At 32.0% G+C, this 130,620-nt stretch overlaps 8 protein-coding genes and 1 long non-coding RNA gene across 9 annotated transcripts; 4 read left to right on the top strand and 5 right to left on the bottom strand.

The window, feature by feature from the left end:
* The first annotated feature begins 37,538 nt into the window (after positions 1-37,538).
* On the top strand, positions 37,539-42,468 carry LOC125054802 (hexosaminidase D-like). The gene is made up of 4 exons (XM_047656910.1): positions 37,539-38,075; positions 38,850-39,041; positions 40,737-40,849; positions 41,457-42,468. Exons 1-4 carry the CDS (start codon positions 37,707-37,709, stop codon positions 42,436-42,438), a joined length of 1,656 nt encoding a protein of 551 aa, XP_047512866.1. The 5' UTR covers positions 37,539-37,706; the 3' UTR covers positions 42,439-42,468.
* Positions 42,469-43,621: 1,153 nt separating this feature from the next.
* LOC125054480 lies at positions 43,622-48,131 on the bottom strand. The gene is made up of 5 exons (XM_047656406.1): positions 47,892-48,131; positions 46,612-47,725; positions 45,255-46,446; positions 44,888-45,090; positions 43,622-44,387 (listed from the first exon to the last, which is right to left on the bottom strand). The coding sequence occupies exons 2-5, from the start codon at positions 47,701-47,703 to the stop codon at positions 43,743-43,745; spliced, it is 3,132 nt and encodes a 1,043-aa protein (XP_047512362.1). The 5' UTR covers positions 47,704-47,725; positions 47,892-48,131; the 3' UTR covers positions 43,622-43,742.
* Positions 48,132-55,751: 7,620 nt separating this feature from the next.
* On the top strand, positions 55,752-56,515 carry LOC125054481. Its single transcript, XR_007117713.1, has 2 exons — positions 55,752-55,953; positions 56,241-56,515. It is a non-coding gene; the product is annotated as an uncharacterized LOC125054481 (long non-coding RNA).
* An 18,664-nt stretch (positions 56,516-75,179) lies between these two features.
* On the top strand, positions 75,180-78,872 carry LOC125054762 (BTB/POZ domain-containing protein KCTD9). Its single transcript, XM_047656825.1, has 6 exons — positions 75,180-75,915; positions 76,411-76,607; positions 76,844-76,979; positions 77,363-77,437; positions 77,819-77,937; positions 78,162-78,872. The coding sequence occupies exons 1-6, from the start codon at positions 75,378-75,380 to the stop codon at positions 78,276-78,278; spliced, it is 1,182 nt and encodes a 393-aa protein (XP_047512781.1). The 5' UTR covers positions 75,180-75,377; the 3' UTR covers positions 78,279-78,872.
* Positions 78,873-79,782: 910 nt separating this feature from the next.
* On the top strand, positions 79,783-93,427 carry LOC125054396 (methenyltetrahydrofolate synthase domain-containing protein). Its single transcript, XM_047656263.1, has 13 exons — positions 79,783-79,990; positions 82,784-82,997; positions 86,300-86,460; positions 86,978-87,064; positions 87,201-87,289; positions 87,776-87,850; positions 88,462-88,577; positions 88,800-88,917; positions 89,304-89,471; positions 90,162-90,251; positions 90,747-90,794; positions 91,038-91,220; positions 91,852-93,427. Exons 1-13 carry the CDS (start codon positions 79,951-79,953, stop codon positions 91,858-91,860), a joined length of 1,398 nt encoding a protein of 465 aa, XP_047512219.1. The 5' UTR covers positions 79,783-79,950; the 3' UTR covers positions 91,861-93,427.
* Positions 93,428-94,182: 755 nt separating this feature from the next.
* LOC125054654 lies at positions 94,183-101,044 on the bottom strand (the record flags this gene model as incomplete). The annotated part of the gene is made up of 12 exons (XM_047656671.1): positions 94,183-94,439; positions 94,754-94,789; positions 95,116-95,142; positions 95,347-95,370; positions 95,461-95,535; positions 96,157-96,329; positions 96,858-97,010; positions 97,438-97,620; positions 98,479-98,690; positions 99,422-99,656; positions 100,395-100,579; positions 100,978-101,044. Coding segments are annotated over 12 exons (1,611 nt in total), but the record flags the coding sequence as incomplete, so codon positions are not given.
* An 819-nt stretch (positions 101,045-101,863) lies between these two features.
* Positions 101,864-109,788, bottom strand: LOC125054600. Its single transcript, XM_047656593.1, has 10 exons — positions 109,635-109,788; positions 109,144-109,262; positions 108,333-108,484; positions 106,944-107,026; positions 106,119-106,336; positions 105,049-105,216; positions 104,580-104,756; positions 103,428-103,600; positions 102,905-102,982; positions 101,864-102,020 (listed from the first exon to the last, which is right to left on the bottom strand). The coding sequence occupies exons 1-10, from the start codon at positions 109,675-109,677 to the stop codon at positions 101,888-101,890; spliced, it is 1,344 nt and encodes a 447-aa protein (XP_047512549.1). The 5' UTR covers positions 109,678-109,788; the 3' UTR covers positions 101,864-101,887.
* Positions 109,789-110,371: 583 nt separating this feature from the next.
* On the bottom strand, positions 110,372-118,018 carry LOC125054684. The gene is made up of 10 exons (XM_047656698.1): positions 117,866-118,018; positions 117,403-117,548; positions 116,588-116,739; positions 116,070-116,152; positions 115,195-115,412; positions 114,130-114,297; positions 113,109-113,258; positions 112,173-112,345; positions 111,531-111,608; positions 110,372-110,545 (listed from the first exon to the last, which is right to left on the bottom strand). The coding sequence occupies exons 1-10, from the start codon at positions 117,903-117,905 to the stop codon at positions 110,386-110,388; spliced, it is 1,368 nt and encodes a 455-aa protein (XP_047512654.1). The 5' UTR covers positions 117,906-118,018; the 3' UTR covers positions 110,372-110,385.
* Positions 118,019-119,345: 1,327 nt separating this feature from the next.
* On the bottom strand, positions 119,346-125,357 carry LOC125054653. The gene is made up of 10 exons (XM_047656669.1): positions 125,312-125,357; positions 124,772-124,872; positions 124,234-124,379; positions 123,804-123,880; positions 123,134-123,351; positions 121,544-121,714; positions 120,843-120,992; positions 120,446-120,618; positions 119,945-120,019; positions 119,346-119,479 (listed from the first exon to the last, which is right to left on the bottom strand). The coding sequence occupies exons 1-10, from the start codon at positions 125,355-125,357 to the stop codon at positions 119,359-119,361; spliced, it is 1,278 nt and encodes a 425-aa protein (XP_047512625.1). The 3' UTR covers positions 119,346-119,358.
* Positions 125,358-130,620: the final 5,263 nt, after the last annotated feature.

The raw sequence follows: 130,620 nt of genomic DNA, 5'->3' as shown, positions 1-130,620 counted from the left end.
TTCGGTGTTGGCTTGGACCTCTATATCTGTTTCGTGATTATGATTTTCTTAATATTACTATGTATGTAGATGATCAGTTTTCTTTGCCTGACACACGATATTTTCCTCCACGTTACGAACAAGTGTTAAATACGCACTTAGAAAGAAAAGTCCGAAGCACAGCCGTGATTCGAAAGCACGACCCGTGGTTTAGGATCGCACGCGCAAGATTGCTGTAATTAAAGTTAGCTTATTCCTATATCAGGTTACTTACTTTTTGTTCATAGCAAATAGACAAACATAGGAAGATTAAATCTTTTTGTTTAATAATACGATACCCAAGATCCTTATCATTAACATTATTTAAGGCCAATCCTCCCTCCCATAAAACAGGAGCCCTGTGCGTGCGTAATAAAAAATAACTACGCGTTTTAAGCTTGCAATAAGAATTTACAACCTACAACGAGTTTATTCAGGTAGGTTCACTTTCTTGGTTTGAAGTATGGGTTTGCTTTTGGGAAAATTAAAAGACTTTCAACGCAAAAAAGAAATTTAGTTGGATTTCACGCAGTACCAGCAGAATTACCATTTAATTCGGTCAATCATTGAATGAGTTTTTTTACAGTATTACTTAAATAAATAAACTCAGTGAACGCGGAATATAAAAAAAAATAATACGTTAAAACAAAGATATATAATCTTCGTAGCGGTTTGTCTAAAGTTAAAGTAATAAATGGTGTTTAAAATACAGTGAGAAGTGTAATGGCTGAAAGTTACACTCCAACGCTAAGATGCGATGTTCTGTGCCAAATTTGTTCCAAACTTTAGGCGAGAATAGTTTGCGAAAGGTTTTTTCCTCAGCTTTAGATATAACTGACCAAGCTTGACATAAAAAGATAAAACCCATTTGATTTTCATAAAAAACTGTTTTTTTTATAAGAAATTAGATTTTAGATTTATTTGACTTTGTACTTGCATGCTTAACCATGCGTGTGAGACACACCACCATGATAAATAGTAATTCATAATAAATAGATAAAGTATTGTAAAATACGCATTTATTTTAGTTTCGCGTCAAAAATGATGCATACTTTCAGTTAAATTCATTTACATTTGCCTGAAGTTTCAAGTTTATCGCTTCCGTAGTAATTCGCTTCCGAAACAAAACAATCAGTTTGTTCTACGAATGGATGGCGTAGTCCTGCTCTTTCGTGAATTTTGTAAACGTTGTTGACATTCATAAGCATGCTCTAAGAAGCATCTAAATAGAATAAACGTATTTTGATTTGATTTGATTTGAATACCAACACCACTTTTTTGCTTTATAAGTATTCATGGACTACGATTATACTAAAGCGACATTTGATGTTACCAAATAATGGGCTCATATTAAGCACAGACAGAAGAACCCTAATGACATTCTCTACAGACGAAACCCAATTGCAATGTCTGCTGCGCTGAAGCGCTGACGTCGGATAAATAAGCACACAGGCATTTAAGACAAATTCAACTTTTAGAATCAGTTTTGGTCCGATAGAAATATTTAAAAAAATCAGTAACTTAAAACTACCATAATTAATCAAATTCTATCGAGCAACTTTGGGAGCGCTTCCGATAAACGCCGAGATTAGCCAGCAAAACAAGTGACGCAAATGGAAATGGATAGGCCATAAACTCCGAAGGGATCCCAATCATATTCCCAAGCAGCTTGGAACGCACAAGGAAAGCGGAAGCGTGGCCGTCCCAAGCAAACATGGCGCCGTACAGTCGCAGACGAGGCAAAGAGAGCCGGAAAGACTTGGAGCGAGGTAAAATACGAGGCTCTGCCCCATCTAGAGGTTATAGGACCTTAAGTAAGTAAGTAATAATTAATGAAATGAATATTAGACTGTTGTTTTAAAACACTTGGGACCCAAGCACTCTAAAAATGTTTTTAATCCTAAAATAAAAATTCTAAATGGATGTTGGCTCCTGGCCAAGATTGTGTTACCGGGGATTTTTTTCTAGATTAAAACGATGAACCTTGTTTGGCTCAAATATACTTGCCAAAGGTAAAATGAAATCCTAGAACTGCCAAATAGAGTTTCGGCGTAAATAAAATTTTTTTTTATGCACTTTATTTAGCCATCTATACCTAAACCGCTACGAGGAATGTAAAAGACTGCTTATCACATTAGGTTAAGGCAGGTAACTGACAATTAAGACAAAATTATTTTTGCGCCTAATACCGCTTACTGCTTATAACATTAGGATGAGCCAGGTAACTGACAATTAATACAAAATTATTTTTGCGCCTAATACCGCTTACTGCTTATAACATTAGGATGAGCCAGGTAACTGACAATTAATACAAAATTATTTTCTCGTCTAAGGCGCAAACTCTTGTGGTCTCTGGCAGAATGACCAGCTGTGGAACACGTATGCTCCACAGCATAATGCTCAGCCAGGGCCAGTTACAACCACAACGCACACACTTAAAAGGTACCTTATTCCTTTTTTTTCCATATTTTTTTCGTTATTTTTCTTTTTTGATAATTATTCTTTTATATGTTTCTGTGTGTGTGTTTCGTTTGTAATAAATGTTATGTCTATGTCTATGAAATTATAGACAATTTTTAAAAATTATATAAGGTAATTTCGGCCCGAATTAAATAGTACAAAAGCTTTTTAAAGAACGTCTTCTGTGAGTTGTCGACGACAAAATGACAAAAAGCAGAATTATATATAATATATATATTATATATCTTTTTTAAGCAAAATCCGATGCAGAATTCAATATCTGTTTCACGCCTCAACGTGAATCATGTTACTAGATTATAGTCGAGATTAAAATCCCGTATAGTCCCTAGGTACTCATTAAGTACTGCAGTACTGAGTAGGCCTGAGTATCTACACGAAGCTTTTGTTAACCAACCAACATAATTTTAATATGGCAATCGCTTTATCAGAACAGTATAATTAAGATGATGTCGTCAACTCGTTCTAGTATGAAAAATTTAGACTGTATAAATGGTCCGCCTTTATGAGAGAACATCGAATATAGACAGGCGCAGAACCAGACGTAACTCTTCTAAAGCCTTCCAAAGCTATCACGTTCTTACCTAAGTGATAAACGAGCTCTCATTTCCCACGTCGCGTCAGCATAAATTCTACTGATATTGACGTCTTCACGATAACAATGGGAACGAATTTAAAAGCCATTTGCATATGCAGTTTTATTTCCTGGACATTTGCATTAATGTCAAAGTCGGAAATTCAGTTGATGTATGTTTAAATTAAACGCTATTATTTTATTATAACAATAATTTGAAACATTTCCGTAGTAAGTTTTACACACGTATAGGAACTGCGAATGTGTTAGTTATCTACCCTAAAATGGCTAAGACAGAAAATTTAATATGAAGTTAAAAAAAAAATATGTTTATAATGGAACATAAGATACATGTATCACTTATTCCACGTCATTAAATTTGAATTTGTAGGCATCCCTACTCATCGGCAAAGAAGACAGAGGGTGTAGGCCGAGAGAAAAATCCGGCGTAAAAAACTCTCGGTACTCTTTTAAAATAGCAAATCAGGATCGGTCATTAGTTAGGCAGACTTTATGAACAAGTTTAATTATTTCAACAGCTGAAAAACTATAATCTTGATGATGGGAATAACATTATTAATCGTTATCCTGTACTGTTGGGTTTTATTTAACTGCCCGTTGGTATAACATGTGTATTGTGTACTTTACGACGATGTAGCAGGCACAAACTAGATGTTAGGTTAAGGCCCTATCTCAGCACGAATTGCTGTGTTAGTGTCTCGGGATGGACTGCAAGGCGTAGTGGAGAGCTGGAGCACTGAGGCGCGCCGGCCCGTAATAACAATTAGTTATGTAAAACATTAAATTACTTTTATCAATTTTCTTTCTGAAATGGATAAAAATAATATATTTTATCGCAAGTCAGTATGCGATAAAATATATCGTGTAAAGTTCAAAATCATTTTCTATATACATTTTCGTCAAAAAATGTGTCATTCAAAGTGTCAAAAATTGCCTATGTTTCTAGTTTTTTCTATCGAGCGAAGTTATTTAAATCGTGTAGGTATCTTTCAAAATGGATACATAAACTACTCAACTCTACCATATATGTATTTTTCCCATTGTCCTCACCTCAAGAAACGATGACAAAAAATGGAAAGAAACAATGTACTTTTTTGGAGTTAGCGACCAGATCGTTTCTTAACTTTAAAAATGAACACATGATAAACTTTCAACGAATTCCAAATAAAATTATCGGTCGATCACCGCCTGAAGTTTTTATAAACGAGTTAACTGTTAAATTCAATTTATTTCTTGAAATACAAATGAATGCAAACTAAAACGTTCGTAATATTGTTTACTTTTTTATTTACATAAAGTTTTTACTTATTGAAGTTATACTTCTTTAGGCGCGTTATGAAAAATTGATGAGAGTGAAATTTTACGATGCGCGCGCTCCTGAGACACAAAGTTGTCAGTGTGATTATAGCGTGCGCGAGCGAGATGGGAATAAGACAATCTACAAGTAAAAATAAATAGAATATGCGTGAAGTTAGCAGCTATGCCAAGAATTTTGAATGAACATAATGACATTTACGTTTTAAACAAATAAAGGAGTTTTAATTATTTTTTCAAAGAAATTTAGCACTGATTTTTAACAAAGACCTATTGTTACTTAGTTAAAAGGTTATGAAACATACGTAGTTATTAAATTGAATGAATAATATAATAAAACAATAAATAATAATAATTATTATTATTAATATTAATTAATAATTGAATAATAAACTATGTTATGTTAATCAAAGACAATACAATAATATACTAAATATTATTAAATTATTAACGTTAAATATTTGTTATTAATTATTTAATATTTAAAAAAAATAAAGAAAGCCAAAGAAGTATAACTTCTTACGCGCGTACATAAGTACACGCACCCTTTTTTTTTCTTTTTTATAGAGGCAGGTTAACGGCAGGAGGTTATGTGATGTTAAGTGATATGCTTTGACAGCCAGAAAGCTCACAAATTTTAGGAATTGATACGCTTACTCTTCAAGAAATCCTTGTTGGATTGGTTCGGAAATACTTCAGTGGGTAGCTGGTTCCACATAGTGATGGTGCGTGGCGTGCGTGCCTTAAAAATCACGTTGTAGAACAAGGGACCTCGAGGTGTTACGGGTGGAATTTAAAAATTGTCAATTATTTGAGAGTGTCGTTTGAATACTAAAAAACTAAAATTTACTGCATTTTCTCATTATGCTGGATTTTATAAACCTTCAAACACAAGAAGTATCGTTTTAATAAGTGTGTAACATGTCGAGCCCTCAGAAAGGAAAACATAAATTTAAAAAATGGATTAAATGAATATATAATATTTTTAATCATAAACAATTTATCGCATTATGATTAAAAATCTTATTACGAAATTAGATTAATAGTGTAAGTTTTTAAACTTCGTATAACTGCGTATAAATTGATAAAATAGAAGCGTTTCACACTCCAGCCTTGCGATTCTGTAACTCACTTTTCGAACTCACACAGCGGTTTTCACAGCGGCGGTCGCGCTCAAATCAATAAACTACAAACTCCCTCCTTATCAGAATGCCAAATCGTAAAATGACTGCTTTACGACTGATTTGAGCGCGACCGCCGCTGTGAAAACCGCTGTGTGAGTTCGAAAAGTGAGTTACAGAATCGCAAGGCTGATGGCGCAAATTCTTACACATTACCTTCATAGGTTTAAAATTAGGACAAGTCCAACATGTGCCTGGACTAATGAAGAACAAACAGTAGAACATGTGCTTCTACATTGCCCTATATTTGCAACGTCCAGGCACGACCTAGAGCAACAAATCCAGACTGTAGACCGTAACGGCCTATAGGACATGTTAATAAACTATATTAAAGGAACATTATTAAATATACTCGTATAAAGGCGGCAAACAAAAGTGAAAGAGCGGGTCTCGCGCGGAATTGCGCCCCGGCTCGCCCATGATTATTGTAAATAAAAATATTACCGACGTAGCCGGCATATTCGCGAGACGCGTAACACACCATTCGTGAACGAGTTTATTGTAATTAATGTAATGAGTATTATTAATAAAAAAAGGAGTCTTAATTGTATTACGACGAAATAATAATGGTTAAGTCAGCTTATAAAGCTGTATTGCGGGTCGGCCAGCGGATAAGGCTCTGCTGTCACCGCATCCCGCTTAGGGCGATTATTGGTGGCGCCTTGGGGTTTTAGTCAGGGTTCCAGATTGCAAGTCTCACGTTGCACTATGCAATTGCGCCGCGGACGAGTGTGGCGCAATGCATTTCCCTAAGTAAAAAAGCTGATCATGTAACTTAAAGTAAAAGCGTCGAAAAACCAAATTGAAAAGCCACAGAATATTATAAAAAGCTAGCGGTCAAACGGTGAATGAAAAAACATAATAGTATTTTATGAGGCTTAAATTAAATCCATCGCAAATCAAATTCAAACAACACGAATGCTTATAAACAAAAGTCTATTGTACGGAAAAATATTTTGAAAATAAATCGTTTATTTATGTATTAAAGTATTCATAAATTTCGTAATATATCACGATATCTTTACACTGTATGATGTTAAATCGAAAACATTTTATAGTGTAGATTATTATTTCAGATTAGAAATCTGATTTGAGATTTCTAACTATTACTTGACTATTTTTAAAATCGTCTAATAACGTAATCGTCTAATAAAAGTAATCATTTTCCATCATGCCGGATTTATTAATAAAGAATGTATTTAAGATGAAAGGGTTCCATTACCAAACAATAAATTATCTGTAAGAATGTTTACTCGGTTTGCTATTTACTTAAATAGTTGAATATACGTTGAAATGTGTCGTATACCTACCCCGTAAGACTAGGTTCACACGGCATTGTCCTGAACGTTTTCTTTGTGTTCGTTTTTTTAACGTACTTTCACATGGTAGATTTTTATTCGTGTAAAACATTGATATACAAAAAAACCCAAGATGCACAGTCTCGAATAAAAGTAACGCTCGAAAGTGTCCCGAAACACTATTTCTGTCTCTTTCTATAAGTTACAAGCATATATTATTGCAAAATCAACCTTACGTGAATTGTTTAAGGTTGTTATTACAACGCAGTGTACTTAAAGCAATAAAATTTTACGACCGACCGTGGTCGGTAGGACAAGGTATTGAGTGGAGTCGAACATGACTTTTTTATTTACAACTATTTAACATAATTTTAAATTTATCCCACGTTTCGCGTGCTTTACAGCGTGCGTGGTCACGGTGACTGAAGACAAAAGGTGTTGGATGTTAAATAGTTGTAAATTTATAATAATTCATAACTTAAATCCGGTTAAAAAGTTTTTTCTTTAAATTAAAAAAAAAATTAAATTTGCTACCTCCTGACCTACACTTTATATAGCGTAAATATATTTGTCAAAAACTACACACAAAAAAAGTTCAAAAGTACATAAATTTATTTATAAAAAAAACACAAATAAATAACATCGACTCCACTTATTAGAACAGGGTCATTTTTATAATGCGACTAAAATAAAAAGAAGACTGTAATGCGTTGTTCTAACACTGAACAAGCAGCCATTGAAGTTGGCCGTATAGAAGTTTGTGCGTTGAATGAAGTTTTTAGAAAAAATAAATAAAAACCACACATTGCTTGTTATAATCAGTCATAAAAACAACAAAAACTAATCAATAAAGTTTTTTACTTACCGAAAATACGATATCCCATCCTTTTTTAGCCTTCTTGACGTTATATTTTTACAATTTCTCACAGAACACTTTGGCATTTTTGACAACTGCTCCCAGACGCGAGCGACGCGAGACTATTTGAAATGAGCGCACAATTTAGAATGTTGCGCTCATTTTTTGAGGACATTTTTTAGACGTTGATTGTGCATCTTGGGTTTTTTGTATATCAATGGTGTAAAATACGAATATCCGCAGTCTTCACACACTGGTCACAGTGAGCGAGAACGAGACAGAGCTATATTATGTGCCAATTTAAACCGAATTTACGTTAAAGTTCATTCGATTTGCGTGACAAGTCCGTTGAGTATTCGTTTGAACGTATAAACGGTGTACGATATTTTGCAGTACAAACGCCGTGTGTATGGGTCTATGTACAATACATGTGCCACAATTTATTCGTTAAGACGTATACTGCAAAAAAACCTGCAGGGCAATGCCGTGTGAAGCCAGTCTAACTTTTGTTACGTCGCTTGCATTGCAACAAATGCTTGGCTAAATAGTCGACTTAGAACTTTAACCATTAACATTGTACAAGTTGTATCTTGATATTCAAGCTATCGCAGTGTTAAACGACGTATGAAGGGCCGAGAATTATTAAAGGATATTAGACTCGTTTGAAATTCAATAATTTAATTAATTAATACAAAACAACTGTTCTTCGAAACTGTTTGATTGAGTTAACAACTTACTTAGCTAAATTTTCGTTTTCGTGAAAAAGGGGTCGTTGCGGCGTTGGAACATAGGTTCGTTGTAATTCTTATATCTATTACTAGCCGTTTCGCGCCCGCTTTGCTGGACGAATTAAAATAAATTTTATGTTTCATTATTATTATTTTTTTCATATTTTTATTATTCTTCTTTTTAACTTCCCGCTAAGAAAATTTAAATATTTCGAAAATCGAGTTTTTAACAGATGTTGACGTTTTGCGGTTCTAGGAAGCCTCTTTTGTTTTTATTAGCGGGAAAAATTTTCATAAAAGTAAAACAGAAATAAAAAAATGAAGGAACGTTGGAATTACAAAAATAAATAGCCATAAACCATCTAGGAAAAATTTCGCATCGAATGGTGGTAGTTTCATGTCGATACGATCAGTGGTTTAAGCGTGAAAGAGCCTCAAACGAACACCATTTTCTTTTTATATATATAGAAGATATATATATAGATCTACATTAGCGTCGACTTACATAATAATAATAATATTATAATTAACTTACATTTGACATGCAAATCTATTACTTTTGTATGACATTTCGGTAGTGAATTAAATTTACACAAATATCCGATTTTAAAACTGAAGATAATCAAGATTCTTTGTCATTAAAATTAAATCAGCTTTACTAATTGAGTTGGTTTTTTCCAGCTGGCGCCAAATTACTGGTTCGTTTTATTTACGTTCTCATTGTAAAATGTTCAGTCATTGTTTGGACATGTATGTACTAGCTGTCAGGCATTTATTATTTCCCTTTGTAAATGTTATTGATTTGATATAATTATTTTTTCAGTAAAAACAGATTTGGGCTACACATGCGTGAATGCAGCTACATTTGCACTTTAATTACGCTTGTTGCTAACTTCAGAGTTGATTCTTATATTTTATGATTTAGCAATACTGAAAATTGTTCAATATTTACTAATCTCACATATTATCTTTATATAATTTTGTGGTGTGTGTTTGTGTTAAAGTAAAGCTGTATTGCCAACTTTGATTATGCAACAACTATTATTGCGACAGTGCGATTCGTGTTATTTCATTTCAAACTGTAAAATACGTCACATATGCAGTTATTAAATACTCCAATATGGATTACGTTTAATCACGTCCACCAGATTTATTTCCATTCATAGAAAGTCATGTTAAACTAAATTGAAACCGGCTCAATCTGAAAATCCCATTCAATGGCAATTACTTTCAAAAATTAAGTTTTTGTGTTTGTTATGTATGTATAATGAGAACGAAAAACTTACGTGGTCACTGAAATTAGAAGGGCCATGAAATTTTTTTTAAATTATAATTTCTTTAACGAATTTTCCAGTCGTATGAAAAATAAAGTGTTATTGAGTTCTCCATAAAACAGGGCTTTGAATAGCGTTAAAATAACTTGCAAATAATTAAGCGCAAGTCCCAAGTCATATTGTATCTATGACAATCGGACCTCAACATGCAAACGTCCATTTAAAATTGGTATCAGTTAAAAGCTTGCCAACTTGGAATGTGTCCACGTCTAATAAAAGTTAACATGTGGCTATTTCACATTTGAACAGTTTTGGTTTATCTGACAAAAATGCGATATATTTCATTTACTTACTAGAAATAACAACAATTATTGGGGATGTTCACGTCCAAAGTTGGAAGCTTGATAGAGTATTGGTTTGAAATACTGTATTTTATCTTCTGTACTTCGCTTGGACAGAGTCAGAGAAAGTTTCAGGCCATTTCACATGATGATATAGGCAGTGGTCCAACACAAAGATAATTTAATTATATTAATTAATTGTAATTTATCCAAATTTTCAATGTTTATTTTCAGTAAATTTTCTCTAGTTTTTGTTTACCTAGTTCGATTTTGTTATATGACATATATGAAGATTAATTTATGCGCTGAGTTAATAGACCTTTTAAGCGTGATTCGTCCGTCCATATTTTGCATTATAGTAGATTATATTATAGTATATCCTTGTAGTAGGTCCTAGGAAGATGGCACAGTTAGACTAGCATGGCACTGTTAGATACCAGAGGCGTGGTCTTGTCCTCAGATTTCTGAATATGCTCAATATTTTTTTATGTAAGTTAGTGAGCCTTCTATATTTTTGTGTCTCGCCCGCCTCGCCGATCGTACGAGCAGGTCAAATGTGGACATGGAAACTGCCTTTGCTTGAGTGTGATTTGAATACACGTCCTCGGGTTTGAAATCACAGCCAACAATGCCCTTACTTTTATTACTAGAAAGAACTGCATGAGTACCAGTAAACATAATTTTTTTATACACTCATGTCAATTATATTAGAATTTTAATTTTCTATGCGGTATAGGTTTGTAAAGTCATCATCAAGTTACAAGGTATATAATAAATTACTACAAATTTCCCAAAGCAATTCAATACACATAATACGATTTAAAGTCAACTACTCGTAAATCTGTATTCGAGTCAAATGGAAATGGACTCGATAATTAATATTAATTGCTTTACGCGAATTCATTATTAATGGAATTATTTTGGTACGAACCAATTTGTTCCCATTCACTGCATCGAAATCTTAATTTTTTAACACGTTAGTTTTATTCTTTAGGTTATAGCTGGATATAGGTAGTGGGCTGATGCGTTTTAGAGAAAGCATTGTTGGGTGCCTATCTCGAACCTAATTCGCTGTTTTGCGATCTTGGATAATAATATAATATCTTGATGTCCCTTTACTTTATCATCATACAAAAATATATAAATTTAATGTTATAAATGGTAAACGTCTTGCTATCCTTGTTATTTCACCGACATCATTCAAAATACAAAATATGCTTTCTTAAGCCCCCAATTTGCTCGACTGAAGGATTTCAAGATGGCGGCTATTTGGTTTAAAATAAATTAGAAAATATACATTTTAGGGTTAAAATTAAAGCGGAATTTTGCGAAAATGTTGCGACCTACTTAAATACAATTTTTATAAACAGGTATTTTACCAAACACTATTGTTATGATTGTTAATTCGTTATCAATGTTTAGAACAAACAATCCAAGAATATATATAATATTAGAAGACTTAATTTTTCTAACATTAGATATGGCTCTAGAAGATAAACCACTCCTTGTATGGAAATTGTATTCAATTTTACAACAAACTGTCAAGCGAAATTAGAGAATTATCACTGAATAAATTCAAAAATTATTTGAAACGTTTATTAATCAATAAAGCTTTTAATAAATTTGACGATTATTTAAATGATCCTTGGGATTGATTTGCTCCAGTTCAAATATTTATGTATGCTCTACCTTACAAACAATTTGTATGACTCAAAACTTGACGATTAAAAACAGTGGCGGAGAGTTTCCATGCCATTTCTTCTCGCCCCCTCTACGCCCATGACTTGCAAACTGGTAGTAAATGTAAATTTAGAATCAATATGACATTTTCTGTTGACGTTCATAAGTACCTGGTTACCTATATATGAATAAAGTTATTTTGAGTTTGAACTCATCCATAATATTTCCCTAGAGTAGTGAAGTAGCTTTATGATTAAGCGTCCATTTCTCAAACCTGACGACGACCTCACCAGTTACGTATATACATTTAGTATTATGCACTTGCAGCTAAGAATTAAGCGCACTTATAGTCTAGTCGACAAGTTGAAAATGGAACAAAATAGAGATACTACTCTTAAAATTATGTGCGATAGCTCATTGGATCCGGAATGACGTCTAGAAAAATGTGCTAAAAGCGTGTATTAGCACATAAAAAATTGCAAAAGTTATAGACCATTAAAGATGAAAAAATAATAGCATTTAGTTTTTTGCCAATATTTAATAAACTATTAATATTTAAGAAATTTCAAATAAAGATTCTGAAAGAGGAGGAAATTTCTAATAAAAAACTCCTGACTCTCAGAACTCTATCTTCATTATTTATAATGTTAATTTAACGCTGAAAATAGGTCTGCGGGTGACATTTTTAGGATTCGCGCGTGGCGTCAAAAGCGACTACGGCACATTAATTAATTTATTTAAGGTATTGAATATTTTTTTTTAAATTTGAAAAAATTATGGTGTGTTCTGAACACTATAATTAATTTATTCCCGTTGAAAATTTTACTTAAAGTTAATTTTTCAACAAGTTAAATAATTGTTAACTAACGAAATTTTCTCGAACGACCGTCTTAATTGTAAGTGAAAAAAAATGTTTAAATAATGGTCGTAAAAATATTTCGCTTCGTAGAGCCTTTCTTACATACATACTTAACAAGATCGTGCCATAAAAGTTAAAAAAATATTTATACTTTGTTTATAACAATTTTTTTACTTAAACAAAAACTTAAAAATCCATGTAATGATGTTAAAAAAAAATTTTTTTTTCTAAATCATCATATAATCGTTTTTTTATTAATACAAGATATTTATTGATTTGCAAAAAAAAAAATTCCCGCCATTTGTTGATAAATTTTTTTTAAACAAATTGATTAAATCAATATTTTAAAAAAAATTTTTAACACAACTTTATTACATTAAAAATTTTATGATTTTTAAAAAAAAATTTTTTCCTTAATACCAATTTTTGATTGTTTATAATCGTTTTTTTTAATTTTCTATTGTTTAAATAATTAGTTAAGAAATTTTTTTTTCCTAAAAATCATAATTGACAGTCTTCTATAAAGTAACAGAAATTTTTTTTTTTTTAATCAACAATTCTATTGTTTATTAACTTACCAATTTGTTATAAACAAATATTCAACTTTTGTTTATTTTTTTTCTAAAACTTCTAAAATTAACAAAAACAACCATATATAACAAAGTATAGAAAAAAAAAAATTTATTTTTAAATAAAAGTAATATTCATGATAATCAAAAAATTTTCATAAAAATTTTTTCTTTTATTTATTTTTTGAAATTTCTTAAATATTAATAGTTTATTAAATATTGGCAAAAAACTAAATGCTATTATTTTTTCATCTTTAATGGTCTATAACTTTTGCAATTTTTTATGTGCTAATACACGCTTTTAGCACATTTTTCTAGACGTCATTCGGGATCCAATGAGCTATCGCACATAATTTTAAGAGTAGTATCTCTATTTTGTTCCATTTTCAACTTGTCGACTAGACTATTAGACATAGCTGCGAGACAGCCTTCACTTGACTTACGATAAATTAAATAATATTGATATGAAATTTTTCTTCATTTCTTAAACTAGAATTAATGAATGAAGCCTTCAAACAACCAAGTACTTACACCTAATAACTAATCTTATGCATTAACATATTTTGATATTTAATATTATAATTAATCTACTCAATCTTTCTCGGTGTTTGCTTGTCTTCTGACATAGGCCTCCCCCAGATTTTTCCACTGTAGTCTGTCCAGGGCTGTGCTCCATATTGGGCCTGTTACTTTCTTTAGATCGTCTCCCATCGGACCAATGGTCTTCCTTTATTTCTATTGCCTTGTCTTGGATATCATTCAACAATCTTTATTCCATTTACCTGTTATCGTGTGGCCTACCCAACGCCATGTTAATTATTTCCCACTGTATTCTATATTTTCTAGTTTGGTCGTATTTCTTATTTTTGTTAGTCTTACTTGGTACCGTCTATATTAATGCTTACGTATATATATATTCGTATGACTAGTATGGACAGAAATGGTTTTAAATTTCCAACTACAATCTAAATGCCTTTTATATAGTTACGCATAAGCAGATTAAAATCGTATAATATCCACGTAAGTCCAAATTACTCGTACAAAAAACATGCTATGAGTAGTGATGAATAGCACAATTCATGTATTATTAGGCCGGTCAGCTGGCGCTGATGGAAAGGGGTTAGGTTGTGATACCCTCTCATACGAGGTACACTCGCGTACATAAAATGTTCTGGTTTTTTATACTGACTTGAGAAGAAGGATAAAGAAATTGTTAAATATAACAGCACAACCTATGATTTATTATATACTTTCAAGACGAATAATACATATCTACAACTTAACTTTACATACATTTAATTATTCTTCAGCCTTTAGATGTCTGTATAGATTGATGCTTGAGATCTCTATAAAAGAGAAAAATCGTGCGTTTTGAAGGAAATATTGACAAAAACGATAACATAGAAAGAAAACTGATCAACGTGCATTGGATGTTATCAACTACTTTTTTTATGTAATAGGAGGCAAAAGGGCAGGAGGCTCATCTGATGTTCAGCCATACCGCCGCCCATGGACACTCATTGCCAGAAGGCTCGCAAGTGCGTTGCCGGCCTTTAAAAATTTGGTACTGTTCTTGAACTTAGGGTCCCTAAGTCGAATTGGTTCGGGAAAAATGAAATTCAGCTGCAGTTATTAGTCCGAACAACTCCTCTGAACATTCTCCATGGTAAATATATATGTAATTTAACTTTGTAAGAGTTGCTATATATCTAGGAATTTGCATAATGGCGCGCCTAAACGGGCCATGTTTTGCTGCAATTGATGGCTGCAACACTGTGGCCGGCAACATTGCAAACAATAGCAGCCACACTATGCAATATTGTAGTAATGTCTCGGCCATATAGCCAAACATGTTTTGTATAGCCACATATGGCCGATATTGCCCCGATGGATGGCCGGACGATCGCTAGGCTATCGAATTCAACTGCAATATTGCACAGCCAGTTCTATTGTTGTTTCAGTCACTCTCTTTGTTATGGCACAGTGTATCCTTTTCTACGCGACATGACATTTGCTATGAGTGAAGTGTGCCTGTTGCTATATTCTGTGTTTTGCGATCAGCTGTATTTGACGTTAGATTACTACGTAAAAATTACTGCTTTTGACATTCTAGTTCATGAATATTTTATTATCAAGACTTATTTCTAGACTCAAATTGTCCACAGTTTCACGCCTATTTAAGTAAGGTCGAATCCACAATCTCTTCTTTTTCTGTTTCTTTTTTAAAACAATATAAGCTGCTGGGACAAGTGTGATTTCGTCAGCCATTGTTGCCGGTTGGTGTAGCCCGTGTAGGAGTCTGCATCATGGGCCATACTATTGCAGACATATTGCAACACATTGCCCAGCCATAGATTGTTCGGCCATCAGCTGCATTAAAATATTTTTCTAATGGCCGGACAATTAGTTGCCAACAGTGCAGCCATCAATTGCAGCAAAACATGGCCCATGGACGAAATCACACTTGTCGCAGCAGCTTATATTGTTTTAAAAAAGAAACAGAAAAAGAAGAGATTGTGGATTCCACCTTACTTAAATAGGCGTGAAACTGTAGACAATTTGAGTCTAGAAATAAGTCTTGATAATAAATTATTCAAGAACTAGAATGTCAAAAGTAGTCATTTTTACGTATTAATCTAACGTCAAATACAGCTGATCGCAAAACACAGAATATATCACAAAACACTTCACTCAAAGCAAACGTCATGTCGCGTAGAAAAGGAATCACTATGCCATAACAAAGGGAGTGACTGAAACAACAAGAGAACTGGCTGTGCAATATTGCAGTTGAATTCGATAGCCTAGCGATCGTCCGGCCACCCATCGGGGCAACATCGGCCATATGTGGCTATACAAAACATGTTTGGCTATATGGCCGGGACATTACTGCAATATTGCATAGTGTGGCTGCTATTGTTTGCAATGTTGCCGGCCACAGTGTTGCAGCCATTAATTGCAGCAAAACATGGCCCGTTTAGACGCGCCATTATACACCGTCAATACAGCTAGCTTATACGAAATTGTTCAAGTCAAACTCCGTAGGCGATTTTAAAAATGGCTTCCATTTTTGAAATCCCAAAAGAAACCAATGCATTTTAAAATGTCTTGTTTTAAAAATATTCGTGACGTCTGAATCGACGCTACACATTTGTGAAGTGACGGCGAAATCTTTCAAAAAGCTTTTAAGATGTAAACTCTATGAAGACAGACATGCTGTGAATAGACATGGACTTCGGCGAGCACATTAATACAGTATTTGATGGATATTATTATAATTACAATATTCTAAGCAAAACTTAAGGAATTTAGGAGTTAAATAAAAAAACTATCGGTCCTTTAAGTATTGCGACATACTCGTAAGTGAAAATTTAGAATTAATTCATAGTTTACTTTCCGAGCAGATAAATGCGTGAGTGACATCTTTGATGATTTTTTTATTAAATATTCAAAAAACAATTAATAAAATAATTTTTGCATTTTGTTGATGATTGTACTTTTATTGGATAATTCGTCAGTGTCTATTTTGATGCTGCGTGTAACCTTGGCGTATCAAATAAAATATACTTGGCTTATATTATAATTCTTAAGAGTTTTAAAGCTAGGCAATATTTCGTTTAAACATACATTGTCATTAATATCACAAATTGATCTTTTATTAATGCCTCCTTGGCAGCTTGCATCCAGCCCTGCGATTCGGTAACTCACTTTTCGCTTAATAAATAATAAACTACAAGCTCCCACCTTTTCAGAATGCCAAATCATAAAATGACTGCTTCACGACTGATTTGAGAGCGACCGCCGATGCGAAAACCGCTGTGTGAGTTCGAAAAGTGAGTTACAGAATCGCAGGGCAGGACCGAGTAGCTACCGGCCGACTTTTCTCTTTCGTTCTTCCATTTCTATAAGAAGCGTCATTATTACGAAATTATACATTGAGTATGTGGTGTCGTAATGAAAAATAATGAAAAAGGTGATACTGCCGCCTAACACTTACAATGCGGCGGAATAAAAGGCTCTCGCGTCCCTTTGTAATTTTTTTATGCACCTTTCAAAACCAACAAATAAATTAAAAATGATGTAGTGTGATTTTTCACATATTTTACGCATACTTGAAGTTTGACGACTTTTTTAATTTGTAAAAAACCTTAATATTTCTACTTTGACGGCATCAACTGGAAAATAAAAAAGTAAAATGTTCAAATTTATTGAGTGAATTTCAATGAAAATACTTTCGCATCTTCATGGTAACTTGAACTCACGTTAAAGAAATAAGTGATTTGGAATTCTCCAATACATAAATAAAAATAGGGTTAAGACTGTGTCGCGCATTAGCCAATATGGGATTCAAGGGTTTGGGAAATTAAACGTGAACTTCTTCTTTATTTTATATAAAGTGAATGTTATTATTAGGTTTGTAAAGTATTTGATTCTCTGTCTGTTTAACTTTAACTTTACGGTATATATAAATCTTTAGAGTATTTTTTTAATAAGAGCTGAATTATAAACAAGTATTATGTAATTTTTGCGTTGCATTCCTATTTCAACCACATGACTATTTTTCTTCTGAAGATTCGTTATTAAAATCGAAAAAACCTCGCTCTCAGAAACGGTCAATTTGCCACTATGCCAGAAGCACCAAAATACCATAAACTTGCTAAAAGCGAATAATAATTTTCCGTCAATAATTCTTCATAAATTTTTCATTTGTAACAGTTAAAAGATGCGACACTGGCCACCTCACGCTACCCCTATTTATGAGTACCGTGGTCACATGCTGTATCTTATCTGCAGTCTAGAGAAGAATATAATTATTAGCAGAACCCTAATGTGGCTTTTTCAGAACGCTGAGCAACATTGGCTTAACCAATTTGTCGTAACTTTGATTGATCTGGATCGGCTCGCTCAAAGTAAAAGCGTTTACATGTACCGAGGGAATAAACAAAATAATATATATTCATCACGATAACGTATCGGTGATTTGATTGAATGCTATTTGGGATTTCAATGTTTATGTCGATTGTTATTAATATGTTTTTACGAAAGAAAACCAGTGGTAGGGCGCTTTGATAGTTAAGTTAAATCAAAGGTATAATAATGAGTTTGAGTTTGATGTTTGATTACTTGGACACATTGTTGTTGTTTGAGTACTTGAGGCTAAAGACCGGCTATGGTAATCAACGAACACTGTTTATATGCCCATGGAACAAAAATATATAAGAAACAGCTCAGTTTGACTGTGTTTTAAATAGCACAAAAGAAATGATTGGCCGGTGTTAATTATTATACAAAATAGGTTAATAATTAAGTTACTTCGTCAATTTTATTTATTGATAATATGGTGTAAAAATATTAACACTTAGAAAAGACAAGGAAAAATAACTCTTTAAAATATGAATAAAGTGTGGGTTTATTCGGACATCGCTACTTACTTAAAATCATTATTACTTTAATAATTGTACAAAATTGGTCCAAACTCAAAGTTTAACCTTAATAAAGGTTCTGAAAGTTTAACAGTTATTTTCATACTTTCATGTACAAAGAGCCAGGCCTTATCCTTTTAGCGTAACACGTCAAACAAGGGTTGTCGAAAGTAATCTTATTATGTAAAACCTATACTATTCATATCTTTACAAAGATATGTAACATAAGCTCTTAATTCGTCATACCGCCGCATTGTTCAGCAGTGAACCAACGAAGTTGTATTAGCACACAACGCCTCATCTACACAACATTGTACCATTGAATACTTGTTCTTAACTTTTGTTTATTAGCCTGTGCATTTACAATGTACATATTTTGTATTGAGTATTTCAGTTCTATTAGTAAGGGACTATTTAAGGGGCTGACGTTTGAGATAAATATATTTTACACTGCTTGACAGCCCTACACTAAACGTAACAAAGGCCACTTCAGTGCAAAAACAAATGAATATCCGTTCTCGCTAATTTAGGATTAATATTTATATTATAATTATGTATTTTATATTGATTATTATTCTTGCTATAATGGTCTATTAATTTCAAATATGTATGAAAGTCTGTATTACGGTATGTGGTAATTGGGCATATAGAAAATACTTTTAAATTTATTCTCAAGAGATTCACATAATGCGAGATATTCATAAATAATTATAATCGTTCCTTTGATATTTTTTCTTTATCATTAAGATCAGCATAGCCGTCACACGTAGAAGGTTTTTGTGTGTCAGACGTGCCTTTGTATTTCTTCGCAGGGAGAGCATATGTTTATTGCCGCCATAGAAATAAAAATCCATTGCTGCGTATCAAACGTATTACGTAGCATTCGTTAATATTGGTTCGAAAATATATCAATTATATTGAAAATATATGAAACGGTATTGGGTAGGCATAGTACAGTTAAGAATAGCATTAGTGTTAGCTATCATCACTTCAATAGTGAGTTTCTAGACTACGCAATCCGAAGTTGGCGACATAAGCGCCACGGGTATTGAAAAAAAAATGGGTACAAAGGTCAATTTTATTATCTATGGATATTGGAAGCTACAAGTACCAATGCTGGGGAAAGACAATTTAAGCGAAAGACGAAATGACGACATGAATCGTTTGATTGCGATTGGCCACAAGTATCTCTTCATTCTGTCACGCGACACAACCAGAATGTGTAGTGCACAGCGCACCACCGTCTTCATTCCATCGCAGGCATGTTTTTATTTCTCAAGTTTCCAATGTAAACGTAGTCGTGTGTGGTCGCTTGTGGTATATGTACGTCAAATGTTGTTTATAAAGTTCTGGCAACATAAACTGACTCGATAGCCGGTCAGCAAACAAACATTTGTCGATGGACTGTCAACTGAATGACATTAACATTCATGAATTTACATTCCGCGGTGAAAACTCGATGAAAATCGGTAGCTTTTGATTGCAACGCTGTTTTTTTTGAATTATTTGCTTTCGTCAGTGTTTTAACTTATCCTTAAACATTTATGAAGTGTAATAAATAATTCGTAATCTTCTTTATTGAAATATCTTAATACTTCTATTTTCAGGAACCTATTTTACTGGATTATTTTTCCAGTTTCTCATATACCAAGTTTTTGAATGGAGATATTAAAAAAAATATTTCAAAATCCTTTACTTCTACAGCTGTCTGTGGCTAGGTTAATCATTTAACCGGTTTTGATAACAGGGGCAAACGGTCAGGAGGCTCATCTTATTAGTTATAACTTATAATATAATAAGTTTTTAATTTATGTTATTATCATTAATTACTTAAGATGTCATGTGGAACATGGTGTAATGGTTACAGCTCCTTACAAACGTTGTGTTAAAAAAACATGGTGATAACAAAGAGTGGCGGAGAGTTTATTGCCAGTTCTTCTCTTCCGTTCTACGCCCTTGTTTTGAGAACTGGCACTAAATGTAAAGTTAGAAGCATTTCCAATACATTTCTTTTTTGTTTGACGTTCATAAGTGTACATCGTGTTATATATATGATTAAATGAATTTTGACTTTTGACTTTAATGTTAAGTGATACTCACAATGCCAGAAGGCTTGCAAGTACGTTTCCGGTTTTTTAACAATTGGTACGCTTTTTTCTTAAGATTTCTCGAGTTGTTTCGGAAATACTCCAGTGGGCAGGTGGAATTTATCAGTGAAATCGTAATTTCAAAAGAAAAATTCAATGTGGAAATACGATGTTCGTCTGTTTTTTCTATTCCTCGTAATCTTATTATATTCTAAAACGTTTTCCATATAATCGTTACATCAATATCTTATACCAAATGTTTTTCCCCATAGATAAACTTTTGGATAATTTCGTTAATGTCTTTGATATAAACGGCCATTCGGTTATTAATCATTACTGAAGGCACCATTTGTTACTTAGTTTAATATTAAAATGGGTAATAAAGGAAGCTTATGAAGTGGATGTCCTGGACATTACTCGATTAATACAGATAATTTATCATGATTATATTGTTTGAAGCCTATGGATCTTCAACATTATAGGTTTTTATGGCTTGGCTTTGCTGTCTGTTTATTTATTAATATTGCCCTTGCGTATATCGCTTAAGGCCTTTCAATTTTACATATATATATGTACTTTATATTTAATAAATTACCGTCAAAATTTTTAAATAGTTTATATTAGTTTAATCAATTTAACGTCATTAAAGATACACATCAGAATGACCCTAGAAGACTTAAATTAAGACAGCGTGTATCTTGTTCGTATTATAATACATATTAAGTCTCTCTTTTTGTTTCAGACTTTCTTGCCTTCTTGCGATGTTTTCTTTAACTGTACCGAATGCGCTCATAGAATGATAATTAATATACCAATACTTTATTTTATTGTGTTACCGCCTTATATTATAGTAATAGATAATATAAATGTAATACAAACAATTAGTTTGTATCAAACTAATAAATTATTACGTCATAAGAAACATCTACATAATTCTTATAAACTAGACTAGAAAGACTCTAACACACTTAGCTTCATAATTTAACATTCCATTAATTAACAACCAATTAAAAAAAAGGGGCTTTAATTAATGACTCTGATGACCGAAATGTTATTTTGGCTCGGACACTATTCTCGGAATTTAAAACTCCTTACACAAAGTACCACCGAAGTTCAATAAAACGCTTTAAACTTCAGTGAAAGTATTTAAAATTATTGTTCAGATTTCCGTTACCTTTTCAAAGCAAACAAGTCGATTTTCCCGATACGGTATCATAAATTATGCTTTGACTGTTTAACAAAGTAAAAATTTCCTTGATTTTAATGATAAATTATGTTTGGATATCTTTGGTGTCGATGAAATTATGGAATTTTAAGAGCTGCGGGAGGTGTTTATAAATTATAAGTCATTTTATATTCGGTTTCATTGTTGCGGTGTTCTGTTGTTAATGTTTTTATATTTATACTAATTAGTTAGTCAGGTAAAGAATATTAAATGTGTTATATGAATAATAACGAAACGGAGATATCTGTATAATATAATAATTTCCCGACTTTGTTTTGCTTTCGACTTTGAGTAAGATTAGATGTTAAAAACATTTTCTTGATAAAAGTATTGTAGCATAATTATTTGTATAAAAGCTTTTTAAAAACTTACTAGACAAAATTTTCTACTAATTTTTTTTTTTGTATATTTTATAGTAATAAGAATATGAAGGTTTAAACTTTAAACAATAATAAAACCCAAAGTTGGATTTAATTTCTGGAGACATCAATAATCGTTCAACATCGAAATAGAAGACTACATAACTTAATATGACAATACATACTAGAAATGTATAATGTTGAAATAACCAACTCACATTTTATAAAATTTGATTCAAAGATAGATCAAATCATCCAGGCTGAAGCCAGTAATTGTAATCGAATTAGGTGACCCCGATCTGACCTGTTATAATGGGCGAACATGGCGTTACCCTAAAATGTACTGAACAAAGTGAAATTTGGCAAATTCTTGAATGTATGGATTGAATATTATGAAGAGTTCTAATTCCTAAAACTTTTCGACAGAAATTTTTAATATGTAACTTGCACGGCTGCACCTTCAGTATCTATTATAAATTTAAGTCGAGATACTAACGATAACATTAAAAACTAACCAGAATAATAAAATTTTAAATTAAGTTTATATACCTTTTCCTTGGTATTATGTAATCATTACTTAATATAATATTATGAATATTTTTCAACGCGTAGAATTAACAAATAAATAATATGTGGAATCAACATAAATATTTTATTTTATAACCTGGATTGTATTTTTGTCAAAAAATATATTCTTGTTTAAGAATAAACAGTGATATAGTATAGGTGTCTTTTTTTCGTCTTGTACTAAGCAGTTGCTATGCAAATTACCAAACCTATTTGAGAGCTGTCCATTTACAATAAATTAATTAATCTACACGGGCGAGACTATGGGAACGTGTCTAGACAGTAATACAGTTTATTTGATTTACCCAATAACAGAACACTGCCCCGGGTACAGTTTTACTGTAGGTATTTTTCTTAGAAGGCAACACCGTGTCTTATAAAAACAATTATTAAAAACGACGCGGTAAATACTTGACTATTTAAAACTTAGTCTATAATTAAGAATATTAAATATATAACGTAACGTAGCGACCCACTGGTCCCAAATAATACTTCCTCCTCTATTACAAAGTAAAACATAAGACAATGTTAAACAAAAGTTTCGAAAGCGAACCTAGTTGGCGGCACGTTCCTATTAGTTTAGCAACTTCAACTAAGCCGGATGAGAGACTGGCGAGGTGCATACCAAAGAAATTGTGACAATAATTAACGGATAATGTTCTTATAGTGAGCGAAACTATCCATCAAACGAAACAAACTCTTTATTCTACTTATGGGGACTTCATAGTTGGATAACAATTAGACGATCCCACTACGTATTACTGTATCCCTATGTACCTTAATTTATGCGTTAATTTACATGAACAATGAGCATTTTCATTTTACATGAAAATGTATTATTGTGTACACGTGATAAGCAAAGTTAAATTAAATATATTTAAGTTTCAAAATACATATGGTAAATGTAATACTACAAACTTACGTAAATTATATCTATATGAATGAGGTCTTTAGATATTATACTTAAGTATTTCTTAAAATATATTCTAATTGAGACGACACAGTCCAGCCAGTCCTATACGGAATAAAATATAATATATGCTTTGATCTTTAAGAGTCAACTCAGTTCCATGTTGGAGTTGTAAAACGTAATATAAATGCATAGTTATTGGCAAAGTGTTGCGCTGCGCTGTGCAATCTGAGCACAGCATATACAGTAATAGTTGGCACGGTCCGAGCAAAAGCGATTTTGATTCAATTTTAAGCGAAAAGTTTACATGAAGTTAAGGTAAATACTATGCACGAATGTTGAAAGCGTCAGTTCCGTAGTTCATTAACAGATAGAAATGCAAATGTATCACATTTTGTTTTTTTAATGCAGATTTTACCGCGCACCACCACTATATGGAACCAGCTGCCCACAAAGTATTACCGAATCAATCAACTCAGGCTCCTTCAAGAAAACAGTTCATCAGATGTGCCTCCTATTTTCCTCCTTGTTCTATTAAAGAATATATATAACGTAGATACACAAGCACCACTATTTTTTTAATACCTATACTAGCTAGCTATCATAGGCGTAACACATAGCCTAGATATATGTTATGAATACAGAAACATACACATGAAGACTACTTTCAATACATTAATTCGATTCACAGACAATACCCCACAGGTGTGCAACAAAGCATCTGTTAACGGCAGTTAATTAAAAAAAGACAGAATTTTTTTAAATAAAATACCGTAAAAATATAGCTAAGGTGTAAAGTGTTAAATTACAAAACGAAGAAAGTTCTTAGATACTTTTTATTTAATTACTTTGAAGTCAGATGTCTTTAGAAGGTGTTAATTATATCGTTAGCTTAACGAAACTGATTTATATCATGAAAAATTTTCTTCCTTTTAATAACGCTTACTAAATTATTTTATTTAATAGCACGTCCGTTGAATTTCCTGTGACTTTAATTTGTTATATTTTATCTTTAAATAATATTATACAATCTATACTTATTATTATTGTAATTAGTGTGTGAGAACGACTGTTGTCCAAATTGAACAAAATCTTTTTGAGTTGGATCCATATATCAAAAAAGGCTAGACTTTGTAATATAACGTAATATATAGAAGCGGAGCAACAATGACAAATCTTGCAGAAACGGGAAAAACCTCATCCGTTGCGACAATAGTAACATACGGTTCACAACATAGTCATTGACAAAAAAATCCAAGTAAGTTTAAGTTTAAATCTATATATATAAAAATGAAACCCGTTTTGCGTTGTCACGACATAACATGAAAACGGCTCGACCGATTTGCTTGTTTTTTTTTTTGTTGTGTTTGTAATTGTCAGGAGAAGGTTCTTATAAAAGAAAAAAAGAAAAAAATTGCGCGGATAATTAGAAAATTCAAGAATACTTAACCACCATACAATTCTAACTTTTTGGTGTAACCTTGTGGCGTTTGACATAACACAACATTGACAGAATGCGTGCTGCAAATATCGTCAGAGGATGTAAGAAAAATGAATATCGTTCAAAATAAATGCTTCAATCGGAGTTATTATATTGATAATATAATAATATGCGAGCCAGAAAAACAAACAAAGAATGTTGTATAACATAAAGCATTAGAATAATGAACACTTTGTTTCTGAAATATTTTTTTAATTCATTATACCAATTTGAAATCAATATTCATAGTCAAGACAGGACAACGTTTGTCGGGTCCGCTAGTATTAAATAAATTAAGGTCGAATTACCAAACTCGTAATATCTGCCACATTAAAGAGATTAAACTCCACTTCCACATATTATGCTAAATTAATCATTTGTTGCAACTGAATAAAAGCTTGTGAAAACGATATTAGTCTTACTCAGCGAGTGTCTGCTACCTCTTGAATAATGTAGTAGATAGCGTAATGAACCTTAGAGTGCGGAAAAATGAATTCTTCTCTGATTTTATTTTAAATTGTGCTTTAAATTGAATAATCGTTTTCTGCAAATTATCCAGCATGCAATTTAATTTGAAGCATTTATGATATTGTATTAACAAAAGCAAAGTGTATCAAATTATGGGGCTGCTTCGTGATCTAGTGAAGTGTCATTCGACAGTAACTTCAATTCAAAGTGTCAATTTCACAAATATATTCGTACTAGCCGTTTCGCGCCCGCTTCGCTGGACGAATTAAAATAAATTTTATGTTTCATTATTTTATTTTTTTTCATATTTTTATTATTCTTCTTTTTAACTTCCCGCTAAGAAAATTGAAATATTTCGAAAATCGAGTTTTTAACAGATGTTGACGTTTAGAGGTTCTAGGAAGCCTCCCCGAATGTTTCCGCGGTGAAGTCCGTATGCATAAATTTTCATAAAAGTAAAACAGCAATAAAAAAATGAAGGAACGTTGGAATTAAAAAAATAAATAGCCAAAATTTCGCATCGAATGGTGGTAGTTTCATGTCGATACGATCAGTGGTTTAGGCGTGATTGAGCCTCAAACGAAGACCATTTTCATTATATATATATATATAAAGATAGATTTTTGTAATTACTTGTAAGGTGTAACATAAATATCACTTAATAGTTAATAAAGTTATTGTCAACATTAAGTTCGACGTGTGTGATCGAACACTATGCATTAAAGTAATAAACGGTAACGACTGAGATTTATGTTCAACAAAATTGCAATGCAGGCAAATTTACTAACCACTTCATCAAACATATATTCCAAATCCGAGGGACCGACTCATTGGTGCGGAATGGATTAGCTCATTCAAGATGGTTTTTTTTTAAATTTTTCAGTCTTCAAATTCGTGTCCATAATTGATTGAATGAGCAATCTGATACTAGGGCTACGGGCTAGGTAATACCATCCGTATCACCTCGACGTCCGTTGTTCCACAACTGAGTGTTTTCTAAGGCAGTTTTTGCCGCGCACCACCACTATGTGGAACCAGCTGCCCACTGAAGTATTTCCGAACCAATTCGACTTAGGGTCCTTCAAGAAAAGAGCGTACCCATTCTTGAAAGGCCGGCAACGCACTTGCGAGCCTTCTGGCATTGTGAGTGTCCATGGGCGGCGGTATCACTTAACATCAGGTGAGCCTCCTGCCCGTTTGCCTCCTATTACATAAAAAAAAAAGTTTGGATATATCCATAGTTGCTCTCGTCACAATTTGAAATCGATTTTCGTTTAGTTTTTTTAATTTAGTTGTTTTGTTTATTTTTTTATTATCCCTTCGTGTAAGTTATGTTTGCTTGTCAAATTAAAAATTCTATTTTATTTTTCTTCTACCAATGTATTAGTGTACCGTGCGTTGGCAAGCTAAATAAGTAAATAAATATTTTATGTGATCAGACCACATCTGAAGTAGTCTAGTCGACAAGTTGAAAATGGAACAAAATAGAGATACTACTCTTAAAATTATGTGCGATAGCTCATTGGATCCGGAATGACGTCTAGAAAAATGTGCTAAAAGCGTGTATTAGCACATAAAAAATTGCAAAAGTTATAGACAATTAAAGATGAAAAAAAAATGGCATTTAGTTTTTTGCCAATATTTAATAAACTATTAATATTTAAGAAATTTCAAATAAAGATTCTGAAAGAGGAGGAAATTTCCAATAAAAAACTCCTGACTCCCGGAACTCTATCTCCATTATTTATAATGTTAATTTAACGCTGAAAATAGGTCTGCGGGTGACATTTTTAGGATTCGCGCGTGGCGTCAAAAGCGACTACGGCACATTAATTAATTTATTTAAGGTATTGAATATTTTTTTTTAAATTTGAAAAAATTATGGTGTGTTCTGAACACTATAATTAATTTATTCCCGTTGAAAATTTTACTTAAAGTTAATTTTTCAACAAGTTAGGAACAAAGTATAGAAAAAAAACATTTTAATAATTTTTTTTTCTATACTTTGTTATATATGGTTGTTTTTGTTAATTTTAGAAATTTTAGAAAAAAAATAAAAGAAAGTTGAATATTTGTTTATAACAACTTGGTAAGTTAATAAACAATAGAATTGTTGATTAAAAAAAAATTTTTTTCTGTTACTTTATAGAGGATTATCAATTATGATTTTTAGAAAAAAAAAATTTCTTAACTAATTATTTAAACAATAGAAAATTAAAAAAAACGATTATAAACAATTGAAAATTGTTATTAAGGAAAATTTTTTTTTTTTAAATCATAAAATTTTTAATGTTATAAAGTTGTATTAAATTTTTTTTTAAAAACATTGATTTAATCAATCTGTTTAAAAAAAATTTATCAACAAATGGCGGGAATTTTTTTTTTTGCAAATCAATAAATATCTTGTATTAATAAAAAAACGATTATATGATGATTTAGAAAAAAAAAAAATTTTTTTAACAACATTACATGGATTTTTAAGTTTTTGTTTAAGTAAAAAAATTGTTATAAACAAAGTATAAATATTTTTTTAACTTTTATGGCACGATCTTGTTAAGTATGTATGTAAGAAAGGCTCTACGAAGCGAAATATTTTTACGACCATTATTAAAACATTTTTTTTCACTTACAATTAAGACGGTCGTTCGAGAAAATTTCGTTAGTTAACAATTATTTAACTTATTGAAAAATTAACTTTAAGTAAAATTTTCAACGGGAATAAATTAATTATAGTGTTCAGAACACACCATAATTTTTTCAAATTTAAAAAAAAATATTCAATACCTTAAATAAATTAATTAATGTGCCGTAGTCGCTTTTGACGCCACGCGCGAATCCTAAAAATGTCACCCGCAGACCTATTTTCAGCGTTAAATTAACATTATAAATAATGGAGATAGAGTTCCGGGAGTCAGGAGTTTTTTATTGGAAATTTCCTCCTCTTTCAGAATCTTTATTTGAAATTTCTTAAATATTAATAGTTTATTAAATATTGGCAAAAAACTAAATGCCATTTTTTTTTCATCTTTAATTGTCTATAACTTTTGCAATTTTTTATGTGCTAATACACGCTTTTAGCACATTTTTCTAGACGTCATTCCGGATCCAATGAGCTATCGCACATAATTTTAAGAGTAGTATCTCTATTTTGTTCCATTTTCAACTTGTCGACTAGACTAAAGCACTCAATACGTCGCATTACATACTGATTTTACTGAAACAAATACGGCTTTATATTCGTTTAAAAGTTTTAAATGAAATAAACAAATTCATTAAACTTGCGGTAAAAAACTTGAATTCGTTTATCAGCTGATATTATTAAGTCTACGAAAACTTAAAAAAAACTTTGCCCAAGATAAACTTACAATTTACGTTTGTTTTAGAACAAACTGTAGTGTTAAGTTGACAAAGTTTGTGTTGAATTTCATTGTATTTTGCTGGTAAATGGAGGCAAATGTGCATATTTATGCCTGATTTTGCGTTGATTGTTTCGAGACAATCAAAAAATATCGTTACGTGATAAATCCACGAGGTAAAAATACATAATCAAAAGCTCGTGAACATTACACGTAGAATACAATTGATGGTCAAAATTACAATGAATACGTCTATACTCAAAATCGTTAAAATTAATTGTAGGCACCGCAAACGTGCCGCAAGTAAGTATAAAGTTAGTGTATATGTAAAATTAAATGGTGACGTCATGGTTAAGTCCACGCGGCGTCATTGGCACAGTACAGCAGTATTTTTCAACCTACATAACTACATAAAATGGAAAAGCATTTTCCGACACCAGAGGCGACGCTTCGCTATATACATTTAATGGAATTCCATAATACGATTCGAATATGCAATACATAATACACATCTTTTTGAATTCCGCAAATGTATTATGCAAAGAAAAAGAATAAAGATATATATGGATCTTTGTTTGTTTTAAAAAACTATTTGTGCTTTTAATATCTTTTTGAAGTGAAACTTCTTTATCGGGGTTGGAAAAAAATTTATTGTAACATTTTTTCGTTACGCGTCACATTTTTCCGTTACGCGCCATCTTTTGAAGTGAAACTTCTTTATCGACGTATGGGAGAAATTTTGTAGCAGGTTACGCGCCATGTTGCTTTTTGAAGTCAAACTTCTTTATCGGCGTTGGAAAAAAAATTACACACATTTGTCACATTTTTCGGTTACGCGCCATCTTTTTCTTGTCCCTACCACGGTTGATCCGAAGAGATTCGAAGCCATTAGTAACAAAAATATATAATAACGATAACAATGATAGTAATACTAATAATTCTATTACAATTAATGAAATTCTGTAATAATACTACATAGTAGTACAGTAATAAGTTAAAATGAAATAATTGTATTTGTATTCATGTCTATGATAATAAAAGCCTTTTGTTAAACTTTATCTAATTTAACTTTATTTAACCAATTTCTGTAAAGTTGCATATAGTAGATCATTTTTCGAAAAATAACATCAAAGAAGTTTCACTTCTTACGTGTGTACACCTAGTACACGCACACATTTTTATTAATTTCAAAGTTTTTTTACGATTACATAAAATAATCCTATAGCGACCCACACGTGGAGAAACACTGAATTACAACATTCCATGAAATTTCAAACTCATTTATACATTCCAAGAATTTATAGACAATCACCATAGTAGTTTTTCATTTAAGTTATGGGTAACAGCGCCGGTACTCTGTAACAGCGCTCGTGTTTTTGTACAGCACAACCCCAAGGAAAGCAGCGCTACGGATATTGGAAGACATTGAAATTACTTTGTAGTGTTCGATTGGTACAGTTATCGCTATTGAGAGTTACAGAGTACCACCATTGTGGGTCTGAGTTATTCCCAAGTTAATTATTAACAACCAATTGGTTGTTTATTGGTTTCGTGTTTCGCACTCGACGCTCAAATCAAGAGTTAGCAATACAAGTACGTCTGTAAAGTTTACTACAGTTCACATAACAAATTTCAATTGAGTTTTCAGTTTTGAAATATTACTGTTGTTGCTTCTTCACTGTTTCATTGTTGTAGTTTCCAGCTCCGTTTACATACATGAATGGCGTTTAAATGAAAATTGAGATTGTTTATTTCTTGGTTAGTGATGTAAATATTAAAACGAAATACAAACTTAAAGATCTTATAACCAGCATTCCGTTTCCATCACTCGGAATTAATTAATTCATTTACATTATTATTTGATTTATATTTAATTGACGGCTCATTGGTCTAGTGGTTAGTACCCCTGAGTGCGAATCAATTGGTCCCGGGTTCGATCCCCGGCTGAGACAAACATCGATGTGATGAGCATTTGGTGTTGTGCTTAGGTCTTGGGTGTTTAAATATATGTATTTATATGTCTATCTATAATATGTATGTATATCCGTTGCCTAGTACCCATAACACAAGCTTCACTAGCTTAGCATGGGACTAGGTCAATTGGTGTGAATTGTCCAATCATAAAAAAAAAACATATCTAAGTTTTGTAGTACAATGAACCCCTTTTTTTAACATTATTTCTGAGCATTTATGTTGGTGCTGGTTAACACAAAGGCTCGTGATGTTTCATGTTTTACATTCTCTTTGCACAGATTATAAAAACTGAAAACAGGAAGGAAGAATACAAAAAATCAAAAAGAGAATTCTGGATAAAAGTCCACAAACCACTCGTATTTCTTAAAAATTTAAATATAGAATGTATTCATTGAATTTGGACTTCATAATTCATTCCATTGAAATTCTTAAAAAGTCTTTTCATGTCATCCTCAAAAGTACAAGTCATTCATTTTGTAAGGATCAAAACTTGACCCGTCAAATTTGGAGCCCCTTGATATTTTAGGTATTTCATCCACGGTAATTTTAAAACCCTGAAATGAGGTTCACATACTTTGATTGATGCCTGGTTTGTGATATTTACATTGAAATATTTATATTTACGGACACAGTCAATCTGAACCTCAGAACCTAAAATGTTGTAGCGCCAATGGTTTATTTTATATACAGTCCCACTAATCCATTAAATTGATCTTCTTTTATTAGTTTTTTTTTTTTTTTTGTGATAGAAGGCAGACGGACAGGAGGATACCTGATGTTATATAACAATAATCAATCAAAAATGTTTTGTATATAATTTAATCCATTTTAAATACTTATAGCTAAGATAGCGTAATATAATCTATTCAAAAATCTCTAACCTCTTTTTATTACATTTCCATAAGCTTTTAGGCGACTACAACATTACTATTACAAACATTCTGATAGTAATATTATTCAAAGTCAAAGTCAAATCATTTATTTTAATTAGGCCTATTAAAAAGACACTTTTGAAAGTCAAAATTACAACTTAAATATATTAAAAAAATGACTTTAGTTGCCCCTTTCAAAAGGTTTCATATGGAGAAGAATGGGCAAGAAATTCCATACTTACTTATACAATAGCTTTTACAATATTTTGTGCACATTGATTTGATAATCATCCATTATTGTCAAAGTATAGTATTTCTTGCGGTGGCGCTTAATCCTATACGAGTTGAAAGATACATTAATTCATAACTTAATTAAGCCATACAAATTATTCAGGCGTCAAGTTTCAGGAGCACTAACTTCATTTAGAACTTCCATAACAGACTTAGGAGCCTAAGTTTAGCTACATTAAAAGGCAATCGGTATATATATGGTAAACAACATTAATTAAATTTTTATAATACTTAATTTTTTTTAACACAGAATCATTCTTGCCGGCGGGTCGCTTCAGTAATTATTTATGCGTATGGAAGATGTGACGGGACTTTGTTTTAAATTTTGTGGATTTTACTGTACATACTCGTAATACTTTTTTAATCAATATATTGGATTTAAATTCTTTGCGTAGTTTAAATGAGCGTGCAGAGGGTCACTGCGTATAAATAATACTTGACGCATTGCCGAAAACGATTCCCGCATCTGTGTGATTTTTTTTTAATAACAAATCTGAAATGAATGGTATTAAAGAATTTATAATTAGTATTCGTAAGGGTACTTATTCGTTTCGCTCTTCCAAATTGTTATGCTCTCATGAAAGTAGAGGAATCAGTTTAAGGTAAAAAATGTAATAGTTTGATTATATTTTTTTAGTTCAACTTTCTCTGCGCCTACTTAGTAATTTTAGAATAAAATTACTTTATCTTGGGGTCTCATAAAAATTAAAAGTAAAAATTATGCATTATACTCGTATATAGTCAAAAAAACAAACGTACCCATAGATACACCAATATTTAGATAGATACTTGGGTAGGTCGTTCATGGCAAATTGTTTTCTTTATAAATTTGGAATTGTAATTTATGTTAAACGTCAACAACACAAACACACTTTCGACATCTAAATAACATACATAATAAAAATTTGGATAGAGCAAAGAATATAACGAGCCTATAAACAGCACCTATATACCGAATAAACAATATATTTTAATATAGTTTGTTTAATTGATATTTTATTAATCTGACACACATCATCGATTTTTGGGTTTGAAAATACCGGTTTCTTCTCAATGTTTTCTTAAACATTATAAACAATTGCGTATAGAGATAGATATACCTGGGGTTCAAACATACTTCAACTCTGAATCGCACGTGTAGCACTGTCCGTACCTGCCCTGCGATTCTGTAACTCACTTCACGAACTCACACAGCGGTTTTCGCATCGGCGGTCGCTCTCAAATCAGTCGTGAAGCAGTCATTTTATGATTTGGCATTCTGATAAACAATAAAGTACAAGCTCCCACCTTTTCGAAAACCGCGAACACCGCTGCGAATGCGAAAACCGCTGTGTGAGTTCGTGAAGTGAGTTACAGAATCGCAGGGCTGGTATTGTAGTAACTAGAATGTCGTTAATCTACACATACTTTATCGAAAGTACTCTGGTTGTAATAAGCCCTAGACTGTAATTCCCATCTCACAAATCAAATTCTCAAAGCAATCCGGCACTTGCACTGCCTTGATATGCAGATTAAATAGAGCTTGCGGCCTGCTGACATTAATCCGAATCTCCTGTAATCTCGGGGATTAAGGGGAAGCTTATTTCTCGGACAAATATAATTTATTAATCTAAAAACTGAATATACCTACAATCAACAGCTGACTATGAATGCTGCTGATGTAACATTGCATAGAGTGTCAATAAATTTAACATACTTTATTTGTTGTACTGAGTAGGTATGTTTAAGAAGGTTAAGAAACAAAGAAGACTGAAAAGGGAATTCACTGATACGTAAGGCTACTCACTATTTTAAAGATACCATTACAGAAAACACTATGATTTGCATCATAAAAGTGGTTCAACCCAAAATCCATAGATTTGAAGAGATTTATATTTGTCTCAAAACAAAGGACTTTGGTACAGTAAATTACTATATATATATTTTTTTAATTAGTATAGAAGTCTCCACGCCTGTTGTCTGTTGGACTTATTAAAAAAAAAAACTTTTTTTAAATATTATTTGTCTATAAGTGTGGTCAATAAACCTACTCTCACTAGCCTGGCCACTGGCCCATAAACTCAAGACCTAATCACTTTGACCTATTCATAGGTTTAATTAGCTAACGTTTGTCACGATTATTTTACAAAATGACACCACACGAGTGATGTTTATGTACAATGTATATTTTTTGGATTTTAAAATATTTATGAAAAAAACTGTACATTGCGGTTGTATGATGTTTAAAAAATATAACAGAGCTTCCCCTTAATACTTAAACGTCCTGACCATCGCCACTCAGGGGCATTTACTTAGAAGCTGCTGCAAGTAAATTATATTAATATTAATAGTATCATAAAATTATAATTGTCATAGATATAATGGTAGGTTGGTGTATGTAGGTTTCAAAAATGATTTTAAATATAGAACACTATTTCCTAATAATTTTCTTTTTAACAAGAATATTGAATAATGTTGTGAATAAATAAATATCATTAAAATATAAATCACCTCAAACCCTAACAAGATTCGTAAAGATATCATTAGCAAAGGAAGTTAAGTAAATATACACAATGAATTGAACCTTCCAACTTCGTTTGTAACGAACTTAAAATGTTTAAGTAAACTGAAACAAATTGTCTAACTGTTTAATATTCCGTATCTGTATCTTGTAACTCTTGAATTAAATTTACTTCTGTGAGATATTTTTATTCTCATTGACTCTCTTGTCTATCGTCTGTCTTGTGATAATAGAATAAAGTTTAAATTAAACAAATATTGTATAAATATAAAAAAAGCTAAAGCTAACACTAAGTGCATTTTGACATATTTTTAAAATAAAATCACGTTACCTCATATTTTAGTCTAGTCGACAAGTTGAAAATGGAACAAAATAGAGATACTACTCTTAAAATTATGTGCGATAGCTCATTGGATCCGGAATGACGTCTAGAAAAATGTGCTAAAAGCGTGTATTAGCACATAAAAAATTGCAAAAGTTATAGACCATTAAAGATGAAAAAATAATGGCATTTAGTTTTTTGCCAATATTTAATAAACTATTAATATTTAAGAAATTTCAAATAAAGATTCTGAAAGAGGAGGAAATTTCTAATAAAAAACTCCTGACTCCCAGAACTCTATCTCCATTATTTATAATGTTAATTTAACGCTGAAAATAGGTCTGTGGTTGGCATTTTTAGGATTCGCGCGTGGCGTCAAAAGCGACTACGGCACATTAATTAATTTATTTAAGGTACCTATTGAATATTTTTTTTTAAATTTGAAAAAAATATGGTGTGTTCTGAACACTATAATTAATTTATTCCCGTTGAAAATTTTACTTAAAGTTAATTTTTCAACAAGTTAAATAATTGTTAACTAACGAAATTTTCTCGAACGACCGTCTTAATTGTAAGTGAAAAAAAATGTTTAAATAATGGTCGTAAAAATATTTCGCTTCGTAGAGCCTTTCTTACATACATACTTAAAAAGATCGTGCCATAAAAGTTAAAAAAATATTTATACTTTGTTTATAACAATTTTTTTACTTAAACAAAAACTTAAAAATCCATGTAATGATGTTAAAAAAATTTTTTTTTTTCTAAATCATCATATAATCGTTTTTTTATTAATACAAGATATTTATTGATTTGCAAAAAAAAAAATTCCCGCCATTTGTTGATAAATTTTTTTTAAACAAATTGATTAAATCAATATTTTTAAAAAAAATTTTAACACAACTTTATTACATTAAAAATTTTATGATTTAAAAAAAAAAATGTTTCCTTAATAATAATAATTTATCAACAAATGGCGGGAATTTTTTTTTTTGCAAATCAATAAATATCTTGTATTAATAAAAAAACGATTATATGATGATTTAGAAAAAAAAAAATTTTTTAACATCATTACATGGATTTTTAAGTTTTTGTTTAAGTAAAAAAATTGTTATAAACAAAGTATAAATATTTTTTTAACTTTTATGGCACGATCTTGTTAAGTATGTATGTAAGAAAGGCTCTACGAAGCGAAATATTTCTACGACCATTATTTAAACATTTTTTTTCACTTACAATTAAGACGGTCGTTCGAGAAAATTTCGTTAGTTAACAATTATTTAACTTGTTGAAAAATTAACTTTAAGTAAAATTTTCAACGGGAATAAATTAATTATAGTGTTCAGAACACACCATATTTTTTTCAAATTTAAAAAAAAATATTCAATAGGTACCTTAAATAAATTAATTAATGTGCCGTAGTCGCTTTTGACGCCACGCGCGAATCCTAAAAATGCCAACCACAGACCTATTTTCAGCGTTAAATTAACATTATAAATAATGGAGATAGAGTTCTGGGAGTCAGGAGTTTTTTATTAGAAATTTCCTCCTCTTTCAGAATCTTTATTTGAAATTTCTTAAATATTAATAGTTTATTAAATATTGGCAAAAAACTAAATGCCATTATTTTTTCATCTTTAATGGTCTATAACTTTTGCAATTTTTTATGTGCTAATACACGCTTTTAGCACATTTTTCTAGACGTCATTCCGGATCCAATGAGCTATCGCACATAATTTTAAGAGTAGTATCTCTATTTTGTTCCATTTTCAACTTGTCGACTAGACTATTTATACTCCCTCGCCAAAAAACAAAAAATGTATTTATTTTATTTTTTATACTGACACTTCTATGTCTGTTTCATTTAGGCTGACGGTTGCCGCTCCGATCTTGGTCCGTTCCCGGTCTGGTAAAATATTCTTAGATAAGAACGAATCAGAGTATTCTCACTATCGAAGGAGCAGTGTTGGCCTAGTGGCTTCAGCATGAGACTCTCATCCCTGAGGTCGTAGGTTCGATCCCCAGCTGTGCACCAATGGACTTTCTTTCTATGTGCGCATTTAACATTAGCTCGAACGGTGAAGGAAAACATCGTAAGGAAACCGACTTGTCTTAGACCCAAAAAGTCGAAAGCGTGTGTCATGCACTGGACGGCGTGTGGAGGCTGATCACCTGCTTGCCTATTAGATTTAAAAATGATCATGAAACAGATTCAGTATTCTGAGGCCCAGACCTAAAGAGGTTGTAGCGCAACTGATTTATTTAATTCTCACTATCATATTTTATCTTATATCTTATTCTTTTTTATGGCAAGTAGACTATTATCTTATCCGAAACACGTTTTCCTTTTATAATGTAATTAATTATTTACCCTAATCTTTATCTCTCAGAATTCTGCTTCATTAACAAGGCCACAAAGCATAGTACCTATAAATAATATAGTCACTTATCCTATAAACGCTCAGAACGAGCTCTAATAACACTTAAGTCTTATTATATGCGAATCCCTACACATGCAATCCCGACCCTCAGTCAGTATTGTGTGCCATTCGATTACACAAATATTGTTCAGCTCTCTCCGCGCAATATTTTAAAAAAAGAATTCCACAATACCGCGAACGTGTTCTACGTTTTATCTGTGGTTTTATAAAACAAATGTGTCGATACGCATCGTATCTGTTACAAGAATGCATAATTTAAAAAATCAAAATGACAAATATTTTAAGATAAAAATGCGGCCGATTTTAGCGAGGACGTTTAAACACAAAATAGTAATTTTAACTACGTTTTCGTTGATATATTTTATAATAATTTTGATTTTAATAAATACATGGTTTTTTAGAAGTATGGAGACGAAGTCTAAGTTGAGTTTAGATAATGTTATAGTGCATTTTGATTTCAAGGGATCGCCGCCAAAAATGTCGTACTTGACGACGTTGCTGCCAAAATTAAAATATCTTGGAGTAACAGGCCTGCTTATGGAGTATGAAGATATGTTTCCGTATGAAGATAAGTTAGTGAACTTAAGTGCAAGGAACTGTTATGAAAAATCTGAGGTAATAGTTCAATATTTTTCAATTAGCATTACTTACGTACAACAATGATATGTGCAAAAACATTCCTCCTAAGTTACTATACAGATTTATATTATCTTTGTTATATCTAAAGGTTTGTGAAGGACACAATTTAATTTTACTTATTAAACATAAGAATTGTAATGTATCAGATGCTTCAAACTGACAAGATAATATTATAATGACTACCGCGGTCAGCTGCCGACTGTTGGTATATTTTTAGATGATAGCAATCCACCCTACGGAACTCAGTTGACCTAGTATATACGTCATGTCTGAATATAAGATACTGCGGAACAAATGCAGATGGAGATAAATGTAATCGTGTATAAATACGTATATATTTATTGTATTATTGTTAACTAATTAACACCTAAATCTACTATAAAAAAGAAGAAGAAAGAAGAGTTTGTTGTTTAAATTGACACGCTACTCTCAGGAGTGGAATTGAAAATAAAATTAGTTAAAAAGTCCGTTTAACTATAAAGCTATAAAAAATATAAGTTGTTCGGATTTATACCTGCACTTGAGTTTCATCATCGTACGTCGAGGCAAAATACGAAATTCCATCCGTATCACCTCGACGTCCGTCATTTCACAACTAAGCGTTTTTAAGGCAGTTTTGGCCACGCATCACCACTATGTTGAACCAGTTGCCAAGTGAAGTGTTTCTGAACCAATTCGACTTAGAGTCCTTCAAGAAGAGCGTACCAATTCCTAAAAGGCCGGCAATACACAGAAACAAATTATTTTCAGCTATTTGAGTTCGTATCCCTTGCGACGCAATCTGGGTTGGAGATCATACCACTAATACAAACCTTTGGTCATATGGAGCACGCACTGAAATTGAAACAGTTCCAGCATTTACGAGAAGAACCACTTTATCCAGACTCCATCTGCCCCAGCAGGGTAGAAAGCCAGGACCTAATTAAGAATATGATTGAACAGGTATTTTTAACGTTTTTATGGACTTTATGCATTAAATTTTTACGTGATAAGAATGATCAATCTGTGTAACAAACTCTCTCAACAACAGATAAAAAAAAATATGTTTTAATGTTGGCAACACTGGTAAACGGCATCTTTGACGGATCACTCGCTCCAATGTCTTCGACCAGTGTGTACTACAGTGTGTAATGTGTATTGGGTTGGGTGTTGAATACCACCGCACTAATTAACTTTTAACTTAAATTTAAATTAACACACGATACTAATTATCTAGGAGTGTCGGGGGACCTTCATTGGAACACCTCCAAGTGAGTTTTGCTACGGAAACGCGTCTAAATATTTTTACAAAAAAATTTAAAGTTTTGTGTAATGTACTAAAATTTGTAAACATGACGTTCACTTTAAAAAATCGTGTTTTTAATTTATCGATTATTTCCTAATTTTTGAAAATTAAAGTTATAGAATAATCAACATTGAAATTAACCTAATTTCGTGTTGATAGATTATAGGGTTCCGAAATTTTTTGAAATTATCGATACCTACTCGTCTGTATTTCCTAATTAGTACTTGTATTTCATTGTTTGCAACTTTCTATATTATTTAATTTTTACTAGAATAAAGTGTTTACTTTAATATCCAAAAAGTACCCAAAACCGAATCAGAGCACCCCACTATCCACGTGGTCTTGTCTGTCTTACCCCTAGAGTGTATATAAATAACCGGAGGCGCGGAGGAAGAGCAGCCCCCACCCGCTGTAAAAAAAAGCCTCCGCAACCTCGGCTTTTTGCTCGCCTTCGGCGACCAGCCTCAGCCGCTACAGCTTTCATAATGCCTGTGCTTTGGTACGCAAGGGTGGAGGGGCTGCATTTCCCGTAGCGCCGGAGCTGTCCAAAAAAACAAATATTATTTAGATCGGTTAGGTTAGGTTAGTATATGAATATTGGATCATTTGGACCAAGAAGCCGGGTTGGGGAGGCTTGAATTAACAATTATTATTTAGATCGGAGCTGTCTATCTGTCTGTCTGTCTGTGTCGGTCTGTCTGTATGGGGGCCATCGCATTTTACGACCTTGATCCCCACACTCCCCGCGCCAATCACACTTGCCCAGGCCCGTAATCAGGTTTCCCCAGGTAAAAAAAAATTTTTTTTTTTAATATTTAGACGCGTTTCCGTAGCAAAACTCACTTGGAGGTGTTCCAATGAAGGTCCCCCGAGACTCCTAAATAATTAGTATCGTCAAAAAAGTGCGGTGGTATTCAACACTGTTACCTGTGTATTATTATTTTCATTGTAAATTCCATAAAACAGTTGTGGCGTACTTGTTAGCATTTTATTTCAAAGTCCTAACACAAGCACTAGAAGATATATTTTATTTAAGCAAACCGATGCAATGTACTAAAAATGCGCATATTAAGTATATATTTAAACTTCGTACTCGTAACTTCCAATGGGTAACGGGGACGAGGGAGAAGTTTCTATTGTTGTTTTATTTCTTCTGTTTTTTTTTAAATATCAGTTTCATTACGATATTTTCCTTCACTGAACAACAAAGTTTTGGTTGCGCATGAAGAACAATCATCCAGTGCATAGCCGGAGTTTTAACGTACGAAGTCAGGCAGGCGTGTTATATGCCCATGAGCAGTATTGCGGCACTTTCTTATAAGTTAATTGGATTAAAATTTATCTATTTCCAGGTAGCCACATTTCACAACGACATAGCGCCACTCAAACGTTTTCATATTGGCTGTGATGAAGTATATCACATCAACAAATGTCATTTGTGTAAAAGACGGGATCTTAAGGATATGTAAGTATTTTTTTATTATTTACCTTTAATTGCTTTTACGTTGGCCAATAAGGCTTGTAGGCTAAGACTAAATATTTAACGGAACAAACGCACATCAGGTAGTGCATTATTTTTTTTCAACAACTTTATACTATATAAAATCTATACTAATATTATAAAGAGTTCAAGTTTATGAGTTTGTAGGAGGTAATATCTGTGTCTACTGAACCGGTTTAGAAAATTATTTTACCAATATCTATTATAGTAGCTATCTAGCTACGTTAATTGTGAGTGTCATATTTGTCATATATGCCTAAAAAACTCAAAAAATTGAATGGACATGGTTTTCGGAATACAGCTGTTGTCCATGTGAAGTCGGGGTGGGTCGCTTCTAGTAGTTGTTTATACGAGTACATACAATATTTATAATATATAAAAGACTTTACAAATTCATGTACCTTAAGCTACTTGATCATAATAGTTTTAATTTATAATATTTTTATTTAAACGCAAAATTTACTTTACATACTAGGTACTTCGTACTATTTGCAACATTTAAGATAACTATTATACGTAATTTTTAATATGCAAGATGTGTGTCACGGACAGATTATCTGTATTTTTTCAGAGAAATTTTCGTGAAACACGTGAAAATAGTAACAGACATTGTAAAGAAAATCAGTCCTAATACAACCGTGCTAATCTGGGATGATGGTTTGCGAGATGTGCCTATTTATAAATGGGACAATTTTATAAAGAACCTCAGCGTAGAACCAGTTTACTGGGATTACAGGCCAAGTTTATCTGTTTCTCATGTGAGTCTCATGAAATATTATTATTCCTTTCAAAATATCTGGATCGCATCTGCGTATAAGGGCGCGGATGGAAGAGTGGCGACATTCCCCGACATCAAGAAACGTTTTCTCAACAATTTTAGCTGGTTAAGTATAATTAATAATTATAAATTCGGTGGTACGACTGATCTTTATAGTTTTAAAGGCATCATACTCACTGGTTGGTCCCGATATAGTCATATGGACCCGCCTTGTGAATTATTCCACAATGCAATACCAAGCTTATTTGTTAACCTGCTCTTAGTAAAGCATTTTAAAGAAAATGGTTATTCAGATGCTGATGACGAATTAAATTTCACCGATTACTTCGATAAGTATCTTAAAAATAAGTTTAACAGTGTCTTAGAATGTAATAAAGTAACAATAAATTATATAGAGCCGTCACAATGCAAATTTGATGGTAAAGAAATCTATCAGCTACATTTGCATTTGAATAGGCTATTTTCAGATGTAACATATAACATGAATGATGAGGTTCGTGGTTTATCGGCTGTTGATTATTATTCAAAAACACATAATACTATAAATGTAAATAATGTTAATAAAGATTTAGAATGGACAAATACGACGATTAAAGAATTATTGCAAATAGAGCACAGACTTAGACAGATCTTACTGCAATATTATGACGTTCCCTTTGTAAATGAGTATTTAAACTATAAATTGTATAATTGTAAGAAAACTATATTTAGTTTGTCTAAACATTTAAAGGATATGTTAAAGACTAGAACTTGGGATAGGGGACCATATAATTAGGTTTTATATGAATTAAACTTTAGTACTTAATTTGGACTTTTAATTATATCCTTTTTCAATTAATACCCATAAAATGTTACACAAACCTAGTTAAGTAAATTTATATTTTGTTGAACCAGCTGCTACCAAAGACTCCTAAATGTAAATAAGTTTTAAATAAATATAAGCCGGTGTTAAAAATCGATTCGAAACTGTAGCGCCAAGAAGTATAACAAGTTCCTTCGCGGAATTGAAGGGTTAATTTAAAATGATCATAGATTTTATTTATGTACCAGTACTATTTTCATATATTTTTTCATACAGTCAAGGAAAACAGTATCAAACCGAATTGTGAAATATCGTCATATTTCCGTGAATGTCAGATCTGACTTGTGTAAATGAGAAATAATCTAAGAAACGCATATAATCTCTTAATCACCTAAAGATCCTACCTAAAGATGGTTGTAGTATTTAATTATGATTATGCTTTTCTAAACCTATTTCTACCATTTATTATTGGGAATATTTTTGATGAGTCACCCAATATAGTCACGAAATGTGGAGGAATAGAGGATTTGGCAAACTGCCTTATAGCTGGTGAAAACTTTCATGTTGTCAACTTTTTAATTGTACTGAATCGTCAAACCTAGTCTACTTGGTAGCGTAATGAAATTTTTCACAAAGCTTTGCCACACGTCACGTCCTTTACTGGCTTTGGAAAAATATTGTCAAGCTTTTCCATTTAACCGTTTGACGCTGAAATTAAGCTTCTTTGTACATGCTTTGAAATGTATAATCTACATGAATAAGCCATGCATGTAAAATGAATGTAGCTGATATTTTAAGCAATAAATTGAGAGGATAAACCTATTATGCTTTGTAGATATATATGAAATATTTATTCTTCTAACTTTTACTATTAAGATGTTTGCGAAACTATTGACAGCTTAATATTATATAATGTTACTTATACTGTCCTTGTGTTGTTACTGTCTTTAGTATCTTGCGATATGATATTTCAGTTTTACCTACCAGATCTTTATGTATTTTATGTATTTGATGAATGGAAATAAACTTGAAAATTATTTGAATAAAAATACTTATGCGAATTGTTGTTTTCAAACTGTATGGTCTGATTAGAAGGAGTTAAAATCATAATAAAACTGTTAATGGCGGTAAAGACCCGACTGAAAAAAAGCCACAATAACCTATTAAAATCTTTTATTAACTCTCTGAACAATCATTAAAACATCTGCAACTTATAACTTCTAAATATCTTAGACACAGACTATTTAAAACCCTTACCAAACTACTATAAATAAAAATTATCTATTTTTTGCATCATCTGTACTCTTAATTTCGTCAATATCTTTCGTACTCTTGTGTACGGGAGCTATTTCAACTGGTGGTGGTGTTATAGGTACCAAACTACCGTCTTCCTCAGCTACTTTTAGGCCGATAGTAGCCCCTAACTTGGCACTGGCTTGCTTAAACGTATTAGACAATTTAACTTGAACAACATTAATACACATAGAAGTCAAAGCCAGACCGAAAACTAAATATAAAATGGAAGCCATCATGAACATTGGATGATCTGGCACTAGATCACCGAGACCTATAGTAGACATCGATACGAAGACAAAGTAAAATGATTCAAAGAAGTTCCACGTTTCCCAAATACTATAGCCGACAGCACCAATTATAATGTAAATAATTAATATTGTAATGGCGACTGATATTGGTAAGTTGAATTCATCGTCTATTTCAAAAACTGATGGCGCTGGGGTTTCCAATTCTCCGTCCTCAACAAGCTTTTGGCCAGGCTTTGGTGGTAATGGAGGTGGAGCATCGCTCGGTTTTCGCTCGATTGCTGGTGGTGCGTTTGGAGAAGTGTCTATGTCATCTTCAGAAAATATTTGCGAAGGACGTCGCACTACATCGTACACAATGTTCAAGCCCTTCATCACTTCCTGTAATTTAAAACAGCTATGTAGTACAAACGTGTACGTTGAAAACAGCAAATTAACAACCCAGCATGTTGTTCAATGCAAAATCATTATTCATTTCTGTGTAAAAGAATATTCTCGCGTTATTTCCTATTCAGTTGTAATTTAAAACTGGTATTGAAATAAATTGAATGAGAAAAACAAGAGCTTTCAGGTTATTTGAATTTTAAAGTAATAATATGTTTAAAGTAACAATGTGTTGATTATTATATATAACAAATTTATTGTCCATACTATAAATTAAGCAAATAAATCTACACAAAACCGCTGTGGCTAAAACTTAGTAACATTTTGTTATAATGCCTTTTATTAAAGGCATTTAACAGTTTTTTTTTATAAATATTTTTATAGACTAGATGGACAATGTGAGATATTTTTAATCTACTTAGAAGAACGTACGGTCATAGTCTAGATTTTTTATAATAATAAACCTATATATTTATAAAAATCTATCTAATGCTAACCTGCATAGGCGCTGTCCGTCTCACTCTCCTACAACTTCTAGTATAATAAAACCTCCGAATAAAAGCCCAGAAGAATTTTATTATTCTTGTGAACAACTTGCCGAAATCCGCTAAGACAATCAGGAAAAGTGGTATACCGATTATGGCATACACGATTGTAGCAACACGACCATACGTCGTCTTAGGAGCTATGTGACCATAACCTAAAAACAAAAAAAAATTAAGACAAAAAAAATTAAAACAGCATTTTAGGTAAATAAGGAAATGGCAGAATGAACCAAACAAAACAATTTGCAGTATTGTTTATAATAATTTTATTATGTTAGTAATTTTTATGTAACTATGATATATTTATGCATTTTCTTACCAATAGTTGTTATCAAAGTCAAGCAATAGACGAATGAATTCATAAAATTCCAAGACCGCTGACCGCTATATGACGTGACACCCGCTTCGTGGGCAGTGTGCAGTTGATCCTCAAACTCATACAATTTCTTTCTTGCCATGGACTTCCAGTCTTCTTCTCTAAGATAATGACTTCCACGCCATAAATGTTCAATAAAATCACGTTTAACATTCCTAGCGTTACATTTGAAGGCATTTTCAAATGACCCTTCGAGCGATTTAAACATCATTCCACCCAAACCACATATTATAATCAATATCAATAAATCACAAATACACTTATTTCTTAGTAATATCAATCTCTCCCAATCATTATTGTACTCTAATTTAAACTCTCGCCAATTATTTATAAATTTAAATCTTGTTAGTTTTGGCTTCATGCTCTGAATTTTTTCTTTAGCCTTTAACAGGTCCTTTGTCTTTTCCAGATTGGCGTCTAATTTTATTTCTTTTTGAGTTGATATAATAGAACGTTTTCTTAAAACAGACTTTGGTTCGTTATCATTTTGATCTACGTCTGCTTTTACTAAATTAATTGTTTCCTTAATATTTATTTGGCTAAGTTGATTAAGCTTTCTTGTCAACTCTGCCGTTCTGTCTAAAAGATCAAACTCATATTCATTTTCACTGGGTGATGTGGAATAACAGCTTGATGTATATTCAGACTGACTAGCATCTACATATCCCGAACTTTGCCTGCTATGTTTACGACGAACTTCAATATTTTCAGTGGCTACTTTTGTGAGACCTGACAAAATCTCTCGGTCACTTATAATTTGAATAGTTTTTGGACACGATATTCCTCTTGATCTCCTTAAATTGACTGGAGTTTTGTTTGGTGTTTGTAAGGTTCTACTATATGTTTTATAATCTGCTGGTACTCTTTCGTCATCTTTAGGAATTGATAGACTTCTGGCTCTTGCTTTTTGCATTAACTCTATTATTTCTAAACTAGTCTGACTCATTCCTGTACCAGTTTTGTCAATTACTTTAATATCTTCAATTCTATTTACAGATTGTGACCGATTTTCTTTAGGAGGTTTATTTTTCAAAAACCGTCTTGGCGTTGGAACTACTTTACGTCTCGTTTCATTTGGATACACATTTTGTTGATACATCTGATCCTCACTCATCTCACTCTCACTGGTTCTATTCTGTAAACGTCATTATGGATTAATTAATTATTGTTATTTTCCACCCATTTTTACAGTCGTCATATGTTTATTAAATAGTGTCATTTTATTTCATTAGAAAACATAAAGTGTTACTGCAATCACTATGAGGATGAGAAGTAAAAATAATTTAATGAAAAAACTGACCGCCAAACGTGATGCTGATTTACTTCTTGCTGGTTTCACAGGTGGCACTTTAGTTTGAGATTCCTGGGGCTTGCTTTTTTGAATTACGGTAGGTTTAGCGTCACCTGTTAACTTTTTACTTGGAGTTCTCACAACTCTTTCACGTACTTCTACAATTGGTTTTTGATCTTGAGTGAGTTTTTTACTTGGGGTTCTTTCCACTTGAATAACTCGAGTAACAAGTTCGCCTGTTGTAGGAATTGGAGTATCAGGAATAATAACTGAAGATTTTTTTATCAATTGCTCCTCTTTTTCTCCTTCTTGTTTTAGCTCTGCTCGTGGAGGTTTAGGTCTACTTATCACTTTTTTATCACTTTTTTCATCTGGATACACCATTTCTTCAAGCTTTTTAGGTGTTGCAGGCATAGGATATGGAAAATCTTTCTCTTTTGGTGACGCACTCGCAGTACCTGGTGGAGACAAAGAGGTTCTAGAATTTAATTGTATATCATCTGCAGCACCTGTTAATGAATTACGACGCCTTAGGTCATCGTCTTTTGGGCTCACAATATATTTCGTGCTAAGTAATTTATTTGTCGGATCAATAAAACTCCCTTTACGTTCTAAAGCAGTTCCTTCTTCTTTTTCGGGGACCGCAAATGGAGAAATACTTCTTCGTCTCCTTGCATTTTCCTCCATAGCTCTGGTTTCCATAATTTCATCCGTGTTTAAGTCATAAACTGGATCTTTCTCGTTTGCTTTTTCCTGTACTAATCGTTTCATTTCTTCATAAGTGTTATCAGCTTCGATTTCACGAGAAGTCCGCTGTGGCCTAGGTTCTTCATCGTCGGAAGTAGGAGTATCCTCGTGAGGACCAAGCGTTCTTCCTGGATCAGGCGTTTTCTCGCGGTGCCTGGTATTTTGGGCTCTGTTTTTAGAAATATTTCTCCGTTTCCTTAATGACATTGGTTTGGAGGGATCCTCCATCTTGCTAATCTCTTGTTTTTCAGATGATTTAGCAATAATGACAGTAGGAGTTTGAGTTGCTGATTCACTTTTGATAACGGGAACTTTTAAGGAGACATGAATGGGAACCTCGCACTCCTCACTCATGACTAGTTATACCCAACGGGTCCTGAAATTAAACACAATGCTCATTTAGACTGTATCGATTTTCAATCGTACTAACATCAATAGGCTAGAAGTGTTACCAAAATTGGCAATAGATTGAATTAATCGTGCCAACTTTAGGCCGATGACAGGTAGGTGCACACAAAATATTTATAATGAAATAGACTTACCATTTTGGATTCACATTCAGAAACTGTTTTATCACAATCGGGGTCGGAACGTTCTAATAAAAGAATCTATTTATATTCAGCCGTCACTAGGAAACTTCAAACCGAACTTTGCAGAGAAGTCCGTTAAGTTATTCTTAACAAGAAATAATTAATGAAATTTAAGGGAAATGCTGTATTTTTTTAATAATACGTGTTGATAAAATATATTTCTAAATCGACAACGTTTTGTGCGCGGGAGCACTGTGTTAAAGTGCGCCAAGCTTTCCGGGCAAAGTTCCAAATTTAAAACAGCGTGACGTTACTTGTGTGCGTGAATTGACTAGCTAGCAGCGTTTGAGACACTTTTGTACTATTAAAAACTCAAAACCTGAAAATCCATTACATATGTAAGGTCAATGTTTAGATAACATGAATGTATTCATTTTAAAGCTACTAAATAATAAAGAATTTAAATTTAATACGGATATTTATAAGACGATACCTATTATATAATAATAACAAATAATAGAAATGGCATATATTAGAAAGTACCTATATTTAAATGAAAATGTTATAACTACTAAGACTTTAGACTATCGTAAAAACGTATAAACTCTAAGTGTTCTGAGGTAAAAGCTTTATTGCAGCAAATACGCCTCTATTTTTACAAATCGTTCATGAACAGTGTTGTCTTATTTCATCAAACCTCGGTGGATTGCAAAGACAGTATAGGATAAAAGAATAAAGCAAAACTTTTCTCTGTAACTTAAAACACGATGCAGTTGCAATCGGAAAATGGTCGCAATTTTGTTGTGAAATGTTTTCATACGCCTGTGAAATACAATACGTGAAGATCCGGAATTGCTCTCATAAATATTAAGGCGTTTTATATTGCTTCAATATAAAGCTCGTTTCATAAATGGATATTCATATTGTTTAGGTATTCTGATTCCTAATAAAACCATACAAAATTTTAACATTATCATAACGTACCTGGAATACAATGAACATATTACACATTCCAAATTGAATTTATATCATAATCAGTCGGTATCATAATAGGAAGTCGTATAAAGTGTTTTTCAAATAATGTAAAAGCATAGGATCAGCTGGTATAATGTATTTATTAGGGAAGAGAGATTCGCAGAATGGGGCTGACCACATTTATATAACTTTAAGTTGTAGGATTTTTGTGACTTAAATCGCGAACTGAATTTTAAATTCGGATATTTTTCGTAAAATGAGTGAAAAAATTCTACAAGCTTTTCTTTCTGAAAAATCGCTTAATTTGTAGGGAAACTTTGCTTTTTGTTTGTTTGCTACAAATATAGAAGATATTAGAAGAGTTCAGGTACAATGTAACAAGCCTTTATTTTTGTCAATTATTAAATATTACAAATTAGTATATGGTGTCCTTGGAAATTAACTTCTAACCCAAAAGTCTAAGTCCAATTTTGCAGTCTTAGTCTATGTTAGGTAATGCAAACTAAAGCAAAAAATTAGGAAAATGTTCAAATCCTTGACGTGTTTTATAAGATTCTAAATCTTCAGGGTACTCGTTACGTAAAGAAACATTTCTAACCCATAAATGTGTGACAAAGTCACGAACAAAGAGATGTTTTTGTTTATTTTTAATTACTTCTCTATAACAAAGGTTCAGTAGCAAAAAACGGTTGTCGACCGCAGAGAATTGAAGGTATTTTCATAGAAAATCTAATTTTATCCCTATTTCCTTGTAATAAGGCATAAATTTCCACTTTGCAATGAAATCGACTCTGTTTCATAAAACTCTGGTAAAAGGAATATGATTGTGGTGTGTCCGGATTTAATTTAGAAAATAAAAAGTCAAAGTTACTGAGTAATGGGATGAAACAAATTATGAAATTGAAGTTAATATCAGATATTCGGTATGGAGTTTGAGTCGGTGGAAAATATCACACAACATTAATTAAGTAATTCGATGTTATTAAACCAAATTTATATTGTTTCACAGGCAACTTATACGTCATGTTGATTCGTCAACATTATCTCACGAGTGAAATCGCACTTTCATATTCTAGCAACAGTTCATCGTTGCAGTCTATTTTCGTTAAATTTAAGACTTATAGCCATTATAGCTAACTGACCAATTCAATAACGTCTTAGGAACTAAAAAGCTGTATTGTATCCTTATTTATCCTTTGTAACCTTACCTTATCTTCGCAACTACATTTAAAGAAATAACTCGCCTTAATTATCAATAAGACTCCCTTATATATTAAAACTAAATCCGTCTAATGTCACTCCTATAAATTAAGTACCCTTTCGTTTTTTTATCAGTGTGTGTTTACACTGTGATGACAAGAGACAGGTCAGTACTAATATGAATATTTATGAATAGTACTAATATAATTCCCGTATTTATTCATTTTAATTACCTATAGTAGTATAAATTGTTCCAGCGTAGAACATAGAGTTCCAAAATGTCCAGGCCTTGTTGTTACCGTTTACATGCTTGAGGTACTCTTTAAAGTTTTCTTCATAAACCGCTAAGTTCTCTTCAACAATCGATAGTAGGTCATTGCTGTCCTGAAATACGATAAACATTTTAAAATTAGATAAAATAAAAACAATTAGAAACATTGGATTATTTCATCATAATTATACACGGAAGATAAAATAAAATATATTCTTAATTTACAGATAATATTAAATATATAAAAAACACCACGAACGCTGAGGAAAATTATTAGTAAGTAACTTTTTACACAACATTTTTTTTTTTCAATTTTCCTAGTTTTTATTGTACTTGACATTTTTACCATATGTACCTCTGATGGTTGTGTCTTTAAGTGTGTCGAGGAGATAAGATGAAAAATGTGACTTTTCTTCCTGGACCATTTGAACGTCTTAGCATTATACTATATGTTTTGACAAATTTTGACATAAGAATGAAGAGACGGTGTGATTAATCAAGCCGTTAGTCGATTAAAAATAATGATTACGACTGGGCATTTTTTTTGTGTTGATACATGAAGGCCCGTAAAAGGAGCTTGACACACATTCACGACACTCCGTTTACCTCACCATGTCTTTTTTATCAATTGGTGTATAGCCGTAACCAAGCTATACATCACAGCCTGCCACCGGTCGAGTGTCGTAGGCATTTTAAAAATACTGAACGGCGTTCAAAAAATCTTAACTAAAATACCTGTAATAATGTTTGATTTTCCACTATTGTTTTCTGTATACTGACGGCCAAATCCTTTCTTACTAATGTTATATTTTTATTATACTTTTCCTCTGACGGACCTGCAAACAAAAATTACGTTATAGATTAAGAAATCAATAATAATAATAATTACACCTTAATTATGAAACTATTATAGTCTCAATTACATTTTAGGTAAAACGGTTAACGCTTTGTGGTTAAGTGTGACAGTCTCTTTCTTAAAATCAAACCTTAAAGGGGTATTCAAACCCCAATTTTGTATCATTGGAGTCTTTCTTGCAAAGTTAGTTTCTCTAATATACAAAAGGAAATGAGTATGACTTGGAGCCAAACATCGACTTCATCATTCGCAAACGGCTAGTAATCTACTAGCGTGCAAATAATAATGGTGAATGAATCCAGCGCAGAAATGTCAAACCAAGATCCAAAAATGGTGTTAAACTAACTAAATATTAATTTAGTTAGTTTAACATGATGAATTAAAATTAAAGATGAATTATATAAGTTGTGTGGTCATAATACTTGTATTATCTAAATCTACAATATTACAGATGTCGTTTAGACAAACTGCTGCCTGTCCTTAAAGCAATACAGCTGAAGAGACGGTGTTACATGTCCTGACCGACTGACTGGATACGACAGATATAATAACACTGAACAAGCTATGGGAATAAACGTAACAGAGACGAACTAAAAAGAAATAATGTTCAACAACAGGTAAAGAGGCATATTTCTGGAATTTGCTGTAAATGTGTAAAACGTTGTTAAAAGATGTAGGTAGAATAGGTAAAAGTGCTTAAGGTTTGGTCAAACAGCGGACGAGGCGGGACGGCGACGCGACGTCAGAAGTTGTAATGTACTAATTAATATAGCACACAGAGCTTTCGCGCTCGGCGCGACGCCAACGGTGAAATCCCGTAAAATCAGCGATTTGGGATTTTATCGGACCATCCGGGTACCAATACCATTTAATCAACTTATTTAATACCTCCGACGGCAACATAGTCAGGGAATTAGCTAGAAAATATTCAATAAAGATGACGATTTCGCATAGAGTTTCACTTTCAGTTGAACCAAGTAAAATTTAAAGTTTCTATGTCTAAAGCATCGTGTGTGAACGTGAAAATATCTCATTATAAATAGGTCGCATGTTAAAAGATCCAATCTTCACACACATGTTTGATCCATTAATAACGCGTAAAAAGTGAGCTAAAAGCTTCGAGAATGATTTAGATAACTCTAAGCGAGATTGAACGAACATGACTTCTCCATTTACGATATCTGCGCTACGCATTTAAAATCTATATTTTATAATACATAACTTGAATAAAAAATCATTGAAGTGTAATTTTCTTAATCGTTCAAGTTTATTTGCAGATAGATTATGGCGTAACTAGGTTAACCAATACGTACTATAAAATAACGATCAAATGGTAATAAAGGTAAAAATCCTAGACAAAACGCAAACACCATGTGATGAGCATATTTAAGATTTAACTATAATTATTGAGTAATCTTTTGTGAAATAAATATTTTTATCATTACTTTCAGCTTTATTTTTAAATGTTATAATAGTTTCATTTTAAGCAAATAGAACTTAAAAATAATCCAAGCAATAATAGTCACCCACGACATATTCGACGCTAGGCTAAGTGTATACAAACTATTCTTAAATAAATAAACGTTTCCACGTTTATTAGCGTCCGTAAATAACTATTTATAGATGTATACTGGATGAAACTAATCTAAAATATATCCCATAATTTCAATAAATGCTGTAATGGGGCCTGCTCTTGTACCACGTACACTAATTGTGAATCTGATTGTAACAAATTGATAATAAAATATTTTCCCTTACTAAACAAATTTGTTAATAGTTCTAAAACTCGACGCAAATTAAAAGTTATCAACTCAGAATCCTTTCGTAGCAGAAGCTACGTCGTAGCAAGTTGTGTTGTAGCCTGCTTAAAAGCTTTTTCTAAATATAGCAAAAATGGTCTGATGAAGTAAAAGTTATTTAGCTATATTCCTGGATTTAAGTCATAATCTTGGTATATTAAGTGTAACCAATAACCATCTGGTAGGGAATTCGATTCCTTGTAAAACAATAATAGTCTTGAGTTGTTACACGAGAACAAATTAATCAGACACAGAATTGCCCTGGCTTACAAAACTTTACATAAATAATTATATAACATTGATATCTTCGCAAGAAAATAAATACATATTGTATTCCTTAAATCTAAATTAATATATAATAATCCTGGTGAAGTTCCTAGATAGTGCTTGTTTATTAAAAAATAAAATGAAATGATGTAATTTATATAACTTTGATGTCTTCGACAGACAATAAATACATATTGTATTCCTTAAATCTAAATTAATGTATAATAATCCTGGTGAAGTTCATAGATCGTGCTTGTTTATTAAAAATAAAAAAATAAAATGAAATGATGTTAAGTTAATAAAAATCATATTTTGCAATTATGTTGAACGTCTCTAATTCTGATGTTAAATTTACAAGAAGCACAATATTTACATAATTATTTTAATCCTCCCAGCCCTAACAATTTTGTCATATAGTAAACTGGAAATAATATTCTAAAAGGAAAAGAATTTAAACCGATCTTGCAAATATTCCCAGCAAAGCATGTCTGAATGATGAATTACTTTAAAGGCTGTAACTTTTCACTATGTCAGCTTTACACGGTTCGCATTTTGCCCATATTTTATCCCTTAAAAGCCTTCCAAAGCTGAGTATGCTATCAATTCCATATACGCTCGTGTTAACAGACGCATAAATAAATTATAATTAATTTATTGAGAGTAAAATTGGAGTGAAAAATACGATAATTTTTCTTAGAACACGTCATTTCGTGATTATATTTAGGTTACCCGAATTATGAACGGCTCGTTATTCTATTTAATTAAGTATTTTATCTAATAAATAAACACATTTTTTTTGTTTTTTATATAAAATTAAGTTAGAAGTACATCGCTTTACTTTCAGATCTAATAAAAGGTACGTTCGCTACCCTATGCACTATTATGAAAGTATTTGGTAATAGCAACTATTTTCCTTTTGTGCTTTTTGAGTTTATTATACTGTACAGTGTTAACCAAATAAATGTATATTGTTAAATGTAATATGTTAAAATAATATCTATGATTAATATAACGCCTCCGTCTCTTAACAGTTAATGGATAAGACAGACAACCTTGTTTCCCGATGAAACAATAATTGTTTTGTTTGAAAACCAAGCTATATAATTAATATTATTAGTGTCACTCAATTACCTGCATGGAATTTATATTAAATCTGTTTGCGTCTGACAAGCTCAAAATAAAATATAGCAGTGATTAATTTTCGCAACGATAAAACAGAGCATTCATTAAATTAACGGCAAAGGGTAAGTTTGAATTATATTTTCAATTATGAGTCCCGTAAACAATTTTACAACAAATTTATGTAATTGTAAGTGCAAAACAACGGAGAAAAAGTATAAATCTAAATGTAAGCAATGGTGGTGGTATATTAAAAAGTAACATTTGCATTATTGGTGCAAATTTTTATGATTTAGACTAAACTACGGCCCTGGGAGCCGATCATGGACTTAGTCAATGACACCTGCCAAGTTGAGTTTGAAGACTAGTAACTAGGGAAAATGTAACATGACAGGAAGACTTAAAATAAAAAAGTCTTATTGTATCATTTGAATTAGTACTCACCCGTCTCTTTCATACACAACAAACTCCCAAGCAAAATAAACGAAAATTAATCAATAAAGCTTTGTATAAATGTGAGGAATACTTAAATGATCCTAATGATTGTATGATATATCGCTTGTATCATATAATTGTAGATTGTATCGCTCAATACTTGGCGATTAAAAAGAGTGGCGGAAAGATTCTTGCCAGTTCTTCTTACCCGCACGCCCTTGACTTGCGAACTGGTAGTAAATGTAATTTACAATTAATTTAACTTCTTTCTGACGATTCATAAGTACTTGTTTACCTATATGAATAAAGATATTTTGAGTTTGAGTTTGAGCGTAAACATTACTTAACAATGAGATACAAAAGAGTATTTTAGTTGAAAGATTGCAATAAGACTGATATATGAATAAGGAGTTTAATCTTCAAACCAAACAGTACAAGTTTTGTTTATGTTGTACTTAGTTATGTAAATCTGTTTAAGTGAATTTCTAGACATAAATTTGTTATTCTGTAAAAATTGTTGTTCTGTTAAATATTTCCATAAAAAAGGTAAAATTCTCAATATGAATCTGTTTTGAAGTCGTTTTTATTTAATGTATATTATTGCAACATGCTGTTGACAATATGATGTTTAATTTTGACCTCACCGACATCGAGTGTTTTACTACATATTTTTATATACATGACATCAGAAAAAAACTACAATTATGGGCCAACTAAAGCGGGCCATACACGGACCGCATGTTGCAGTCGGTCTTGACTGCAATATGCGGTCGCCGCACGGCGATCTGCAGTTTCCATACTAAATTCATATTCGCAATACACGGACCGCTGAGGAAACCGCATATTACAGTCGGTCTTGACTGCAACATGCGGTCCGTCTATGGCCCGCTTTAATCGGTCTGTATCTTTTTAATATTGATAAGTATCAACCTCATTTCTGTTTCAAATGCTACTGGTTGTTTGTGTTATCATGTTTTACTTTCATTCTTTATGATTCCATCTGTCAGACCTTCAAAAACACAAACATGACAAAATAAATATAAAATTATATTTTTTTTATTTAAACAAACGATAACTAGACTGTGGAACATGAAGTTCACCCAGATTTCTTAATCCAGTTTTAAGATTATAACAATTTCACCAAAATGCCAAGTAAGTGAAATTATTTGACACTTTTACACCATCATACAACACAACCAAATTAGGTACCACTTAGATAAACGTATTGAATAGTTTTTATTTGTTTGTTTCCTTTTATAAATTCTTGAACCATTTTGTAGTAAATATATTATTATGTAATCCATATTTGGCTATATTTATAATGTAACTGTTTGCTATTGTATATAATTTATGTTAGCTGTAGGTTTAAAAAATAAATAAACAAATAAGTACCCCATGTAATAATTGATTGATTGATTTTGTTAAATGACTTGTTTCAGCTTATAAAGAATATGACATTTGTTCTGGACGTAGAGCCCAAAAAAGCTACTCCATCAAAGAAATACTTGGCGTCATCTTTACGTACATTATATTCATAGTGGTTAGAACAATACCATTGCTCTGTTATCTATGCCTGGGCGTCTCATATATCATTTGCCAGAGTCTCTGTTGTTTCGTGTTTTGCTCCTGACTAATTTTCCAACTTTAAGCTGCGTTCTACTGAAAATTGTTAAATAGTTATGTTTAAGTCGGAACAATATAATTTTAATACAGATGGCTTTTTATTTGAGACAGTAAAAATATAATATGTATGTAAAAAATAATAATGCACCATGCGGCCCTATCAGGCAATCTCATTTCACACTTTCGTAGGCAAATCACGACATCTAATATATAAAATTGTCGTGTCGCGGTGTTTGTAGTTAAACTCCTCCGAAACGGCTTGACCGATTCTCATGAAATTTTTTGTGTGTATTGGGTATGTCTGAGAATCGGACAACATCTATTTTTCATCCTCCTAAATGTTAAGGGTAGTCCACCCCTAAATTATTATTTTTTTATTTTTAGATAATTTTTTAATTTTTATTTTTTTATGATACAACATTAAAAAATACATACAACCCCTAATTTTCACCCCTCTACGATCAACCCCTACTTTTTACTATAAATGATATACATGGCAAAACGACGTTTGCCGGATCAGCTAGTAAATATCTATTTTTTCAAATATCTATAATACATCTTAAAAGATGTCATCTTCAAGATTGGACCGGTACTGTGATTTTATAGAATCAAATAGTAAACACAGAACGGGTGTTAACCTAAAAATGCGACGCATTACCCAAGTCAATGTAACATGGTTTATTTTATTTAACAGAAATATCGTGTTTATTTAGAAAATATTTATTCAGACGGCATATTTGTTTTCGAATTAATTCATATGAAAGGCTGAATATTTTTTTATTATTAGCTAGATGGGACGAAAAATGTGTGTCGAAAAATTTTAAATATTGTTGGCGAAGGTGATGTATAAAGACAACAACATATTGCCCGATGTTTACTCCGAAACCATCATCAAATACATACATTTGTATTCCATCTTATAAGTTCCCGACGCAAGGATATTCAATACAATTTTCTTTAGACAGCACATTTCCCAGGTTCTGTTCCGCTGTTTTGTTTTCATCGCAACAATCATTTTTATTTTTCTCTTCACAGTATACACATAATACATTACCAATTACCTACATATAACGAAACACGATAAACTTATTGATAATAATAGAATTCAGCCCCTTTTGGTTTCTCCGTTGCCGTTTTTATGTTTTCGAACGTTAATTATATACCGTAAAATTATCTATAAAGCTGAAGAGTGGTTTTTTATGGAACATGGGGTAAACTGGTAGACGGCCACCGCCGCCTATGGACACTCTCAACGCGAGTGAGTTGCGAATTGTTGTCGTTTAATTAAATGCGCGTTATTCTCAGGAAATACTGTTTAGAATTATTGGAATTCTTTTTGTGGTGCAATCCGTTCATTGTGGAAAGGTGTAGGTTATATGACATCACTCTACGAAAGAACGCAGGCAGGGATAATCGCAGGGCACAGTTAGTTAGTAATATAGCTGTTTTGTCCTGGAAGTATGATACATTTTATAATTCTTTTTTGCAATTTCGAGGTGTTTAAAACGCGCTTTGTTAAGCAGAAAGTTTTAATAACTAGTTGAATTTCGAGTCACAGTACTGAAGCTAAGAGGACGCAACGTGGAAATAGCAATTTCAACTTTACTGAAATATTTTTTAAATGGATTAAGGAGGTTTTGCTTTTTTGATTTATTTTAATAAGACTATATTATTGCAAATATATTTTACCATAAGATTAATAGTAGGAAAATGGCTGCATACTCCTGAAGCCGCCTCTATGTACATCACATTTAAATTTTAGACTTGATGAAATCCATATAACGTAAAATGTATGAAGTAACTTTTTTTTTTATTTGTGAATTAAAGTTTTATATTTGTTCGCGTGGTATGGGGAACGCTGTCTTCCTATTTGATAAAAGTTTTGCCATAACATTTTTTTAAAAAATGTGTTTGTACAGAATAAACAATGCATTATAATGTGTAAGATTTGAAAACTCTTTTAAGTAAAAAACCTATGTCAGGGTTGCCAGCTCTTCCATAACAAATTCAATATTAAATTCCCTAACATTTTATTTTTAAATTAATTTTTTTTTCGTTCAACAGTTTACAACACGAGTTTTCAATATTATTTTTATGTTTTAGTGTGCATAATATGCTTTAATCATATTCTACTGCTGGTTTGTGTTATTGTAGGTTTTTAGATTAAATACTAGTTTTTCTAATAATGTAATAAAAGATTTGATTCATTTTTGTTATTTGCGTTAGTAGGTAGGGGTCTATATTATAATTCATACCTGGGTCACTGAAACCCTTCGGATCCTTAAATTAGATGGTCTCTGTGTATAATGATTTGTGTTGGAATAATAACGCAAGTTGTATTTACAGCGAAAGGGACTAAACCATAGAAATAGAAACAATGTCATTGTCATTACGTATAGTTTCGATTATTTAACAATACATTAGGTGTTGAGTTTTATATTATTATCAAAACTAATACTATTAAACTTTTTTTTATCGTGGGGAAATGCGTTTCACATCCCGCGGCGCGACCGCTTTGTGACGGAGGGTTATGTACTGTGCATTTTTTTAAACATATCACCTGATGTTAAGTGATACGACCGCCCATAGACACTTACGCTGCCAGAAGGCTCGAAACCGAGCTGCCGGTCTTTTAAGAATTGGTACGCTCTTTTCTTGCAGTCAAATTGGTTCGGAAATACTTCAGTGGGCAGCTGCCCACTTGCAAAAATTGCCTTATGAAACGCTTAGTTGTGGAACGGTGGACGTCGAGGTGATACGGATGGTATTTTGTATTCTGCCTTGACGTTCGATGATGAAACTCAGCCGCAGGTATTAGTCCGAACAACTCCTCTGAACACTCTCCATGGTAAATGCGTTAGAAGAGGCAGAGAGATCCCACATCTCTACGCACCGCTAAGGGAGCAAGCCGGAAAGTGACAGGTCGTCAACGATTCGAATCGGTCTTCGTTGCATACCCACTAAAACCCTACGGCACTACCAGCAATCGCCCGTGGTCGATCACAGTAACAGCAAAGCCTTGTACGCATCCCGCCACATGATCATTCGATCAAGCCACGCCTTTCAGCGAATTCTATGTCTCAACGGATCAATCAGTTGCCGAATTGTTTTTCCATGGTACGTCCATTTTTCCATAGATTAGACATTAAATATTATTTCATTACTCATGATTCGAAGATTGTTGCACATAAAAATTAATATACATAATTTTTATGTATAATTTCCGTCGTAGTCTAATCAATATATTTTACGTTTACAAGATATTTGAGCCTTAATGATGGCTACATAATGCGTTATTAACTGCTGTTTTATGGGCCGCTTGTCACTTTATAGCTCATTACGTGAGCCAATAGTAAGCCCCGTTTGTCTTGCAAACAGGGTTTTATTAAAATATATAGCAAGTCGTAATTAATCAAAAATATATAAAGCAATATGTATTTGACCAAGGAATAAGATACTTATTTAGTACTCACAAATAAACTATTTATTTTTCCATATATTATCAGTTATTTAGTATATATTTATATGGCAATATGACAAAAAGTCATAAGCAACATGAAACACAAATAACAGCAATGAGCAAACTGACAAGAATATGGCAAAATTCTATCTTGCCATGCCATGTTATGTGTCGAATACTATCAATAACAGGATCGTCAAAACTTTAGTATTTCCCATATTTTTGTCCAGATCGTACCGAAAAATCGTACCGGGTGTTGGAGGAGAATGTTGCAGATACCATGGACTGCAAAAAGAACAAAACTGACAACTGTCATTCACATACAAGTGCTTGACTACTTTGACCATGTTGCAAGGAGAGAACCGGATAGTCGCCTAACTATTAATGGTAGGGACAAGTGATGGTAGGAGTAGCCGGGGTCGGGGAGATAAGCTTGAGTATAGAACAGCGTGGAGGCATCTATTAAGGCTTTTCAAGACAAGCACACCCTTCAGTGATGTCAAGACTAAATGAAATGTGTGCAGAAACTCTAATGTGTTAAATTACATTAAAGTAAAAATTTCCTTATTTAAATATTTTATAGACAAAACTATTTACACTATAGCTGACTTATATTTATATACGGCAAATTTTTCATTCCAGTGTCGCGACAAAGTTTTAAAACAATGTTTCAGACACTGACGAAAATAGCTGAGATACGTAAACAGTTAGTCAAAGGATTATTTTAATTTATTACTTCATAACATTACTAAAATAACGCAATCTAATGTTTTTTCTATATAGCTTAGGATTTTGAATATGCTATGTTGTACAATACAATAAAAAACACTTAAAACATAATTATATAATGTCTAGGCCACAGATTCTGCTCACAGAACAGACCTTCACAACACTGCTCGGACAGTACTTTAATTTTAAAGTATTTTATCCGTTAACTGGAAAAAATGTAAAGCCGCACTTTTATGGTATTAATCAGTCTAGTGGTCGGACTACGGATGCCCTGAAACACTAGACATCGTTTTATATATTATAATATTACACTCATTTCGCTTAAATAGAGAATGTTATTTTAATACACTACCGTAACCTTCCAATGGGTAGTGTAACAGAGATATTTTTAAGCATTATATAGAGTCATTTGTTTAAATTTTGATATTATATCTATATAATTAATGACATCAACTGACTAAGTCACTCGTTAGTTCTCGGATCTAAAATTTATTCATCCTTTTTTCCTCGCCATGTTATTTAGCGTACGAGCTACTTGCTCGTATTGCGGGTATAGAAAGAAAAACTGCAATAATACCATGATTCGACTACAACGTTATGAACCTACGATTAACCAATCAGCTGATACGCAATTCATTTTTAAAGTTATACTTCTTTTGGCGCGTTAGGGAAAAATGATGAGAGTAAATTTTTACGATGCGCGCGTCACAAAAAACTGACACCCGCACAACGTCACAAAAAACCGACACCTTGAATCTGTTCAAACATCGGTAAAACAGTCTAGGCCGCTGTTTGCTTGCTCTGTTTTATCGAAAAGTTGCATTGTCTGTCATGGCGTAGTGTTTTTCAGTGTCGTGTTTATTTAAACCAAAATAATGATATCTATACGAGAAAACCCGTTCCAATGTGATAAAAAACATAGTGTTTATTGTTAAATATCATGATTAGTACATATTATATCTTTTCGATTGGAATTGACCATTAAAATGGACAAAAAAAATGCAATACGAAGAGGGAAACGTCCCTCTAAAGTGCTCGAAGAAAATTATTACGCCAAAGAAGTATAACTTCTGACGCGTGTACATAAGTACACACACGTTTTATTTTTCAAATATTAATACAATGGTATTCTTTCTAACGTCAATAAGAATTTTCAATTAATCTAATTATAGATTTAATTCAATACCGATTCTCAATAGATCTAATAAGACTAAGACGAGAACACTTAGCTGCATACGTCTGAGCCATTGTCTGTCTTAATTAATTTCTATTGATTTATCTCTTGAACTCACTTGGATTTTATTTTTATACTTGAAATTTATAGCAGTATAAAATTTTATATGAATCTACAATCTGTTACGTTTAAATTTTATACGTGAAAATATTATCGTCAAAAATCAAGTTTAAATTGTTATGAAAAAGCCAAACATCTATTTGTATTTATTTTGTAATAATAATTGAAAATAGAGAGCCAAACCGAGAACTGTAATTAATATTTTTAACGTTTTATAACGTAACATAACAAGGTATACTTTCCTAAGTTGGACTTCATATATGGTTTCAGTACCTTCAAAGTAATTGCGTACGAACGAACGAGGCGTAGTTATTCCTATAAGAAATATTAATAAATAATTCCAGTTTTTTTTAAGTTAACAAATGTTGTAGTTGCAATTACATATATACGGTATTATTACGGTATACCCTTATTTATATATATACGGTAGTATTACTTATTTTAGGTTTTACAAATAATACGTCTGAATCGAAATCATAAACAAAAACAAATCTATGTGTAGGTACTAAATTCTTGTTGATAAGAATTAATTTATATTTCAATAAAAATATATAATTAAATGTTTACGTAGAACTATGAAAATGTATTTTTTATTAACCCATAAGAATGCAATTCATCTTCGGGTTTTCATTATGACACACTTTTACACATCGCTTAATTTTGTAATCTTAGAACCTCAAAGAGTTAATTTCTTTTATAAATAGTATTAACATTTCTCTCTCGTAGCATGACTTACAAGCACCTAAAGCGACCCTTTAAAAATAATCTTTTTTTTTACTAAATTTTTTAGGAATTAGTAGTTTTAATATTAACGTTTCACAAAATCACGGATGTAGGTAAAATGTGTAATATTCAGTTCATCTAAAAATAAGGACAGACAGATGTGACATGTTTATAAATAAGTTTGTCGTACACGTTTCTTGTCATATTTCATGAAATAGAAGAATGTTTTATTTAGTTTATATATATTTCATATATTTAATAACAAGCAAGACTTGAGGCCTTTTTAGACCTTTATTTTTTAAAAACCAAAGGATATGAAACAAATATTTCAAAGACCATGTCAATCGTTTACAAGATGTTTTTAAAGAAAATTATATTATTACATTTAGGTAGGCAATTTTGCAATTACATAATTCAGGAAGACAATTCAGATGAATTTAAAAAAAAATTAAGATGTTGAATTATTTTTACGGTACACTGAGTACAATTATATTTAAGTTATCAAGTTTCAACTTTAAATGGCCGTTTAAATAACAGGTGTAATAACGTAATTATTTAACATTAAATGCCTAGTTCTAAAATTATATTGCAATTCTTTATAAAAATAGTATAGTTAAAGATACCATATTTTATAGACACAATATAGGCTTTCGATAAAATCTTTAAAGAATGTGACTGCTCAGGTATGCGACATGTGATTTACGCGTCCAGCAATTTCTCTCACAGAAATAAACTAAATTTAGGCGCCTGTTTAAATTTAGAACTTGACCAAATGCCGCAGATAAAGGTTAGGTAAGTATATTGTTCTGATGTTAATCGAGTAACAATTAACCTGGCGAAACAATATTTAAATCGAAACCGTTATTAGGAATGTAATTTATTTTTATAACGTTATAATTCTAGATCCCAATTTCTCACGTTATTTAAACCTGATCAAGTAGTATGATTGTCTAATATAATTTCAGAATAACTTTCCGGCATTAGACTTAAATTTAGTATGTATACTTTCTTCAAGGTGAATATTTAACTATTCGCATCTGAGGACATTTTTCAAAACCGAGTACAAATCTATTAATAAAGTCAGGGACATGTGACTCAAAGCTCATAAACATTTCAATGCCATGACTCACTATTAAAATATTATAAACTATTGGGCTTTTAGCTGAATTATATATTTTTTAGCTTATATTTTGAAGAATGGTCGGTGTTATTCAAACGTGAACTAATATTTTCGAAATACAACCTTTGTCGGAACTAAAAAGGTAATTATGTTAACATGAACGTTATCTTTAGACCACAATTTAAACCTATGACGTTTTAAATCAAGAAATAATTAGTTATAGTAGAAATAGTTTTAGGCTTTTTGAATACCCTAAAAAGAATTGCTCAATGTCTTGGATCACTCAACGATTACTTAGTTTCCTTCGATCATCACTTTATTGAAAAAGTGTTGGCGACATTTATTTTAATTTCATTGCTTGTAAGAATATCTTCACATATTTAAGAAAGGTTCTTTAAATAATGCTATGATATTAAATTTTAGTTTTAATTATTACATTACATTATTATTAATCACACAATTGTATCCGACTGGGTTAAATTATATAAATCATATCGAGTCGTTTCGTTGTTTTCAAGATCAGAAAATATTAGAGGCATGAAATTGATCCAACTTATTATGTTTGTACAATGGAATATAAAAAAATATTTACACATTTTCCGAGTATCATGAGGCGTTGGATGTTTTCAAGGAAATGTATTTGTAGAAGATAAGGTCAACGTCACGACATTATTACGTTATATTTATTATCGAGTGTTGCTGTTTTATTTTATTACCATTACTTTTATACTTTACCCTTCTAAAGTGAATTAAAAATATGTTCAATTACGATACAAAATTTAGCTGTAATTAGCTTTGATCCTTGTATTTCTTGTATCGTTTAACAAAAAATAAAATTACAAATTACTATTTATTTTTTATTTATTACATAATTAAATAAATCCTTTATTTGCCTTAAAAGTGATACATATGATGGATGAGTTAAAAAACCGCACAAATAGCCATATCGAACTAGCATGCAAATATGTACGACCATAAACCACAGAACATAAAAACTAGAAATGTTGACATCTGATATGAAGAATTGAAAATGACACCCACATTAACGTATGTTTAAAAAGTTGTAGCTATCTCAAATTTTTATGAAGAAATTTTCATAAGATCCCTTCATGGGTCATAAGAAATTAAATTTTCATAATAGAGGGAAAGTAGAATTTGCTCAACTATAATTGGCCAGACATCTTATATAATTAGTGGAGGTGAAACTAAATGCCACAACTCTCATTGTCACTTGACTTTGATGTTAAAATATGAAGGACAAGGGCTTTCTTGTAGTTTAAATTTACGAAGTTATGCTTTACTATCAATGCTAATGATATTGGAATGTAAAATATATATTCGTTTAAGTCATTTGTACTTTTTCATAGAAAATTTAAAGGATACACTTTTGTCCACTTTGAGAACTATGGCATATATTCAATTTTATAAATCAAGAAGGTGGAGGTTAGTTTGAATTCAGTAACTAATGTCTTAGGAAGCAGAAAGCTTCGATCACCTGCTTGTGTGTTCATTATTTAATTGTTTTCTTTTTTATAGTAAAACAGATGAAAATAAGTATTTCCATAATGTAAAAAATTTGCTTAACTTTAGCTTAATTAAGCCTTGAGCGTTATCAAAATTATACAAGTGGCGCAATAATCCTTTATTATTTTAATCATCGTAATAGGCAACAAAGTTTTGTGTACACGATTATAACTCCAAGATATTATGCCTGTTTCCTGACTTCTTCATTTACTGTACAACTAAGTGTTGTCTACGCGCATAAATCCAAATAATTTTCTATCAATTAAACAAATAAAAAAAAAGACAGTGACAGTTATATACTTATTTATATTATCACTTTACTTTATGACTTTAGCAATGAGAATCAAATTTGAATATCACATTTTATCGTGACCGCAACCGTAATAAAGTGTTTTATTATTTTCTGAAGAATCAGTCTATTGAATGTCTATACAGATGTTAGTCTCCTATGTCCGTTTATTTTTAAATATTATATGGCAACATTTAAATAGCCTCTACTGATATCTGTTATCTGTAAATTTTAGCAGACTCTGACCACGATTTCCTAAAAGCACGTAATGTCAAATATGTGAATAAATTTGCATACATATCCGTTGATGAACCTTTACATGTGACAATCATTCTTACTCCTTAACACATATATTGGATTATAAGATAAAATTTTAAAAAATATAAATTGTGCGAAACATAGACTCCTGAACAATTTTCACTCTATCTGACTTACATCAACTATACGTACATACATAAATTTAAAAATAAATTATATTTTGATGAATTAAAGGCACATCAATACTTAAAGAAACAGCTCAACATTTCACCCTTGTGCAAAGCCCGGGTCCCTTATTTCTATTCAAATAAAAATTCAATAAACGCGACCATTTTAGGCAGTGGATGTTTTGAATTACATTTCGGTTTTCTTCCCACAAAATTAACTTTTACTCACAAATGACCGTAGTAAAATATTGATTGTTTTGAATATATTTTGTTTCTACCTATACAAAATTAAATAATGGAAAATTAGAGTAGGAAATGATGTTAAGTTAGCGGCATATACATACAATAATTTTTAGTTATCATGTGAAATGCTGACTAGAAACGCTCTTTTGTTCTCTTTTAAAAGATATTATAAAGTATTGTTTATATACAAACATATTTTAAAATATGTAAAATATGTTTATAAATATAGAAATTACTTGCAGTACATTATCTGATGTATATTTAAATTGTTTTTTTTATTATAACTATCTATACTTAACATAAGGCATAGTTTAACGACTTAATTTCATTGTATAATATACATATATATTTTACATACTATTAAATAAATAACAGAAAAACAGTCACTAAACCCTAAAATATGATAACTAAAATAAATAGATGTTTCACATGAAAGATCGTATAGTTTTGTAAGGTATTTTATTAAAAAAAGGTACCAATTTCTTAAATACTATTTATTAAAAGAACACAACCGAAAAGTATTTATGTATCATAGTTTAATTTTTATTATATAATTTGAATTGCATCATTAGAACCGTGAATTTCCCGGATTTCTGTTTTCGGTTTCTGTTTCTTGGATCCTCTTGGATCATCTTCTAACTTAAATCTTATTGGATGTTTGTTTAAATAATCCGTTATTAAACGCAAACATCATTGGTCGGACATATCAACAAAAATAAGTGTACCTTAACCAAACAAGAGTTGGAACGTATAAATACTGAAATTTTCATTGTATAAATTCATTAATATTCAGTGCAAGCATTAATCAACACGGTATCAGATAAAACATTTATTACTTCCAATTTCCTACCATCATAACTGTATATAACTGTTTTTTTACGACTTTGTGGGTTTGTTCGTCTGTGAATTACGTTAGGTTAATAATATTGGGGTTATATTATATAAACTTCAACAGTTTTATTGAGATATGACAATGCATGTCTGCTGATCCGTTCTATATATTATCAATATTGAAATGAATGAATTAATGATTGGCTATACCAAAGACGTTAAGGGAAATAGCTTTTCAAATAACTTGTACCGATAACAAATGAAATAAAATACGAACTCCTTACGAACCAATGCCATTTTAAAGCAAATTATTATTTTCTTAACCCTTCTTTAATAATATGAATGACCAGTGACTTCTCCCAATTTTAATCGGCTTGACATTTATTTTTGTAACATTTTGGAAACTAATATTTTTTTAAATCGGTCAAATTGTATTTTATGTTATTCTATACAAACATACAAGAATCTTTCCTATTTATAATTTTAGTATGGTGTATAGTAACAATAAAATTATTGTAATGAACATGTCTAATTGCAATGTTCTTAATACTGTTCTGTCAATGTGGGTACTTAAAAAATTACGATCCAAATGATTATAAAACTAAAATAGAGGACAATGTTGTGAAATTATAATGCCGTCACGAGTGCAGTTTGTCATTGTCCACTTATGTTGGGATTAACCTAATTTCCATAATTAATCTAAAAGATTAAACTGCACCGCTGGTAATTTGCGTCAATTTAATTGCTTACGTTAACAATTAATTTTAATTAAACACATAAATATATTATTATTTGATTATCGTAATTATGGATCGGTGTTATTGGTTCTTTACTTTTTCTAGTTCCTGTTAATTAAATTAGTTTATGTTAATGCATTAACTATGCATAGTCCTTGAGTTATTATTATAATATGTATTATGTTATTAATTTCAGCTAGTTTAATATGTTATGAATGTTGAATGTCCGTAACTTGGGTCCCTTGTTTAGTATATTTTAAGAACTTGCATAACTGCTCCAGTAGGCTTATATGTGAGGTGTAAGAACTAAAATAAATAATTTAACTAGAGAAGATTAAATACATAAACCGATGTTTCAAGTCTAAATAAGCAAATTATTACGTTTATTTTGTTGAATTGTGTTACGTTTACGAATCGAAAGACAATTAATTCTGAATTATAAACAAACAAATATCTGTCAATAAAAAGCAAATGCGAAATGCGAATTAGCCAAGTTTATCAATTGATTTCATTCACTTCTTATAAACTGTACTTGTCGTAACTAGTAATAGGTCTTGACTCTTTCTAGTTACTGTTAATTTTAGTTTTTGTTAATATGGTTTTAAAGTTACATAGATATTATGTAACTTATTCCAATTTGATGTATACATAAATTTAAGCTAGTTTAATAAATTAAAGATGTTAAATTAAATTGTAACAACTACTCGTACTGACAATTTTCAATTTCTTAATTTATTTTTTCGTACAAAAACTATATTGAAATTTCCCTTATTTCTTACGCTTATAAGAATAACGAAAAAATGTGTTTTTTTTTATGTAATCATAAATGTAATATAATATTCTTACGGATATATATATATATGAACGAATATCTGTTCGTTTGTCTCGCTAAATCTCATGAATGGCTGGACCGATTTGGCTAATTATGATTCTTGAAGTATTTGTAAAAATTCATGGAAAGTTTAAACGGGAAACATAAGTAATTTACATTTTGAATTTTCTAATAAAAAACTGTTCTTGACTGGGATTTCTGATCTCTTTTGTCTTGTTAGAAATTAAAAAAAGTCACTTGTTTGTTATATATTTTTAGATGCCTTCAGAAATTTGTGTTTCATAGTTATAGTATAAGGATTGATTAGTTTGTTTTAAAAATGTTGTATTAAGTTTTTGCACAAAAATATGTAGGTGATACGAAGTTTTCCTGTTCATCATTAAAATAGAATCAATTCATATTAGAAATAAGCACTAACTATATCGTTTGAATTAATTAAAGCATTTTTAAAACCGCTTATGTTTTCATCTCATAAAATAATTTCGTCTACGCAAAGTTTAAACGTGTGACACCCAGCGATAAAGTAGAACAAATTAGCCGTTGGAAGACACTGAATTTCTCGTAACAGCTTTACTTAAGTATCAAACTTTTGTCCCAAGTTGGCTATACGACAAATGGTACAGGAATAAAACATAATAAAATATTTCTTTAATAACAGGCTTTTATAAAAGAAGTTAGTTTTAATAAAGCTTGTAGCTTTACCCTTATAAAGCAAGAGATCGTAGAACATGATGTCTCACGTACGTCAGCTTGAGACAAATAAATAAAAAAAAGCTAAGTCTCATATCTGAAGTCAATATAAAACTCTCTTGTTCTATCGAACTTTAACAGAAAGTCACAATTAAATTGAGTAAATTTCTATGAATAAATTTATATATTTACTAAATAAAATAAGAAATAAATGAAAAATTTATTAACTAATTAATAACAGGTATACTCACTTTCCAATGCCTGAAACATCAAGGCACCAAGAATACTATAGACCAATAGACACAATGTCAAAAAGAAATGCGTAAACCACTTTTTCGACCACAACTTCAACTTATTGTAAAACCAAAACGCGGTCTTTTCACCAGCACTTAAACCACTTTTCGCGGTGTTCATCGTAAAGTCTTTGAACCCTTCGAACTGTTTGAACATGAACTCTGACGCTTTATTATGGTACATATGGACGAAAGGATTAAAGTAAGGATTGGCTTCAGACATGTGGGAGATTGGTGATTGGGGCATCTTACCGTAGTACTGCGTTTGGCCCCAGTGGATCGAAGATGGGGTATTAGGAACTCTTGAGGTAGGGGTTGGCATGGTGAGGGTTATCTTTGGTCGGGAAGGCTTAGGTGGCGGTGGAGGAGGATCACTTGGTGGCACATCGAGGGAATCCATTTATCTAACGCTAGTATTATACACGCGTGTCCGACTTGGATGGACACTGTTGTATAAATAAACGGGAGCGCTTCCCGTCGATAAGGTTGAAAATTTTGGGAATGCCTACGCGCGGGAAATCATTGGCACAGTAGCATTGACAATTCGAAGTGGGCATAATTACGCGGGCTTTTAACGTTTCCAAATAATTTGTTTTTAAACTTGAAAGGGAGTTTTATTCTTTTATCTTTGAACGTCTACTGTCGCCTTATTTTAATATTTTTTATAAATTATTTTGTTAACCATTAACGCTGATATGAGAATGTTATTAGAACATTTAAACAATCCAACAAAACTGCTTATGTTAAGTTACTATTTCCGGTCACGCAAAGCATTTCCTTATATACAATGGATATTAATCGTAACCTAAATACTTAATTAAACATTCATTTATAAATAGAATATTGAAATCATTTTTTTAAATATTTTATTAATTCAATCTCGTCATTTTAACATGTATGTGTTGCATGCAAATCTAAACGGTTAGAATAACGCCTTTTTTCACTTTTAGACAAAGTCTATTTGGCTTAAAAATATTGTTGGTTACATAAGCCCGCCAACTCCCTTTAATTTTAATACTTGAGATCAGTCATGAGTGAAACTCCCACTCCATCAATTTATCTTCTAAAATGATGTCGCTTCCGAAGAAAACCTCGGTGATGTGGAGTTTTAGTGAAAACCCATGCGTCATGTGGCGCTTGCGCTGAATCAACATCTTAATTTAAAAATATTAAAATCACTTCACACGTTAAGGTTTCATACATACCTATTTCGGCTGATGCCGCAAGCGGAAGTTTAGTTATTGTATAAATTAAAAAAAGAGTGTGTGTACTTATGTACACGCGTTAGAAGTTATACTTCTTTGGCGTATGGAAAAAAATAACTAAAATGCAGTAGTGATTAACGATAAATATTAAAATTAATCAATAAAATTATTATTAGTAAATACTATCAACGTCGTATATGAAATTGATTTAATAAAAACACCAAAGTAATATTTATTTATTCACACTGTTTAATTGTACTGTTACGAAACACTTGTTCTAAATATAAAAATACTAGAATATACAACTTGAACATAGTTATTATCGATTTTCATGCCACCTAAAACTAACTTCATTCTGTTATTTTTGTGTAACGGTGCGCGCGCATCGTAAAATTTCACTCTCATCAATTTTTCATAACGCGCCTAAAGAACTTCAAAAATCAGTAGGTTTATATAATATGTATCGCGTGCAAAGTAGAGCGTAAAATTATCTATTTAGAGATAGAAGAACGTAGTTCTTAGATTCGTCTATAATAAAAGGCTTAATCGATATAAGTGATAGGAGAAAGGAAAAGTACATTCTCACGCTTATACTTTATTAAATAATTAACATCTATGCATTTGTTAAATTTAATAACAAAACATCGTGCGACATGCGACGGCGAAGGCCAAGGTTATTTGCGATACCAAGGGCCAGAATCTGTCTGTTGCATAGAACCCCGTTATCAAAGACGTTGCGCCTACTGAATGCTGTCTCCGACACTATCGAGATATTTATATGTTCGCAGAGTGCATTCACAGTAGCGATATTGTGTATATTATATGTTTAATATTATATACTTTATTATATATTTTTTTCGACTTTATCGTAATGGCATAGTCTGTATGTATTTCTGTAATAAATAAACAAATAATCTTTAAAAAAATTGGGATCGCTAAAAATCTTATTACCATTTTAACGTTACCACATTTAAAAGAAACCATTATAAAACTTTCCTTACGATTGAAATTTAAATTACTTGGAATATAAAAACTATACATAAAGCGTTCTAAGAAAATACTTTTCTCAAGTTTACCTGTCATTAACATCCCAGGTGTATTAAACTAACACGTAAACTATTCTATTTTAGCACTTTCTGGATTTATGAAGTGAATAAAAATAGAGTTAAAGTAGGTGTCTGGTATTTATTTTGCAACTAGTGGAGTATACTTACGACCTTTCAATTTTAGCTAAGACTGTGTTTATAAATATATTACCGATTTATAGTACGCAAGTATCAAATAGGTGATGGCTTCCTCGTTTCCGTGCTCCTCCAAGGACGGAATAGACGGCTGTTAAGGTTTCAGTCTATTTTTTTAAGGCTTCCCTTACCCTACTTAGGTTTGACCTAATGACGCTGAAGCATATCGAAGACAGTCCTGTCTGAAAACCATTGTGCGACGACACAATATCGATAGAAGTAAAGAGCGCGTAGTAAAGATGTCACACCGCTACATATAATGCTTGTAAAAGCTCCTGTTTGCTAGACAAATAACAGATATTTAAACCACTAGTGAAACAATTTTAATATTTCTATTTATTAAGCTGTTGAAAGGTGTAATATCCTATTGCTGTAATTCTTTGGTTCTTCTTCTAGATCGGTTTATTTCAAAACTAATTTTTTAAGTGCTCTCACTTATGGAAATTTTAGTCAAGAATCTACGGCCAACTAAAAATAACTTTAATACATTAGTCAAAACAATCTATAATTTAAAGTATTAGTATCAATAATTCCTTAAAAGCAACGTTAGTAGTAAATAGGTCTTCGCCTCAAACGAGTCAATGGATCCTGCGCTGAAACGAAAACAATGATTAATTCCCCACTAAGAAACCCAGGAACGTCTAGTGAAACGCATTGAACAAATCTAATGCATGACCAGCTGAATTACAGAGACAGTTTAATATACATCTAGTGCTCATTAAATAGTGTGAAGTATCAGACAAGTGTAAAGTTTACGCAAAGATCAGAAGATTCTTTTATGATGGCCATCTGCGATTGATGCGATTCATCGATGCAATTTACACCTCGTTTATACGAAAGATTTTAAGCGTGTATTAAATGAATTTGACATACTTTACTTTAAGCACTTTCGATAGGTTTTTGAACTCTATTCCAGCCAAGTCCACATTTCAAGGATCGTCATGCTCGCTTAAATGTCATTGCTTGTGGCGGCGTCCATGCGTCGGGTTGTCTCTCTCCCTAAAATATGGCGAGGGGGCCGATGGCTGGCCATGCGTCATACTCGTGAACGGGTGCTGCTTGTGGTGACTGGTCGTACTTGAATTCGTGTATGCGGTGATGTTAATTATTTCGACTATGTGTTTGCGTGTTGTTCCCACGAGAATGTAAGTGCGTGCTCCTATTTCACCATGCCTCCTGCTGATAGGGGACAAGTCTTTGTTTTTATTTATGTTCTTATTATTAATTACTTAAAATGTCATGTGGAACATGGTGTAATGGTTGCAGCTCCTTACAACCGTTGTGTAAAAAAAAAAAAAAAAAACATGGCGATTAAAAAGAGTGGCGGAGAGTTTATTGCCAGTTCTTCTCTTCCGTTCTACGCCCTTGATTTGAGAACTGGCAGTAAATGTAAAATTAGAAGCATTAATATTTATATCTTTAATGACGAATCACAAGTGTACATTGTGTTACCTACGTGAATAAATGATTTTTGAATTTGAATTTGAATTATTGAGCCACCTTTGTATACTAGTTGCACTTATAATTTACATATACAGGTGAAATAACCCGTGACAGAGGTGATTTCCATCGCAATCAGTCAGCCCCCTTCTTAGTCGGAGTGCCATGTTGTGGCTTTTAGGCATTAGACAATTGACCTGGCCACAACCGAGGCAGTGCCACTATATCACAGAAAACCAGCATGAAGTGATGCAATACCTTATTATACTCTCGTTTCGTGCAGTGATAGAGATTTCCGGAGCCCATCCAAAATTTTTGAGGGCTCATTTCTAGCAACCACGCAGCCCATTTGAAGATTAAGAAGCCAGCCTTAGTCTTTCTTACTGAGTTCAGATATCCTTCCTGGCTCATACTTTCTACCTCTCCTATCTGGAGTACAAATTGAGATATTCAATTGTGTCGGGCGGCACCGAACAGCTGTCGTGGCCTCGCTTTGCGATCTACAGATCAGCAGATTGGAAAAAATATAGAAATTTCTTTTTGTGGATGCCAATCGGTGGCAAGACCGACTGGGACTTGCAAGGCGACCTCCCGGAAAATCGAGAATATTTTAAAGGCTAGGCAGCGATGTCAACTTACAGAACCAATACCAGTGAAGGATAAATCTCAGCCTCCAGAGAAGGGACCTTTTAGACTGAGTCTTCACGTCCAACTCGGCCTTGTTGTCCACCGACAACATCGCGGTGTGATACTTTGATGCCGTACTGTGTGTAATGTAATCATCTATCTAGAACCATTATTGACGGCCAGCTCCTAGGGTATCTAGGTTGCCACCAGCTAATATTAAGAGCTTGTCAATACGACGGTGCTCGCTCGGCGTAATCTTTTCGTTTACCTAACACTTAATGGGCAGAGGCAATTGTGTTCAAGGAAAGCGTTGTTTTCTCGGGCAGTTGTCGATCATCACCAGGACACACTCAGTGCTCAGCATGGACGATAGCTACTTCATGGCGGCTAACCGCTTGCAAACAGTCTGTATTACCCGCAGCTGAGTTTTATTTGCGGACGTCAAGGCTGATTACGAAATTCCACCCGTATCACCTCGACGTCCGTCGTTCCATAACTGAGCGTTTTTTAAGGCAGTTTTTGCTGCGCTCCACCACTATGTGGAACCAGCTGCCCACTAAAGTAATTCCGAACCAATTCTACTTAGGGTCCTTCAAGAAAAGAGCGTACCAATGTTTAATAGGCCTTCAACGCACTCGCGAGCCCTCTATAAAAAAAATAGCATAAACCAAATAAAAAAAATTGACACTGAATTTGGGGCTACCATAAGTTCTTTCCAGAATGAAAATTAAATTTTTCCCATTCATTATGAAACATAACTTGTTTCATAATGAAATGCAAGTGTATGTTTGCGCCATCTACTAAGGTTCTACAAAACTAAAAAAATATATATATATATATATGGCTATCGCGCCACCTATTGATAAAACATATTATTACGAAGATAATTATTGGCAGGTGCTCAGCAAGAATAAATTATAATAATATTTCAATGATCAATCTAAATTTCCTGTTCCGGGATACTTGAGCCAGTGAGCCTGTCTGCTTAAATTCTAGAGTAGAGTCTACTGTCTAGAGTCTAGACTAGTGAACTAGTCATAAGTCAGTAGTCTGTAATCTGTCTGTGACTTGTGAAGTGTGAACGTTCAACGTATACACACTTAACATTAATTAAATAGAAATATTTACTTTTTAAATACCTGACATGTTATAAATATTATTTCATTTTCTAATTTCTAAAGATTAAATTGAAAATGCCAACTGGTCATATTTCCCTTTAATATCAAATATAAAATATTCATTGTGATAAAATGACAAACCGTGTTTTTGTGTACAAAAACTTCTCAGAAAATGGATTTGTTATGGCCTTGGAAAACTCTATGGATGTCTTCAAAAATAAAGTTTCATGTCAGTTCCAAATACCGGTGGAAAACTTAAAGTTATATTTATCTAATGGCTGTGAAATTGTTGACCTACATGTTCTTAAAGATGAGGAAAAGATATATTTAGAATACGACGAGAAGTATCATAAAGCTATGCATTCCTTACCTGAAAAGGAAAACCGATCTGTGTCCGACTGGATTCGTTTGAATATCGGTGGAAAACATTTCATGACCACAAGATCTACACTGTTAGCAAAAGAACCTTTATCCATGTTAGCAAGAATGTTTGCTGATGTTAATAATGTTTATTTAATGAATCCCAGCGCTAAAGATAATACTGGGGCCTACCTTATCGACCGCAGTCCTGAATATTTTGAACCTATTCTAAATTATCTTCGTCACGGCCAAGTTATTCTTGACACAAATGTAAATCCCAAAGGTGTTCTTGAAGAGGCAATTTTCTATGGTGATTATTTTTCTTGAGGTATAATTTTTGCTTATAGTTTTTTGTTTGCATGTTTTATTCTTATGTTTATTGTTTGTTGTAGTAGTTAAAACTATGATGGTATACTAAAAGTCACTTTAAGAGACTTCTTTGCAAATCCAAGATTGCAATTTGTTGAAAAAATAATTTGTGCTTTTATTTTTTTAACAACCTATTTTATTTATTGTAATATATAACATTCAAGAATGAAGTATAAAATTCAACAAATGTTTTTTTTTTTTCTAAAAATTGTTGAGTTCTATAAAACAAAATGGAAATTTATTTTACCTTAGCAAAGAAGCAGTAAAGTAAGTTTTGGTATCACTGGTTTTCTTCAAAAATAATATAATGTGTATTATTTCAAGATATTTTATACATATTTATATATTCACCTAAAAATTTTACATTCACAATAAATTTATTTATTTTATTTAACATCATAATTATTTTATTTAACATTATAATTATTTATTTCAGGCTTGGATTCCATGATTCCACAGTTAAATCAATTAATGGAGGAAAGAAAGAGTCGCCATGACAACCACTCACTCACCAGAATGGATGTGGTCCGACTGATCATTACTACACCTACAACATCTGAACTACGATTTCAAGGTGTCAATCTTGCTGGTGCTGATCTGAGTAGACTGGATTTGAGATACATTAACTTTAAGGTATTTTTTATATTTCTAAATAATATGGATTAGTATAACTATGGTAATTCAAAATTACCTAATTAATATTTAGAAATTGATATTTTATTTATCCATTGTCATTATTCAAATCAATTCACATATTTATTTTATATTGATTACAGGTATTTGTATATTACTTAACTTAATTGCAATAGTAAATTTTAGTATTGAATATTTTACAGGTTTGCCCCTAATGTGTAATAATTCTGTTTCAGTATGCTTGCTTATCTAAATGCAATTTAAGTGGAGCTAACTTATCTAACTGCTGTTTAGAGAGAGCAGATTTATCACATGCCAATTTGGAGGGTGCTCATCTATTAGGAGTAAAGGCACTTTGTGCTAATATGGAAGGTGTGTAATCTTAATATTCTTTCCATGAAATTTAAAACACTGGCATGACTTAAGTTGTCCTATCAACTATTATTAACTTAACTATTAAATTACTACTCGACACTAATTGATGATTGTTGGTACTTCAGTTTAATTCCAATACACCTGTAGTGCACAGCTAATTTGCTATTAAGTATTCTTCATCCTCAAGGTTCTGGGTAACATGGAAGATGCATAGAGATCCATAGAAATCCATTGCCCTCATATAAAATTAAATATTTATGAATGAAACAATTATGGAGTTTATAGGGGTATCATCTGATGATACCTATCATGACCCTAATCCATCTTGGCATTGACAACAAATTTTCTTGGAGCTCTCAACAATCTTAATTAAATTACAGGAGCAATTTTAAGAGGTTGCAATATGGAAGACCCAGCTGGCTCTAGGGCAGTCATGGAAGGAGTCAATTTGAAAGGTACATCTTGAACAATATCACATGTGGAAAATGTATATTGTGCACATTTTTATTTAAACATAAAAATTATTACATTACCATTACAGTATGAAACTTAAAGTTGTTATCAACTTTAAGTTTCATATCTTCTTATCATTTAAGTATAATATAAAAATAATATATGACAACATAAAAAAATTCAGTATTTTAGATTTTTATGGTTAGTCCTCTATACGTGCGTTACAACGCTTGACAGGATTGCACTAGAAACATATTTGTTACAAAAACATATAATTATAACTGTTATAAATATGAATGTGGGGTGATGCTGTGTACTTTGCCAAATGAACTATCTTTTTCTACACCATGATTATCAATAGTAGATAATTTTATTTCCTTTAGGTGCAAACTTGGAAGGTAGCAACATGGCGGGCGTTAATTTACGTGTGGCAACACTGAAAAATGCCAACCTTCAGAATTGTGATCTAAGAACTGCAGTTTTGGCGGGAGCTGATTTAGAGGTATCAGTATTCATGTTTTTAATAAATTGTATATGTTGTGTATCGAAGCCAGATCTGGGTTACATTTTATACTACTGTTTCTGTAGACATTATGAGGTAAACATCACATTTTATGTTCTATTAATTAAAAAAATATATAAACAGCATATTATATAATACGTAACAATACTTTTATAACGTATTATTTAAAATTACATATTATTTTATAATTGCATATTTTTCAGTCTTGCGATCTCTCGGGCAGTGACTTACACGAAGCTAACCTGCGCGGTGCCAACTTGAAAGACGCAGCGTTTGAACTAATGCTGACACCTTTACACATGTCACAGACTATACGATAATAGATTATAGAAGATTTTCACATTAATTGAAATTTTATAGTGTAAAAAGGCTTATTTCTACATGTGTTTCACTGCTATCTAGTTTATTTAATAAAATCGGCCTCAGCACGACTCGAACTTAATAAAAAAGTCCTGAACTTATGAAATAAACCAGTTAAGTGACATCATAGAAAAATATGGTTATTTCTGTGGTTGTAAAATTTGCTATATTATGAGGTATATATGTGCTGTGGTTTTAAAGGAGTTACAGATATATATTACAACTTTCCTTCAAATATTAAAGTTATAGATGGGAAAATGTATTTAAAATAGTAATAAATATTTATTTATTGTATATATGCATTTGTTGTATTAAAAGAATGTCAAGGTATATTGAGAATTACTTTGGACAATTAATTGTTAGTTAATATAGTAATTGGCTTTTGCTTCACGTAGATTTTAATAGCTAGAACAATTGGCAAATAGTTATGTAGAACATTATGTCTACTTAATTATAGGTACACATAAGTATTATGAATGACTTTTATTCATTGAATCTTAAAATTTGTGATATATTATACCGTGTTTTTTGAAATAAAGATAAAATAGAGATTGTTTCATTTGTTGTAGATAACAACTTTAATATTCCAATGGCTTTAAGTATTGTATTTAAAGAGTAGGTTCGTTTTTATGTTGAGTTAAGACTTAACTCAACATAAAAACGATACCCATATACGGCATATTCCGTTCAACCAATCAGCGCACGAGGTGCGATCCGTTTCACAATTTGACGGTTTCACTTTGATAGATTACAATCTACCGAATAATAATGCGTTAAATTGTAAGCAGTACGCTGAGGTTCACAATTTTTCGACAGTTTATAATCTCGCGAGATATATTACAATCTAACGGTTTTTACAATTTTACGTTAACATATACATTCCCTCTTTCGCTGTTGCCGTACCCCCTCACGCGTTATGCATTTGCGACGTTGCTGCGCTTACGTATTGCTGTCGCTATTTAAAACCGCTATTGGCAACCTCGCCCAGGCGTTTTGCGTAGGAAGGGTTTTTAAAGCGTCATCTCGCGGCGATTTTCTAAACCTTTAGAATTTTTGTGTAAATATCTTAATTATTTTTACTAGGACCGAATGATGGCTTCAACTTTGTCTTCTATCAAGAACATCCACAATAAATATTTTTGCAACACATTTGAGTTAACTCCCTTATATACATTTATACAGAATTCAGTTCTGTGTAAATGTATACAGTCTGTGTCTAGTATTTAAATATGCTAAATTAAAATATGCTTTTTTCCCTTATCCTACGACTACACATATTTTATTTTATTTAAACAAAAAATATTCCGAATAACAGATAAATATTATGTCATATTTAACCCTTTACTAGATCTGTGAGACCATATAATAAATTAATTTAAAAAAAACATATATTTAAGACTTGTCTATGACTGCGATTACCGATTTCTATTCGTTTTAATATTTTCTTCCGATTTCTCTTTCTGTTGACAGCTGTCAAGTCAATTGCATTTGTTTTTTATTCGCATTCTATTTTCGTGTGTGACGGTTCTGCAGTCAGTCCGGCAAATAAAATATTTATTTCATTAAAACTTTTCGTTTTACGAAATTGTTAGGTTTTATTCCTTCGCAATTGATCCAGTATTTATATAAAACATGCAGAACGGTGAAGAAACAGTGGCAGCTACGGAAACAGGTAATTTTTGCAATTTCCTTTTTATCCATTTAAATCGGTACAAAATAATGCGTTTTAGTCTTTTCTATTTTTGCAAGTTTACTTATATCCTCTGCTATAAAATATTGGTTGTTCCACTTTTTTGTCGTCTTATTTGGAAACAAGCATGTTTTTTTAAGTACCCCCTTCTATTTCAGAATATTAATTGCATCGTAATCACGACTCAGTTTTTATAAATTATATTTATTGCGGTAGTAACTAGTAATTTCACCTGCGTTTATTTCGTTTCGTGCATTGATTTAGTGCGATTTGGGTGGTTTCCTCGCAATTACAGTAGCTTAATTAGAGTGTGAACATGACTCAGATATTTCTGTCTACCTATACTAGAGGGTACACATACAAAGTGATAAAAACCTGACTTTTTCTATTTATCAATTTTAATGATTTAGTAAAATGTACAAATATATATATATATAAAATTTTAAATATTGAGCCGAAGTGATCATGAAATAAAACCATGTGTTTTTTATACTACCCTACTCACTAACTTTAAAGTTAACTTTACATTGGTATTGAACTATTAATTAATATTCTAATAGATTTCTTACTAGCTGAGATTTAATTTGAAGTATACCTTACCTAATGACTTAGCCAATTCACTTGCAATCAAACAATCATATATTAATTATCTAAAATGTAAATTTTATCATAATAATTAAGAGCCACATAAATATAAACTTTGAATACAGTAGAATCCGTTTATTATGACTCCGCCTATATTGACCAACCGTTTATTATGACGTAATTACACTACGAAGTTTGGTTTTCATATAAAATTCTTAATAAAAAAGTCGGATATAATGACTTCCCTTACAGTGACATGTCGCTTATTATGACCCATTTTTAATAGATTATGTCCGGTTATAATGACCGACATGATTCTTTACACCTCCGGTAATATTCGTTGATTCTCGACGACGTTCGGCACGTGCTAAGGAACAACTCGAAAGTGATGGGGAAGAGGAAGTCGAGGAAGAACCATTACCTACCGCTGAATAGGCATTAAAAGCTGCAGAATTATTATCACGATTTGTTCACAGCAATATTGAAAATGATAATTTGACCATAGCTATGTCTTCGATACACAATATTAGAGACTGTTTTTACAATAAAATGAAAAAACAAAAGCAGACAAAAATTACAGATAATTTACAGTAAAAAATACACTTGTATGTGTTATAATGTGCTGATGACGTGCAATTTTGATTTTGATTTAATATGTATGTATACATATGTACATAATTACTTTGTTTCTGTATTAAGATACTTAAGTACATACATATGTACGTATTTACATAAAAAAGGTTTTTCATTTCACAAAACGCTTTGTATGACGTCCGCTTATTATGACGTGTTTGTCAATTCCCTTCGATGTCATTATAAACGGACTCTACTGTATATGTTTATTATGAATATGGGTACAAATATTTTAAGGAAAACACTTTTTTTACCTTCAAAGTTACACACAACAGAAAATTAGAAATGGTAAATAGTGTGTTGTATCTTAGTGTGTTAAGGTTAAAAAGCAGACAATGACATCACTGATGCTTTAAATAGTTAGATTATGTCATACCTTAGTAAGAGTAGTAATTTGAAAGCTTTATTATACAAAGTATTTTAAAGTAAACTGTAACTTAAGAACAGTTTTGATTCTCAAGTATAATTAAGCAATGTTTAATTTGAAGTGAAATAACTCTTGGTATTTTTGCTAAGTTGAATGTGCTGGATTCCTTTTTATCATTGTTATTCTTGGCTCTTTTGATTACTAGTTTCCTCTAATAGATCTTTTAAACATTATTCACATTATTATAAAAATCAACTGAAGTGTAAATAATTATTTAATCAAGTTTGAAATACATGTTGTTTGCTCAAGATTTTGTAGTAACAGGTGTTTAGTTACATTGGTGTGTCCTTGTTAGTAAAAGCTAGGCTCAATGTCACTAAGTCTTCATGTAGTAATGTTAGTTTGAATACTTGTAGTTTTGGAATCTTCTAGAAGATGTCATTCTATCATCATTCACCTATGAACCCTTAACATAATAAGTTAATAACTGAAATTATGAAATATTAGTTATTTAGCTTTATTATAATGTATTGGATAACTTGCTCCTAATTTTGATATAGCTCTTGTATTAAAATTTCAAAAAACCAAATATAATATTCAATGTTTTACTATTAAAATGAAACCAACTACATGTTATATTATTGAACTACATAACAGTATTAAATAACAACTTTTATTACATTCAATTATAGATTCTCTATCTATGATTTTTACGTCTAGATTACTGTGTAAGGTTATGGTTATGCTTGACTAAGTTTCAGAAGGTTGAACATTTTATAGTGAAAGTAATTGTGTTTTCACCGTTTCAAATTGGTGTAGTATTATCAAGTGTGTAACATGCAAAAGTGTTTTAATTGCCTTAAGTTTGTAGTTTAGAAAATAATAACACATGTTTTATACATTTTTCTTTTTGTTTTACAACTACCCTCCTTTTTCTAATTATTCCTCAGTATGAAATCAGTTTTTGGATAGATCTTTAAAATCTAAATTATGTTATCTATGAATAAAATAAATAGGTTCAGGAACTTGACATTAAAAAGCTTAAACATTATTTTTGTGTAGATTTCATTATAGCTCCTTGACTTTTTTTGTACATATGGGTGGGTAGTCTTATATTAAAATATGTATGATATTTTCCTATTTCTAGCATTTTAACGAATGTTTTAATTACATGTATTTTTATTCTTTAGTCAAGCCTGAAGAAGTCACGAAGCAATCTTACCGCGTCAAAGTATGGCGACACTTGGAGAACAATGGTCTGGCCATGTTCCCGCGGCCGGTATACAACCGCATACCAAATTTTAAGGGTGCTCAAGAAGCAGCAGTCAAGCTGGCAGAGCTGGAGGTGTTCAAGAATGCAAATACTGTCAAAGTCAACCCTGATAAGCCACAGGAACCCGTAAGGTGAGTCTTTTTTCGACGTGAATCATGTTTGAGACATCACTTATTCTTATATAATACGAAAAACGTAAGGGTTTACGCTCCTCCTTTGGGGTTTTTGAAGTCGGCTAGAGTTTTTACTATTCTCTAGCATCTTGGATTAGTGTAAAAATGATGACGCCTTTATCTAGCTTTCATGTTCATATGTAACAGTTACACCATGAGAAAAGACCGATTTTTTATTTTAATGGTCCTTAAATGTTGATACATATTTAGTTATATTGCTATGTTAGAAACAATAAAATGTATGAAATGCAAAAGCTGTTTAATTAAGATCATGTATAATGGAATACATATTTTCCAATTACATATATTTATTTCGGGAGATGTAATTGTACTATATAAATGTACGATATTTATATTATGTTTAATCGGTGTTCAAGAAAAAATTGTCGCATAACTATCTTTGATCGCAACTGACCACTTCAAGCGTCTGTTTTGTGTCCCAATTTTCGTCTATTTTCTAACTACAATTCGGTCAAACATTTTCGTAACTAGCTTTGTAGCTTTCTGTGTAGACTTATCAAAATAGCGAATGTTTTTTATATAGTTCATGTATTAATTTACGCCATATTTCATATTAAAAATCCATCTTAATTTCGAAGAATATCAGTTTAAGTTTGCTACTTGCAATTATATTATTACATTACCTCGCATTTAGAGCGGTAATAGTACTAACACTTTCCTAAAAAAAGTCACTGAGAATAGGATATAAAAATTCATGCTTAGCTTATAACGTATAACATTAAACCGTTCTTCCTTTTTTATAAAAAATTGAAATTCAGGAATAAATTATTAAATAATCATACATTTCTTTAGTGACACGATATGGACATATAATGACAAGCTTTTGACATGGCTGTACTGATTAATCGGTCAGCATAAGTAGGTTTATACAAACTTTGGTTTTAATTATACGGAAACAGTGAAATATGAATTAAAATAAACATACGTAACTATATCTTTTCATAAATTCAAAATAATATGTAGGTATTAAAGAGCCGTTGACCCATTCAGTTCACAGCTAGAGTTATTTAGGGCGATCGTTCTATAAATACTTTAATACTGTCTATTTTTCAGTCAACAGTAGTGAAATTGTTGGAAAAACTATTCGATAAAGTCTTGATGTTTTCAATTGTCGCGTTTTGCTCTTATATTATCAAAAAATATTTGATAGATAATCTCGTTTTTGAGGGTTCGTGTTTAAGAGTATCATTCAATAGGTGTTTGAGGATCATCAAACTATAGAATTATGAAAATGGGTGATAATTGTTGGTAACAATAGCCTACAAGTTACAGAATGTATTTATTATTTATTAAAAAGACGGTAGTAATATCCCCTTAGTATCAGAATTTTGCATTCAACATAATCAAAATGTCATTGCTCTCTTATCATTTAAAATTAACGATTAGATAGTCGATGATTTTTTAAAAGTTTTTAACCGTTCACAGTTGATTTTTGGAAGGTCGAATAGTATAAATAAATATAAGAACATTGGATGATCCATGCCCATGCGTTACGGGACTACACCCGATCATTATGTAGAAGTCATTTTATATATAAATTATTTGTCCATTGACAATAACACAACAATTGCTTCTTGTTTCTAAGCGATTTTGCGCCTACCGGATTTGCATTCACTATAATATTGCCCGTCATTATTGTCGGCTTATTATAGTCGGTAATGATATGGGACTACTGCTTAATTTTAAAAGGGACTGGTTGGATATTAGATGGGGTCCATGCGAATAAGAACTTCGTAGTTTGTAACCTCTATTTAAATCCTATATTGGTATTCTACAGTAAGTCTACATCCCAAAGGCCTCGACATTTGACAAAATATTAACAGTAGTGTAACTTAATTAATTTTAACACAAGAAATTTGTATTTCTTAATACGGTTATAATTCTTTGATTTTCGAACGGTATTTACCGTCTTTGATCTAATATATAAAATTCTCGTGTCACAATGTTTGTTCACATACTCCTCCGAAACGGCTCGACCGATTTTGTCTGTCACGAAGTCTGAGAATCGGCTACTATCTATACTATCTATCTATATTTCAAACCCCTAAGTGATAGGGGGTGTCAATCGTGCTTTTTTTTTAAATTTTTAGATAATAAAAATTTGTTTTTATTTTTTTATCATACAGTATACAAAAATACATACAACCCCTAATTTTCACCTCTTTACGATCAACCCTATTTATTATTTGTTACTTAAAATCTTATGACTTGAACTCTGAGGTTTATATAGTGGAATATTCACTGGTAGGTAGGTAGGCTAAGTAAAATGACATTCAGGAGAAACGAAGTTCGCGGGGACTGCTAGTAAAATATAAAAATGTATAAATACGTCAATGTTTATGCTTTGACATTAATTTATCGTTAATTTGTAAATATTATTTGTAGCCGTCTTTAATGATAACCCAGCTAGGGTAATACCTAAACATAAGATAACTTTGTTTTGATTTAATTAGTTGCATTATTACATAATTTGTATTTGTTCAGAATTTAAATTGCTCTTTAATGTAAGACTAAACTTTTTATGATTAATATTGTATAAAAATCGTATTTAAAAAACGTAGTAGATTGCATTTGTTTTTAATAGTTTTTATTTTTTTATTTATTTTTTATTTTATAGCCTATATAAGTAATGACTTTGACATTTGACATTTCTTACAATGTTCAAGGCCATTTTTTCGCTAGGTTTAAAACTTACAAATACACTGGACGCTCGACCTTTCTATATTGATTGCACTTATAACGCAATCTAATTTACATATTATGCTGTCGATGTGATTACTCAATCAGTACCTTGCAGTAACGTGGGTGCACTCAATGCATGAAACCGGATTTGACATAAAAAATATTTGCCTATGAGTTGTGACGTCATAGTTATTATACGGGGATGTAGCGGTTGCTGACCAGGTACCCCAAATGTTTTATATGCACGGTGCAGTACTACTTACGATACCTACTTTAATGACGTCATGGTACGTTTGTAAAACATAAAACTGGACAAATTGTAGAACCGAATTTAAAAAAATTACTTTTATGGTCTTGCTATTTAGAGAAACTAATCGATTATTATTGAGTATCAATTTGTACTAGATCCGTAGGTTTTTTAATAGAAGTGTGGAACTAAGATATTTTCAATCTTAATACATTTTAATAGTATTATATAAATCTCTTAATAATTAAGAATATCATTTTATCATACATACATAAATCGCTCGATTAATAATAATTTTGATTCTATACAGAGTGCTATGCCTGGAGCAGCAAAAAAATCTCTACGTTCCGGTGCCTCGCCTGCAAAACGGTTTTATGAACCGTCTAGTATTGCCCGAGGGCGAGACTGGACCCGCGGCTATCAAAAAGGCAGTCTCCCGAAACGGCATGGAGACGTACGGAAAACCATTGTGTGAGTAATCTGTTGCACTGTCTAATCGTCTTAGTTGGTAATTAATTATAAGTCGAAGAAGAATTATATTCAATATTGTTCAAACAATAGATAAATGAAAGAAAAAAAATTAAATAATATATTATGATAGTATCAGTTTGACTAAGGAGGGAGCAAATATTATTTATTATTGTCAGTCTAGAACTGTCACCGTTGTCTCAACTGTAAAATGTCAAGCTTCTAAAGTCAAACATCAAGTTTGGCGCCAAATTTAAATTTTAAATAATATGTAACTTCATTTCATAATTTTTGCGATATTTTTATGGAGTACTAGCGTCCTGCTCCCATTTCGCATGAGTGTTTTGTGACCCCCTATATATATATATGTGACATATATTTGATAAAAATCACATACAGTAGTTTTTGAGTTTATCTGTAATAAAGGACTTTTATAATAGAAGTGATACTAGAAGAATATCAAGATATAGAAGACGGATATTTTTTCGAAAGATTGTATAAAGTTTCTCTATTTTTCCAGCCATTGAAGAATCCGTTTCGCTGGATCTCGTCGTAATGGGATCAGTCGCCGTCTCCAAAGAGGGATACCGCATTGGCAAAGGACGAGGTTTGTAGACAAGAATACTAAAAATGATTAAGTTAATCAATATTATGGAACTCTATTCAAGACTAAAAATAAAAGAAAGAAATGGTCTAGACTATTTGATAGATGTTGTTTTTGTTATATTAAGAAATATTTTCAGGTTACGGAGACCTGGAGTTCGGTCTAATAATGCACATGAAGGCTATCAAACCCAATACTCTTGTGGTCACCACAGTGCATGATTGTCAAGTGAGTAAATTATATATATAAAAAATACACTTTTGCTATTTGTATGAGGTGTGTGTAGTATGTGTGTTTTAGGAACTATATAAGACTAAATGTGTGTGTATTAACATGTAAACCCAGTTACATTTCTAATATTTTTAAATAGAAGAAACACAGACACTGAAAAATCACATAATTTAAAAATTTATATGATAAAGAAGTGCATTGTAAACTTTTTATAACGTCATTCGTTATAACGAAACTCTCTATAACGTAAACACGAGTTAAATTTATTTGATTTAATCCAATATCCATACATGAGTTCTTCTCTCCCTATAACGACACCTCTCTATAACGAATAAAAATGAGATATGTTTGTACAGTTTCACATCTTTGAAATAGCACTGGAAAACTGCTTTTTCCTTTTAGAACGGAAATTAAATGCTAAGCCAGCACGTTGATCATAAATAAGTTTACATTGTATTTACTAATATATTATCTTATTTACAGGTGTTTGATACACTACCGCAGGAACTGTTTGGACCGCATGATGTGCCAATAGACATCATTGTCACACCCACACAGGTAACATTTACTTCCTTACATTATATGTTGCATAATATATAAATAAATCCATAAATACTATTGAAAGATGTTAAAGTATATCTTCCATTTTCTTGGCTCCAAATTACATGTATCCCTTTATACCTCGCTTAAAGGTAATTATTGTTCCTTTGGTTATAACTAACTTTTTCAGTTCATCTTTCACCGTCACAGCCATTCGATTGTGGAATGCTCTGCCTATAGTGTTGCCATCGTAGACTAAATTTACCGTTGACCCTTGTTATTTTTACCAGTATATTTATATTAAGTTGTTTTGTGTAATTTTAATTTCTGTATTGTAGTTTAATTTATGTTTCGGTTGTTTGGTCGACACTGCTTTTAGGAGTAATTTCGCCCCGTTACATCCTTTGTCTTAATTTATTTATTTTTCTCATGTTTTGTGTTGATGTAAATGGAGTGTTATTATTATTACCCTTTTGCTTTTAGATGTCGGTCATGATATTGGTTATAATCTAACATTACATTTAATGGATTACTTTGAGTGTCAAACAACACGTGTAGTATTAAAATAAAGATTATTTCACCAAGGACCAACTCTACATATATTTTAATAATGTCTGTTTGTCATACAGGTGATAGAGACACAGCGTCTCAGCCAGCGTCCAGTGGGCATTCTTTGGCACCTGCTCTCAAACAGACGCATCCAACAGATGCCTGTGCTTGCGCAGCTTCGTGAAATTGAGATGCTGTAAGTGATCTATTGTGTACATTGCTGACATCTATCTGCTATTGTTTGTCTCATAGTGAGGGTTGATAGATCCAAAGATATTGGTTAATTGTTGCCAAAATTATTAAAAAAAATAATTTTATTAAATTATACCCTGTAATTTGAATTCTAGTCTATAAACTACGGCAAAATAAATGTTTTGGAACAAAAGGGATATTTGGTAATAATGTAAAACATTTTTAGGGCGGGCCGTGATTGTACGCTGAAGGAAGTGGACACGGATATTGAAGACCGTGGCGGATCTCGTGCACGTAGACAGAGACGTCGTACTCGCTCACACAAGAGCCAGAGTGAGGGAGAGGTGAGATAGTTTCAAACTAGCTAATTATAACATATTAATTGGTAAATTTACTATACAGTTTTTACTCTCAGAAGCAAATGGAACTGAATTGTTAGTAAAAAAACATTTTTCACTTAAAATCCAGTTCAATTTGGTACGTTACGTTGTCCAATCCCAATTTTAATTATAAATAGTTTAAGTTGTTTTTGTCCATATTTTGCAGTTGTTATAGTTGTCATTACAGATCGCTCTTTGCAGTTTATAAAAATACCAGGTTTTTAAAAGCCATAAATAACCATTTTTTTTTTGTTTATTTAAGTTTATTCTGCAATATTTTTAATTATTTAGTCATCGTACAAACGTGATCTACAGTATCGATAACAAAATGATATAAAAATTGCTTTTAGGGTAACACAACAGAAGGTGAAGAGAAGCCCAAAAACCGTCGTACACCGCGCAGGCGCAACAGTCAGAGGTCTGCCAAGGAGAATAAGGAGAACAAGGACGGAGATGACGTCAAGGAAAAGCCCAGGCGTCCGCGTAGACCGAGACCGGTCATTGATTTCTCTGTTAAGGTAAATAAATAAATAAAAAAACGGTGCATATTTTTTTTGAAGTTATACTTCTTTAGGCGCGTTATGAAAAATTGATGAGAGTGAAATTTTACACACAAAATTAACAGAATGTAGTTGCCTACGGAAGATGCTACGGCATTGGGTATAATTTAAAAAGAACATTCGAATAATATTAGGATTTATGTTACACTTAATGTAAGAGAATAATAATAAATATTTATTTACTTAATTATTCAAATGTAAACTGAACTTTATTGACTATAATGACTCCTTTTCCAGTCTTTGATGATTTAATTGTAACTAATTATTTGCATGCAATCAAAAACTATTTTTAATAATGCCAAAGAAGTATAACTTCTTACGCGCGTACATAAGTACACGCACCCTTTTTTTATAGTTTCTTTTTGTGAAGTACGACACACGAATATATTAAACTTATTAAAGAACGGTTACGGTAACATGAAAAAATAAGTTATCATCTTGTTCACCACAGTTTTGTGCATATTTTATTCAAAAGTTTTACGTAATGCTTCAACATTCTTGCATTGATGGTCATAATCACCCTTGTCCTCTAAACCCTAGGACGTATTACACAGTTAAATATTCACTTAAATAACCGGCTGTTTTGTTAAAGACATCTATCAATAATATGTCCGTCATATAAACATAATTATATTTGATTTATTACAGATCTCGAATATCAGCCCGTCAACTCGAGTGCGTGACTTGAAGCAAGCACTCATAGAACGCGGTGTTAAACCACAGATGATGACTTGGAAAGTGAGTTCAAAGATTTTTTTTTGTTTTATTTGATTTGATGTTTCTATGTTGGTTGTTGTGTTTCTGTTAAAAAAACCAGTTAAAAAGAGCCTTATGTCGATACTATCATCATGGTATATATGGTATTATATGGTATTATTAAAAACGTACATAACAGGAACGTGACTATATTCTTTTTTAAATAACGCCCACGGAGTGGTCAAGTTTTATATAATAATTTATGTAAAATTTTATTATAACACAACTTGTAAATCATTTTGTACCAACGAATCCCATAACATAAAACGAACACAATATTTATTTTATTTATTTATTTACAGCATAACAGCCTAGGTTTATCAAGAAATGTTATTATACATTTAAGAATAATTTTATACAGTTAGCAAAAAAACTTATTTGTCTCAGTAAACTAACCTCCCAACCCCCACAAAGTTTTTGATTTTTTTTCTGAAATATAATTTCAATTTTTAATGATACATGATCTTCTCTTTTCAGGGATTCCGCGGATTCTGTTACCTACACTTCTACAAAACACCCCAAAAGGTCAGTATTAATGTGGGGTAACTACTATTACATAGTGTTTTTAAATTACGCACTAATCGAATTAAAAAAAAAAAACATTTTTGGCGTATTTATAGTTTTTTTTGACAATGAACAACCGCCGCCGCCTAGTTTGAAAATGAAACAATCACTCAATTAGTATGTATAATTGATATACTACATATAATATACATATAGCTTATAAAATATAATATATACTTATTTTATATCCTTTATATGTTTCAGGGTGAAGGCGACAACATTCAACCGCCAAACATGGAGAGCATCATCAATGCGTTGTCCCAAATGTGCGTGGCGGGAACAGGAGACGAGACCAGCGAGAAGCCTCGTCTACTGAGCGTCGAACCGGCGCCTCCCAGGAATATTATCCGGCCTGTCACTCCCGCCGTTGAACAGCCGCCGTTAGAGGTAACGTATAAGGTTTAAGTTATTTATGTTGAGAAATTAAACGTAATTTAATTTTAAAAAATATTTTAAGTAAGTTGAATTAATTTTAGGTTTTCATAAGGGAGCGTTCTAGTCGTCGCGCAATTTTTGGAGATTAATGATTTCCCCCCCCCCCCATGTAACGCTCCGTAACGTTTTTTGTACCCAATAGTAAAACGTATCGTGACCACCCATTATAATATTAAAATATAAACAATAACAAATAATATTAACAATAACGCGTAATTCAATCCCCGCACCGCATCGTAACGTTTTACATAAGGACAAACAAACACACACACACAAACACATACACACACACACACCAAATTATACACCACCAGATACGCACAACGGACCAACCTCGAGTCTAATTGCGGAGAAAGGAGTCCTTCTACCCTAACACACCAAATTCGTTACGTAATACTAGAACGCTCCCTAAACCTATTTCAATGTACTTTTATTTTTTTCGGTGTTCTTAAACTATAGTGATAAAATAAACAAATGAGTAATAGAAAGTAACATAGTAGTACATCTTTTTTAATATTACTTTTCGGATTATGAACCTTAAAATGTCTGTGCTAAATTTTACCTATCAACATGTTGATTCCAGGTACACTAATCTTCTACCATGTGTCGCACGAACGTTGCTCGCTTCAGCACGGAGCATTCCGATATTAATTTTAGTCTTAAGGTTTATTTATCTGCCGGCCGTTTAGCGATTTTTATGCTAATTATAGAATTATATTAATGCTAAGACCCAAATACTTTAGCTAAAGCCAAATTTTATTTTTTATAAACGGTCATTATTACAAAAATTTTATATTTTTATTAGTTTGAAATTAAATTTTACTTTAATGTTATTAGACTGACGATGGATATGTTTCTGTATATTTTTTCACTCGACACTATCTCTTAATCTCCCTCCACATATATCTATATTTTATTATAACTTTATTTACTTTCTTGTCACTTATTTGCTTTTCATCCATCAATTATAATTCAATTTTATTAATATACTTTTATAATTGGTTCCAAGGAAGCGAAAGTTCGATTTTAAGTTATTTCGAACGGGCTCGAAGTATTTTTTGTTCTTATTGCCATAACGGCCGGCCTATTTGTTAGAGAGAGATAGAGTATATATTTACAAATTTAATATATTCGTTTTTGATTCTCTAGTCCTAGAATTTAATATTTACTCTTGTTTTCAATACTTTTAAGGATTCTTCCGCGTATAGAAGTTATTCTAGCGTAGGATGTGCACCATTGGGCCCAGGACGTATACGTGATTTGTGTACGTATTACGTACGTACGTATTGTGTGCGTATACGTCCTGTGTGGGGACTATTCTAACAATGTTTGATAATCTCCATATTCCGGTGCTTAAATGGGAGTCCAAATTTTAATTAAACGGATTTGATTAGATTTAAGTATATTTTTGCATAATTTGGACTCCCGTTTTGGTTAAGTGCCAACTCGATTAAGGTATATTAGTACCGATTGTCCTATGTCTTGTGATTCTCAACTATTAGGCATATCTGTTGATATAGACTTTTTCAGTATTAGAATTATGGATTTAGGATTCCAAAGATACGGAGAGATTCCGTTTTGTTTAAAAGCCAAAAAAGTGTTTTAGTTTATGAAATTTTAAGTGAAGCCGTACTTTTATTTTAACGAATTAAATTGTTATAAACGAAATCTCTTTGTATTAGGCATCTTTTACTTTTAGTGAACACGTTTCTCAGATCCTATTGGTCTTTTAGTGAAAAATTTAATTATTTTAAGTCTGTTTTATATCGATGTATTTTTCGAAATTATACGTTATTTTTCAGCATAATAGTAGTAGCGTGGATGAAGACGAATTTCATAGTCCATTTTCATAATAAAAGTTATTTTCACAGATTAATAAATTTCACTGTTATAATGGTGATTTTTCACATTTCGTCTTCATTCACGCGTTTAAGCATTTTAACTGGTTTGTTAAGCAAATAACTGCCTCGACGTTCAATTGCGCACATAATATTAAGTAACACATGGGTAGCGAGCATGGTTCTTGTTTTATATTTTTTTAATAAACTTTATTTAACAACTTTTGTTTTTTTTTATTAAGCTCTATTCTATGGAAATAAATGTTGTGATGTATTGCGTAGTAGTTAAAGTACGAATTAAAGTCTATTTTTCTAGTTGAATGCTGTTTTATTCACAAAACCAACCAAACAATATTTCTACTTTTCTAGAACATATCTTTGGAATTTTCACCGCGTTGCTTTTACGGACCCTAGCAAATATAATACACACGCCACCTGATAAAAGCAAATACTATTATTACATGATACTAACATTGGAGGGGTTGTTTGTGCTATAGAAACAGTTGACTTACCGAATTCAAAAGTTCCAATCCCTCGAACAAAACGTTATATTACGGTCAAAAATTTAACTTTAATTGAAATAAGGATACACAAAATACTAGAAAAATAACATTTAATGTATTAAGCCAACAAATACTACCACTTAGTACTTTTATTATAGTCGCATCTCTCGATGGGAAACGGCGACTTAACTGAATGTAAAAGTGTCAGCCAGATAGGGTACAGTGGCGTAACAATAGCGTGGCAGGGCTGGCAAAATGCCACGGGCCCCTGACCCAAGAGGGCCCCTGCTCCAGAGACATTATGTTCTACGGATGAATGTGAAGTCTCCAATACGCATTGGGACTACAGACCATTCCATTCGCCTAAGAGAGGAGGCCTATGCATAGACTTAGTATATACGCCAGTATATACTAAGTCTATGGGCCTATGGCCATTAGTGGGACATATACAACGTGTAATTGAGTACGCTGAAAATATCGAAGTTTGTTAAAAAATCAAAAGAATTTGCCACGTGCCCCAGAATTTATCTACATCAAGACATCTCAGTCGATAGATATTTATAAAAAAATACATCAAGGGAACAGCTTTTTATTCATCAGGTTCATTTACATTCTCATCACGACTCGACTCGTAAGACACTTTAACCACTTTCTTTTCTTCCCTCTTGGTTTTACCTGACCGCTTCTTGCTTTTCCTCTTCTTTGATTTACTTCGTTTTTTCTCTTTTATTTCCTCTTTTTTCTCGGGTTTTTGAGTAGTCATCGGTTCTTCGTCAGAATCCGCGGAGTCTTCTGAATCAGCTTTAACCATTTTTGGTTTATTTGTAACGCTATAAATAATTAAATAGTTTCTTAAAAAATCGTTTAGTTCTGTTGGCCTTTCTCACTAAATAGAAAATTGTTTCTTTTCTTGAATGTTTACGCAACTATGGCAGGTTCAAGAAGAAGTGATTAACCTGACAGCAAAATCCTTATGCCTACGATATATATTTTATATTCAAATGGCAATGGGAAATAAGCTATATGAGTTTTTTGAGAAGGTGCGTTTAAGTAAGAATTTTTCTCATTATTCATATAAAATATGTAACATACATATCTTAAAATTATCGCTCAGTATGATAAACATATTTCCTTTATGGCTCACCTTTCTTCCCTCAAGGCTAGTCTATCTTCTTCGTCGCTAAATTCAAAAAATTTAATATGAGTATAAAATATGTCTCTTATATTTCACATTACATATAAGTAATAATTAGCTATATTATATTTTAAAATTACCCTATAAAAGATATTATCAATCTGACTGGAATTTAATCCCTTTTCGTATTGTGTACAGATATTAATCATCCATATATATGGCTGATTGTGCGGATTTTTCTTGTTGTTCGATTTTTTTATTTTGTACCACAATCTTGGCAAATAAAGGATTTATTTATTATAAAATTGACGCGAAAACATTAAAACAAGCATAAATTGTTCAACTCAGTAAAAGATTATATGAAAACCAACCTGTCGTCTTCGTCTCTATCATTATTGCTGCAATAGAATAAGCAATGAAGTAACAAAATATCAAATAATATTTGTGATTCAAGTATTTTCGATATAAACTACTAAATAAAACGATTACTAAGTTATGTGTGAATCAAGATTACTTTTAGGTACGTGCAAAAAACCCAAGTAGGTTGTGGCGTCACTAGTTATTTTTATTAATAAGCAATGCTATTTCAGATTAATACAAACCTTTCAGCTCTATCGTCATTGTCTCTGAAAAATAGGATTTATATGAGTGTTGTAAGTTTCGTTTAGTTTAAGAACCACACAGTTGTAAAAAATATTAGAAATAAAAAAACGTACTCATCCACATTACTCCAGTCAACAGAAAATTCCTCATGCGTAATGCCTGTTCGGAATACACGTCTACAGTTCTCTCTGAAAAGAATACTCAAAATTAAGAGAAGGGCGTCAGAGACCACATCTTTATATTTGTTATTGTGTTGTTGATTTAGTCATATGGACCCGATATATGCAAGCAGGCGATAAAATATGCTTTCCAATCTAAAAATTTTGTTCGAACAGCACTGGTACTCTGAAACTTTAAATAGTGATTGCAACCCCGACTTTAGTGTTCCAACCATTTTGGTGTGTATTCGATTCGCACAGTCCCCCATTCCCCGCTTACCCCCTTAGCTTAATAGTGAAGTGAAGTGTATACACTGAGATTTTAAAATGTACTTAGAAAATACTAATGGATAGCAAAATTTTTCTGGTAATTTTTAATTGTATAATAATTTTTTGTTGAAATTTGGCCATAGGCTGTAAATAAATAAATAAATGTTGACTTTTTATACCACGCGTTCTCTTCTACTTGGTCCTCTGTAAATTAGAAATATATGTGATAAATTGAAAGCATTTGTTGCATACAATTTTAAGTAAACAAAGGCAAGCAAGTAATAGCCAACCCACCTTAGACATAAATTCCTCGTGTTCAACTCATCGCATCTAATGTAAAGTACCTAAGCATTATACTTTAGAATCTACCGTTATCCTTACTCAATATCCTTATTGATAGAACACGAGATGAACTGGCGATTCTTAAACACGCTGGTGTAGAGGAAGGGCCCGTGGCAGTTGTGAGTCTTGGGGTCAATCTTGCAGGCCGATATCACGCCTACAACTCGTTCCTTGCCTTGATATTTTACTAACAGTGGCCCACCGTGATCGTTCTAAAATGATCGATAAAGGTGTATATGAATTATATTATTTGTAACGTGTACAGATTTAATATATGCTACAGCTAACAACAATTTTATATATAATAACAAACAATTACACTTAAAATATAGCCAGAGATAGAATACATAGTAGTTACCTACAAAAAGTTTCAAACATTTACAAAAGGGAAAAACAATAGAAGTAATTCAACACATTTAACTAAGTAATACCTAAATGGGCTGTGTTGTGTTATGGTGTAAAAGTGAGGGTAAGTACGTGAATCTGTGTATGTAGGGTCTGCTCATGATGCTAATTAGGAAATCAGAGTTGATTTATAGTGAATAAAATAATATGAATTATGATAGCCAATCGAGTGCCTACACGGAAACACAATATTATCTATCCTGCGCCTATACAATGTGTTTAATAACTATTTATAATAGATTTTTTTTGCTTTCCTATTTGTGTTAGGTGTGGCCTTGTTGGCGCGGCTATAAAAAAATAATTAAGTAAATACCACATATGAGCTTTTTTATTACCTCACAAAATCCACCCTGTTTATAGGCGCGTCTGGCTGTATAATCATCAGGATCACGGAGATGTCTCCCCAAGTCTACATGGATAGATTCGTCATCCTTGCGATCCTCCAGTTGCCGTCTTACTTCTACGTCGGTGCAGTTTGCATATTTCTTCTGATAAGTGAATTAAAGCGTGTAAAATATTTAAGAAACAATTTTTTTTCGCATTCATTTGTTTTTAGTAGCGGTCTTCCGATTGACCTAGTGTCTAGAATACTCAAGAATCAAAAAGAATGAAAATAGTTTTGGACGTACATAGCAAAAAGTACGTTATTACAATTGAAATTACATATTATCATTATTTCCAATAGAACAACCTAAAATTAAGATAAAAATTAAAATTATATATACAATTATTTGTTTTTAAATGTTACCGTGAATGTTCACTTGTTTGGCAAGTTTTTAATGCAATGCATTCAATCCTTTAGGAAAGATATAACATATTATATGATAACATCTATGGTGTATAAATACCAAAGTGTTTTAAACGCATTTAAATAGTAAAATGTGTGTTTTTAGTAAAAGAAAATAAAATACTTACATCACAAATTTCACTGAGACGCTTCATGACATCCTTAGTGCAGATCATATACTGTGTAATGATACTTCGGAAACGCTGCGCCCATTTCTTGGCACATTGTTCGTTATCCATCACACAAACTTTGGCATCTTGTAGATACTTTGAATTTTCTGGTATATGGACACTGTCACTTCGGTAGACACCCTAGATAAATTGATAGTAGATACTTTTCAGTACATACTTTAGACTTATCTATCCTTAGTAGAATTACAAAAAAAAACACGGCTGTGATGTGTGATATATGGATTCCCATAGCATCTTCACAGATTTAGAGTTAAGCTAAATAAGCAGCATTTTTCTTCTTTGTCCTTTCAACAATACAGCTGACATTACAATATTATAGATCCTGACTGCCTGCCAATGTATGGCTACAACAGATACAACACTGAACCAATTATCGGAATGACCACAACAGAGACAAACTTCAGCAAATAATTTTGAACAAAACTAACAAGTAACTAACTAAACTTAAGAGACATTTTAAAATTTGCTTTGTTTACAGAAATAAGTGGTACTTAATCATATTTGTTACAAATGCTATATTGCTAATATACTTATATACGCACATAAGAAACGTAATACCTCCGACGACAATATAGTATATTCTTTGGCTGACCAAAGAATATACATATAAAAAATTGTGTGTTACATAGTTGTCTAATTAAATAAACTGTAACACAAAAATCAAACAGACCTACAAGACAATATAACATTATAATATCATGTAACCTGTAATAACCCACTATGTATTATATTTCTATATACTCGTACTTTGGACTTTTTTTGGAACCAAAAAAGGAAGTAATTTTAATTTTGTATTTTCAATCTTTTGTTTTAATTTTTTTTTTAAATATTACTATGTAGATTAAGAAAATATTTGATTGTTATGGCCTCGTAATTAGTATATAGATATTTTTACACACACACGGACACAACTATTGAAATGACGATGTGAGTTCTCTCACGTGTAAACTGAGAAACTTATTTTATACAAATAAAAACCTCTCTAAACTGGTTCCCACTCCCCCATCCAGCGATAAACCCTTTGGTCCCAGCTTTCTCCAGCTCCCGGCTGACGTTGTTATAGCAAACCAGATCAGTTGCAAATTCACATCCACTCTCCAAAACACCAAGTTTGAATGGCTTATCAACTTTTACAATTGCTATGTCATTGGCCGACCATTTAATGCTGTCTTGGAAGTCAAATTTGTAGTCTAGAAAGATTTCAATATTTGAATGTATACACGGTATATTATTGTTTTAAGCTTCGTGTTATTGGTTTTTAAGGAATATCTGCGACAAATTAATAATAATGATTTTATTTTCTTTATAGAGTAAAGGATAACGGATCAACAATAATCATGTATCATTCTTAATGAAAAATCTGAACTAAAATTTACTCCTTCGATTGTTTTTGCTTCTAATCGTTACGTACAATCGTATTAAGTAGACATTAATAAAACATAGACCTCTGAAACCCCATCTCCTGTTGTAATAACTAAAAGTTCAACTAACATATGAGTTTAAAATCATAAATCAGATTTAGTGTTAAGAATACTTTTTAGATTTTTGAAGTTATACTTCTTTAGGCGCGTTATGAAAAATTTATGAGAGTGAAATTTTACGATGCGCGCTCACCGTGACACAAAATTAACAGAATTAAGTTGCCCACGGAAGATGCTCCGGCATTGGACATAATTTAAAAACAACATTCGAATAATAATAGAATTTATGTTACACTTAATGTAAGAGAATAATAATAAATATTTATTTATTTAATTTTTCAAATGTAAACTGAACTCCTTTTCCAGTCTTTGATTATTTAATTTTAATTAATTATTTTCATGCAATCAAAAACTATTTTTAATAATGCCACAGAAGTATAACTTCTTTCGCGCGTACATAAGTTCACGCACCCTTATTTTGTACCAAAGCATCCACTTACTCTTTGGTATACACTTCCAAACAACCCTCCGCCGGCGTTTACAAACACACTCATCTGATTTATAGTCAAAGCTGTCGACGAACTTGGTTGTGCCAGAGACAATATAGAAGTGATCAGCGTCTTCCACACAAGCTGCAGAAGTGAGGACGTAGAGGGGATGGACGATTACTCCTCCGCAGAGCCAGCCACGGTACTTGTGGGCTTTTGCAGACTCTTTAGTTAGTTGTAGGTATACCTGTTTATTATAAAGAGCATATATCTAAGGGTTCTATCTAACGATTTCTAGGGAACAAAAATGTTTTCGAGGTACAAAAGACTTCTTCCTAAAAGACAAATATTACCAATTTTCCTCAATAGACAATTGTAATACCCATAATTTATTATAATTGTAATTCTATGATTTCCAATGTCTTACAAACGTGCCGACAAAAATATAGTAAATATATTTTTAACTCCACACTTTATTACTTGTACCTCCAATATTATTCAAGCTTAGGTTTCCTAGAAAAGCGGTGCAGTTAACTAATGGCCGTCATTTTACGGTTGTTAATAATGGCCGTCTTTACATTTTAACGTAATGCAAAAAAACAATCATTTTCGCTCGTCCAAGTCACGTTTCCACTCATTGTATTAATTAAATATGGGCACCGCTACACGCGAAAAACGTTGAACTAATGTTTATCACCGCTATGACGGCCGTCATGCAAATGACAGCACCGCTAAACGTTGAACTAATGTTACGGTGACACTCAACGTTCTCTAGAAAACCTACTCCGATGTTATTTATAGACAACGTATGGGTGACGTCACCCAACGTTACATTACGGCCGTTGGATAACGGCACCGTTTTTCTAGGAAACCTAAGCTTAACGCAAGTGGCGCCTATAAGAATATCGTAGATTCGGAAGTACCTTGACGGGCAGTGAGACGAAGTGTTTATTTTACCTTCAAAATTATAAATAATAATGGTTACCATGTATGGCCGCTTTCCTATAGCAACTCTTTTGCTGTATAAAATCCTTCTAGTGTCCACAACAGTTGTGTTTTCAAACTCCCACCCTTCATCAGGTATTTCGTCTTTCGTAATATTTTGTGAATGTTTAATTATTGTATCATTTTGTTTCTGTGTTGCCTTTGTCGGATTCGATACAGCTATCCCTATAGTTGATTAACTATTTAATATTCAGATATCACCAAGTTTTGTGTATAAAGAAAAACTTTTAAGACTTTATTCTTACGAACACACATAAAAACTCAATATTAAAATCGGAATCACGATTGCTATTTAAGTAATAAGTACGTTAATTGGTTTGAGTTTACCAATATAAAATTATGTATCATGTATATACGTATATAATATAGTAAACCAATTAATAAATGTTAATCAAAAATGATAATTAAAAATGATTAACAAATTTCTATTCCTACACTTACAGCGTCATCTACGGAAGATGCGTAATTATTTACATGCAGAAGATTTTTGTGGTAGTTTTGCGTTTAGTATTATGCCTAAATGGAGGCAAGGTTTTCTAAAATATATAATAAATGTTTCTTACCTAAACAAAAACAAACACATAACGCCAACAGAACAGTCGTCATCTCAAGCCTAAAACCAATTTCAAAAGGCAATATTTATTTAATATTTTTAATAACATGCTCAATTAATAAAATTTAATTACAAAATTGATTATTTCTTAAACAAGGGAATGATTTTTAATTTTTACATTTTACGCTTCAAGACCATGTTATACCTATGTATATTTCGTTCTGTTTGGTCATGGTTTTCTAGAAATACAGGGAACGGTAGACATTATGAAAAAAGGGAAAAACATAACTTTTTTTGCAAAGGTGGATTTAAAATTAATTTTAAGGTATAGGCTGTTTTTACCGCCCTTTCCACTACAATTGTCATGTCCTAGATTATTTTTAGAATTCAACAATTTCGTCGCACGGAAACAATTTTTGGGTTTGATTTTTGAGCACAAAATTATACGCAAATCATTCCAGTTACCAGTAGTACGACAGACATGTATAGGTTGGTAGGGGGAAGGAAATACACTTTCTGCAATTTCGCTCTTTTCACTCATAGAAAGTGTGAGGCAAAATTTGTTGAAGACTTCTTTCTGTAAAACATTAAAAAACCGTCATTCATGCTTTTTGCTTTCTATGAGGTAACAACAAAAACTGTTCCCTAATTTATAGTAATATTATTTTCATATCTTTTCTTTATTTATCCTCGAAGTCAAATCTATATTACAAGGATTTCTTATCAAACTTAACTCTCTTTATTTCTGCTCTCGGAATGCAGATGTAGGTGTATAAAATTTAAATTCAGTACAATAAGTTTTTTAACTATCATAGGCGTTAAGATAAGACACATAATTTTTTAGTCTTTAAGATTAAATATTTATTATTGTCTTATAAATTAAAATAATAAAAAAATTCACAATTAAAATTTATTATAACTCAAGATAATGTTTTATTAGCTTGTCTAAGATCGTCAGCTCTCATGATGAAGCCACTTCCAGCAAAGACCTTATCGTCTGCTGCGTCGAGAGACTTCCCAGGAGTTGATGGTGGGAGCTCATTCTTTGCTGGTCTGTGAAAAAAATAATCGCGAAAACACCATAATTGTTTAAGGGAAAAAGGCTCCCTATTAAGGGTACGCAGGATATATAATGTAGTATATGAAACTGTAAGTATATTATGTTATTAACACATTCGAAAACTAACCGGTGAAGATTTTTAATAATGTAAAAAATTAATTTTTATAAATTAACTAGTAGACTCGGCCAAGCGTTGCTGTGGCTAAGGTTTTTGTTATATTACATAGTAGCAAACACCAGTCATGGGGACCACCATGCTTTTTTGGTGGTTAAGCTATTAAATTGTAGCCTATGTGAAACGTTGGTACTTTCAACACAGCGCCATCTGTTAGAATTGTGACTATAAAAATAATAAACAAATATTTTGCAATAAAATAATATTTCGGTTATAAATTGAGATGTAAGCTATCCTAGCTTTTAAGTTGGATCAAACTACACACAGTGTGCAAATTTGATTGATATCGGTTGGGTAGTTAAGGAGTCCATAGCGGACAAACAACGTGACACGTAATTTATATATATTAAGATAAAAAAGTTATAAGATATTCACCAAAGGCCAAGTGATATATCTATTCATTAATGATCATTAGTTAATTGATTTAAGATTTCTGCATTTGTTTTATTGTAATTAAGTAGTTGGTCAGGCTTCTAAGTACAAGTAAAATTCAAGACAGCGCTAAGTATGACTTAGTTTTGTCAAAAACGTAATAGCATTTGGCAAAGTTGCGACTATTCCTACCCTGGTTTCCTCACGATAGTTTTACGGTACGAGCAATTTGTGAAAAAAGAAAGAAACCATCGGTGCACAGCCAGGGTTCGAACGCACGATACAAGTGTTGAAAAGCACATGCTGGTGTTAGTATTTAAATGAAATTACCCATCGGGATGATTCTTCCAAGATAACGTTTTTTCTACGTGTGTGACACCGGAACGGAATTGTCGTCGACATTTTGGTCTAGAATTGGAATATTTTTTAGTAAATATCAATTTACTTTTCACTTGACACATAATTAATGTTAATGATTAATTTATTAAATAAACGAAAAAAATATTAAACGAATTAAATTTAAATGCTGTGCCGTCACTGTGTCTAAACATATGATACATATAGGGTGGAAAGTCGATTTTGTGTAACAGGATTTTTTTTGTGTACAAATACTATGTTTTCACTTATCTTTATACATATTAGCTTAATTAAATTGTTTATTTTCCCTATTATTTCATTTTTTATTATGGTAATGTGAGCTTGGTACACGAAACAGTTATAGTTGCTTCGGGAATCGAACCTAGAAACACCGGGTTATATTCTGTCTGTCAACTCTATTTTCTTTAAACTTACAAGCCTAATTTTGTAACGTTCCTAAAAATATATTTTGCAAAGGCTATAAGAAAATACTTACTCCACATCTTTGTAAATAGCACAAGATATAAATTGTCGGTTTTTGAAGACACTGGTATAAAGGAATGGCCCGTAGCATTTATTGGTTCTTTCTTTAACGAGACACGCTGAAATGACCCCTATTACAACTGAGTTTACGCCTTCGCCGTATACGAGGGGTCCGCCGTGATCGTTCTAAAAAAATACAATTGTCTACTTGTGATCGATAATAATAAAGTACTATAAAATATTCGTCTGGCGATGAGAATAAAGTTTTTTAAACATTACTTTTGTTATTTAAGTAAAATGTTTCTCGATTTTTCGAGACTTAGAGACGTTATCACCAAGCTGAAATACGATTTATGACCGTTTCAAAAGAAAAGTTTACAGAAGGATGACTCATTTTTCAGGCTGTTTCAGGGTACTGAAACCCCATTTCAGGTAGATTCGAACTTGTTATACCTTTGATTAAAGAAGAGTTACGCTAAAGGGAAAATCGGAACCGGTAACGACTTTAAAATCGGTCGCCCGAATTTGTAGATACTGATTATGGAGTAGTCTTGGAGGATCTTGATTGGAACACCTCCAAGTGATTTTTGCTGCCGGAAATGCGTCTAAGTATTTTAAAAAAAAAGTTTTGTGTAATGTATTGAAATTTGTAAACAATCCGACATTTTCTACTGTCCCCCAAAACTCCTGCATAATCAGTATCATCAAATTCGGGCGGCCAATTTTAAAGTCCAACCCCAAAACTCGTTGACGACTGTATTATTAAATTTAATTCACAGGAGCTGCAATACAAAAATTTAATTAATACTACTTACGAACTCTCAGAGATATTTTATGTACACAAAAGTATGTCAGAGCAACGCCGCTGGTATCGGGTGTCATTATCATTATTTTGTTTCAATTTGCTAGATCCACAAATTAACATATATTTGATAGTCTGGAGTAATAGTACTTTCATAGCTAATAATCGAATAAAGCTAAAGTATTAACGGTTATAAACTGATGACTTTGACGTTGTTAATTTACAAGCTCTGTGACATATAATGACAATGGCAGCTGACAGTAATGCCATTGCTTTGAAATTAGAATATAAATTTATCCAGTATTAAAAATTCTAGATTACATTCTGCGGCATTATAAGGAAAACAGATAAATACTTTTGTACCTCACAAAAACCTCCGTCAGCCTGGGAGACGTATCTCCGTGTCCCATTTGTGTCATTGTGGTACGCGGAATGCATCACCAGGTTCGTTGGTACCTTCTCTGACTTCATCACCTTTATCTCCCGCCTCATATCCTCTTCATCCGAGTAATGTATGTCCTGACAGTCTACGTATTTTTCCTGTACATATAGCCAAATATTAAATATAAATTCAATAGCGATAGCGATATCCATCTTAACGTTTTTAATGCCATTTCCCTGCTGATGTTGAAATTTTGGTATTGTACTAAAACCCAATAATCAAGTCGATATCGCTATGGCTGTCGCTATTGGGAGATGTATTGTATCGGCGCGGCTTATTAGCATTCGCGCTAATAAACTTGTTTATTTTATTTTAAAGGTTACCAGAGTCGAATGAACCTAACACCTGTTTTATTTTTTAAATAGATTAATAAGAAACCCTTTTTCATACATTACAAATCTCCGACATAGTCTGTCCGATATCCTTAGTACATATCATATAATTGTCTATGATGTTGTGATAGCGCGCGCCCCAGCGCCGCTTGCATCGGTTCTTAGGAATAACCTCCACGTGCGCTTCTAGAAGGTTCTGTTGATTCTCCTTCCTACGACTAACCCACTGAAAAATACATAGAGATACTTTCTCTTTGCTATTTATCTTGACAATGTTATTGAAAACGAAGAACACCACGCTGAGTCTGAATCACGGGGGCACGGCAGTGCGCCCGCCAAATTGGAGCAAAAAACCGACACAACCTTCGATTCCTTTTCTCGAACCATTTTCGATATTACTTCGTTGTGGGCCGCAGATAATTTGTTTGTTAATTTTGATTTCATAAACAAGTAGGCGATCAGCCAATCTGTCTGACATATTTCGTCGATTTTAGAATGAAACATCCCGCGTTCCTGGCGTTTTCTTTTACCTTATAAGCGAGTATATAATGTGCGTATAGGCAGAATGTTCATTAGCGCATGGCTGGGGCTGGACCGACCTCAGAGATAAGAGTCGCACGCTTAAGGCCTACACCGCACTAGCGGCTGGCCGCGATGCGGTGTGCCGCTGCGGTAGGCCGCGGTATATACCTACGGCCTGCCGTAGCGGCATGCCGTATTCCGGCTAACCGTCCCTATTGCGGTCTGCCGCAATCGTCACTCTTCAGTGCTTCTTGAAATATTGCACATGATGGCCGTTGAAGAAGTTGCGGCAGTTATTTATTTATATCATCGTAGAAAATATCGTCCAAAAAACTCTGCATAGCCGAGTGCGTGGAGGGGACGCGGCGCGCCGCATCATTCAACCGGTGCGGCTCGTCGCAGCCCCAGAACAACCGGAGCGGTTGACGGTTGTCCGCAAATCAGTGCGTCGTTATCAACCGGTTTCATGTAATAATCGATGTGCGGCCTACCGCAGCGGCACACCGCATCGCGGCCAGCCGCTAGTGCGTTGTAGGCCTAAGTCTTGGCCTTGCTTTTAGTAAATTGTTATGCGATAAAGTATTAATTAATAGTAAATGTATGTACCTCATTATATCTAGATGTTGTACCCCAACCGGCAATGGTGACAACAGTCCCAGGATTTTCGAGAGTTTGACTTTGGTTATTATAACAAATGGGTTTAGGCACAAAGTCGCAACCTCTTATTCTTCTGTTGAAGTCAAATCCATCTTCTATTTTGACCACAGCTATGTCATTGTTCATCCATCTGATGTTATCGTTTTCGTGACCATCGAATATATAATCTAGAACAATTATTTTTTGAAGGGGTGCAATGTTGAAATATTTTCCCTTCAATGTAACACATTAGAACGTTCATCAAATCAAAGTTGTCATGTGCGGTAACTACCAAATTATGGAGTAAATAAAACCTCGGTTTGCAGATTTATATTTAAGCATGAAAACATCGCGAGTAATCGAATTTGTACACTAACACAATTTCCTAGACCTGATTTAAAAATATAAATCAAACAATTTACAAGAAAACATTTCAGAGGAAAGGACAAACCAAAATTTTTAAAAATTGACAATTTTTTTTATTACCACATATTGAATGAAAACATAGCTATAAATCTATACTGACACATACAATCATTATCTGTAAATCACTGCGACGACGTTATACCCTGAACCTACAAAATTATTCCGACCTCTAAAGATATACAACGTCTCGGCCTTAGTCACTGGGACTTTCGGGTCAGTGGTTAGACTGGTAGGGATGATGGAGGAACTGTTCACCATCAATCCTCCACAAATCCAACACTATTTCACTTGCAATATCTTCGAGAAAAATATGTTGCCATATCGTAATAAAAGTTTGTTAAAACAATGGAAACAAAGAAATCTACATACTTTTAGGAACACACTTCCAAATTGCCTTTTTCGCGCCATTTTTGATACACGGGTTGTTGTAACGATCATCTTCATCGGAATATCTAGATGTAGAAAATTTTCGGATTAACTATCGCTCATCCGGTACAAATAAATTATTTGTACCGGTGGCATATATGTTAATGAAACAATACGTATTTTAGTCCAGGAACAGGCATATAAATTAATGTATATAATAATACAGAGTCCTACTTACTTTGGCATGGCTTTGAGGTTACAACAACTAACACAAACACAGCGCACGCTTATTACAACCCTCAGCCAACGCTCTCAAATTCAGAGTGTATAATACGCGCACACACCCATTCAAACACTCTTACATTCACGCATACTTAAGGTCTTATACGACTTTTGTTTGATTATATGTAACACGAGACTACTTTTTCTTTAAAATATTGTTTTAAACCAACACCATGCACCACAGAATAATTGTTATCTTTACCCACACCGATATCATGATACCCACTATGATCGTTGTATCTATCTTTCGCCAGCCGAAATATTCAGGCAGACTACATCTATAATAAATTAAATAGGCTGCTTAATATCTACCCGCTCACCGTCCGCAATCTAAAAAAACGGTTAAAGGACTGGCTTATGAACACTCCTTACGCGGAGTTGGAGATGCTCCTGAGACCTAAGTAGTACATTACACTCACTCATTCACTCATATGCACCCACAAACTCACTCATTCAGTCACGTGTGTATCGTGTCACGTATGTTTTTTGTTAAAAAATTGGAGATGTTGTAAAGAGTTTAAAAAAAATCTAAATTGTAATTAGATAATACAATTTTTTTAATTTGTCATGAAAGAGCTGGAGATGTTTTTTTAATAAACATATTTTATTTATTGTTTTTAGTGTGGAGACTAGCGTTAGATCAATTTTGTCACAACCATATTTTTGTCATGAATAAAGTTGTTTTTTATAGAACTGGGGGCAAATGGGCATGAGGCTTATCTGACGTTAAGTGATACCGCCGCCCATGGACACTCTAAATCCCAGAGGACCGGCTTTTTAAGAATTAGTACGCTCTTTGCTTAAAGGACCTTTATTCGAATTGGTTAGGAAATACTTCAGTAGCCAGTTTCCACATAGTAGTGATGCGTGGCAAAAACTGCCTTTATAAACGAGATACGGGTGGAATTTCGTATTCTGCCTCGACGTATTTTTATTATTACTTTAAATAATTGCTAAGAATATACGCAGAAATACCAATTGAACAATATAAAACACCTCATATACAGCGACGTAGATAATAAATATATCCAAATTGTGTTTTTTAAATTAATATTCTATTCTACAGTATCCTATTTGTATTTTACTGTGTTGGCCAATGTCATGTCTTACTTATATGTCCCAGAAACGACGTAAAAGTGTTCAGCATCCTCGATACAAGCAGCAGAAGTGATAATGTACTCCTCATGTACAATAACTCCACCACACAACCATGTTCTGTAATTTGGCTTTTTCTGATTGCTTCTAGGCAGTTTCAAATACACCTAATAATGTAAAATGATGATAGTAAAGAGACTTTATGCATGCATATTCCAAATTTGAATTTCAGATAAATTCGGGTAGGTAACGCACTTTGTTGTTGCAAGTTAAAAGTTGCAGTTTAAAGCTCGGGATAGATTATAATTGTTTTCTTATCCATCCAATGACGCTATCGTAAGGTAATAATTTAAATTACCGGCTTATTTAATGACTTAATAAACAAAATATTTATTTTATAGCAGAATTGTTTGTTGAATAACATTGGTGTTAAGGTTGTATTATTTTGTGTGATCAAATCTTTTCTTGACGCGTAATATCTATAGGTTTGAATTCAAATCGAATTTCCTTTTCTTACTTTTTATGACAATATATTATTTATTACTTATACAGTGTTTTACTTAAGTTTCGTTATACTGACTATTTACCTGTTACCCATAACAGTTGCTATAAGACTGTTGTTAATGAGGGATGACGCGAGTGTTTGTATGAGTATGAGTTGCTAGTCATACCTTAAAGATGGACGGATGTATGACCATGTTTTAGAAATAACTAGAATATCTTGTAGATAGCTTTAAATTTATGATAGAAATATCGGGACGTAAACTTGCCAGATCTTACTCAGACTTACTTATTTTTTTAGTTATTTGGCGAGAATAATACATACCATGTAGGGTCTTCCATCTGTTACTTCCTCGCCATTAATAATTCTTCTAGTTTCAGATAGATTTAGTAACTTGTTCACTTCCGGTGGAAGGTGAGTGGCGACATCTATGGCCTGCACATCTGGAGAAAAATTACAGTTAAAGTATGACTTGAAAATCAACAGTGAGGGAATATTTTCGTCCTTAAATGAATACAGTTTTATCGGATTAAAACGCATACGAATATTACAATGTTAAAATTGACACGAGCACATCGTTTGTATTTCTATACTGTGACGATTCTTGCAAAAATATATTGAAATAGTACCGACATCGTGGCTAAAGCGAGTGGGTTCGAATCACAGCCGAAGAATTATTGTTTGAAGGCATACCTACTGTCTACTTGCTTGTCCTAGAACAAAATAAATGAAACAGACAGAAATGTGTTTAACCTATGTCATAGGGAGTTATGACCTCAAAAAATATAGGGACGAAAGTTTCTTAAAAAACTTACGGAATATGAAAAAAATACAAAAAATATATGTACAATACTTCATAATTGTTTACAAAATATGAAAGGGAATCACAATCTATTTTTTATTTCCCAATTTTACGCTTTGACTGCTGAAGTATTCACAAAAATAATTATAATTAAAATTCCGTGACGCATAATAATTAACTTAAGAATACTGCTAGCGGTTTATAGCCATCAAAGTTTGAAAAGTAGCCTACGTTGTACGAGTATATTTTGCCGACTTAAAATCCCAAAAGTTAACAATAGCGTATTTAAAAAAAAGTTAGAATTCTGAATTTTAAACATGTAATGAATAATTAATTAATAATAATTGCCTGAGGTTCACCGCCATGTCAAATAAAAAAATGGATGGCATTGACACATGACATTGAGAGTTACAATTTTCACTCTACTCTTGATGTCTATTAGAATACTATGACTGTTTAAACTAGTCCTGGTACTCATAATAAACATAAAATTGCTAAATAATGTGTTGTCTTTGTAACATTTTGGAAACATGCACATCTCAAAACAAAAGCGTACTTTGCGTTTCGTCTATGTTAATGAATAAATCTCAAATCTTAAAATCATCTCAATCTATAATCCGTAGAGAACGTGAAAGGGACACTTATGTCACTTTAGTAGACATACATAATGTCAATCGATTTATACCAAAATTCATTTTGATGTAGAAGTGTGAGGAGAAGTCCCATTTTTTGTTTAAATAAAACTTCAAAAACCTTAAGACAAATTATATTGTAACATTCTTTACATTCTCTTTGCTATCCGAAGTTCTTAGAATAACACCGCCATGTTGAATAATTTTATCAAACGGCGTCGGTATGGATTTTTCTGTGCTGTTAACTTGATCTTTGTTGCGTCTCATTTTTGAAATTTCATTCTTGGCAGGACTGTGAACAGAAAATTATTTTAATATTTTTTATAGAAAGTGAGGGAATCTTTCACTGTGGTTTTATATTGAACCCACATGGCGAGTAATTCAGGTCTGAATCTAACCAGCCTTGCGATTCTGTAACTCACTTTTCGAACTCACACAGCGGTTTTCACAGCGGCGGTCGCGCTCAAATCAGTCGTAAAGCAGTCATTTTATGATTTGGTACTCTGATAAGGTGGGAGCTTGTAGTTTATTGTTTATAAGAATGCCAAATCGTAAAATGACATCTTTACGACTGATTTGAGCGCGACCGCCGCGGCCGCTGTGAAAACCACTGTGTGAGTTCGAAAAGTGAGTTACAGAATCTCAAGGCAGGGCTCCATTTAACCTGAATAGAAGTTAATTTACAGTAAAAATTACAGTATTATACTAAAGTATATTTCTGTATCTTTTTATTATTTAAAAATCATTATCAATTTGATACATGTATCTTATATTCCATACTAAACATATTTTATTTTTATTTTTTACTATATTACTTCAAAAGGAAATGTTAGACAACTAAGCCCCGTCTCGCTGTCTGTTCGTGATTCACTCAAAAAAAACACGAATTTGTAGTCAAGGAGCGCGAACGTCGCTAGTTAATAAATAATAGTTAAAAAAAACTAAAAAACACGCTTTTAGAGCACATCAAACTAAAAAGTGAAAAATAATTCCTAATTTAGGCTAAAAATGGTAATGAACAAAAAAAAACTGGTATTATTGTGAAAAAGCGTGGGGCGCTCTGTGCCATATTTTTCGTCTATCGAGCAACAAAAAAATTAAATTTCGAATTATTTTTCACGTTTTAGTTTGTTAAGTTATCAATCTTTGACAGGTGCGCAAAGTTTGAATTAAATCTGTCCGTTAAAAGTGGGTCAAAATCGAGTCCGAAGGAGCCGGTTACTTACATAAATACAGGTGATGCTAATATAAAGCGTGTAAAAAGTAAAGAAAAATACCCATCTGGATGATCAACCCAACTGATATCTTCTTCAATATGAGTCTCACTGGCGCGGAAGAGCTTAGAACAGTCTCCTCTAAAAACAAAACAATAATTTTGCATAACACAAATCACTGTCACTGTCAAATGGTCGTTTTTTTTTTTTAATTTAGGTTGATTGACAATAACAGAGTTATTTTAGAAAATTAAGTTTACACATAACAGCCTTATTGCGTTAATAAACAATAAACTACGCATTTCAAATCCTGCATATTTTTTAGAATATTATAACCTCATATAGTTAAAAAGTTACATCATGGCACTGAGTCTAAATTATTTTGATTAACAAACAAATTTTTTGCAATCTATTTATGAGCCATAATTATTATATTTATTAATCTTATTTCTTATAAATTTTACGAATAATCTAACAGCTATTAAAAAAAAATTCATCATTATAATGCCACAACACCCCTGAGAGACCATATTGCTTTCGTAATATTAAAATATCGCTGTACGTTATAATTTCTTTTAATATTATGTTCACCTTTATTGCCATAGACACTGCAGAAAATTGTATTATAAATGATACGGTGTGTAAATAAATTATTATATAAAATACAATGGTTGGAACTTGTGTAGTTAAAATCCTTTTACGTACTTGACATCCTTATAAATCGCACAGTTGATTAGAATCCGGTTCTTAAAGACACTGGTGTATAGGAATGGTCCATGACATCTATTTGTCCTCTCTTTAACAAGACACGCTGAGATCACGCCTATTACCACAGCATTGGGCCCTGTACCATGGACCAAGGGTCCGCCGTGATCATTCTAAAAACGTGCGATTATAATACTGTAGCATTATTATTATTGTAGTAGTATTTTGGGGAATTGGAATGCCGCTATATGGAAACGAAAGATTTTTTTTATCAGCTATATTTTATCGGTTTCACGATCATTTTACAATAAATTAATTCATACTAATTCATATTAATTAATTCATACAATTATTGTCTCATGCCGCAAGTTTGTGTTTTTGCGAGTGTTTTCTCTTGTATTGCCTTGCTTTTGCCGTACAGCCCTGCGATTCTGTAACTCACTTTTCGAACTCACACAGCGGTTTTCAGAGCCGCGGTCGCGCTCAAATCAGTCGAAAAGCAGTCATTTTACGATTTGGCATTCTGGTAAACAATAAACTACAAGAAGGGATCTTATCAGAATGCCAAATCATAAAGTTACTGCTTCACGACTGATTTGAGCGCGACCGCCGCGGCCGCTGCGGAAACCGTGTGTGAAAAAAGTGAGTTACAGAATCGCAAGGCTGTTTTCCAGCCTATTTCAGCGAGCGACTCTCAAGTCCTGAAATAGAAAACAAGACAAAAGAAGACAAATCAAATAGATATTTTTATAAACGAAATTAACGCTTGCTTGGTGTAGTTATAAATATTGTAAAGAAACCGGCATTGCTTCTTTCTTAGTCCCTATAAATAAAAATCATCACAGAACGAATATCAATATGAGGCCAAGATTTAAGTTAACGGACGACTCTGAGTACGACGTTAAATCCTACAAAAGAATTGTCAAAAGAACCTACTTCACAGAAACCACCACTGCCTGCTTTCTGTCGCCTCCCAGACTCGTGTATAGCGTTATGAACAAATGTCTCGTTTGGGTTCGCTCGTCTTGCGTCTTCCGAATCGAATTCCCCTGAATACATTATGTCAGTGCACTCTGTGTATTTCTCCTGTAAGAGTTTTTAAATCTATACTAATATACTAAAGAGGAAAGATTTGTGTTATGTGAAGACCTTCAAAAAGTATTTCACCGTTCACTACTATCATCACATCACTAAGTAACATTGGCTTTATTTATTTATTCGCTTTTTCCAACAGCTTCTTATATCTTAACCAAAAACGGGACACACACACATTCAAATTTAATTCAATAAACACAAAACACAGTTAGCAATTATTATTTACTATGAGAAAAAAATTAATATAAATTGTAAGATGCATTGATCATTATAATATGTTCAATATAAGAACGAAATAACAAAGATTTTATATCTAATAAAGGTTACCAGAAATTTTATATTATTTTTAAAGCATTTTAGTTACATTAAATATATCATTTTGTAGGTAATTTGTGTTATAATTTGAAGATATACGATATATGACTCAGTTACGTAATAGTTTGACCGATTTTATTTCCTAAATATAAATGTCTAACCTTATGAAGCCGGGACAGCCGCTAGTGACGAATAAAAAAATCTAATTCAAAAATATCTATCTAAATTCAAATGAGAAAATATATTAAAATATTAAAATATAACAGACTATGAATTAAATATTAAATTAATTGATTTCATTCAAAAATGTGTAATCTAATACAAAAAAAGTTTCAGTTACAATTTGTAGAACCAAAGACAAGTGCGCCCAACAAAACTTCAGCTTTTAGCCAAACCTCTTTATCTAAGGGCATTGAGGATAGGCTTTTTTAGTATTTACGGCTTTAAGTAGTAAACGTATCAAACTGGCTTATGTGAGTCAGAGGTTTTAGTTAAATTTACGGCCCTAGAGACACCACTTAGGCTACGAAATATAATCCATAGATACCTGACAGGCCTCACTGAGTTCCGGTATCGTATCCTTAGTACATATCATGTAATTGTCTATGATATTGTGATAGCGCGCCCCCCAGCGATGCTTGCATCTCGATTTAGGTACTACTATTACGTTGGTTTCTAATAAATCTTGTGTGAATCCACTCCTCTTATTCACCCACTGGAATAGGAAGGTATTTTTTTAATAATATGGCGGAAGCTTATAAACATAACTGATAGTGGGTATGTTTCGGCCCTTTTAGGGAGTAGTAAGCCCTTTTAAAAAAATACCATAATCTCTCGTAGCTTTACCGAATGTACCTTACAAATAGTCCATTGAAATGTTACATTTGCTGAACATTTTAGTCTAGTCTAGTAGAGTATGACTCCCGTATATACGGGGCGAATCATACAAGTCAGCTAAAATTCTTACCCTAAGTATATGTAGTATTAAAAAAGTACTTCGATAATTGAACAATTCTTATAAATATTTACGACCTTATTTGTTTTAATTCAATAATGCCTTATTAGGTAATCATTTTAATAGGAAGAAACGGCAAGTTTTTTATTACGATTACAAAAATTCTTATGTGTTTATGTGCTTTTTTTATTTATAAGCACTACTAGCCGTTTCCCTCCCGCTTTGCTGGTCGAATTAAAATAGGAAGTAAATAAAATTTTATGTTTCATTATTATTTTTTTTAACTTCCCGCTAAGAAAATTGAAAATTTTCGAAAATCGAGTTTTTAACAGATGTAGACGTTTTGAGGTTCTAGGAAGCCTCCCCGACTGTTTCCACGGTGAAGTCCGTATGTATACATTTTCATAAAAGTAAAACAGCAATAAACAAATGATCAGTGGTTTAGGCGTAAAGGAGCCTCAAACGAAGACCATTTTTCTTATATATATAGATTAAGTTCTTATAAATAAAAAAGCACATGTGCATGGTAAAAAAATTAACTAATTTTAATGCTATGTTAAAATGTTTATGTTGCTTAAAGTTTATTGCATTGCTTTGAGCTTCATATTTAAGAAACTTATTTTAATTCTAATAAGTACGATTATTAATAAAACTCACATCATTATACTTAGCAGTACTGCCCCAGCCAGCAATAGAACCAATAGTTCCAGGTTCTTCTAATCTACTGGTAATGTTATTATAGCAAATCGGTTTTGGCACAAAATCGCAACCTCGTATCCGGCGATTAAAGTCAAAATCGTCCTCAACTTTGACGATTGCGATGTCGTTATTCATCCATCGGATATTATCATTTTCGTGGCCGTCGAATACGTAATCTAAACATTTTTCATGAAACCCAAAGATCAGTTAATACCCATACAACGCACACAAGAATATAGCGTATTTATAAATTTGGCGGTACCGTGTATACCTGGCATTGGAAACTGAAAAGTTCAAGCGGAGAGGGCATAGATAAAAAATTATAGCAAGCTATCTTTTGTTTTTTTTTAATCACAAGACAAGTCCCTTGGCCGAAATCTTCGTTATAACAATATCTATACTAAATTTATAAAAGCCGCGCCTTCAGTTTCCCGCCTAAACCTTTTGATGTTTACGTTTGCGGTGTTAGTCCAAGTCAGTGTTGCAAGATAAAATAAATAACTTTACAAATTAAAGAATGTTGTAGCAAAAGTAATGAAAAGTTCAATTAAAATATACATTTTTTTATTAGGAGATCTTTTATGTTTTGACTAAAATTATTTTTCAAGGTTGGAAAATGAGATACAACGTGAATTTACAGATATTGTTTCATCACTCATTAATATGACCAACCTTCGGTGTAGTCTTGATAAGTGTGTAATATTTCTATATTTGTAAGTTAAAAACCTTCGAACATTACAAGTGCACTGGGAACTGAAGACCACCAAAACATCATCTCCGCTAATCCACAGATATAACTATTAATTTGAAAACATATTACATATATGACTTACTTCGCGGTACACACTTCCAGATGGCTTTTTTAGCGCCATTCTTTATACACGGGTTACTTTGACGATCGTCTTCTTCACTGTACCTAAAATATTAAATAGCAGCTGCTTTAACTTTTATTAATGTTGGATTGGTTAAGTCATTACACTCAACCGATATTAATTTAGATTTATATAGCCGGTACCGAAACGGTATTTATTTATATTTAAATGTAAAATACGACGATATGTACGGGTATATACTCAGAATTTTACTTAAATAAAAAACACGGTTTTCTGCAACCATCGCTATGGCTAAATATTGATACCATACAAATACAATTCAGAAATAATAGTTTTTGCCAAATTATATACCTTCTAAATTAAGTTGGAAGATTCTACAGTATGCTAAATCTAGTTTTATGAAGTGTCACGAGATTGTTACTTAACTTTATATAATTTTTGTATGTACCAATGTACCATGTAAAGCTTTAATAAGTATTTTAATCCGCTGATCGCTAATTACTAAAAGCCTGGCTTACCTATAAGTCCCAGAGACAATATAGAAATGTTTAGCATCCTCTATACAAGCAGCGGAAGTCAAAATATACTCTTCATGTATAATAACGCCACCACATAACCATCGCCTGTAGTCCTTATATCTTGGATTATTTTGTGGAAGTCTTAGGTATACCTAAAAAAACTGGCTTTGAAAGAAATAAAATTATGAACTTCCGCCTTCAATATCATGTCTCATAGTGTTCTTTAAATATCGCAGAGCTAATGTCTCAAGATCATTGTCGGTGTTTTCAAATGTATTTATTTCATTACATTTACACTCAAAAAAATACCTCTTCGTCTCTTTCTTTAAAATTGTGTTTACGCTGTGATGAAAAGAGTTGCATGAGTACAGTGGAGTTCTGATTAAGTTTTTATAAATTCGGTCTCATAATAAAATGTTTAAAAAAAACTGTGTGTGTACTTATATACACGCGTTAGAAGTTATACTTCTTTGGCGTAACAAGATAATAATCTTTACAAAAATTTTATTCTAGGTTTGTAGAAAAAACGACACTAACAATAGAAAAAAACTAAAATGTTGACTATAGTAAACTTCAGGATGTTGGTATTTTGTGATGGTGTGCGCGCGCATCGTAAAAATTTGCTCTCATCATTTTTCACTAACGCGCCAAAAGAAAAATTACCCGTTGCGCCTTGAGCACACGGGCCAAGATCGGGTGGATTTGAATCGGTAAATTTTTTAAACTTATTTTTATTTAAACCTTTAGCGAAGTACCTACAAGTCAAAGTTTACCAAAGTGTTGTCAAGTTCGCGAGAAACAAATGCTATACGCACCATGTATGGCCTATTGTTCCGAACATCATCCCCATTGATAATCCTCCTAGTTCCGTTTATAAGCCGCCGCAGATCGGTGATGTTCGATTTCAATATATTTTCTACATGTTCCGGTATTTTTGTCGCTATATTTAATGACTCTGAAACTAAAACACTTTTATTTAAAAAGGTCCGTGTTTCATTTGCGGCACAGAAGTCATTTTCGTAGGCAAATTAAAAAAAAATCCTTTAATATTCGTTATTTTTGTCCGTCCGTATTGTTGTTTGTATTTCGCTAAAAAATTATAATATCGGCTAATAATTAACTATATATACTATAATTGAGTTAATATAACTATATATACTAAATTATCAACATCTGTCTTAAGATTTCGGTGTCTAGGTACTAGTAATAAAAAGTGGCCCAAATCATCTGTAGAAGAGTAAACATTGTATAACGTGTTTAAAAATAAGATATACTAACCAAAAATATTCGTAAGAAACAAGCAAAAGAAAATAAACATTTTATAAAATCATGTTTCTGAATAATTACTTTTAAGTTCCGTCACGTCGACGATAATTTCACGCTTTTTGAAAATCTTAATTGAATGAAATAAATCAAAGTTTTCACCGATAACGTATACCTACAGTTTAGTTGTACTGAAAAGAAAACGAGAGAATCCATTTGTTCTTTACCATTTTTATCGAATTCAAACTTCAAAGCAATTCGATATATATTTAAAAATTAGTTATATCGTCGTTTAGTTAATTAGTCGTATCTACTATTCTTCTACAATTATAACGTTTGTTATATTTAATAAACTGAATATTTAACTTACCCAAACACAACACAAAGCCTGGATTTATCTCATATTAAGACATCATTGGGCAAATTCAATTATTATTTACTAGATCCGTAAATATATTTAAAAATGTAGTAAATGTAGTAATGTAAAAAGTGGTAATGTAGCCAATTTACCTACTATTGGTACAATGTTCAACAAATAAATACGTATGCGATGTCAAACGCGCCAAAATAAATGTCATAACCAATTCGCAATTTTTTTTTTGGATTTAATGGCCTGGTATCTAGACCTTTAGGCCAATACCGATTCGCTATAGCGGTCATTACCACAGATCAGATCAGAATATACTACTATCAAGAGTTATGAATAAAAATCATCTAATATTACCATTTAATGCAAAAAATAAGAGATATGTAATTAATTAATTTGTATTTGATTTTTAAATTTATTATTATCAATTATTATATTTATTAACGCAAAACTGTGAACGTATTCATATTTTATTCTATACATAGTTTAAAAAATAAGTTCATAATAGTGCAGATGAAACATAAAGTAAAAATTATTTCATGAAATCTAATATATACAATTCTCGTGTCACAATGTTCGTTCCCATACTCCTTCGGATCGGCTCGACCGATTCTTATGAAATTTTTTATGCATATTCAGTCTAAGTCTGAGAATCGGACAACATCTTTTTTTCATCCCCCTAAATGTTAAGGGTGGTCACACCCCTAAATTTTTATGTTCATTTTTTAGACAAAAGTTTTTGTTTTTATTTTTTTATGATACAGCATACAAAAATACATACAACCCCTAATTTTCACCCCTCTACGATCTACCCCTTTTTTAATATAGTAGATAGTTAATTTTATTGAACTAAAAAAAGGTTTTCTAGAACTAATATACAATTATACATGGCAAAACAACGTTTGCCGGATCAGCTAGTATGTATATAAATAAAAGGTTCCTAAATTAAGGTTCCTTAGTTAACTAAATTGAATCACTTTCCATTGTACTTAGATGCGACTTTTTTATAGTTTGAGGTGAATAAAAATTAATCAATACTTCCAGTTTGGTTTGGTACAGACAATTACAATAAACTTACCAATAAAGAGAGAGAAATAAAGCAAATGTAAAAAGAAAAATTTTTGGAACACTTTATTAAAATTTAATTTTTTTTTGAACTTTTTTTAAAGTACCTATGTCTTTTGACGACAGTGGCATTTGGTGTTGGCTTTAGTTCTGGAACATATACCGGAACTGGTTTCTTTATTTCGCTTTTTGCTTTCCTGTAATTTGCACGTTATTAAATATTTGTTTATAGTAATAATAATCTTTATTCATTTCTCACAAAAACTTAGCACATAAACAAGTGACAGTTATATACTACATATTATAAATAAATAATTGTCTTACTTCTGTTTAGGGAAAAAGCTAGTTTGTGTGAGACTGATGCCTGCTAAAGGTAAGAGTACCTATGTTACAGGTCATCAGGCCTCCACCACTTCGGATCGACAGAAGATCTTATAAAGTATAGAAAAATCTAGTGAGAATAAACAATCATTATTGCAATACTTATAGGAATACACATATAAGGAAACCTCATGGGGTATGTGTATGCGTAAATTATGTGTATGTGTGTGGGTGTGTGTCGCTATAGCGAAGTGGCACACTGTTACAGTGGCAACTGGCAGGTTTTATTTTAGGTATATTAATAATGTATTATATTAGAAAAATGGTATGATCATAATTACCCATCTGGATGCCGATTCCAATTAAAGACGGTTTCACGTGTTTTGGACGTTCTTAATAGAAGTTTACACGACGATCTAAAAAATAAACAAGGATAATATATATTTTACGTTTAATTTAAAGTCTTATTTTCAAACTGATCTGCTGACCATCATGCTGGCCTGAGTACGTTTTTCTTGAGTTTCCCGTTTTTTTTTTCAAAAACAGTTAAGCAATGCATATAATCAATTATTATATGTTTTATTCAGTCGTCAAAGAGATTGTTTTAATTTTTTCGCAAAGAGAACCCAAAATCCATAGATTAGCTCATTTAACCATATAACTTTTCAGCTTTATAATACCTGCACAGCTGATCACCTATTTGCCTTTTAAGAAGAAAACTTCACGAAAGAGACACCGAAATCAGTTTTTTTGATATCATAACAACCAATTTGGCGTTTGGCGGTGTGCGATATGCGTAAAGCAACTGAGCTTATGACTGTCTATTAAAAATAAATACGAACTCTATATTCTTCTGTATAGCACATTGTATGAGATGTCTGTTCTTCCAGACGCTGGTGTACAAGTAGGGTCCATAGCACTTCTGTGTGATGTTAGCAGTCTGACAGGCTGATATCACTCCTACCACCACGGCTCCAGTACCGTAACCCACCACTAACGGCCCGCCATGATCATTCTGAAGTCATAGTTATTATAAAACATTATTACGAGTTCCTACTGTAAGTTTAGGGCAAAAACAGAATAAACAATTATTAATGGGGTGCAATAAACTGCATCGTATTTTTAAGAGTTTGAAAGGTCTTTGTAAGCAAATGTTTCTGGCTAACACTCCCAAAATCATGTTATCTTATACGAGTATCTTGTACACAGAGAGCCTATACAAAGTTATGAAATACCAACCTCACAAAAGCCTCCAGATATAACCTTCGAGCGCCGAGTTTCATTATGTCTTGATGTATGTACTCTGAGGGAATTTGGTTCTATAACAAAGCGTCGAGTTTCCTCGAGTTCGTCTGAGTAAACCAATTCTTTACAACTTACTCCTTGATCCTGGAAAAAAAATATTATTTAAAGTCAAAGTATTTTTTTCAAACATAACCTCTTATAAAAACAATTTTAAAATACCCATATTCACAAAAAACTAATCATTTTGTATCTCTTTTTATCACAGCGTAACACAATGAGACAGGGACAATAGACTGCTTTAAGCTCACAATAAATATAGATAGATATTTGAATTGTAGCGTCATTATTGAACTACTCAGTGTTAGAACCACAGAAAACATTGAAGGCAGATCCTTAAGAAAAACTTTTCAAAGCTTTTATTTATTCGATAAATGATCCGATAGACAATTTCTCTGGAACGTGGTTTCCGATAGTTGATCAGAGGCTTAGAAGTATCTAATAGCTTTATTAGTAGTTAATCAAAGGTGTGTTATACGCATATATACATAATGGTATATTATTCCTAATTTGAACTGAAGAACAACCCATATTATATCTGAAAAAAGGTCACGCAAATACAATTTATTTATTTCCTTAAAGGAAATTAACAAGAGTTAATTTCCTTTAAAGTTTTTTAAGAATAAAACTTAACTAACCTTGCAAAGATCATTCATGTTGTCATCTGTGCTGTCCTTAGCACAAACCATGCTACCATCAATTATGTGATGATATCTCTCCGGCCATCGGTTTTTGCAGCTCTTCTTTGAGATAAGAACCACGTCCGTTTCCAACAATTCTGGGGAGTTATCTGACATTCTACCGTAAACCTGGAAGAGATGCCAGTAGACTGACTATTCAAAATATGCAATAAAAAGTTTATGCAGATTAAATAAATCTATAGTTAAAAGTCTATTAACCAATAATTAGATTAATTTCTCACTACTACTAGATGATAAAATTGTACCCGACGGACCCATTACTCTAAAAAGTACTATACTACTTATGTATATGTAATATAATTTAATCACTAGTTAAAATTGCGACTCGATAGATTTAGTAATTTTTATTAAATTTCAGTTGCATCAGATGAAACTTCTGAGTTTCACAAACTAAACTTTATCTGAAACTTCTTCAAATTTTTTTGCATGTGCTCGTAATAAATACGCTTAAAGGTAGTTCATAGGTATAGGAATTTGATATTAATATTAAAAGCGATTTTGTTCAATTATTAATACTTGTGTATATTTTTACATGGATTATAAAAACACCTACTAAATTAATTAAAAGTTGTGGTTAACCATAATATAAATTTGCTCACGATTTTAAAGAAGTTTTGAAGAGGAGCTATTCCATCAAACATGATTATGGATATGATGATTATAACCAAACGGTAACTTAAACACGCAGCGCACTCAACAGAAGAAATATTTTAACGGTTTTGCAACTTTTTGAAGTGAAACTTCTTTATCGGGGTTGGAAAAAAATTTACCGTCACATTATTTATTATTTATTATTTATTATTTATTATTTATTATTTATTATTTATTATTTATTATTTATTATTTATTATTTATTATTTATTATTTATTATTTATTATTTATTATTTATTATTTATTATTTATTATTTATTATTTATTATTTATTATTTATTATTTATTATTTATTATTTATTATTTATTATTTATTATTTATTATTTATTATTTATTATTTATTATTTATTATTTATTATTTATTATTTATTATTTATTATTTATTATTTATTATTTATTATTTATTATTTATTATTTATTATTTATTATTTATTATTTATTATTTATTATTTATTATTTATTATTTATTATTTATTATTTATTATTTATTATTTATTATTTATTATTTATTATTTATTATTTATTATTTATTATTTATTATTTATTATTTATTATTTATTATTTATTATTTATTATTTATTATTTATTATTTATTATTTATTATTTATTATTTATTATTTATTATTTATTATTTATTATTTATTATTTATTATTTATTATTTATTATTTATTATTTATTATTTATTATTTATTATTTATTATTTATTATTTATTATTTATTATTTATTATTTATTATTTATTATTTATTATTTATTATTTATTATTTATTATTTATTATTTATTATTTATTATTTATTATTTATTATTTATTATTTATTTATTGATGCTTCACTCCTATTAGTTGCATGATGTTATGGAGTCTTGTGTACATACGTCACCAAAGCTATCCACGGATCCCCATCCAGCAATGGACGCGACGGTTCCAGCGTTTTCCAGCTCCTCACTCCGATTGTTGTACGATATCAATTTAGGTACGAAGTCGCACCCACGTACTCTTCTCTCAAAGTTAAAGTCATCCTCAACTCTAACCACCGCTATGTCATTAATCATCCATCTGATATTGTCAAAACGGTTGCCGTCGAAGACATAGTCTGAAGATAGAGACAAAATTTAAATAGCGCCAAAGCCACTTGACCAGCCACATGGTTCATGAATACTCCGAATGTCATGATGAAAATCTTATTGTTTGACATGTTTTTTTTAATATCCAGCCATTGCTCTTCAGTCTACATTGTACTCAAAGGACTTGTTCTTAGGTTAAATTAATAATTTTAATTATAAATAACCTCAAAAATATATTAAATTTTTAGTAGAGTGCCTGCAGCATTCAAAACCGTAAAACCTCGGACTAGAGTTACAGTGAATTAATTAATATGATCGATGCAATGTAAACATTGCAATTTATAGTGTAAAAAACGATATCCCACATCGATCATATTAATTAATTCACTGTAACTCTAGTCCGAGGTGAAAACCCCCAGGCGCTATGCTATTTGTGATATGACACTGTTTTTATTTATTTCAATTGTGTCAGAATACTCACTTTGTGGAACGCATTTCCAAATTGCTTTCTTTGCACCATTTCTTATACATTCATCATCGGTGTCTTTTGGGATCCACCTATAAGCGTAAAACTAATATTTTAAATCTGCTCTCTCTCTTTTTGCCGTTCGAAATCAAAACCCGGTACGTCGTCACTTCTGTGTTTGTATCATGGTGTCTTTCAATACCCTCTAAGCCAAAGCAATTATTCTTCCACTTCCTTCTCCTGCTTTGCAATAAGAACTAACAGGTAGTGCCTATTATACCCATATAGAATATGCATGTGCCTCTTTCAAAATATTAATCTAACTTCCAAAGTTGATCAAAGAACTTTGTAAATGTAAAATGTAAAAGACGAACCGACTTCTTTTTTGGCATAGTCTTAATTCTTGAAAATATACCTAAAGATACACAAGCTAATCACTTTGTACCTGTGTGTTCCTGATACAACATAAAAATGCCTGACATCTTCAATACATGCAGCGGAAGTTATTATATACTGGGCATCGACTATCACTCCACCGCACAACCAGTTAGCGTCGACTTTTGATTCTGTGGATGCAGGTCGTAGGTATACCTGGCAAAGGAAACACAAATTAAGAAGAAATAATAAAAGAACTTCTTATGGGACAGGAGGCAATCTAGTAGGCTGAAGGTACACCGCCGGGGGCTAGCGGTTGTGTTGCCAACCTTTCAGTAAATGGTACGCTCTTTTCTTGAAGGACGCTAAGACGTATCGGTTTGGAAATTCCTTTACAGGCAGCAGGTTCCGCAAGTGCAGCAGAAGCGATTTAAAAGCACTGTGGTGTGCACCACCAGCCGTCGAGGTGGAATGGATGGAATTTTGCATTCTACTTCGACGTCCGATAATGGAATTCAGACGCAGATATTAGTCCGATTTTATTAAGAGTAAAACAAGTACTACTTTGCATTTAGAAAAGTTAACATGTATCTTGTGTTTATAGTTACCATATATGGTCTAGTGTCTCCCACTTCACTACCTCGGAGGATTCGCCTTGTTTGTGGCAAGTGACTTATCGTGTCCAAATGTGATGTATTTTGAGAAAAACCTAGAAACGAAAACGTAAAATTAAATTAATAAGAACTACCTATAATATGTCGGTCTCTAATTATTGGCTAAGCAGATTTTTGTAAAATTAAGATCCAAAAATAACGTATTTGTAATATTTAAGGCAATTTGTCATAATGCACTTAATTGTATTTAAAATTAATCGATTGTCTCAATTAAAAAGGTTTATATATATACATAAGAGCAGTGTTGGCCTAGTGGCTTCAGCGTGCGACTCTCATCCCTGAGGTCGTAGGTTCGATCCAGTGGACTTTCTATGGGCACATTAAGCAAATGTTGCTTGAACGGTGAAGGAAAACATCGTAAGGAAATTTTTTTTTTTGAGATTGGCAAATTATCATGAAACAGATACACAAATATGAGGCCCAGATCTAAAAAGGTAGCGCCACTGATTTTTAATTTTATATATAATTACATACCAAGTTTTACACTTAATAAAAATACAAAACCCAGCAAAGATTTCATTGCAATCTCTGCCTTCGCGCTTGAGCAATATACGATTAACTGTGTAATGGGTTTTAACTTTATACGCACCTGATTATAAGAAGAAATAACTTAGCTATTTGACTACCTATGACGTATTGAAAACTAAATTTTATACGCGACCTTTATTTTTTTTAGATTAAGATTTCCTATCTCTAACGGTATTTAAAGAAATTGTAACGAATATTAGGTTTAAAACTATATAGTGTAGTAACTTTAATTGTACTTTTCGTATAAATAAAACTTCGAAGCAAAGTGATAAAACTCGGCGTTTTTTTTGTTATTTTAATACCACAGGATAAGAATTAGTTTAGTTTTTATACTTAGTGACAGTTGGCAGAATTTCCTTGCTGTATTGCAATATATCAGTAACTGTTATTATAATTGGTGTGTTTAATTATTAATTAAGAACTTAAAATCAAAAATAATTAATTTATAAGAAAATGTACACTTATGAACATCAAAAAATAAATATATACATATACTCAAACTCAAACTCAAAATATCTTTATTCAAGTACACTTTTGAATCGTCAAGTTAAATTAATCGTAAATTTACATTTACTACCAGTTCGCAAGTCAAGGGCGTAGAGCGGGTAAGGGGGCGTCCATAAATTACGTGAGGTGTTTTTTCAAATTTTTTGTACCTCCCTCCCCCCCTGGTGAGATGTCGTGAGATTTTATGCAACCCCCTCCCCCATCCGCCAATCTCACGTGAGATTTTTCAAAATGTGGGTTTCTTACGTAAACGCGTTGGATTGTTATTGTAAAAAGAAAATAAATTGCTTCGTGCTTTTATTTACGACTTAAACAAAATAAGTGAAATGTTGAGCGTTTAGGTATGGAGTTAGCGGGAAGTTGCAGATATAGCCTTTAGGGTCAACCGTTTTCCTAAGTTTTTTTTAATCAGAAAAAAAAATTGCGTGATATTTGCCGAGACCCCCCCTCTCTCCAACGTAAGATTAAATGAGATTTGACTCGACCCCCTCCCCCCCTTAAACACCTCACGTAATTTATGGACGCCCCCTAAGAAGAACTGGCAAGAAACTTTCCGCCACTCTTTTTAATCGCCAGGTATTGAAATGCTTCTAATTTTGCATTTACTGCCAGTTCTCAAATCAAGGGCGTAGAACGGAAGAGAAGAACTGGAGAAGAACTGAAACTAGGTTTTTACGCACCACTAAACAGACAGATAGAAAGATTAATCTCCTGCAGGACCCAAACGATCTTAATATTTCTTCGGACCGCCCATCTAATTATAGGATTCTGTTATCACTCTCTTAGGTTCCTTTTCTTTCCTGTCTATATTATATATTGTAGTTTATTTTGTAATTTTTATCCATTACATTATGTTATATTATAACTAAGCATTATGTTGGTGAATGCTATCCGCACCTATTATCGAGGCCACATTTATTATAGTTTGTGTAACTTAATTCTTTTTATTTTCTTATGTGTGGCCGTTTTGGTGAGACTATAAATTAATAAAACGAATTTTACATAATTACCATTAGATAGTACTGACATGATAGTCTAAAATAGTAAGTATTCTACTCATTAATAGATGTCGTGTTATTTAACTTGTAGTTTAAGCATTATGACGCTAGATGGCGTGTTAATACAATGCAGAAAGTAGATTAGTATTTTATCTACTCATTTATAGATGTCGTCAAATTAAAAATATTATTTACAGATAAAATAAAATTAATATATTGTAGGCATAAGATTTTCTACTCATTGATAGATGTCATTAAAATACAATAAATCTTTTCGAAATAAATTTTTTCGAAAATAAAAATGCGAAACTCACTTCTATATATATAAAAATGAACCTATTTAAAATTAAATATTAATATTTAAGACAAAACATTAAAATATATACATTGTCTTTACGAACCTCACAGTAAATGATGTACATATATATTTGTTTCGATTTTGACAGTCATTAAAAGAAAATTGGTTTACGTTTTAAGGGAAGCCCCTCATAAAGTATCATTAACTGAAACCCTTAATAGGTATATGGTATTATTGTCATATAGAGGTGGTTAAACTTTAAAGGGCAGTTTAAACATGGAGCCTATGGGTTCTTATAAAACTATTGTAATACAACACTGCTCTAAAAAAAAATACAACTATATAGTTACTTAAATGCCTATTCACCTGTTGCTTTGCTTTGTTATAACTACGAGCGGTAACTTTGTTTTAAATATACGCTGTCCACAATAACCTGGTGTTTGATTTTTCTGGTTAGGTTTTTTTTTAAATATACATGTGTCTTTACTAAGACATCATGGAACATTACAATCTAGCCTAACTTAACACTAGTAAGTAATTTAAGTCTTACCTAATTTACTAATAAGGATCTTTCTGGTTAGGTTTGATTTTTTCACCCACACATTATTTCGGTTGGTTTGCACATACGAACATTAGACCAGTCTTCAAAAATATAAAAGAGCTGTTGTAAAAGTATATATTTCACACGGAGGACAATGGCAATGGTTAGTGTTGAGACTTAGTACGTGTGCTCAAATACATAAATGATCGCTGAGGAAGAAGTGCGAGGGGTTGAAGTTGCCACAAAAGGCTGTGTAGGCTGTAATCACTAATGGGTGTCTAAAAATATCTGTATAAACAAATAGTTGTTGGTTTTGGCACGTACCTTTAACGATTTTGTGTGGGAGAATGTTCGCATGTATTTTTGTAGGGTGAATTCTAAAAATGACTACGGTTCATTTAAGGCTCATGTGTCCGAAAGATGCATAACTTTTGAGTTTATCTACCTATTATCTGTAGTCTTATAAAAAATCCTAGTTATATTATTTTAATAGTTTGTCTCTTTCTGTTAAATTGTATTTATTTAGGTCCGTTCGCAAAATCAACAGCTTGCTTCTAATTTTAATACCATTGCTATAAATTCACTTATGGGCGCAAATCAAATTGTAGTATTTCTTTTAATTGTTTTTCTCGTAACAAATAAGCCATGCGTTTTTTTTAAATTATTTAAGAAAACTTACATAAACCAACGTAATATGCAACTCTATCGAAACGAAATAATAAATAACTGAAATATACAAGTTTAGTTGTTTAATATTTGTATTGTTATAATAATAATTTAAATGTACCTAATAATAATAGTAATTTATTTAAACGTTTTAGTTAAAAAAATATGCAAAATAACACAATTTTTTTAAAAAGATTATATTTTTTTTAATTAAAAAAACTTAACTTTTAATTTGACTGACGTAATCTATTTCTATATTTATAGATTATAGAAAGTACGTGAATCAAGGGAGAAGTAACTTCTAGAACGTAAGTATTTTTAATACTACGCAGCAGCAAATAATTTAACAAAATTTAAGAAAATGTCAATAGTAAAACTTCGATTATACACATTTATTCTTATTTGCTTAAATATTTCTTTTATTTAGGAGAAACAGGCACATAAATACACATGTAACAAATACAAGTTATAATTAGAGCTTCTACAATTTGCTCCACAGAAAATATAAGTTAAAACAAATAAATAATGCAAATAATAAGTAATTAAAAATACTGCATAGTATGTATTCGTAATTATTATTCAGATATGACAGGAGATTACTTTTTTGTGATAGAATCATACTTATAATAAATTCCTCCGAATGGATTTCTTAAGATATTTTTCATTTGTTTTCCCTGACTATTTAACATGTTATAGGTTATTTTTCGATGTTTTAACCAGCGATTATACAAAAATTACATTTTTTTAAGTTACAGGAGACTTGCCTGATGTTAAGTGATACCGAGATATATACACATAACTTCATTTACACACAGATATTTTTGTCAATCAACCTCTTTTTCTTATTATTTTTTTTTATTTTGCTTTAATATTTTCATTTTTTATTCAGAGGGTTCGCGAGTGCCTTGCCGGTATTTTAATATTTATGACGAAAGTTAGATCTATTAAACTTTCATTATTACTAGTATTTATTTTTAATTTATAATAGAATATAATATGTTTTTGCATGTGACTTAGAAAATACAGATTCACAAAGCACAGAACACTATATGACCAAAATTATACAACTGAGAAGTTTCTATATGATAGTCGAATTATTGGTAACGCGCGTAACTTTGTGCTATGATTGAATTAACACAGATTAAAACATGGAACACAGCCAGTAAATAAGAGACCGAAATTAAATATTTTTGTATTTTTTTTTGTTTAGTCAAATCATTTTTTCCCCATCACGCTGGCCGGCCTCACCGGGCGGTGCAGGAAGATTACTTGAGCCGGTCTGGGTCTAGCAGGTTGGTCTAGTTACCTCTGGATCGATGGAGCGGAAATCCTGCTGAAAGACAGCAATTAGACGCCAGCAGCCAGCAGACTGTCAGGACAGGGAGTTTTCCTATTGGAGGCGAAGATTTTGGGTAGCAGAGCTAGCGGAGTGAGTATAGTCATATCTTTATATGTAGATATATATATAAATGACTTAGGTACTAGTAAAAGGCTTATTAGTTAGTGTCACCGATAACTACTGCTGTCAAACTTTAGCCATGCAATTTAATAAAAGCATTTAGGTATTTCCGTAAAAGTAATATATTGTGTAAACTAATAACTTATGTAACCTGCTTTTTTATATTTTTGTATAAGATAACGAAGTGTACTAAATAAATAAACATATTCAAGTACCTTTTGAAAGGGGCAACTAGTCATTTTTTTAAATATTATTATCTTGTAATTTTGAACAAACCGTGTACCTACACTTAGAAAAGTGCCTTTTTAAAAGGCCTAATCGAAATAACTGATTTGACTTGACAGATTATTTTACATGCTAAACCAATTTCAAACAAAATTACAGGTACTAATTAAGAGGCCCCAGTAGAATCCCAGATTCGAACCTCTCGAACGTGTCCTTGTAGAAACTACCCGAGGTAGTTTTAGTGGGTATTGCCCACCCAGCCTCTGAATAGCAGAATGGTGAGGGTGAAGTCCCATCCGTGCTTATAAATTTCCACCACGGATATTAAAAAAGGCCCTTATTATGTGTAAAATCAGGCGTCAGTTCCTATAGCTAGGATTAAATCAAAACAATGCATTCACTATATTAACAACGCGTCAAACAATTCATCAATAAAATCCAATATGGCTGTCCAATGTTCATTTTAAATTGAACAATAAGCATTCATGTACAGTGTCTATCGTTCCTATCCTTAACCACTCGAGCTGTCAAAGCCAATAGAATAAAACAGTTATCTTCACA

This window comes from Pieris napi, chromosome 12 (assembly GCF_905475465.1).
Source record: "Pieris napi chromosome 12, ilPieNapi1.2, whole genome shotgun sequence".
NCBI classification, from domain to species: Eukaryota; Metazoa; Arthropoda; class Insecta; order Lepidoptera; family Pieridae; genus Pieris; species Pieris napi.
Note: the sequence above shows the minus strand (reverse complement) of the source record. Positions and strands in the feature narration are given on the sequence as shown.

What these genes read in the sequence shown, in the direction of transcription:
- LOC125054396 (XM_047656263.1), top strand. Translation starts at nt 79,951, where the DNA reads ATGCAGAACGGTGAAGAAACAGTGGCAGCTACGGAAACAG. An exon ending in AAGCCACAGGAACCCGTAAG is followed by an intron (nt 82,998 to 86,299) that starts GTGAGTCTTTTT and finishes GATTCTATACAG; the next exon opens with AGTGCTATGCCTGGAGCAGC. An exon ending in TCATTGTCACACCCACACAG is followed by an intron (nt 87,851 to 88,461) that starts GTAACATTTACT and finishes TTTGTCATACAG; the next exon opens with GTGATAGAGACACAGCGTCT.
- LOC125054600 (XM_047656593.1), bottom strand. Translation starts at nt 109,677, where the DNA reads ATGAAGTATTGTACATATATTTTTTGTATTTTTTTCATATTCC. An exon ending in CAACATCTAGATATAATGAG is followed by an intron (nt 105,217 to 106,118) that starts GTACATACATTT and finishes TGTATTTTTCAG; the next exon opens with TGGGTTAGTCGTAGGAAGGA. An exon ending in TGGAAGAATCATCCCGATGG is followed by an intron (nt 102,021 to 102,904) that starts GTAATTTCATTT and finishes TTTTTTTCACAG; the next exon opens with ACCAGCAAAGAATGAGCTCC.
- LOC125054684 (XM_047656698.1), bottom strand. Translation starts at nt 117,905, where the DNA reads ATGTTTATTTTCTTTTGCTTGTTTCTTACGAATATTTTTG. An exon ending in AACTCAGTGAGGCCTGTCAG is followed by an intron (nt 113,259 to 114,129) that starts GTATCTATGGAT and finishes AAACTCTTACAG; the next exon opens with GAGAAATACACAGAGTGCAC. An exon ending in GCGATTTATAAGGATGTCAA is followed by an intron (nt 111,609 to 112,172) that starts GTACGTAAAAGG and finishes TTTTGTTTTTAG; the next exon opens with AGGAGACTGTTCTAAGCTCT.
- LOC125054762 (XM_047656825.1), top strand. Translation starts at nt 75,378, where the DNA reads ATGACAAACCGTGTTTTTGTGTACAAAAACTTCTCAGAAAATGGATTT. An exon ending in TGAGATACATTAACTTTAAG is followed by an intron (nt 76,608 to 76,843) that starts GTATTTTTTATA and finishes ATTCTGTTTCAG; the next exon opens with TATGCTTGCTTATCTAAATG. An exon ending in TGGCGGGAGCTGATTTAGAG is followed by an intron (nt 77,938 to 78,161) that starts GTATCAGTATTC and finishes CATATTTTTCAG; the next exon opens with TCTTGCGATCTCTCGGGCAG.
- LOC125054653 (XM_047656669.1), bottom strand. Translation starts at nt 125,357, where the DNA reads ATGAAATCTTTGCTGGGTTTTGTATTTTTATTAAGTGTAAAACTTG. An exon ending in TTTATTAAGTGTAAAACTTG is followed by an intron (nt 124,873 to 125,311) that starts GTATGTAATTAT and finishes TTTCGTTTCTAG; the next exon opens with GTTTTTCTCAAAATACATCA. An exon ending in GCTATACAGAAGAATATAGA is followed by an intron (nt 120,020 to 120,445) that starts GTTCGTATTTAT and finishes TTTATTTTTTAG; the next exon opens with ATCGTCGTGTAAACTTCTAT.
- LOC125054802 (XM_047656910.1), top strand. Translation starts at nt 37,707, where the DNA reads ATGCATAATTTAAAAAATCAAAATGACAAATATTTTAAGATAAAAATG. An exon ending in ACTGTTATGAAAAATCTGAG is followed by an intron (nt 38,076 to 38,849) that starts GTAATAGTTCAA and finishes AATTATTTTCAG; the next exon opens with CTATTTGAGTTCGTATCCCT. An exon ending in TTAAGAATATGATTGAACAG is followed by an intron (nt 39,042 to 40,736) that starts GTATTTTTAACG and finishes ATCTATTTCCAG; the next exon opens with GTAGCCACATTTCACAACGA.
- LOC125054480 (XM_047656406.1), bottom strand. Translation starts at nt 47,703, where the DNA reads ATGAGTGAGGAGTGCGAGGTTCCCATTCATGTCTCCTTAAAAGTTCCC. An exon ending in GACTTTGATAACAACTATTG is followed by an intron (nt 45,091 to 45,254) that starts GTAAGAAAATGC and finishes TTTTGTTTTTAG; the next exon opens with GTTATGGTCACATAGCTCCT. An exon ending in GACGGACAGCGCCTATGCAG is followed by an intron (nt 44,388 to 44,887) that starts GTTAGCATTAGA and finishes TTTAAATTACAG; the next exon opens with GAAGTGATGAAGGGCTTGAA.